The sequence below is a fragment of the Lynx canadensis genome, chromosome D3 (genome assembly GCF_007474595.2).
Source record: "Lynx canadensis isolate LIC74 chromosome D3, mLynCan4.pri.v2, whole genome shotgun sequence".
NCBI classification, from domain to species: Eukaryota; Metazoa; Chordata; class Mammalia; order Carnivora; family Felidae; genus Lynx; species Lynx canadensis.
In genome coordinates this window covers 93241287-93363182 of record NC_044314.2, presented here as the reverse complement: position 1 = coordinate 93363182, position 121896 = coordinate 93241287, and the positions used below count along the sequence as shown (strand labels likewise).

Sequence of the window (121896 nt, the reverse complement as noted above, 5' to 3'; positions counted from 1 at the left end):
CACGGGAACCATGGCTCAGACCCCTCAGCAAGGAGGTGAGCCATCAATGCCAGCAGAGGTGGCAGAGGCCCCAGAATAGCTCACAGGTGAGAAAAACGACAGCATCAGGAGGGACCAGTTGGTCCCAACGAACTTTGTTTCCTCAGTCTCTCCTCGGACAGACCTCACGCTGGGAAAATGGAACTCAGCAGAGGTGGGATGGACTGTGGGCACAGAGTGAGGCCACCCAACCCTCTCCAGGGAAGGACTCGTTGCTCAGCAGCAGGGAGTGGTCAGCTGACTGCCCCCAGTTGCCGGAGTTTGTGGAGTTGGTCTCAGCTAAAGAGCAGACTCACTCGGGATGCTCCCCTTCCCAGGGCAACAGGCCCCTGGTGACGGAGCTCGTCGGGGATGTGGAGACCTGCCCATCTTGGCCCCACAGGAGACACTCACGAGCGGCACGTCCTTCAGAGCTTCCTACTGGTGTGGCCAGGGTCTCACCGGCCTCAGTCCAGCCTGACTTCTTCCTCCGACCCACCCTTTCCTATTCATCTTCCCATCACCCCACAGATGCTGATCCTCAATAAACACCTTGCACTCCAAACTGCATCTCAGGATCCACTTCCAGAGAACCCAACTTATCGCACAGCCCAACCTCCCGTGTTAGGAATATTTGGGTTGTAAGAAACAAACGCAACTTGAACCGGATGAAGCAAGCATGAGAATTTATTAGAAGGGTATTTGGGATATCTCACAGAAGAATGCAACAATCAAGGCATGAAAAGGGCAGATGTGAGTCTGGACATCAGGACAAGAACCAGGTCCCGGAATAAGCTTCCAGGCTTCACTCTTCTCCCTCACTGCAGACTATGCTTCCCTGTGTGGTGGAAAGCAGCCACCGTGAGCACCCACGTTCATAGATTACAACCTCAGTCGCTAAAACCATATACACAAACAAGATAGTCCCAGGTTTCCGGAAGCTTTCTAATGGAAAAGACAAGACATGCGATGATTGTATTACCACAGTGACAAACACATGTGTGGTTCATAAAGGATGGCCAAGCATTAATAAGGAACATGGGCATTTCAGTGACAGGAGACTTGTGAGATTGTAGAAATACGAAGGAACTGCGAGTAGTTCAAGGAGGCCAAAAAGTACTGTGCAGGAGGAAAGATATTCAGAAATGATGGATAGGCCGGATTTATACAGAAGTCCTCATTAAGTCCACAATTAGCTACCTGCTGTTTCAACACAGAAGTGTATAATCAGAATTGCACCTTAAAATACTATGTGCAGTGTGGAAAATGGACTAAAAAAAGAATGAAGGCAAGGTGCAAGAAATTATACATACAGCTACAAGGGTCATGGTTGGGTTAGCACATCAGCATAGGCCAGACTAGGTGCTGAACACCTAGCAGCTTGCTGGTACTGTATCTGTAGACTCATGAGCCCAGCAGAGCTGACAACCTGAGCATATACTGCTGGCATAAACGGCCAAATGAGGGAAGCCTCGGATGTAGATTCCAGATGCCCACTGATCTACATTCTTCTATTGGTACCAGGTATTGCTGGATAAATTGGATATTCTTTGGGTTTATTTCACCTCAGGTTCTACAGGTGATGATCTTGAGATCAAAATACCCAGAACATTGGATCCATAGAGAGAATGGCGTCACATTGCAAAAGCCCACAAAGAAACACTGAATAGAAAGGCACTCCCCAAGACTCACAGACTTGATCTCCAAACGATCCATTACTTAGTAAAAGGAATACAGTAGAACTGTGCTTGGCAGAACGGTCTTCCAGGACAGTGGGGGAACCTGGGTGGTGAAAGAGGAGGGAGGGGATGCTCTCCCTATGCATTCTACCAACATCAGCTACTATGCTCCATGAAGCTGCAAGTAAATCCCTCTTAGCATCAAAACCAGCTTTCTTCTTGATGTGGGATTTGTGGCAGGGGAAATGTGGGGACTCGTGTTTTTTTTTTTTTGTGGTTTACCAAGGTAATTTAAAACGTGGACACTGAAAATATCTAATTTCAGAATCAAAGACCCCTCTTCAGAAAGAGAGTACCCAGTGAGTTCTACACAGCATACCTGGGTCTCCACGTAAGGTATTTTGATAAACAAGGCCTCTGTTGCCAGCGTTAGCACTCCCTATGACTGACACATGACCCCTAAGGAAAAAATCTGCTCTTTGGTATTCAACCAGTAGGCTAAAGCCAAAGTTCGGTTATCTAGAGAGTAAACTACTGGGTTTAACTCCTTAATAGTAAATGGAACAATCTAGAACTGAAGTGAGAAAAATTAGGTCATTTTTAGACAACAGACTCCAAACTCAATCCAAGAACTAACAAATCAATATCTGGGACTAGGGAAGAGAATCAGGAGAGATAAAAATTTAAAAATGGGACAATCTACAAAGTAAAACATAACCCTATAACTATTCTTTTACAAATGAAGTTGATAAAATCACCTTCAGGTTTGAGGGAGAAAAGCAGGAAGTCCATATGTTTGAGCATGAATCAAAATTTGGGAAGTTAGTTACTTTTAAAATTACCATCCTGGTGTAGTGGATTAGAAAATTACTCTCATTGAAGTCCCAATTTTTCAACAATGATGTAAAATTGGTAATTACAGGAAAGAATACTGGTGAACTCAAAGGTGCAGACAAAGCAACTTGTGCATGAAAGAAGTCTTGATTTTCCCAAGTCTGGAATCAAAGTCAGGACTTTTCTGAATTTCACCATCGTACAAAGAATACTATACACTTTGTCAAGGATCATTATAAAGATCACTGCAAAGTTCCACCTGAGCTAAGGGGTGGTTCATGCACTGTCGAAGCGAGCCCTACTTACAATGAAAGGTTCACAACAGGATCACCATGTGCACGGTGCAGCTGGTGAAGAGAGGCAAAGCACAGATACTTCAAATGATGAAGCAGTGAAAGGCCTACTTCCTAATACCTGTCCGGACATCACAGAAATGTGCAGGAAGGTAAAATAGGCTTCCTTGAATACATCAAAAATATATTTCTCAGCACAAAAAAATCTATACATTTTCTGAAAGTGACCCCTAAATAATTGGTTTCTCCCCCTAGCTTTTCCACAAAATATCTTATGAAACACTGAAAACAATAGCACACAACATATTTCATCAGAGTAACTTAAATACAAGCTGTACTTGGGCACACAGCACTTGAAGTACGTACACTGGATGCACAAAGGCACCACACTGAATGAGAACAACACCTGGACAGCACTACTGCCATTTAGCTCAAGTGCTATGTGATACAGTTCACACGCCTTTCTTTTGCTCACTCAGTACATAATGAGTCACTATTGCGTTTTGCGTTCCTGTCTTTGGGTACTTGTTAACCAGGTGTTAGGTAAATTGTTTGAGTCTGAGATTGCAGACTATATAATGTTGGCTTTCATAACGGAAGAGAAACATCAGCAACCACAGACCCGTCTATATGCCAATAAGCCATAAGGAAAAAAAGAGATGTGGTGTTATTAAGCTGCGTACTTAACAGTAAGACATGTTATACCAATTGCCATTTCGATAGTATCATTAAAACAGAAAAACCAGCGGCATGTGGTTATGTCCTGACATCAGAGGCACTACTACAAGGTATGTGCATTTCATGCTCACAATTACATCATCATATGTGATTCCAAAATATGAGACACACTGTGTGACACAAGAAAATAAACCATAAATACCACTGAGAAATGTCTTATCTAGATGTTTCAATGACTCAATTTATTCACATATTTTTAAAACTTCATACTTCAGAATGAACATGTCAATCATCAGTATGGGGTTTCTAATAACCACGTCTATAAAAAAATGTATGGCTTCCCTTTATAGCCTTATTTCTAGGGGCACGTTTCCCATTTCTTTCAATCGTTAGGCTTACCCACAATGTAAATCCCCCCCCCCCCAAAAATATGGTTGGATTACCTGCTGAAGAGTGTCCCATATTTAGTATTTTCACAGAGCTTCATTCCTGAGAGTATTTTAATGCACAATGAGCTGTGATTTCTTGATGGAAATATTACCTCACTTGCCGCATTCATGGGATTTTTCTTCATTTGCTGGATTAGGGTTTACCCCAGTGGGCATATTTCCAACAGCTAATGAGATGTGGCCTCTGCAAAGCTTTCTGATGTTCACAGTACTCATCTTTGCTATTAATTTCCTACTGTATGCTTGCCAAGCTTTTAAAATCCACTGCATCTCATAGGCTCATTCTACTCCATGAGTTCCTATATAAGCATGTTAATCAGCTGCAAACTTTCCCTACATAACCTCACTTAGAGTTCCTACCCTAAAAGATTACTCAGACCTACAATGTGATGTGACTATTTGAAAGGTTTACCATAACTGTGTTTTTTTTTTTTCTGAAGTACAAAGAGGTAAGGTCTCTGTCAAAGACTAATATTAACTCCAATCCTAGGACTTCTTTGCTGTATGAGTTCTCTGGTGATTAATGAGCTGTGACTTTTGGGAGAAGGCTTTCCCACATTCATGGCATTGGTAAGGTTTCTCTCCTGTATGAATTCTCTGGTGGTTAACAAGCTGTGACTTCTGAGAGAAGGCCTTCCTACATTCGCTGCATCCGTAGGGCTTCTCCCCAGTGTGTGTCCTCTGGTGCGGTATGAGGTGTGATTTCCGAGAGAAGGCTTTTCCACATTCGCTGCATTCAAAGGGTTTCTCTCCTGTATGTGTTCTCTGATGATTGATGAGACTTGACTTCTCCCTAAAGGCTTTCCCACATTCGCTGCATTCGTAAGGTTTTTCTCCTGTATGAGTTCTCTGATGTCTAATTAGCTCAGATTTCTCAAAGAAAGCTTTCCTGCAAAGACTGCATTCGTAGGGTTTCTCTCCTGTGTGGATTCTCTGGTGAGTATTGAGCTGTGACTTCTGGGAGAAGGCTTTTTCACAATCCCTGCACCCGTATGGTTTCTCTCCTGTATGAGTTCTCTGGTGAGTTGCGAGACTGGACTTCTCACCAAAAGCTTTCCCACATTCAGTGCATTCATAGGGCTTCTCTCCTGTGTGAGTCCTCTGATGTGATATGAGATGGGACTTCTGACAAAAGGCCTTCCCACACTCACTGCACACATAAGGCTTTTCTCCTGTGTGAATTCTCTGATGATTAGTAAGGCTTAATTTTTCACTGAAAGCCTTCCCGCACTCACTGCATTCATAGGGCTTTTCTCCTGTGTGAGTTCTCTGATGTCTAACAAGCTGAGATTTCCTGCTGAAGGCTTTCCCACATTTACTGCATACAAAGGGTTTCTCTCCTGTGTGTGTCATCTGATGGGATATGAGATGTGACTTCTGGGAGAAGGCTTTCCCACACTGAATGCACCCATGAGGCTTCTCTCCTGTATGAGTCCTCTGATGGTTAATGAGACTTGACCTCTCTCTGAATGCTTTACGACATTCACTGCATTCATAGGGCTTCTCTCCAGTATGAATTGTCTGATGTCTAATGAGCTCTGATTTCTCAAAGAAGGCTTTTCTACAATCACTACACCCATAGGGTTTTGTTCCTGTGTGAGTCCTATGATGTGTAACGAGTTGTGATTTCCTGCTGAAGGCCTTCCCACATTCTCTGCATTCAAAAGGTTTCTCTCCTGTGTGAATTCTCTGATGATTAATAAGATTTGACTTCTCACTAAAGGCCCTTCCACATTCGTTGCACCCGTAGGGTTTCTCACCTGTGTGTGTCCTCCAGTGTGATATGAGATGGGACTTCCGGGAGAAGGCTTTCCCGCATTCACCACATTCATATGGTTTCTCTCCTGTGTGTGTCCTCTGATGGGATGTGAGCTGTGACTTTTGGGAGAAGGCTTTCCCACACTGGCTACAATTGTAAGGTTTCTCTCCTGTGTGAGTCCTGTGATGTGTAACAAACTGTGACTTCTGAGGAAAGGTTTTGCCACACTTACCACAGCCATAGGCTATCTCCCTTATGTGTCTGGTCTGATGTTTAATGAGACTTGATCTCTTAGTGAAGCGTTTCCTACATTCACTGCATTCATAGAGTTTCTCCCCTAGACGAGTTCTGTGAAATATGATAATCTGTGACTTCTTAGAACTAATTTTATCATATTTATCATATTCATAGTATTTTAACCAAGCATCAGTTTCCTCAGGCTTGGTATCGAGAAACAACTTATCAAATACACTGAAACCATCCGATTCTGTCTTTCCATAATCTGCTTTTGGAATAAGTAAATCTAAGTGATGTTTTAAAAATAATCCATCTACATTATCTTCACTGTTTGATTTCCTTAAAGGAACAAAGTTCATGCTCAGATTGAGTTTTTTTCCAAATGCATCACATTCGTGATCCTGTTTCAGATTTCTAAGCTTCTCCTGGTCATCCTGGCGCCACGTCATGTGACCATTTCCTTGCAAGTCTTGTTCTACAAAGAAATAAAAACCTGTGAATGTTTCTGTGGTTGTCTTTCCTAAATGAAAAACCAGCTATGCTATGTAAGGGGATGAATGCTGGGGAAGGCCGTTTCCCAGTCCCAGGTAGAAGGTCTATCCTTTAGGTACTGGGGAAAAAAAGAAAATAAAATGCTATAAATAGGAATGGCATACAGGTAGTATCTTATGTCACCTGTGATTGTGGTCAAATATAAGTTTATAAAATGTAAGAGAATGTAAAAAATATATCAAGAGCAACGAGGAACAAAGAAAGGAGGTTGGAAGAAGCACTGATCCAATATTGTGAGGAAATGATTTCCTCAACACCTACTGAGTACACACTGTGCCCCAGGTGGAGCACGAATCGCAAGCAAGAGACAGGAAACAAGCCCCTGACCTTGCGCAACTTAATTGTAATGGAAAAGAAAACAAATAGAGAAAATTAACAGGTTGACAGAATAACTACCAAAGCCATTACAAGCTTAGAGAATGAGAAATCATATTTGTCCCTTTTCCCATTTTAAAATTTTCTGAACGTTTTAAACTTACCAGAAATATTTTTAGCATTATCACCAAGAGAGCAACTTTGTGGAGCACACCATTTTTCATCTAACGTGTTTAGGCACAAAACCTCACAATCTATGTGTTCTTTCACTGAAAATATCTTAAGATACAAGTTCCCATTCTTCAAATATTCTCAATTTGCCCTTTATTATATAGCTCTTCTGTCATTATTCTCACAACATAACCACTTAGGCCACTGTTATAAGTGTTCTTCAAAAGGCTTATTTTTCACTAATAATCAACACTTGGAATTTTTCCTGAGCTCTTACCCACAGGTATGAAAGCCAACCAGTAATGTGAAAAACTTTTTAAAGACTTAAATGTCAATCAAGGGTAATAAATTTGCAGGAAACCCACAACTTACTGTTGGCCATATCCATTCAGGAGGTAGAGTCAACAAGATTTGCTGATGGATTTGACATGTAAGGAATAAGGGAAAGCAAGGAATCAAGAATGAACCCTAAGACTGGGGTTTGAGCAATTCAGTGGATTATGGTGTTCATTACTGAGTTGAGAAGAATGAAGGAAAACGAAGTCTGGGGGTTAAAATCAAAAGTCTACTACAGAAACATTAGCTTTGAGATGTACAAGTTTGAATAAAGTGGTAACAGGAAACGTGAGAACAGAAAATGAGTACTTACAAATTAAACTTGTAATTTTGTTACTTTAACTGTTACATTGTTAAACTAAATACACATTTGGAAATTGTATCTAACTTCTTCCAACTTTAATTTTTCCCCATTAGAAAAATGGGTTTGCTTCATGTTTGACCATTTGTAGTATATCCCAGATACCCCAACTCTCCCCACCGCTTTTTTCTGCTGTAGCTTGTTTAAGTATTTTATTTTTTATTTTAGAGAGAAAGAAAGCATGAGTGAGGAAGAGGGGCAGAAGGAGAAAGAGAGAGAATCACAAGCAGGCTCCACGTAGGGCTCAATCCCATGACTCCGGGATCATGACCTGAGCTGAAATCAAGAATCAGATGCTCAACCGACTGAGCAACCCAGGTGTTCCTCTCTGCTGTAATTTAATCCATCTTAATATCTCAGTAAAATATCCTTCCAACTGGTTTCCCTGCTTCCCGTTAATTTTCTACTCTGCAGTCAGGTTAAGCTTTTTAAAATACAAATCAGATAATTTTATTATTATTTAAAATTGTTTGAATCAATTCAAACTCCTTCCTATTGCTTACAAGTTGATGTATGATCTAGTTTCCGCACACTCCCCAACCCCTATCTCCCTGAGGCAAGGCCTTTCTAAGTAACTAAGTCCCTTCCTGACTTAATACATTCATATTTATCATTCCTTTTTTTTAAATATTTATTTTGAGAAAGTGAGAGTGTGAGCAGGGGAGGGGCAGAGAGAGAGAGAATGAATCCCAAAAAGGCTCTGCACTGTCAGAGCAGACTGACACAGAGCTCGAACTCACAAACCATGAGATCATGACCTGAGCTGAAATCAAGAGTCAGATGCTTCACCGACTGAGCCCCCCAGGCACCCCCATATTTGTCATTCCTTTAAGGAACACTTTCTCCTAATTCAGATAGCTTGTTCCTTTCAGTCTTCATGTCTAGAGTTGCCTTCTCCACATGACCCTGTTATGGATCAAATGTTTGTGCCATTCCCCAAAATTTATATATTTAAGCTTTAACCTCCGGTGTGGTTGTATTTGGAAATGAGATCCCAAAGGAAGGAATTAAGGTTAAATGAGATCATAATGGTAGGGCCCTGATCCAAAAAGATTAGTATCCTTATCAGAAACACCAGAGTACTCCTTGGCCCCTAATCTACCCACATGCATGAATGAGGAAAGGCCATATGAGGGCAGAGCTACATTGCTACAAGCCAGCAAAACAGCTTTCATCAGAACCCAAATCACGCAGGCACCTTGATCTTGGGACTTCCAGCCTCCAAAACTGTGGGAGTAACTTCCTGAGCAGACTAACACTCTCTCTACCATATTATTATCTACCTTATTTCTATAAGAGCACTTTCAGGATCTCGGTTTTACCCTGGTTATTTGAAAACTTGTTCACTTTTATCCTCCCGTGAGAAAGTAAGCACTGTGTAGACAAGGAATACCCACACCATCCAGCACAATACCTTAAAAATAATAAGAGAAATCAACACATATTCAATTTTCTATGAACTGCTAAAGTTGTTGTGCAGAAAAGAGTTGGCACCAGGCCTGAGAGTGCTATGCACACACGACTACTTGCAAGGTTGCTCTTGGCTAGCATTTGGGAACCTGGGTTTCTGGAGTGTTCCTACCATTCCCCAGCTGATAAAAGGGGCTCCCTGTGGTGGACTGTGTGCAAACCACGTGGTTTATGCTGAGTACCTGGTCTCCTGGGAGTCTGAAATGCTGGACTCCTAGCCGAAGTGCTAGGCAGAGGTGCCTCTGACCAGCTCCCAATAAAACCCTGGGTGCTCGGTCTTTAGTGACCTTTCCTGGGCAGAAATACCACACATACTACTGCATTTTCATTGCTGGGGGAGAAGTGAGCTCTGTGTCACCCTCATGGAGGGGGCAGCACAGGAAACCTGCACCTGGATTCCTCCAGACTCTGCTTGTGCCCGTTCCATGGTGATGCAGCTATGTGTCATTATGTCACTGTAATAAATCTTAGCCATTCCTACAACATCCGCAGTCCCGTTGAACCTCTGAGCATAGTGGTGTTCTTGGGGACCCTGAAGTGCAGGCCTTGTTAATTTTGACAACTTTGCGCTACACTGCAGTGAAACATAAATGTTCACTATTTAAATACAGAGTTAAAAAAATTGGATGCAAATGTCACTTCTTAAGTAAGTTCTATGCTTCTGTATGGTATTTTCCAGGTATTTTACTTTTTAATCACTTTAGTAGAAACTCAAGTGGTGGCTATCAATGAGGGGCACATAAAAAAAAAAAAAAAAATCACAAGAGTTTCTCAAACTACAAATTCCAGTTCTAGAATACTACATTTTAAAATACGTATACACCACTCTACTGAATCAAATCCCCATGTGATCTAATGCACACCTGGCTAAAAACACCTGTATTAGAACAATGGGCTTGTGGAGAAGAATTTGCGGAATGAATCCTGTCTGACACAGGGCTGGGTATAAAACTATAAGCCTGTGTCTGTGCATGCACACAAAGCTCAGAGACCAACCAACTAAAGAATATTACCCAGCCTGTGATCAGGTCTGGAATGGGACTTCCGAAAAAAGTGAGACCAACTGAGCTGGACAGTCAAAGAACATTCCATGTGTATGAATGTGTATGTGAAAACAGAGTTTGTGTGGAAAGGATTAAGATAAAACATAGCACAATCAAACGGAGATGCAGAGAAGAGTAAGTATTTCGTCTGAAAACACTGAGAAATGTTCAAATGGAGTTGACCATGAATTTGAGGAAGAGGGTATAAACAGCAGGAGAGGCTGCACAGATTCACACAGTGGAGAGCCTGGAAGAAGAGGCTATAGACTGTAGCAGACTCCTGTCAATGCCTCAGCTACATTCAGATGGCACCTGCACCCTGGGAAGACTGTGGGGCCCAACCCAGGCACCCATCTCTCTCTGCCCAAAATAATCCTTAAGCTGCAAGCACATGCTTGGTCTGTGTGCAGGGATTCTGGGCATTCTGGAGAATTCACGAACGCCCCCAGAGCAACGCTCAAGCCCTGAGCACTGGGCGTTAGCAGGTGACCGGCTTCCTGGTCCCTCGGGGGGTCCAGGCAGCCGCCACAGGTGAGCACCCTTCCATCACATGCACTGCCATTCCCTCCCCACCCCCACATCAACGCCCTTCCTCCCACTGCAGTGCCACTCAGATACGTATCTCAGGGGGTGATTTCGAGGGAGCCTGAACTTATAAAAGAAGGTTAGATTCTACACCTATCTAGAAATTTGGATAATTCAGTAAGTGAAGTAAATTCCAAATCCAATTATTTGGATAATTCAGATGTCCCTAAGGGACATCATGGGCCTAGTTTTAAGTGTGCATTGAGGAGTTAAGTTAAAAAGATAACTTCCAAAGCGCAAAAAAACTTAAATAAGAGACAGACCACTCAATGTACTCCATGGTATCTAATCTACAGGAAAAGTACAACAGAACCTAATTTTAAAAAGGGAGAAAAAGGACCAATTGTTTGGGAGGAACAAGCAACTGTTCTCAGCTTTACAGAGGCTGAATGGAGTGCAGTGGGCCCACGGGGTACTTCTCTGGGCATCAGACACCCCACTGAGGCGAGAAAGAAACCTCCTAACTGTACAAGCAGATGTGTCTAACCATAGGTGAGCAGAGGACAGAAGACTGAACATGTCAGAATATGAAAGAAGCCAAAGTTCCAGACTTGGCAGACAGGGAGTAGCTCATGGCCTGAACAAGCTGGAAGCAAAGAAGCCACACCTAAAGGCACAAAGTGGCTCACATCAGGTGTTCTGAAACCCCACCACAGGGCCAGAGATTGTGAAAAGAGCTCTCTAAAGCACATTTCAGAGATGTCATCAACCCAGTGACCAACTGAGACTGAATTTCTGGCTGGTGCTCACACCCACCTGAGCAGTCTGCACTTGGAACTTCTCCATCTCCCACCCATGGCTCTTCTCCTTGCTCCAGCTTGAAGATGACATCAGGTTTCATAACTTCATACCCTGTTCAGGGGAAAACACAAAAGCCTTGACCCTGACTGCTTGGGCTTCAGGGCCACCAAAGAAACAGAAAGGTTTGGCATCACACCGGCCCAGTGAAGTACCCATCTGTGTATGAACAGACTAAATAATTCTCAACAGCAGGGGTCTCCCTGGTGGCTGATGGTTCTAAGATTGTTCACTTCTGTAATCCAAATACAAAACCGTTACCTGCTTCAGAGGCTCCCGAGCCCATCAGCCTGGGTTCAAATCCAGGCCCTTTCAATGACTAGCTGTCAATCCTTGGGAAAGTGACTTAAAAGGAGCAGAATTGTACCTCCTATACAAAACTGCTCTGTAAGTAAGTCAACACAGAAGAAGCAAGTGGAACATAGCCATTTCCTTGCATTAGGTGCCAACCCCCCATGAATGCGGTAAGTTTCGGAGAATGCATAAAGAAAATAAGCCTTCGTAATTGGAAGGTCAGGTCCAGATGTTTCCCCTAGTGTCACAGTACACGGAACTTTTAATCTCCTGAATTCAGGTTCAAAACCATTAAAAAATTCAGAACCCCCACAGCTCTCAGCAACTAAACAAGTAAGGTATTAGGCATAGTCTGAGGTCCTCCAGGAAGTTCTTCTTACCCAGCGAAACTAGGCTGCTGTAGTTCTCCAGCATGACATCCTTGTATAAGTCCTTCTGACTGGGGTCCAGGAGTTGCCACTCCTTCTGGGTGAAGTCCACAGATAAATCCTCAAATGAGAATGCCTCCTGTAAAAGCATAACCCTGGTGAATCTGAACCAATTATCACTCTGAGAGATAGGAAAGAATTGGAGTGTAAGCACATTTTTCTCATCACAGCAAGTTATGGAGAATGTGTCCTTTGCACGGTATTTCTGCAATAAAACACGATGATGCACTCTTCCACCCTTCCATATATACAATACATTAGAAATGGAATTCGGGAGTTTAAATCTCAACAGGGGGCATATGAATGGCTCAGCTGGTTGAGGGTGTGACTCTTGACTTCGGCTGAAGTCATGATCCCAGGGTCATGAAATCAAATGTCAGGCTCCATGCTGAGCCTGGAGTCTGCTTAGGATTCTCTCTCCCTCTGTCCCTCTTCTGGTCACACACATACCCCCCCCCCCAAAAAAAAATCAAATTAAAAAAATAAATAAAAATTCAAAAATATTCTGAACCACCAACAAAATATTTACTGAACCTCAAATCTGCCACCGGAGAAGTGGTACCCAAAAAAAGGTAATAACACAATACCCTAAAAAACTGCATAGTCTTGTAGAGGCTACAAATATATACGCCTATTCATAAAATAAGCTGCTGCAGCTGAGGCACCACGTGGGTCAAAGCAAGGACAGCTTCAATTTCGGTGTCAACTCGGGCTCTCTGCAAGAGGTAAAGCCTGAGGTGAGTTTTAAGAAATTAGCAATGCTTTCCACAAAAAAAGGAGGTGCAAAGGCATTCTGGGAGCCAACAGCTCCAATGAAACCCCAAAACCAGGAGAGTTGAGGAGATACAAACAGTTCAGTTAGATAAGAACACAAGGTACAAAGTAGTAATTAGATTAAAAGGCCACATGGGGGGGTGGGGGGGGCAGACTGGTTAACAGAGATAGACACTTTCTGGTTGCCAACAGCTAGCCATGATTCCATGAGATGGGAGAGATAAAACCAAATCTAGGTTTTAGAAAGGTTTCTGGATTTAGGTCAAGATGGATTTCCATCTCGGAGTGCCCAGGTGGCTCAGTTTGTTGAGCATCCAACTTCGGCTCAGGTCATGATCTTGCAGTTTGTGGCTCAAGTCCTGCATCAGGCTCTGTGCTGACAGCTCAGAGCCTGGAGCCTGCTTCAGATTGTGTCTCCCTCTCTCTCTGCCCCTCCTCTGCTCATGATCTCTCTCTCTCTCTCTCAAAAATAAACATTAAGAAAAAAAATTTTTAAAGAGATGGATTTCCATCCCAAAGTTACCTGAGATGATCAGAAAACATGCACTCTAAATAATCCATAATAGCATCAGAAAATAAGAAACCTGACTCTAAGCAGCACATCATACACTCTGAGAAGAGCTGGTGAACCTGAAGACAGTCAATAAAAGTACCCATTTTGAGCAAATGAGGAAAAAAAAAAAAACAAAACTTAAAAAAGAGCTCAGACACTCAGGCCTCAGGACACTGTCACCAAATGCATGTCAGAGGAGTTCCAGAAGGAAAAAAGCAAGAACATGGTGGAAAACAGAAATGATGGCCAAATGCTCCTCAAATGGGGCAAAAGGCGTAAGTCAACAGGAAACTCAGTGATCCCCCAACTGGATGATAACATAAAGAAAGCCACCACCGAGCTTTTGTAGTTCATAAGTGTGATAAGTGAGCGTTCACGCCACTGTGTGACATGTGCCACCCTTAAACCTTGTTACGATGTCGGCACATTACGTGTCTGACGTGAAAAAAAGAAAGCCACCACCAAACACATCATAATCAAACTGCTACAGAATACAGACAAGGAAATAGTCACCTCACTTACAGAGAACAGCAATTCAAATGACCATAAATTTCCTATTAAAAAGCAGAGGCCAGAAAAGGAAAACACTTTAAAAGTGCTGAAAAGAAAAACCTGTTAACCGAGGATTTTGTAACCAGCTTATTCACCAGGAATAATTGTGAAGTGAGGGCATTTTCTCTTATGAAGAAAAACTAAGAGAATCCAGGGCAGCAGAGCTGCTGGCAAAGGGCTGACAGATGCGAGGCCTTCCGACGGAAGCAGTACCAGCAGGCAACTCCAGGCTCAAGAATTAAGAACAGGGATGGCAAATATCCACGCAAATACAACACAATCTTCTCCTCTTACGTTGTCTTCCTTTCTCCCTCCCTTCCTTTCTTTACTGTTCACTTATTTTTAAGAGAGAGAGAGACAGAGACAGAGCATGAGTGGGGGAGGGGCAGACAGAGAGGGAGACACAGAATCCGAAGCAGGCTCCAGCCTCTGAGCTGTCAGCACAGAGCCCGACGTGGGGCTCGAAACCACGAAATGTGAGATCATGACCTGAGCTTGTGTCGGGACGCTTAACTGACTGAGCTACTCAGATGCTTTTTTTTTTTTTTAATATTTATTTTGAGAGAGAGCTCACGCACAAGAGTGGGGTAGGGGCAGAGAGACAATTCCAAGCAGGCTCCACACTTGAACCCATGAACCATGAGATCACGACCTGAGCCAAAGTCAAGAGTCAGACACTTAACCAACTAAACCACCCAAGTGCCCCTCTTCTTCGTTCCTTGAAGTATGTTTGACCGCTGGATGCAAAAATCGTAGTATCGTAGTATCTTCTGATGGATTTTCAACATGCAAAGGTGTAACATTAACACAGCAGACAGAGCGTCACAACACCTAGACAGTGTAAGGTTTCCATATTCCTATCGAAGTAACAAGATATAAAACTGTTGCACTTCAAACTACACAACTGAAAAATGAAAAGGCAAGCCACAATCAGGAAAAAATTATTTGCAAATCCTACTTATGTTGAAAAAAAAAACTTGACTCAGAACTTATAAGAAAAACCTCTTAGAACTCAATAAAAAAACTAAATTAAAATTTTAAGAAAAGTTAAAAAGTAGGTAGGGGCACCTGGCTGGCTCAGGTGACTCTTGATCTCAGGGTTAGCAGTTCAAGTCCTGCATGGACGTAGAGCTTACTTTAAAAAGATATTAAAAAATAGGGGAACCTGGGTGGCTCAGTTGGTTGGGCATCCAACTTCGGCTCGGATCATGATCTCACGGTTCCTGGGTTCTAGCCCCACGTCGGGCTCTTTGCTGACAGCTCGGAGACTGGAGCCTGCTTTGGATTCTGTGTCTCCCTCTCTCTCTGCCCCTCCCCTTCTCGTGCTCTGTCTCTGTCTCTCTCTCTCAAAAATAAATGAGCATTAAAAACATTAAAAAAAAGATATTAAAAAATAAAAATAAATAAATATTAAAAGTAGGTAGAATATTTTAATATATTTTATCAAAGAAGATACAGGAACGGCTAATAAGCACATGAGCACATGAAACAATGACCAACATCATTAGTTATGAAGGAAATTAAAACCATAATGAAACACCACTTCACACTCACCACAATGATAAAAAGACAGATGATAAGTATTGGAAAGGATGTGGAGAAACTGGAACTCAACACTGCTAGAAATACAAAGTGGTCTGACACGATGGACTGTGGCAGTTTCTTAAAACGTAAATATAATTTGACCATACAACCCAGCAATTACACTCTTAGGTATATACTCCAGAGAAATGAAAACGTGTTCATGTAAAACTTGTACATGGCTGCTCCTGTGAGCAGCACTTATAACCACTGCGAGGGGTAAATAATCCACATGCCCATCAAGTAGTAAAGAGACAAAGAGAGGTACATCCATTTAATGGAACACTAGTCCACAATAAAAAGAATGAATTTCTGACATGTGCTAAAATGTTGACGGACTTCAAAAACCTATGCTAATGCAAAGAAGCTAGACACAAAAGAATACACATTATATAAATCCATTGATATGAAATGTCCAAAAGGAAACCCTATATAGAGAGGAAGCAAACTGGTGGTTTCCTTAGCCATGGATGGAAACAAGAATTGACTGCAAAATGACAAAATTCTCTTGGGATGAAACAAACCCTCTAAAACTGGAGGGTAAGGACAGTAACACAACATAAATTACCAAAAAATCACCCCAGTATATACTTAAATTGGGTAGATCCTACTGAGGTCATAGTTCAAAAAAGCTGTTAAAAAAGATAACAAAGTTAGTAAATTTATGTTAATGTATTTGACAACTTAGATGAAACAGATATTCAAACAATGCACTCAAAAATTACACAATATGAAATAAAAATCTGTATTAGTTGAATGTTAAAAAGACTGACCCCATCCCCCAAAACCTTCCTTCAAAGAAACCTCCAAATCTATGAGGCTTCAGAGGTGAATTCTTCCAACCATTTAAGGAATAAATAAAGTGACTTCACAGAAATCCCTCCAGAGACCAGAGCAAGAGTGTAAACTTCTCAACTCACTGTATAAGGCCAGCAGACCAAACCAAACAAGAACACAAAAGGAGTGAACATCACAGGGAAATTAATAGAAACAAAATTCCTAAAAAAAAAAAAAAAAAAAAAAAAAAATTCCTAACAAAAAGCCATATATAAACAAAGCATAATGTGAGTTGACCAAATAAGGTTTCCTTCAGCAGTGCAAGACAGGGCTAGCATTCAGAAATCCATAAAACTTATTAACAGAATACGGGAAAAAAACCATTATTTCAACAGACGTGGAAAAGGCATATAATAAAAATCTGTTCATTGTAAAATACTGTCAAACAAACTAAGAATCGAACAAACCTAATAATCATAACCTACCAATATCTACAGCTAACATCACACTTAACGGCAAAATAAGGAATATTTGCTCCCTGAGGACTGGAATAGCATTATCTAAAAGAATGTTTTGTGATGACTTAAATGTCCTCTATCTGCACCATCCAACGAGGTAGCCGTCAGCCACAAACATCTACTGAATATTTCAAAGGTGACTAGGAAAGGACTTTTTAGTTTTACTTATTTTTAACCAACTTATATTTATTTTTATTTATTTTTAATGTGTGTTTATTTTTAAGACAGAGGATCTAAAGTGAAGAGGGCTCTGTACTGACAGCAGACAGCCTGACATGGGGCTCGAACTCAAGAACGATGAGATCATGACCTGAGCCGAAGTCAAACACTTAACCGACTGAGCCACCAAGGCACCCCTCAGCTTTTTATTTTTTCAGAGACAGAGCACTCAAGAGTGCGTGTGCAAGGGGGGTAGGAGCAGAGGGAGAGAGAATGTTAAGCAGTCTCCATGCCCAGCCCAGAACCCAACTACACAGGGCTCGATCTCACCACTCTGAGATTATGACCTGAGCCAAAATCAGGAGTCAGACGCTTGACTAAGGCACCCAAGAGCCCCTATTTTTAACCAATTTAAATTTAGACAGCACAGGTAGCTAATGGCAAACGGCTGTGTAATTTGTCTGGCCTCTGTGTCAGATTCCTGGGACAGAGCCTTGCTCTTTCCCCAGTGACAGAAATGCTTTTATTATTCATGGGGGCCCCTCCTGAGTTTATGCTTCTCACAAAAAAGGTGACTCACAGTGGGCTCCTAGTCTTCCGAATGGGCACTGGCTGGAAACATCAACCATCTGATTAAACAGTTGAGGCTTTGAGTCAGGTGGTATCAGCACAACCTCCAGGAAGGGGAGAAGGCTGAGCTCAATCATACAGCCACTGATTCAACCAACCTACATGACCATACCTACGTGATAAAAACTCCATAAAAATTCTGGACATTGGAACGTGAGGTTAGCTTCCTAGGTGGTGAACACAAAAACGTGCCAGAAACGTGATGTGCCCTGATTCCACAGGGAGAGGGCACAGAATTTCTGCATCCACAACCCTCCCAGACCCCATCCTATGTGTCTCTTCATTTGGCTGGTTCCAGTTTGTGTTGTTGATAAGAAAACTGTAACTGTAAGTATAACACTTCCCTAAGTTCTGTGACTTGTTCCAGCAAACATGAAGGGGTCATGGGAACCCCCCAAATTTGTAGCCAGTTGGTCACAAGTACAGGTGGCTTGGGAGACTTACAGCTGGCAAGTGAAATGAGAGCAGTCTTGTTGGGTGTCCTTAACTTGTAGTCTGTACTAACTCCAGATGGTGCCAGAAACGAATGCTGGAATGCACTAGACAGAAAGCAGTGCCGGCCGAGAGCAGGGAGGCAATGACACTTCTAGCCCACATTGTCCAGGAGGTCCTGGCCAGTACAATAAAATGCAAGGAAAAAGTACAAATACTGAAAAGAAGATGTAACACTGTCGTGCATACTATGACCGCATATGAAGAAAATTTAAGAAATCCTACAAACAATGATAATTAGTTAACTGTGGATATTCTTTGACACCACACCAAAACTAATCAACTTGTGGTCTCTTAAAAATGAGCTACAACAGGGGCGCCTGAGTGGCTCAGTGGCTTAAGCATCTGACTCAGGCTCGGGTCATGATCTCACGGTTCATGAGTCCGAGCCCCGCGTCGAGCTCTGTGCTGACAGCTCGGAGCCTGGAGCCTTGCTTCGGATTCTGTGTCTCCCTCTCTCTCTGCCCCTCCCCCACTCATGCTCTCGTCTCTCAAAAATGAATAAATGCAAAAAAATTAAAAAAAAAAAAAAGATGAGCTGCAGTGTACAACCTCCACCTTTACCAATTAATGAGCTTCTCATATTGTTACATTAAAATCTAACGTTTTATCTTGATCTTTCAGTGGATAATTTTCCCATTAAACATTTTATAACATCAAGCATTAGTCATGTGGAAAATATTGGTTTTATGAGTTAAAATCTTCTCACAAAGAAACATCTTTACCAGTTAATTCTGTAGACATTTAATGAAGAAATAATTCCTGTTTTACTAAACAATTACCAAACACAGAAGCAAGAACACAGCCCTACACTTTGATACAAGCATCACCTTGATAACAAAACTCAGTAAGGATACTGCAAGAAAGGAAAAGCAAAGGCCAGTTTACACATGAACATTGATGTGAAAATCCTAAATGACAACTATACTGAGCAATATGTAAAGAAGAAAATATAGCAAGACTGAGCTGGAGGGGCACCTGGGTGGCTCAGTCGGTTGAGTGTCCAGCTCTTCATTTCGGCTCAGATCGTGATCTCACACTTGTGAGGGTGGAGCCTGCTTAGGATTCTCTCTGCCCCTCTCCTGCTCACCCTCTCTCTCAAAATAAATAAATAAACTTAAAAAAAAAAAATTTAAGGCTAAGTCAGAGTTACTCCTGGGTATATAATCAGTCTCTCCTCACAGTCCTGGGGCAGGCAGCATTTCCTACCCATGGGTCCTATCCCTGTGCTTTAAGAAAATCATCTTTTGCACTGGGGGGAAAGAAAAAAAAGGACTAATTTGGAGTTTATCCGAGAAATTAAAAATTCAAGTTGCATTTACCATTAAAAGGAATATATATATTCACTACTTTAACAGATTAAGAAAAGATATGTAATCACTTCAATAGATGCAGATAAAGAATATTTGCAAATTAAAAGAATGTACACAAGAACTACAAACAACAGAAAAAAACTGAACAAAATTGCTAAAATGCTCGTTTAAATTTTCATATAGAAGGACTGGATTTCATAAGGAAGGAATACAAAAATATGAAAAAGAACAAGCAGACGAGAAAAGAGTAAAACATACCAAAAACTGAAAAGTAATCAACATTTGTTACAAAAAGTCTTAGCAGGGGCGCCTGGCTGGCTTAGTAGGAGGACTGTCCGACTCCTGATCTAAGAGGGTCGTTGACTTCAGGCCCCACATTCGGTATATAGCTTACTTAAAAAAAAAAAAAAAAGTCCTGGGGCACCTAGGTGGCTCAGTTGGTTGAGCATCCGACTTTGGCTCAGGTCATGATCTCATGGTTTGTGAGTTTGAGACCCACATCGGGCTCTGTGCTGACAGTTCAGAGACTGGAGCCTGTTTCAGATTCTGCATCTCCCTCTCTCTCTGCTCCTCCCCCACTCGTGCTCTGTCTCTCTCTCTCCAAAATAAATAAATATTAAAAAAAATTAAATTAAAAAAAAAGTCCTGGCAAACTAGGAATGTACAATTTATTTTTACTAAGAAAAAAAATATTGCTGATATTTTTGTTAACATGGAAAATCTAAAAAATCTAAAGAAAATTATTAGAATTAATAAAAAGGTTTAAGGGAGCCTAAGTGGCTCAAGGGATTAAGAGTCCAACTCCTGATCTCCGCTCAGGTCATGATCTCACAGTTAGTGAGTTCAAGCCCCACATCAGGCTCTGTACTGACAGGTACAGAGCCTGTTTGGGATTCTCTATCTCCCTTTCTACCCGTTTCTCTCCCACTGGTACTCTCTCTCTCTCTCTCAAAATAAATAAATAAACTTTAAAAATAAACAAACAGGCTTAAGAAGTTCCTGAATGCAAAGTCAGTATGTAAAAACCTACTATATTTCCACGTTTCGGCAAGAAAATTTTTAAAATTTTATATACCATAAAATTTCAAATGCCACGTACTGTGGAAATGACTAATTACAGATCTGGGACAGAAAGCGTACAAGCTGATCCTTGACATATTTTATCATGTGATAGAGCAATAACTTCATTTAAGAAACAAGGAAGTGCTTAGAAGCAGAGTATCATTCTGTGGCCCCTAATAAAACAGTCCACCAAGGCAACAATCATAAAGCTGCTGACGTGACAAAACCGGCAAGCAGACAGGAGTCACCTTCTGGAATACATACCACCACCTCTGAAACACTCTTACCCAAAAAGTCACACCTAAGTCTGATCAAGCCTCCAAATCAAATCTGTAATGATGAAGATATGCTTTTATCTGTGCTAATTCATGGCTACTAAGTACCTGAAATGTGGCTAGTGTGACTGAAGGGCTGGATTTAGTGGTTTTAAATTGAAACGTTGTGTGGCCAGTGGCTTGGGTACTAGCCAACACAACTCTAAATCTGCCTATTTACAGGAAACACAGAACACATTGGCACACTGTGGGGATGCAAGGAGCAAAACCCAGACAGTGGGAGATCCACAGAATAAATGCCCTGGCCTCTTCAATCAAGAATGGGGCTAGAAAAAAAAAGAGCCAACAGGTTAAGAAGACTTAAGACACAGATGAACGAATTACACCGTATGAACTTTCCTGGATTCTGATGCAAACAAACTGCAAGTGACTTGTAAATTTTACAACTAGAAATGTGACCACCAACTGGATTTGGTGATACTGAGAAGCTGCCTTAACTGGAGAAGATTCCAACTGCACTGAATCTCACAATCAAAATGGTGAAAGAAACAAACACGAATTAGTACATACTGCAGCAGACAACATGAAACTGCAGTGTTTAGGGACGGATACTTTGGAGTAAAACCATAAAGAGCAAGGAAATGGTTACAAAGTCAGGGTCCTGGTTCCCTCTGTTAAGAGGGAGAAGTTGTGATTGGCAGAGGCACATGGAAGGCCTCACCTGGGCTGGAATGTTCTGTTCCTTGACCTGAATGGTGGGTTCATGGGTATTCGTTCAGTTGATAATAATTCATTACTTTGTACTTTTACATTTTATGTACTTTTCTGTATGTGAATTCTGCTCCACATTTAAAGAGAGAAATTATGATTACTAAGTTCTGTTCTGGCATTTTCTCCCTGGGTCACACTCCAGAAAACTATGAAAAATTACCATAAGACCCATGTATTTACTATATTTCTCTGAGGACATCACTCACACGGTATTATTTGTTCAAAACTTCATCAAAGAATGAAAAATATTTACTCTCTATGAAGAATTAGTTTACGTTTTTCTAGGATAGTGCAACTCATAGAAATGTTCTAATTTCTTTATTAAAACTGCTAAAAATTTTAGGGGCGCCTGGGTGGCGCAGTCGGTTAAGCGTCCGACTTCAGCCAGGTCACGATCTCGCGGTCCGTGAGTTCGAGCCCCGCGTCGGGCTCTGGGCTGATGGCTCAGAGCCTGGAGCCTGTTTCCGATTCTGTGTCTCCCTCTCTCTCTGCCCCTCCCCCGTTCATGCTCTGTCTCGCTCTGTCCCAAAAATAAATAAACGTTGAAAAAAAAAAAAAATTTTTTTTAAAAAAAAACTGCTAAAAATTTGAGAACCAAGTTTGTACCTCAAATTCATTAATTATGCAGGACACTATGGCTCATTAAAATTCAAATCTCAAGACCTTCTGAAAGCCCTATAGTTAAATAAAGTTGATCTTTGGACATCATGGGTTTGAACATGTTTGGACAACATGGGTTTGAACTTCGGACATCATGGGTTTATCATACAATATAGTATATCATACACATACAAAATACTGTACGTGTTAATCACCTGTTATCGGTAAGGCTTCTGGTCAACAGTAGGCTACCAGTCGTTAACTTTTGGGGAGACAAAAGTTACACATGGATTTTCCACTGTGCAGGGAGCTGCCATCCCTGATGCCCATGTTATTCTAACTGCTCCAGTTTTGTCCCAACCTGGATCTTCAACTCCAAGGTTATCTTCCTCTGATTTCTGAACTACTTACACTTTTCTTTTTCACTGGAAGACTTACATACCTCTTCTAATCCCCTGGAAAATAATGAAGAGGAAACAATCAACTCACCTGTAACATGGTCATTTTCTGTTGCCTAGGCCAGACGAGTTGCACATCTGAGACCTGCTCCACGCTGAGCCTCTTCCGTTTCTGTCCCAAAGCTCCACTGTAAGACGGTGGCTGGGTCTTTCACACTGACAAGTTCCTGGCTCCAGGAGCTCCTTTCTTATATCACATGAGCAGGCTCATTTGTGGGTAACCAGGATCTGTGAACATAGGAATAAAGCACTTTATTGGTATATTCATACTGCACCTAAAATCTTTTCTCCTCTTGCTAGGAACCAGGAATTCAAGTAGTCTTCATGTCTGTGGGGAATAAGCTTAGGAACTCCCTGAGCCTGCACTGATGGGTTAACAAGGCATAAAGAATTACAAAGCCGGGGCGCCTGGGTGGCGCAGTCGGTTAAGCGTCCGACTTCAGCCAGGTCACGATCTCGCGGTCCGGGAGTTCGAGCCCCACGCCGGGCTCTGGGCTGATGGCTCAGAGCCTGGAGCCTGTTTCCGATTCTGTGTCTCCCTCTCTCTCTGCCCCTCCCCCGTTCATGCTCTGTCTCTCTCTGTCCCAAAAAATAAATAAACGTTGAGAAATGTGAGAATGAGGTTTTTGTCAGAAGAGAAAGATGCCCCTATGGGACAGTGGTTAAAGAAGCAGGGCAGTTAAAGTATGAAATAAATAAACAAAATATAATTTCTTTAAAAAAAAAAAAAAGAATTACAAAGCCATAGGATGCTCACACCCAAGATTGGGTAAACAAGATTAGGCGAATAAGGATAGAGAAGGGGGGCTATGGCCCCCAGAATAGAGTAGGGTGGGGGCAAAGGCCCCCAGAACGGGGGGTGGGGGAAGGCCCCCAATACAAAAGTACACGAGGTAAGCAAGATTAGGTATTCAAGGCTAAAGCACCCCCAATTCACTACTATAGCAGAAAGCTGCTTTCATAGGAAGGAACGACCAAATTAGGTAAATAGGGCTAGAGCACTGCAGGTGAAGCTGCCCTGAGGGGAGCTAATTAACAAAAGAAAGGTGCCTTGTTAACACTGAGGTTACATGCTATGTCTTATCCCCTAGGCTAGCGAAGATAAACAGACACAGCTTCTCATGTCTGCCATTAACATCTGCCCATCCACCTGTCGCCAGCATTTTGTTTTTTATCAACCCAAACCCCTAAACCCGAATACCTTCAAGAACCCCTTTCCCTCACGTCCATGAGTTAATGTCCACAGTTTCATTGTCCCTTTGTGCACGTCCATCACCATGTTTGTAAGCCTTCTGATCCTAATAAAAACGGAGCAAGGACCCTTAATCGGGGCTCTTGTCTTTTCACGAACATTAGCCATCCCTCCCATTCTATTTTTTTTTATTTATTTATTTTTTTTTATTTTATTTTTGGGACAGAGAGAGACAGAGCATGAACGAGGGAGGGGCAGAGAGAGAGGGAGACACAGAATCGGAAACAGGCTCCAGGCTCTGAGCCATCAGCCCAGAGCCCGACGCGGGGCTCGAACTCCCGGACCGCGAGATCGTGACCTGGCTGAAGTCGGACGCTTAACCGACTGCGCCACCCAGGCGCCCCTATCCCTCCCATTTTAATCCTGCACCCGATTTCTTGCTGGCCAAGAAAGAAGTTTAGACTTAAGAGTTTGCGTGGAATACTACGTGGCAATGAGAAAGAATGAAATATGGCCTTTTGTAGCAACGTGGATGAAACTGGAAAGTGTTATGCTAAGGGAAATAAGCCATACAGAGAAAGACAGATACCATATGTTTTGACTCTTACCTGGATCCTGAGAAACTTAACAGAAGACCATGGGGGAGGGGAAAGAAAAAAGTTAGAGAGGGAGGGAGCCAAACCATAAAAGACTCTTAAAAACTGAGAACAATCTGAGGGTTGATGGGGGGTGGGAGGGAGGGGGGGGTGGGTGATGGGTACTGAGGAGGGCACCTGTTGGGACGAGCACTGAGTGTTGTATGGAAACCAATTTGACAATAAATTTCATATTAAAAAAAAAAAAAGAGTCTACGACAACATCCAGCATGGAGCCCAACACGGGGCTTTAACTCACAACCCTGAGATCCAGACTTGAGCTGAGATCAAGAGTTGGGCACTTCACGTTAAAAAGAAATTTTTAAAAAAGGGGGAGAGGGGGGAAACTGGGTGGCTCAGTCAGTTGAGCATCCAACTTCGGCTCAGGTCATGATCTCGCAGTCCATGAGTTCAAGCCTCACGTTGGACTCTGTGTTGACAGCTCAGAGCCTAGAGCCTGATTCAGATTCTGTGTCTCCTTTTCTCTCTGCCCCTCCCCCACTCACACTTGGTCTCTCTCTTAAAAATAAATAAACATTAAAAAAAAATTTCAGCAAAGTGGCAGCATATAAAAATAATGCACAGAAATTAGTTCCATTCCTATACACCAACAACGAAGCAACAGAAAGAGAAATCAAGGAATGGATCCTATTTACAATTGCACCAAAAACCGTAAAATACCTACGAATAAATCTAACCAAAGCAGTGAGAAATCTACACACTGGAAACTACAGAAAGCTTATGAAAGAAATTGAAGAAGACACAAAAAAATGGAAAAATATTCCATGCTCCTGGATAGGAAGAATATTGTTTAAATGTCAATACTACTCAAAGCAATCTACATATTCAATGCAATTCCTACCAAAATAACACCAGCATTCTTCACAGAGCTACAACAAACAATCCTAAAATTTGTATGGAAGCAGAAAAGACCCCGAATAGCCAAAGCAATCTTGAAACAAGAAAACCACAGCAGAAGGCATCACAATCTCAGACTTCAAGCTGTATTACAACGCTGTCATCATCAAGACAGTATGGTACTGGCACAAGAGCAGACACTCAGATCAGTGGAACAGAATAGAGAACCCAGAAATGGACCCACAAATGTATGGCCAACTAATCTTTGACAAAGCAGGAAAGAATATCCAATGGAATAAAGACAGCATCTTCAGCAAATGGTGTTGGGAAACCTGGACAGCGACATGCAGAAGAATGAACCTGGACCACTTTCTTACACCATACCCAAAAATAAACTCAAAATGGATGAAAGACCTAAACATAAGACAGGAAGCCATCAAAATCCTCGAGGAGAAATCAGGCAAAAACTTCTTTGACCTTGGCCGCAACAACTTCTTACTCAACACATCTCCAGAGGCAAGGGAAACAAAAGCAAAAATGAACTATTGGGACCTCATCAAAATACAAAGCATCTGCACAGCGAAGGAAATAATCAGCAAAACTAAAAGGAAACCAACAGAATGGAAAAGATATTTGCAAACGCCATATCAGATAAAGGGTTAGTAACCAAAATCTATAAAGAACTTACCAAATTCAACACCCAAAAAAACAAATAATCCAGTGAAGAAATGGGCAAAAGACATGAATAGACACTTTTCCAAAGAAGACATCCAGATGGCCAACCGACGCATGAAAAAATGCTCCACACCACTCATCATCAGGGAAATACAAATCAAAACCACAATGAGATACCACCTTACACCTGTCAGAATGGCTAACATTAACAACTCAGGCAACAACCGATGTTGGTAAGGATGCGGAGAAAGAGGATCTCTTTTGCACTGCTGGTGGGAATGCAAACTGGTGCAGCCACTCTGGAAAACAATATGGAGGTTCCTCAAGAAATTAAAAATAGAACTACCCTATATGACCCAGCAATTGTAGTACTAGGTTACTTATCCAAGGGATACAGGTGTGCTGTTTCGAAGGGACACATGCACCCCAATGTTTACAGCAGCACTATCAATAATAGCTAAAGTACGGAAAGAGCCCAAATGTATATCGATGGATGGATAAAGAAGATGTGGTGTATATATAGACAATGGAGGATTACTCGGCAATCAAAAAGAATGAAATCTTGCCATTTGCAATTATGTGGATGGAACTGGAGGGTATTATGCTAAGCAAAATTAGTCAGAGAAAGACAAATATCATATGACTTCACTCATATGAGGACTTTAAGACACAGAACAGATTAACATATGGGAAGCAAAAATAATATAAAAATAGGGAGGGGGACAAAACATAAGAGACTCTTAAATATGGAGAACAAACAGAGGGTTACTAGAGGGGTTGTGGGAGAGGGGATGGGCTAAATGGATAAGGAGCATTAAGGAATCTACTCCTGAAATCACTGTTGCACTATACACTAACTAATTCAGATACAAATTAAAAAAAAAAAAAAAAAAAAGATGTGTTAAAAAAAAAAGCACCAAAATGACATTAAACCTCTTTTATAAATAATTTTCTACCATTATTTGCATATTTCAAACTTCATAGATTATAATTACTATAAAATTACTATGGCTTAGTAATTTTAATCTATACATCTCGGATGTTATTTGCAAAGTGCTTAAAACGGTACTTGATACACACAGTAGTGTGTGTGTGTGTGGGTGTATACACGCACGTATCTATATAACCAATACATACCATGTATGAATATGTGTGTAAATGTATCCTCTCTGTACCTAGCTATATAGATAGATGAGTAGATAATGATATATGTACATCTTTCTTTTTTCTTAATGACAATCCTTACATAAATAAAAGAGCTTGAATTGAGAGTTCTTTGTTCTAGTCTCCATGGGGATGTATTAATCTTTTCAAGGGTATTTCTTGATCCTATTTTTTTCCTAGAAAACGCAAATAAAATGTTCCCTTTCAAGAAAAAATAAATAAACGTTTTTTTTAAATATTTTAAATTTTTTTTAAAAAGTCAATAAATTTAACCATTAAAAAAATTTAGGGGGCCTGGGTGGCTCAGTCAGTTACGCGTCCGACTTCGGCTCAGGTCTGATCTCACGGTTTGTGAGTTTGAGCCCCGCCTCAGGATCTGTGCTGACAGCTCGGAGCCTGGAGCCTGCTTCAGATTCTGTGTCTTCATCTCTCTCTGCCCTCCCCCCGCTCACGCTGTTTCTCTCTCTCTCAAAAATGAATAAACATAAAAAAAAATTTTTTTTAAATATAAAAACCCCCGTGTGGCTAAAAAAAAAACATCAACACACACAGCACAAACCAAGAAAATATACCTACAACAAATGTCACTTGCTTCACATTATGCTTTCACTTCATTTCACACAATAAAATTTCTGGCATTGTGACAAATGAAACTAGGTTTCTTACTGAAATCATTTCTTTAAACACAAATTCACAATTTGATTTTAAAATTTCCTTTACAATTGTTGTCAAAGAAAGTTTACTTGCTTTCAGTGAGAACCTATCAAGAGTGGAAAACTTAAGTCAACATGATGTAGACTTACTATAGAAAACAGAGTTGAGAATTTCAGTTCAACAGGGTGTGACAAGCCATCAGTGTGGTAGTTTTAAAGTATTTCTGATGGGGACGCCTGGGTTGCTCAGTCGGTTAAGCATCCAACTCTTGATCTCAGCTCACGTCTTGTTCTCTGGATGTGAGTTCAAGCCCTGTGCTGGGCTCCATGCTGGGCATGAAGCCTACTTACATAAATAAACAAATAAATATATAAAAATAAAAAATCAAACATTTCCGATGATATTTAAGTTTATCATTAAGAAAAATGCAGAGTTAGGTGCCTGGCTGGCCTAGTTGGTGGAGCATGTGACTCTTGATCTTGGGTTGTGAGTTTGAGCCCAAGACTGGGTGTAGAGATTACTTAAAAATAAAATCTTTAAAAAAAAAAAAAAAAAAAAAAAGGAGGGGCAAGTGGGTGGCTCAGTTAAGCCTCCAACTTTGGCTCAGGTCATGATCTCAGGGTTCACGGGATTGAGCCCCATGTCAGGCTCTGTACGGACAGCTCAGAGTGTGAAGCCTGCCTCAGAATCGGTCTCCCTCTCTCCTTCTCTGCTCCTCCCCTATTTGTGCTCTGTCTCTCTCATTTGAGAGAGAGAGAGAGAGAGAGAGAGAGACAGAGTGTGAGTCGGGGAGGGACAGAGAGAGAGGGAGACACAGAATCCAAAGCAGGTCCCAGGCTGTGAGATGTCAGCACAAAGCCCCACCTAGGGCTGGGAACCCATGAGCCGTGAGATCATGACCTAAGCTGAAGTTGGACACTCAACCAACTGAGCCACCCAGGAGCCCCTATAAACAAACATTTTTTTAAAAAAAGGTTTAAAAAAAAAAAAAAAAAAAAGGGAGATCCAACCTTACTCTAAACAAATGTTTTGAAAGTTGGCCCCTCAGGGAGAAGTGCTTCTCTGAACTTTTATATTTGGCACCACACGTCCTCTCAGCAAATGAAGCCTATGCCCTTCACTGTACAATTTGGCCCGATTTAACTTCAGCGGTTTTGTCGTGTACCTGGGCAGTTTCCCGCATCACACTGCACCTCTCCCTGTGACAGCTCTCAGGTTTATCTTCAGAAGGAAGGCGCAACCTTCATCATCATCCCACAGTTCCACTTAGCATCAAGTTCTAAAGGAAATTCAGGGGGAAAATGGAGAATAATAAAAAGTGATGACTTAATTACTTTGTGACAGACGTTTTAAACATCATCGTGCCTTTTTTTTAATGCATCCCGCACCCATTACAGACAGTGATAAGGCACAGAGAGGTTCAGCAAGTTGCCCAACATGGATGACACGCCTAGGAAGTGGCAAATCTGGGCCGCTGGTCCCCTCAGTGCCCCTCAGACCTGCAGTCACAGCCCCCCGCCCCCCAAAACGCTGGAGGGAGAGCTGGACAAAGGCCCCCAGAGTCTCTGTTCAGATTTCCAGTACAGGTGCCATGCACTCCACTCGCTGTCCAGAAATAAGGACACCAGGGCAGAATAAGGAGGAAAACAAAAGAAGTTCTCAGAGGCCCGCTGAAAACACTGCGGGCCTGGAACAAAATAGCTCACGTTGAAGAAAGGTATCTGTGATAAACTGAAATGGCTGCGAACAGCATACTCCCAATTTGTTTTTTTAAGCAAACATAAATAACGTGTACCAAAAGTAGACACGCTGTACGGACTAGAAGAAATGTACTAAAATGCTAACAGTCACTATCTCCTGGCGATGAGATCATGGAAGATTTTCACTTGAGTCTGTGGGTCCAGATGCTCCAGACTGACTGCAGTGAACACATTCTAAATTCATAACAGAAAAAAAGTATAAACATTATTTTTCAAAATCTTAAGGTCCCTAATCCAAGAGCACAGCCGGCAAGCCGCTACACGGATGAAACAAGCAGTAAGTGATTAAAATAAACAGAAGTATGTTTTAATGACAGCAAAAAGCATCAGAGCTAGGGGAAAAACATTTCTTTTCACCCCCTCACTTTCAGCCGATCAACGTGAGGCCCAGAAATCGCGGGTGGACCAAATTCGGCCCTAAGAACTTCGGGCCATTGTTGTCCCGGCCACGGCGGCCACTTATCGTCGGTCAGAAACTGCCTGGGGTTTGGGTTTGGCCCGGAGGGTTGTTCTGTAGCAGCGAAGCCTTTGCAAACAATCCTACTGATCCAGGCGGGGCTGGGCGGATGAAGCCGGGCTACCGGGGCACAGGCAAGAAGTCCCCTCGCCGCCCGACGCCTCAAAGACCAGCTCTGGGCTCAGGCCGGGACCACCCACGCAGCCCCCCGCGTCCGGGGACCCAGGCGGGGAGGCACGGCCCTCACAACCCCAGCGGAAAGCCCACCCCCCCCCCCCAAGTAAGAGCCCGGAGGCCCGGGGCCGGCGGCGTCCCCGCGGCGGCCCCGGCCCCGCGCCCCTGCACTCACCCGGCGCCCCGCCGCGCTGCCTGCGAACCCCGAGCCCCGCGCCGACGCCCACAGGCCTCCAAGCCTGCGGCCCAGACACGACCGCCGAGTCCTTCCCGCGAGCCCCCCCACACGTAACCCCAACGGCCGGCCCGGACCCCGCAAAAACCGGGCACCGACCGCAGGCCTCAGTCTTCGGACGCGCAGGCCCGGGAACCACGTGACCCGCCCCGCGCCCCCCCAGACTCACCGACGCCCCGCCCCCCGCCCGCACGCGCCCCCGGCCACTACCCGCTGGCCTCCGTGCTGAGCCAGCGGGCCCACGAAATCCCGACCGGGCTGCGGCGGGGCCCGGGGCCGCGCACGGGTACGCGGGCGCGCGCGCGGAGACGCCCACACTCGCCTCTCGCTTGGCGACGAAGGACAAAGAGAAGGGGCGCAACCCGAAAGCGTCGGTGGCCGTGCGAGTGCGAGTACGCGTGCGCGAGAGAAAGACGCCTTTGTTTTTTCTTTTTTCTTTTTTTTTTTTTTTTTCGGTCAGCTTCACTCAAGGAAGGGGCCTTTGTACTACATTTCCCAGAAGGATCCGCGGCACGTAGGCGCCCGGCCGTCTGAGGAGCGCTGGTTGCCTAGAGACGCGAGGGCGACCGCGCGCCCAGACCGAGTTGCGTGAACACGCTTTTGGGAAAAACGTAAAAGATCACGATTTAGGCGGCGCTTAGGTGGCTCAGCCGGTTAAGCGTCCCACTTCAGCTCAGGTCATGATCTCGCAGTCCATGAGTTCGAGCCCCACGTCGGGCTCTGTGCTGACAGCTCGGAGCCTACAGCCTGCTTCGGATTCTGTGTCTCCCTCTTTCTCTGCCCCTCCCCTGCTCACGCTCTGTCTCTCTCTGTCTCAAAAAGAAACAAAAACATTATAAAAAAAAAAAAAAAGATTACGATTTGAAACACTGGGAACCCAAATCTATCAATACGTTAAAAAAGAAGAGACAATTGGTTTAAGAATCCAACTGAGGAAATAAAAAAGTTTTTATCCATACGTTTATATTAAGTAGATAGGAATTAACAAAAAAATAAAGCTGATCCATAATTCATGTGGGGAAGGTTCTAAATAAGTCACTATCCTTACAGAGAGAAGGAAAGGATGATAAAAAGAGAACAACCACAGACATACAGGAAATTGAATGAGAATCCTCTCTATGCTAAGAAATTTGAAATTAAATGATTCTCCTGGGATGGATGTGTCAAATTCAACTCAAGAAAGGAGAAAAACACGTCATGGATAAAAATGAGGACAATTTCAGAGATTATCTGCCAAAAAGCACCAATCATTGACTTTCTGGGGAATTCTCTCAAACATCCAGTGATTACAGAATTCTTTTTTGAAAAATTTTTTTTTCAACGTTTATTTTTGGGACAGAGAGAGACAGAGCATGAATGGGGGAGGGGCAGAGAGAGAGGGAGACACAGAATCGGAAACAGGCTCCAGGCTCTGAGCCATCAGCCCAGAGCCTGACGCGGGGCTCGAACTCACAGACGGCGAGATCGTGACCTGGCTGAAGTCGGACGCCCAACCGACTGCGCCACCCAGGCGCCCCTCAGAATTCTTACACATAAAAATTTCCAGAGGAAACAGAAGAAGGAACTGTTTCTATTTATTAGGCAGCATAAAGACACCAAAATCCACATGTATGACTTGAAAAGGAAGCTCAGACAAAACTTGGTTATGACTACCCATGCAAAAATACTAAGAGGGGATCCTGGGTGGCTCAGTTGGTTGGGCATCTGACTCTTGATTTTGACTCCGGTCACGATCACCCGGGTCGTGGGATCAAGCCCCATGTCTGGCTCTGCACTGATGGTGCAGAGCCTCCTTGGGATTCTCTCTCCCTCTCTAACTTCCCCTCCCCTGCATACATGCTCTTTCTCTCTAAATATAAATAAACATTTTACAATTACATTCCAGAGTTTTAAAAAATAAATTAGAGGGGCACCTGTGTGGCTCAGTCGGTTGAGCATCCAACTCTTGATTTCGGCTCAGGTCGTGAGCCCAGGGTCATGGCATTGAGCCCTGCATGGGGCTCCATGTCAGGCTTTGTGCTGAGTCTGGAGCCTGCTTAAGAGTCTTTGTCTCCATCTGCCCCTCCCCCTCCCCCCTCAAAAAAGAATAAAAAAAGAACAAATTAGAAAAAATCGTTAGCTGCTTTAACATAATTTTAAAAATAGACAATAACCATAAAGCTAGTATGCTGTTTAATGTTGGAACATCAGGAGGAGTTAGTGGCGAGATATGAATAGTTAAGATCAAGATTTTAAAAACTGGACTAATATTTGAAATGCAGAACATACAGGTAACGCGTCTGCTGAAGTGTATATATTTCCACACAATTTGGGGTTTTGTTTCATAGACTGTCAATTATCCTTTGCCCATTTTTCTGTCAGGTTATCTTTTTCTACTAGATTCATGGAGTTGAATGTATATTGCTTACAAATCCTCAATATGCAACATGTTTTAATTTTTTTGTTTAATTCATTGTCTTTGAACTTAGATTATAAACATGTTGGTCCCTTGGATTTTAGTTTTGAAATCATAAAATGTATCTAGGTTTTCTTTTATGGATTCCTTATGTGTCTCGTTGAGAAGTCTTTCTCTTGAAAGAGAAAACAAAAAGAAATATTTCTCCATTTTGTTAACGTAAAATATTTCCTTGCATTAATTATCTTCTAACAGTTTCAGCATTTTGGCTTGACACTTAAGTTTTAATCTTTCTGGAGTTGTGTGTACGCGTATAGTGCGAAGTATTGATCTCATTTCATTTTGTTGCCCTATGGGAAGCTAATTTCCTGACTCCAAGGGTATTCGCTTGCTAGTGATAGAGCAGGCAGTTAGCTGGTGGTGGCAAGGGTGGTGAGAAACAGGTGACACATTAGAAGCCGAGGGCACAACATCCTTTGTGGTTTTCAACATCTTGGCCTTGTGGCTTCTAACACCCCGGGAGCTGACAGACCAAGAGCCACAGGTGCAAAACCCGTGCTCTCCTCTTCAACTTCTGCCCAGCATGACCCGCCCCCCCCCCCCCGGGGTTTATTATAGTTCACGCATTAGGCGGTTTCAGCCCCCTCCCACCTCGCCTCCCCGTGGGGAAAGATGGCCATGACAGTTCCAGCAAGAACCTTGGAGGAGCCAGAACTGCCCCTCCCAGGGGAGGGGAACAACCTCAGTCGGAGACTGCCCTACCTGTGACCCGTCGCCAATACAAAACTTCAGTGCAGGTGCCACCCTGGACCCGCCCGCCCTCCCTTCCCGAGAGTGGCCTGTCCTCAGCAAGCTGCTTTGTGCTTGATCCCTTCCTTCTGGCCCTCTTTATTTGAGCAGGATCCCCACGCAAATGTTTTTGAGGGGAATCCAAGAACCAAGACTCCACAGACGTAACGCAGACCCTCTCAGCAGTAGCACGGGGGCTGTCACAACAAATACCACAGGGTGGGACGAACAACAGAAATCTCGTGTGTCAAGATTCTGGACATGAAAAGTCCGAGACTAAGTGTTGGTTTCTTCCAAAGACTCCGTCCTTGGCCTGCAGGTGGCTGTGTCCTCACATGGCTGTCCCTCCGTGTGTGTCTGTGTCCTAATCGCCTTTCTTACAAGGACACCAGTCATTTCCAGATTGGGGTCATCTATATGACTGAGTTTTGCCTGAATTTCTTCTTTAAAGCCCCTGTTTCCAAATACAGTCACTTCCTGAGGTGCTGGGGGTTGGACTCTAACATAAGAATTTGAAAGGGGGGTGCAATTCAGCCCATAACACGAAGTATCAAACAACCCATTCTTTCTTCAATACTTACAAATTAATTTCTTTTATATCCCAAGTTCCTACATGCCCAAGTTACCCTTTCTGGAATATTTTCTGTTCCATCTGCCTATTAGTCTATCACTGTGTGAGTACCACAATGTTTTCATATTCTAGCTTAAAAAAACCTCCTGTATCTGGAAGGGAAACTATTCTACCTGTGCTTGTTCATGATGATCTTGCATAGTTGGAGACCAGTAAACTTTCCTGTAAATGATAGAATCTGTCCCATTTCAAGAAAGAAAATTATTTTATTGTTCTCATTGGAATTTTATTAAATGTATATTTTGCAAGAATTAATATTTTCATTATACTGACTTGACTCTATCAATATAGTATATCTTTGGGGTGCCTGGGTGGCTCAGTTGGTTAAGCGTCTGACTTTGGCCCAGGTCATGATCTTGCCACTTGTGAGTTCGAGCCCCGGGTAGGTCTCTGTGCTGACAGCACAGAGCCTAGAGCCTGCTTCAGATTCTGTGTTTCCCTCTCTCTCTACCCCTCCCCACTCACAGTCTGTCTGTCTCTCTCTCTCTCTCGAAAATAAATAAAAATTAAAAAAAAATTTTTTTAAACATAGTATATCTTTGAAATTTTCAGTTCTTTTTTTAAATTTTTTTTTTTTTTTTTTTTTTTTTTTTTTTTGAGATAGAGAGAGCAGAAGCAGGGAGGGGCAGAGAGACAGGGAGAGAAAGAAACCAAGCAGGCTCCATGTTTTTGTCAGCACAGAGCCTGATGTGGGCTCAAACCAACAAACTGTGGGATGATGACCTGAGCCAAAATCAAGATCCAGACACTTAACTGACTGAGCCACCCAGGCACCCCTAAATTTTTTCAGTTCTTTTATGAATGTTATTGTTTTATTCATAAATTCTGCTTCTGTAAGTTTTTTTTTTAATTGTTTTTTTCAACGTTTATTTATTTTCGGGACAGAGAGAGACAGAGCATGAACAGGGGAGGGGCAGAGAGAGAGGGAGACACAGAATCAGAAACAGGCTCCAGGCTCTGAGCCATCAGCCCAGAGCCCGACGCGGGGCTCGAACTCGCGGACCGCGAGATCGTGACCTGGCTGAAGTCGGACGCTTAACCGACTGCGCCACCCAGGCACCCCTGCTTCTGTAAGTTTTTAAGAGACTTATTCCTAGATAGTTTTCATTTTATTTTATTTTTTTAGTTTATTTCTTTATTTTGAGAGAGATGGTGAGTTGGGAGGGGCGGAGAGAGAGAGCGAGAGAATCCCAAGCAGACTCTGCCCTGTCAGCACAGAGCCTGACTTGGGGCTCAAACTCACACAACTTCAGGATTGTAACCTGAAGCCAAAACCAAGATTTGGAGGCTTAACCAACTGAGCCACCCAGACACCCTGATAGTTTTCATTTTGTTTTATTTTATTTTAATTTTTTTTAACATTTATTTATTTTTGAGACAGAGACAGACAGAGCATGAACAGGGGAGGGGCAGAGAGAGAGGGAGACACAGAATCTGAAGCAGGCTCCAGGCTCTGAGCCATCAGCCCAGAGCCCGACGCGGGGCTCGAACTCCCGGACCGCTAGATCGTGACCTGAGCCGAAGTCGGCCACTCAACCGACTGAGCCACCCAGGCGCCCCATCATTTTAAATTCAACATTGTACCAGATGTATTCCTAAGAAGCTTCTCAATCCTAATGATATTATGAAGTTTTTTTCCCCTAGTGTATTTTCTTACTTGCTATTAAATACACTATGGACTGAATATTTGTGTTCTTTCAAAATTCCTTTGTTGAAATCACAACACAGGGTGGCTGTATTTGGAGATGGACATCTAAGGAAATTAAGGTTAAATGAGGCTGTCTTCATCTCGCACACCCAAAATACAATAGCAGAGCACACACAGAAAAACCGCTACAGATACTCCTATTCGAAACCGGGGACAACAGTCCCCACCCCGCGGTCATTGGTCTACAGAAATGCCTAAATCCTACTAAATACATGTTACCAGCTCGCCCTCTAGGGTTTGGTCCTGTTCTCTTGGAGTTCTTCCTAGCTCTTGGCTGCGCCCTCTGGACCTTGATTCTGCCATCTGAGTCATCCTTCCTTATTAATAAAAACTGATCCATGTTTGCAAGAAGAAATCCTTCTCAGTCTCTTCCTGACCCCAAAAGTTGGCAGTCCTAAGAGCTCCTTTTATTTTGCACAGGGTTTGTCCTTTTTAGTCAAAGTTGATATTGCTGTTTAAAACTTTGTGGTATGGGGGCACTTGGGTGGCTCAGTCATTTAAGCGTCCAACTTCAGCTCAGGTTACAATCTCATGGTTCGTGGGTTCAAGCCCCACGTCGAGCTCTGTGCTTACAGCTCAGAGCCTGGATCCTGCTTTGGATTCTGTGTCGCCGTCTCTCTCTCTGCCCCTCCCCTGCTCATGCTCTGTCTCTGTCTCAAAAATAAATAAACATTCAGGGGCGCCTGGGTGGCGCAGTTGGTTAACCGTCCGACTTCAGCCAGGTCACGATCTCGCGGTCCGGGAGTTCGAGCCCCGCGTCAGGCTCTGGGCTGATGGCTCAGAGCCTGGAGCCTGTTTCCGATTCTGTGTCTCCCTCTCTCTCTGCCCCTCCCCCGTTCATGCTCTGTCTCTCTCTGTCCCAAAAATAAATAAACGTTCAAAAAAAAGAAAATTTTATAAAAAAAATAAACATTCAAAAATTAAAACTTATTGTGTGCGTGTATGTATTTATATCACTTTTCAGATTACAATTTGATTTTTCTCCCATTTTCTTTTTCGCTGTGAACACTACAATTAGCCATACCATAATTTTATCCTGTATTTTTCCACTAACTTTGCAATTTTACCTTTTTTTTTTTTGGTTTGTTTTTAACTAGACATTCATGAATCTCACGACAACTCTTTGGTTAGCATGTCTCCAACTCAAGTAATGGAAAATACTCTTGGGAATTGAAGTTGTAATAAAATTTTTTTCAAAATGATTTTCTACCAGATTTGCAAGCAGGTTCTTAGAACTCACCAGCTGATGCTATGGCTTATCTCATTGAAGGCTTGACTTCTATTCTTAAAAAGGGGAGCTCCCAAATGTCTGGTTTTTTTTTTTTTTTTTAATGTTTATTTATTTATTTATTTATTTTGAGAGAGAGAGGCAGAGAGAGAATCCCAAGCAGTCTCCACGATCAGCTCAGAGCCAGACATGGGGCTCAATCCCATGAACCCATGAGATCATGACCTGAGCTGAAATCAAGAGTCAGATGCTTAACCAACTGAGCCACCCAGGCACCGCCCGCTCCCCCACCCCCATTTCTGTTTTAGGAGTATTTTGGTAGAGAAGGAGTTTGGTAATTATAAATATGCATTGTTGCAGGGGATACATAGAAAGTGGGAGCGGGGACATTGTGGGCTTTTTATGTATCAATTAGGCAAAAGCCACATCCCCAGGTATTCCATTTGAGGGCATTAGGTATGTCAGGGCAAAGGCAATATTGAGAAGGTCTGACTTTATCTAAAAAGTCTCCTTGGGGCAGCTGGGGGCTTAGTCAGTTAAGTGTCCGACTTCAGCTCAGATCATGATCTCACGGCTCATGGGTTCGAGCCCCCTCATCGTTTAAGTGTCCGACTTCGGCTCAGATCATGATCTCACGGCTCATGGGTTCGAGCCCCCTCATCGGGCTTTGTGCTGACAGCTCAGATCCTGGAGCCTGCTTCGGATTCTGTGTCTCCCTCTCTCTCTGCCCTTCCCCTGCTCATGCTCTGTCTCTTTCTCTCTCAAAAATAAAATTTAAAAAGCCTCCTTTCCCCATGTTCCCATAACACTCTCCCCATGATCCTTCAAGCGCTCAGCAACAACCTATGACTTTGGACTCTTAATACTCTCTGGGGCGCCTGGGTGGCGCAGTCGGTTAAGCGTCCGACTTCAGCCAGGTCACGATCTCGCGGTCCGTGAGTTTGAGCCCCGCGTCAGGCTCTGGGCTGATGGCTCGGAGCCTGGAGCCTGTTTCCGATTCTGTGTCTCCCTCTCTCTCTGCCCCTCCCCTGTTCATGCTCTGTCTCTCTCTGTCCCAAAAATAAATAAACGTTGAAAAAAAAAATTAAAAAAAAAAATACTCTCCCCAAGGGCCCTTCAGGGTTCCACTACTATTTTCCTCTAGAGTCTTCCAGATTCTGCTGACCACCCAGTGCCAAGGCCAGTAGCACCCCACTTGTAGACCAAATTTCTATTCTAATCACAACTGCTACCTAAAATATCACCCTCAAAACCCTAGCACACATAACAACAAAGATGTTATTCTCTCTCACGGTTCTGTTGGTCAGGAATTCCAGAAAGGTTTGGCCAGGCAGTTTCTGGCTCAGGATGTCACGTGCAAAGCTGTTTGGTGGCTGGAGCTGGGAAGATGGCATTGAAGAATACGGCATCTCTCTCTTCATGTGGCCTCAGGGCCGGTCTACGCTGTTTCTCTTTATGGACTCTCAGGGGTACCCCTAGCATCACAGCCTGAAGGACTGCTCACGTGGCAGCCCAGAGCTTCAAGAACAAGTACTCCAGGCAGGACAGCAGAAGCTGCATTGCCTTTCCAGTGTGTGTGTGTGTGTGTGTGTGTGTGTGTGTGTGTGTAGGGGGCACGCAGCAGCCCTCCACCACATTCTGGTGGCTACGGCAACCACCAGCAAACAGAACTCTCGGTGGGAGGGGTGGCTCAGCCACACTGTAGAAGAGGAGGTGAGAAGGGGCTGGCTCTTGGCTACAGCCATCTTTGGAAAGCAAAATCGACCACATATGTAAAAAATGGCCAATTATCAGTAATTTCACATAATTCGGCCTAAATGGACATATACTGATGTGTACATGGGAAAGCTTGGATTCCATTTTATTCAGAGAAGTTTCATCTATTAGACCGGCCTATAATACGTCTTTCTATGGTCTCTATCCAGATTTGGTGTGAAGTTTATACTAGGATTGTAAAATGAATTTAGGAGTAATCTATCCTTTAAACTTTTCTAATACTGGGGTGCCTGGGTGGCTCAGTTGGTTAAGCATCTGAGTCTTGATTTCAGTTCAGGTCACGATCTCACGGTTCATCATGAGTTCAATCTCTGCATCGGGATCTGTACTGACAGCGTGGAGTCTGCTTGGGATTCTCTCTCCCTTTCTGCCCCTCCCTTGCTCATGCGCTCTCTCAAAATAAACGAACACTAAAAAATAAAATATTCTCATACCGTTGTATAACACAATGATGATCAAGTCCGTCAATGTTTTGTACAGTTTTACTGTTCAGTAATCTAAGCTTGCTACATTTCATTGAGGAACATTTTAACTACAATGCGATTTCCTTATTTGTTACTGACTTAGTAAGTCTTGCTTTTTCAGCTTGGTCAATTTTGGCCATGCAAGAAAATGGAGAAATTTGCAAGAAAATGAGAAATTTTATCTAATTTTTCATATTTAGTGGCACATGGTTACCCTTAGTATTCTCCTATAATTTTAAAAAATATGAATTATCTGTATTTATGTCCTCTTTTCATCTAACATTAGTTACAAGTTCTCAAGTTCTTTCTCATGAATGTTCATGACTCTGTCATCCAATCTGAGAAACAAGAAATTACAAGGAATTTGCAGCTTCTATTTGCTGCTCCTCTGCACAGACACCAACACAAATATTTCACTTATCGTCCTTTCTTTTCTGGTTCATCATTTTATCACAGATACATGCCTGCCTAAATAATATGTAATTCCATTTCACTTTAATTTGGCCTTCAACAATGGGATTCTGCATAGCCTTCTGAGAGTGACTTTTATCACTCAGTATTATGTATCTAATACTTGGACATGTGGTTTATGCAGTTGTAGTTTGTGTCATGGTACTTAATATTCCATTGACTGTATATAATATTCATTCCCCTTTTACATCTTTAATAGACTTATTTCGATTGAAACTTTTATTGAGACAATTGTAAATTCACCTGCAGTGTAAAAAAATAATAGAAAGAAATCCCTTACACACTTAGCCCAGTTTACCCCAATGTTACCATTTTGCAAAACTATAGTGTATCACAGTCAAAATACTGGCATTAATATGGTCCACAGTACTCATCAAGATTTCTCCAGTTTCACTTACACCCGTGTTCATGTATTAGGTTCTACTCAGTTTTACACCTGTGTAGGTTAATGTATCAATAATCACAGTCATGATACTGAACAGTTCCAACACCACAAGTTTTTTTTTTACATGTTGTGTTTTAATATATTTTTTAATGGATTCATTTTATTAAATCGCATTTTGTAAAGTTTCTGGTATGCAAAAAATAGCATTGATTTGGATATATTGACCTGATCTGATGAATCTTTTTTTTCATTATTTAGAAATTATTTGATACTGATGCAAAGTTTTAAAAAATCACATAATTATAGAATTCACAGAATAGTGAAGAATTCCTAAATACATTTTACCTATATTCCCCAAATGTTAACATTTTACCATGTCTGCTTTCTCTATATAAGAACATATTTTTCTGACAGACATAATTTCTCTACACTCCTGAACTCTTCAGTATTTCCAAGAAAGTCATTCCATTATCTAACCACAGTAAGTTATCAAATTGAGAAATCGAACATAAATGCAGTTCTATTATCAAATACACAAAACTTGTTCAAATTCCATCAGTAGTCCTAATAAAGTCCAAGAGACAAAACGTGGCTTCAGTATCCCTGCTTGCTCGCTCTCTCTCTATTAAAAAAAAAAAACTTAAAAAAAAAGATAATCATTGTCTTTTTTAAAGTTTATTTATTTTGGGAGAAAGGGAGAGAGAGAGCAGGGGAGGGGCAGAGAGAGAGAAAGAGAGAACCTCACGTAAGCTCCAGGTTATCAGCACAGAGCCCCATCCAAGGCTCTGTCCCATGAACCATGAGATGATGACCTCAGCCAAAATCAAGAGTTGGATGCTCAACCGACTGAGCCACTCAGGTGTCCCAAAGATAATCATGTTTAAGTGAGGTCATTGGGATGGGCCCTAAGCCTATACGACTGGTATCCATATAAAAAGGAGAAATCTGGACACAAATATAGACACACACAGGGAGAAAATGATGTGAAGAGGCCAAGGAATGGACAAGCCAAAGAGCGCAGCTAGCAACAAGATTCTTCTTTCTCGGCATCAGAGAGAACAACTCTGTGGCACCTCGTTTTCAGACTTCTGACCTCTGGACCCATAACACAGCAAGTGTCTGTTGTTTAAATCACTCATTTTGAAGGACTTTGTTATGGCAACCTAGCAAATGAATAAAGGTCTCTGCACTGGAAAGCAGGTTGCTGCTGCAGCAAATACCTTAAAACATGGAAGCAGGGCACCTGGGTGGCTCAGTCAGTTAAGCATCTGACTTCAGCTCAGGTCATGATCTCACAGGTGGTGAATTCAAGCCCGGCATCAGGTCGGCTTGGGCTCTGCACTCTCTCTCCCTCTCTCTGTATCTGGTGGGATTCCCTCTCTCTCTCTGCCCCTTGCTCACTCGCACGCTCTCATAAAAAAATAATTATATATTTTCATGTGGAAGCAGCTTTGGATTTGGCAGAGGATGGCACCTGGTACGAAAAACCTGGACTGCCTTCTGAAGACGCTGTTGGTAGAAACATGGAAGTCCAAGGTACTTCTGGTGTCAGGTAACAGTGAGGAACATGGTACTAGAAATTGGAGAAGAAATGGTTTTTGTAATGAAGTGACAGAGGACGCGGCTAGACTGTGTTCTAGTGTGTTGTCAAAAGCAGAACTTAGAAACAATGAACTGGAATGCTTAGCGGAAGAGATTTCTGAGCAGAGCGTTAAAGACCTGGCCCGACTTCTTGCTGCTAAATAGTACAATTTGGGAGGACAGAGATACGCTGGAGAACCAATTGTTAAACAAATTTGGAAGACCCTCAATTTACCCATACTGCAAAAAATGCAAAAGCACGCTCTGGAGAGAACAAGGATGTGGCAGAACAGCAGAGATATTAGGTGTGGGACTAAATCCATCAACCGACTCAGCAGAAATGTTACCAGCTTGGACTGATGGGGACAGAGACGGGTTGAAATGAAGGAAAGTCGTTGGATGTCTGGGGTTCTACAGGCAGAAAAACAGGCTGATAGAGCTATCTAGATGTGCACACAGGTCAGAACGACCTTGAGGGCAGAACCACCTCCTCGGTCCCAGAGGGTGAAGCCACCTTTTCAATTCCAGAGGCGGGGCCACCATCCAGGATGAGAAGCAGGGCCACCATCCCAGTGGGCTCAGAAGACAGAGCATTCAGCCAAGGAGAATTATTCTCAGGCCTTAAAATCTAATGGAATTTGCCCTATTTTGGACTTGCTTAGGCCTCACAACTCCTTTTCCTGACTTCTCCCTTTTGGGATGGGAAGGTCTATCTTGTGCCTGTCTGATCACTGTACGTTGGAAGCTGAGAACTTGTCTGATTTCACATGTTCCCAAATGGAGAGAGATGTTGCCTCGGGACAAAGCTACCCCAAGTCTCCCACACATCTGATTTAGATGGTGTTTAGAGGAGTCTTTCAAGTTGAGCTCCCTTGCTTGCTGGGTGAATTAAGCCTTCAGGGGGTTTGGGGCTGGGGAGAATGTACTTTGCATATGAAAAGAACACGGATTTGGTGAGGGGGAGCAAGAGGGCAAACTTATGGTTTGAATTGCGTCCATTCAAGAAAGACGTATTGGATTCTTAGCCTCCAGTACCTCAGGATGTGAAGTTAATTAGCAATAGTTTCTTTATGGAAATAATCACGTGAAAATTAGATAACAAGAGTGAGACTTAAGCCAACGACTGGGATCCTTATGAGAACAGATTTGGGCACAGAACTGGTAGTATTGAGCCCTGGGGTGTTGGCAGAATAAACCTGCTCTTGCGAGGTTTTCTCTTCCACTTTTTCAGGGAGGGAAAGGGGCCCTACATCAGGAGTTGGCAGGTTTCCTGGGCAACAGTATCTGTCACAGCTCTGCCATTGTAGTTAGTGCAAAAGCCGCCAGACAACACACAAACGATTAGGCCTGGCAGTGTTCCAACAAAACTTGATTTATGGATGCTGAAATTTGAATTTCAAATAATTTTCTCAATTCGTGAAGTAGTTTTGATCTTTTTGCAGCCATTTAAAAACATAAAGACTTCTTGGCTTGCCAGCCATACAAATACAGCCATACAAATACATACAGCCATAAAAACACATTTAAAAACATAAAGACTTCTTGGCTTGCCAGCCATACAAATGCGGGCAGCAAGCTGCATGTGACGGGTGAGCTGTAAGCTTCCAACATCCAAGCTACGTATTTCTAGAGCCTCTAGTGACGTCTGCCAGGAGTTTGCTAGGCCGAGTCCTCAGGCTCCTGTCAGCTATCAATACACGAAATCATCAAGAGACAACTTTTTCTAGACCAATACTTGTTTACATAAGGGATCAGCGAGCACGTGAAATGGAAGGCTTACTTCAGCAAGACAAATGTCACAGTTAATACTCTTCCTTGAGAAGAGATTTCAGGGCTTCACGTCTGTCACTGCTTAAGGGCTAGTATGACCAGGAGTAGCCACCCCACCCCGTCTCCTATTTCTTCATAAATTAAAAATTCTTCTTTGGCAACAGTCCCTCAGTGTTCCCAAAATCTAATCATCAGGGGTTACAAGGTTCTTGGTGTCCACAAGGACACTATTTCATACTATGGGCTAACAGGTTTCCATACTGGAATGTAAACAGAATCTGATTTTCTTCTTGACTCAGGAAGAGAGAGAGACCAGACCGCGAGTGGGGGAGGGGCAGAAAGAGAGGGAGGCACAGAATCAGAAGCGGGCTCCAGGCTCCGAGCTGTCAGCACAGAGCCTGAAGTGGGGCTCGAACCACAAACCGTGAGATCATGACCTGAGCTGAAGTCGGACGCTTAACCGACTGAGCCACCCAGGCACCCCAGAAATCCACTCTCCTTGAGGCGCCCAGGTGGCTCAGTCGATTAAACATCTGTCCGACTCTTGATTTCGGCTCAGGTCATCATCTCCTGGTTCGTTGGGTTCAAGCCCCAAGTCCGGGTCTGCGCTGAGTGTGGAGCCTGCTTGGGATTCTGTCTTCCTGGCTCTCTGCCCCTCCCCCACTCACAATCTCTCACTCTCTCAAGATAAATAAATATTGAAGAAAAGAAATAGGGCATCTGGGTGGCTCAGTCAGTTGAGTGTCTGACTTCGGCTCAGGTCGTGATCTCTCGGTTCCTGAGCTCAAGCTCCATGTCAGGCTCTGCACTGGCACTGTGGAGACTCCCTGGGATTCTTGCTCTTTCCTCTCTTCTGCCCCTCCCCACTTGCGCTTCTGCTCTCTCTCAAAATGAATGAATAAACTTAAAAAAAAATGAACTCTCTTTAACTTTAGCAGAAAAAAACACTTTTACCGGAGAGGAGGAAGCACACAGGCCAGCAAAGCAGGTGCAAGGAGAGACAGCACCCAGAGTTATTCTGGGAAACCAGGAGGGCAGGAGGAATTGATGGCCTCAACTCTGGGGCAAGAGTAAGTGAGTTCCCACACTTCCCTTCTGGTTCATGTGCCACTGAATCTGAGGCTCAAAATCTAGCAAAGATCCAGCAATGGCCGATGAACAGATGCCCGGAAAGACGCCAACTGGACAACGCACACAAGAGGTGCTTCTGCAGAGAAAACTAGTTGTGCTCTTACCCGTGAACAGACACCGCACTGCTAACGTATAATCCACGTTCGTACCAATGAGTTCTCTTATGCAGCAGCCGCGTAATAACTGCCAGACCCACTTACGTAGATTGGTGAGTGAGTCGACTCATTTAGGGAGCAGTATCTTTTCATTATTAAAACCCACATTATTTCTTTCATATTGCTAAGAAATGAAGAGACAATACTGATATTTAGCATTTAATATGGAGAATATCGGGGGGATGTTATTCCACAAGCTACCCAATATATGTCTAACAAGTTACGTTAAAAAATAAAATACCAAAAATTTTTAAAAATGCTATTCAGTGTTACTCAGGAAAGTCACACTAAATATCTCTCAACCCTCAGAATATGTTCCTTGCCATTTTCCTCCACCGCTTTATTTACATATCAAAATAAAAATCAACTTTATACTCCACCATGAAAAAATCTACCATTTATAATTGAGGTTTTCTTCAATCTAAAACATAGCTTCAAATCTGGAATGTGACTCTCCACATATAACATTTTCTACGGGACAATGCTTTTCCAATTTATTAAATTTAGAAGGTTTTAAATACGAATTCTCTGAATTTTATCTTCATAATGACACCACCGCATCTGATGTCACTGTTCCTCACTCCTTCAGTTCTTGTCTACAGAGACTTGTAGGACGTACTTCTCAAAGCTTTTGCCCATTCTTCCAAATATGACCGTCTCTCTCGGGATCAATCGGCAGGAGTGTATTTTTAGGACTTCCCGCTTAATGCATCCCACCCATATTATCATTTAGTCTCCTGAGGATCAACTTCTATGAGAGAGTTTCTAACATCTACTTCACTTCAATTTCTCACTTGTGAGTTTTTCGATGTATACGAAGCCCTGAATTCCAACAGAAGGACTTCCCGCATTCGGAGCATTTCCACGGTTTCTCTCCTGTATGAACTCTCTGATGTTCACTGAGGGACGACTTCTGGGTGAAAGCCTTCCCACATTCACTACATTTAAAAGGTTTCTCTCCTGAATGAGTCTTCTGGTGTATCTGAAGTGAAGCCTTCCTAGGATAGGCTTTCTCACATTCGCTGCATTCGTAGGGCTTCTCTGTTGAGTGAGTCCTCTGGTGTATAATTAGCTGTGATTTCCCACAAAAGGCTCTCTCGCAGAAACTACATTCATAGGGTCTCTCTCCTGTGTGTGTTCTCCTGTGTATAACGAGGTAGGATTTACTGCTGAAAGCCTTCCCACACTCACTGCACCCGTAGGGCTTCTCCCCTGCATGCGCTCTCAGATGCGCAGTGAGCTGCTCCTTCCTACCGAAGGCTTTCCCGCATTCACCGCACTGATAAGGATTATTTCCTGTGTGGATTCCCTGGTGAACAACAAGTTGTGTCTTCATATTGAAGGCTTTCCCACAATCACCGCACTGGTAAGGTTTCTCGCCTGTGTGCATCCTGATGTGAACCAGGAGGTAGGACTTGCTCCTAAAGGCTTTCCCACATTCGCTGCACTTATGGGGCTTCACTCCCGTGTGAGTCCTCTGGTGTACAACGAATGGGGACTTCAAACTAAAGGCTTTCCCACACTCGCCACATTCATAAGGTTTCACTCCTGTGTGGCTTCTCTGGTGTAAAATGAGCTGTGATTTCCAGCTATAGGCTTTCCCACAATCACTGCAGCCGTAAGGTTTCCCTCCTGTGTGAATTTCCTGATGGACGATGAGCTGTGACCTGAAAGAGAAAACTTTCCCACACTCGCTGCAGGAGTAGGGCTTCTCTCCCGTGTGGACTCTCTGGTGAGCGTTGAGGTTTGACTTCGCACTGAACGCCCTTTCACATTTCGTGCATTCGTAAGGCCTCTCTCCCGTATGAATTCTCAGATGGACGATCAGCTGCGATTTACAACGAAAAGCTTTCCCACATTCGTTACACACACAGTTTTTTTCTATACTGTGAGCTCTTTGATGCTTAAGAAAATATGATTCTTCGTATCCATGAAACTTATCAGGATTTTTTCTCAGACAGTTTCTGGTTGAACCTGAGTTTTGTGTCAAACTTCTTCCATGTGTGTTATACTTATGGATTCTCTGTCTTGAAGAAACATGGGTTCTGCTCAGATTAAGTTTTCCAAATGCACTACAAGCATAAGTTCTTTCAACATTTTCAAGGTCATCTGGATTTTTCTGGTACCATTCTTTCCAATCTTCTAAGAAAAAAATACATATATATATTTTTAATCATCACATGTAGCTGATATCAAATTAGTTTTAAAACTGCCACGAAATGAGTCTTTTTTTGATAACAGACCTCAGACACTGGTTCGAAAGAAATACTGGCCAAGTGTACATGCCTTCTTTCTGAGCTGGGGAGCACGAGGAACGACGTCAAACCAAGCCCATTACGGAAATACGGGTAGCAAATTAGCAGTGATTAAAAATGGTTTTTTAAGTTTGTTTGTTTTGAGAGAGAGAGAGAGAGAGAACATGAGCAGGTGAGCAGGGGAGGGGCAGAGAGAGGGAAAAGAATCCCAAGCAGGCTCTGCACTGTCAGAGCCACTGTCAGCCCCAACGTGGGGCTCAAATTCATGAACCTCAAGATCACGACCTGAGCCAAAACCAAGGGTCAGACACTTAACCGACTGAGCCACCCAGGTGCCCCCAAAATGGCTTTTAAAACAGAGGCTTACAGGGGCGCCTGGGTGGCGCAGTCGGTTAAGCGTCCGACTTCAGCCAGGTCACGATCTCGCGGTCCGTGAGTTCGAGCCCCGCGTCAGGCTCTGGGCTGATGGCTCAGAGCCTGGAGCCTGTTTCCGATTCTGTGTCTCCCTCTCTCTGCCCCTCCCCCGTTCATGCTCTGTCTCTCTCTGTCCCAAAAATAAATAAACGTTGAAAAAAAAAAATTTAAAAAAAAACAGAGGCTTACAAAGCTTAGCCTGCACTTAGGAGCCAATGTCATTTATCTGATATCGAAATGTCATTATTACAGATGCTTATTACTCAAAAAGTGAACTGAGACAATACAGAATAACTAGGGTATAATATTCAGACAGGTACAACGAGACACTAAAAGACTGAGTTAGCAGGGCTCCTGGGTGGTTGAGTGTCCAGCTTGGGCCCAGGTCATGATCTCACAGTTCATGAGTTGGAGCCCTGTGTCAGACTCTCTGCTGTCAGCGCAGAGCCCATTTCAGATCCTCTGTCCCCCTCTCTTCCTGCCCCTCCCCCACTTACACTCTCTCTTTCAAAAATAAATATTTTAAAAAAGTGAAAATTAAAAAAAAATAGAAGATTGAGTCAGCCACATGAAAATTAAAGCAAGAGCATTTCAAACCGAAGGAAAAGCACATACAAAGTTCTTGAGAAGGGAACCTGCTTGGCATAGTTAAGGAACAGAAAAAATGGGGCACCTGGCTGGCTCAGTCAGTAGAGCATGAGACTCTTGATCTCAGGGTTGTGAGTTCAAGCCCCATGTTGCATGTGCTTACTTTAAATAAAAATTAAAAAAAAAAAAAAAAAGAAATAGAAAAAGGTCAGGATAGTTAAAGCCCACTGAATGAATGAATAGAGTGAGGCAGGAACCAAACAGGCAAGGCCATGACAAAAAGTTTTCATCTTACCAAGGGGTTTTAATTAGAGGACATCTTGATTCGTGTTCTGCTTTTAAGTATATGTATCTATGAGAGACAGAGAGAGAGTGTGCATGTGGGGGAGGGACAGAGAAAGAGGGAGACACGGAATCCAAAGAAGGCTCTGAGCTGTCAGCACAGAGCCTGATGTGGGGCTCGAACCCACGAACCGTGAGATCATGACCTGAGCCGAAATCAAGAGTTGGATGCTTAACCGACTCACCCCTGTTCTTTTTTTTTTTTTTCCAGAAAACATTTTTTGAAACATTTTTTGGGGGAGAGAGCATGTGTGAGAGTGGGGGAAGGGCAGAGGGGAGAGGATAGTGGGGAGAGAGGGAGAGAGAATCCTCCACATGACACAGGCCTCAATCTCATGACCCTGAGATCATGACCTGAGCTGAAATTACCAGTTGGACACTTAACTGACTGAGCTACCCAGGCCCCCCTTTCATGTCATGCTTTTAAAAGATGTTTGGCGGGGCGCCTGGGTGGCGCAGTCGGTTAAGCGTCCGACTTCAGCCAGGTCACGATCTCGCGCTCCGCGAGTTCGAGCCCCGCGTCAGGCTCTGGGCTGATGGCTCAGAGCCTGGAGCCTGCTTCCGTTTCTGTGTTTCCCTCTCTCTCTGCCCCTCCCCCGTTCATGCTCTGTCTCTCTCTGTCCCAAAAATAAATAAACGTTGAAAAAAAAATTAAAAAAAAAAAAAAAAAGATGTTTGGCTGTTAAGTAAAAAATGAAGAGAAGGGCTGACAGACCAACGAGAAAGCCGCTGTAGTAAGGCAGGAAGACGTTGATAGTGGCTCAGACTGAACTCTGGAGCTGAGCAAATGTGGAACATACACAGACAGAGAACCAAGAAAACGTACCAAAGGACTAGATGAAGGAGAAGCTGAGAAGGGGACGCTTTACTAACTCCAGATTGTAGGCTTGAGAAACAGGGTGCTGCCCCTGCAGAGGGAAAACACTGAGAGACCCATGTTTGGAGGAAAACCGAAGGACTTTGTTTTGAATCTTACTACACTTGAGATCCCAGTCAAATATCCAAATGAAGACAGTAAGCAGGCACACAGACCACAGGTCAGTGCTCAGTGAAGAGGGGGCTGATCTCCATGCTGTGATGGACAGGACCCCCTGTCCATCCGCTCCAGGGCAGGGGTACCAAAACAGCCCTGGAGCGGATGACACTGAAGGCCGCACAGCGATGAGGCCCAATCACGCCATGGTGAGTGTGATGTCCACACCGGGCGCCTGGAAAGAAGTGGCAGGTGTGGGTCGAGCACTCATCAGGGTACAGCCTCGTCATCCCACGACAGCCTCACACCGTGGAATCATCAGGAGCCCTCCTGCTTCCTGAGGACCTCCTGCTAAACCCTCTCTCCCTGTTCACATGGAAACCATTTGGAGTATGGTTTGTACCTCAAAGCGGGCCCACTAAACTCAAGAATGCGGGGATGGGGTGATAATACCAAGACCAATGGCTGGAAGAGAGGATTTCTCAGGCTTGAAGACATGTCTGGACAATTTTTGGTTGTTGTTACTGGCTTAACAGAATTAGTCAGGGAAAAAAAAAAAAAAACTAACCGGAAACTCACGAAGTTTTGAAGGGAACCTGAGCCTGATCTGATAACAGCCTATGATTTTTTAGCCCTAAATACCCCCAAATCTGCACCAACAGACACGGGCCATTCTCCCCAAGCCTTATCTCACCAGGGGCTGCACAGGACAAAAAGAGAAGACTGAACAGGGAAATTACACCAATGCCAGGGCAAGAAGTCTTCCTTGAACTTTTTCCCAAGGAGGAGAGTGTGTGACAGACCAGTGATGACTGCCATCCCTCATCCACCCCTCTGGGAAGAGAAGCTTTCACCATAGCTTCCAGTTCCTTCCCCACTACTGCATGTGTCTGGAACAGACCGTCGATCTTTTCACCCCATCACTTCAGATCGTGAGGCCACAGCCACACCTGTCTGCTGATACCACACACATCTCAAGAAATTCTGGACTTGGGACTGGACTCAGGTCCAGGACAAGAACACGTACCGCTCCCCGGAGAAGCGATGACCGTGTTTCATGTTCACATTCGCGCATTTAAAGGCGTCCAGGTGGCAAGAAGGCCAGTGTGATGAAAACCCAGAGGCAGGACTCCAGCACACACTGTTCACTACACTCCCAACGGTACTGCCCTCCTCCCGAGCACCAGCCCTGACCGGGGAGGACAGGGTCCACGTGGTGCTCCACCAAGCTCTGCCACCTCGCCCCCGCCCCCCGGCTAGTTCAGACACTGGCATGTCAACTGTAAGAAAACATGCTGGCAGGCTTTGGGAAAAATTCTGGGGACTGATGAGAGGGATTTTCTGGAAAAAAACAGGGCTTATCCAGTGACTGTGTCTTCATGTGATGCCCGGCATGAAGGTACCCACCTGGGCAGAAGAAAAGTATAACATCTGACGGTGAGAAAAGGGACACACGTGGCACCTTGGACCCTGACATCACCGAGCTTCTGCACTGAGCCACTGTGGAGCTGCCATCCGGTGCCAGACAAGTGTCACTTGAAACTATAAATTCTTTAATGTTTACTCAGGTTGAATCTGGGATGTAAGATACTTGTGTATTTCCTCAAACTAGTGACAGGGACGTTTATGAAAATAACTACAGCAGGAACAGCTAAAGAAAAGACTAGAGTTCTCAAATATGGCTAAGAATCTGAGCTGTCCACGCCTGGGAAAATACTGATCCTGTCTGGGTGACAACTGAGGACATAGGAGCTATGGAGACACCACCAAAGGTTAAGCTACTAGCAAAAACAGAAGCAGAACTGATATTAGCAAAGGAGAAGGGAGACGGGGCACCCAAGGAGAGCCTGCAGAGCCGGGTCGTGGTAGTTCAAGTGCAACAGCAGCAGTAATCAAAGTGAGGAAGGCACAGAGGAAGCGTTCCTTCCCAGTTCTGCTGCTGAGAATGAGTGAGGAAGCCCGGCTCTCTTATGAGCATTTACAGCCAGGAAGAGACGGCGGAAGAAAGAGGACAAGGATGTCCACAGGATGCTACAACACGGGGGAAAGAAAGCTTAAATCCTCAGAGTGCAAGAGACTTTCAGTCGTTACAATATCGGCAGGAAAGAACAGGTAAATTTGGGAAACTCTGTATGACTCCGAAGGGAAGAGTAAGGAGCCAGGAAATGTAAGGTGACAAAATGACTTAATGACACAGGTGAGTCCGTGGTAGGTTTTGGAATCCTTTTAAGAAAAGTGCCCAAGAAAGCAACAGTTGTAATCAAGGTGACCAGTTTGAGAAAAGGAAGCACTGAAATAACGCAACACAATGATGCTGAGCAAAGGACGAAAAGACTGAGGGCTTTATCTGTGGAAGGAAGAGAGGAAGTACACATAAGGAGAGCAGAGGGCATGAAGTCACACGAAAGGAGAGGAGAGAGGACTGTTCAGAGGCTGGGATGGCTGAGGCGGCCCTGGACCATGGGGGGAAGGAAACTAACCCAGAAAGCATCTGAGCAGAGTGCAGATAGGAAGGGCGCGCCTGCCCCTCAGAGCTAAGAGACAAAAACCCACACATGGACAGAGCGATGGTCCCTTCCTTTCCTGAGGAGCTAGCTTGTGGGCCCATCCTGAGTGCCCCCCATGGTTCAAGGGCTTCAAAGGAAAGTTTCTGCACGCAAGCTGTGCTTCACACCCCCACCCACATCTTCCTGGTTCCCACTCACCCACCTGGACAGCTCTGACGGGAAACTTTGGCATTTATTATCCATGGCTCCTCTCCTTGCTCCAACTTGAAGATTAAATCAGGTTTGGTACCATGATACCCTGTTGATGGAAAATCACAGAGGATGTGGGCCGAGCCGCTAGGAACTCAGGGGTCTGGAACTACAAAGTGAAACTGCTCACTTGCACTTGGGGGGAAGGTTACAATTAGGAGACGAGGGCCAAATAGGGACTAGGAGCCTCTGACCTCCAAAGTTCAAGTCCATAATCATTAAGTACTTTAGAGACCTCAGGGTAGATAAAGAAAAGACAAAAGGATGGCAATTTATAATTCGTGATCGGAGTTCAACAAAGAAGCTGCACTTACCCACAGACACCAGGTGGCTATAGTTCTCCAGTATCACATCCCTGTACAGGTACTTCTGCGCAGAATCCAGTAACTGCCACTCATCCCAGGTGAACTCCATAGATATATCCTTGAATGACAACAACCCCTGTAATAATATACATCCCATTCAATCGGATGCCACTGCATTAGGTGATGTGGACAGATGTACAGGAGCTGGAAAAGGAGAAATGTTCCTCCATAGACTGACTGCCTCCTGTGCCCAGTTCAGCACAGGCTTGTAGAATAAAACCAAACCAAAACAAAAAAATTTTTGAGCTTCCATGTTCAAAATACTGTTTTCGATCCTGAAAATATCAGGATGAACACAACCAGCTTCCGCCTTCAAGAAGCTTTCAGTCTTGGGGCGCCTGGGTGGCACAGTCGGTTAAGCGTCCGACTTCAGCCAGGTCACGATCTCGCGGTCCGGGAGTTCGAGCCCCGCGTCGGGCTCTGGGCTGACCGCTCAGAGCCTGGAGCCTGTTTCTGATTCTGTGTCTCCCTCTCTCTCTGCCCCTCCCCCATTCATGCTCTGTCTCTCTCTGTCCCAAAAATAAATAAACGTTGGAAAAAAAAAAAAAAAAAAAGAAGCTTTCAGTCTTGTAGAGGGAGATAAACATCTATACATGCATATGAAACAGGTGTTTCAAATCTTTGATAAAAAAAAATTATCCAGGATACATTTTGCCCAGGAATGGAGAGAACAATTCTAAACACACGGGAAGGGCTACCCTCCAAAGTAGCTGTCATCTTCACAGCTACTCAACCCATCTTGAGTCTCAGAGGGAGTGAGAGCCTGGCACCATAAAAAAAATTAAATAAATAAATACATAAATACATAAATAAATAAATTAAGAAACAAGGGGCCCAGCAGCACGTGGGTGGCTCCGTTGGTTAAGCATCCAACTTCAGCGGCTCAGGTCGTGATTTCACAGTTTGTGAGTTCGAGCCCCATGTCGCACTCTCTGCTGACCGCCCAGAGCCTGGATCCTGCTTCAGATTTGGTCTCCCTCTCTCTCTGCCCCTCCCCCATTCGTGCTCTGTCGCAAAAAAAAAAAAAAAAAAAAAAAAAAAATTAAAAAATTTTTTGATTAAAAAAAGAAGGGATCCATTACTGAGGCCAAGCAGGGTTCCCTCCAGCAGACTCTGGGCCTGGAGCTCGTGTTGCAGAGCTGAAGACGACGGAGAGCCACTGTGGGTGGGCGTGGGCTGGCAGTTCTGTGTGAGCCGTAAGCGCGAACTACCCAGTAGGCTCGTAATAAATCCTTTCATGGGACCAAAAAAGTACTGATCGTTCAACAAGCATTTATGAGTCACCGACGGTGCCAGGATTGTCCCAGGTGCTGGGGGCTCAGCAATGCACATTGGGTTTCTGTTCCTTCAGGGGGAGGTGACAGTAAACCTGTAACTACCCACCAAGCAGGTGGGGACAGCGCTCTGTCAAGACTCAAGCAGGGTAAGGGGACAGAGTTCAGGAAGCAGGCATAGGAAGATGGAGTGATCAGGGAGCCCTCCGGTGAGGCAACATTTGGCAGAAACCCAAGCGATGTAGGAAGGAATGTCAAGATTTCTGCAGGAAGAGCCCTCCAGGCTACATGAAAACTAAGACACAGTCCTGCATGGCTCAAAGGGAATGGTAAGGTCTTGGGGTTCCATTCCAAGAGAGGAGGGGCCGTCGGAAGGCCTCAGACAAGAGCAGAGTGATCTGACTCACACCTGACAGCATTCTCCCTGCCACGGAGGAGGGAGGGTCCTGGATCTGGGAGCGATGAAGGTAGCTGGTATCAGAGTGAGAGCACTGGAGTAATAAGTAGTGGTTGGGTTCTGGGCATCAAGTGAGAACAGAGCCAGATGACATCCTGGTGGGTATGACATGGCCAACAGAGAAGGGTGCTGAGGAGGACGGCAAGGATGCGGCCCTTTAACAAGGCGAGGATGCCTGAGGGAGAAGAAATGAGGGGAACGAGAGGCGGGAGAAGCAGCCGGACACAATTCCCTGAAGCGGGCCACTGGGGGAAGGGAGGGAAGGAAGAGGCAGTGTGGATGTCCACTGAGCCCAGTCAGAAGGAACTGGTCTGTGTTCCGGGATTTCAGTAAACCAGGAATCTGGTACATTGCACTCTGGGAATTCCTAAAGATGAGGATTCTGGAGCACTCTGCAAAGGCAGTGGAGAAGTGACACCTAAAGATTCCAGGGGCGCCTGGGTGGCGCAGTCGGTTAAGCGTCCGACTTCAGCCAGGTCACGATCTCGCGGTCTGTGAGTTCGAGCCCCGCGTCGGGCTCTGGGCTGATGGCTCAGAGCCTGGAGCCTGTTTCCGACTCTGTGTCTCCCTCTCTCTCTGCCCCTCCCCCGTTCATGCTCTGTCTCTCTCTGTCCCAAAAATAAATAAACGTTGAAAAAAAAAATTAAAAAAAAATAAAAAATAAAGATTCCTGAACTTGATCCCCCTTGACAGGATCCCAACCCAACAGCGCTGCCTGCAGGAAGACCCTGCAGTGGGAAGAGACAGTGAATTCTGGGGGAACTTGCAGAGATGAGAGAGAGAGAATCGCTTCACAACATGGAAATACAGGGCGGGGCCGGTCTCAGGCTCCAAGCAACCGCGTTGGTGCTGGGCACGGACCACCTGACAACAGGAGCTTCTCTGGTCTCAGCACTGATCTTCCCAACCCAGGAGGAGCCTCCACAGGAAGTGGGAGTAAAGAGACGAGCCCTCCCATCTCTCCTCCGCAGCCTAAATCGGGCGAGAAGAGGAGGCGGGAAGAGAGCATAGACTGGACTCTCCAATGTCTGAAAGTGACCAGAGAATCATGAATGCTCGCCGACACAACCGCCGGAGCCAAGGACAGGGAGAGTTGACAGGCATATCTGAGGTTGTGATGGAGAAAAATGAGGCCGTGACTTCCTGCATCCAGATCAAGCCCAGGCCACTCACCAAGCCAGCAACTTTATGACGGAGGAGAAACCAAAGCAACGCACACCAAACCAAAGCAACGCACTGTGTAAAAGCTACGGCAGGGCCACAAGAGTGAACAGGGACCAAAATGGCTGAGTGTGGACACAGGATGGAAGAAAAAAGGTGCAGAGCAGAGAGTGGAGGCAAGCCGTGAGGCTTATTTTAAGATTTTTACTATATTTTGAGCTTGATGAGAATAAAAATAAAATACAAAGAAACTATTTTAAAAAGCTTTTATTGGCCAAGCCTGGTCAAGAAACGCAGGAATTAAAAAAAAAGAAAACTATTATGACCAGGACAGAGTCCATAACTCTGAGATTGTTAAATTCATGAGATTATTATACAGAGGCAATTCTACCATAATGTGACAGGTACGCTGCAAAAAATCATCACTATGCAAAGTCACACAGCAAACTCACGGGGATTATGGGGAGAATGGGGTTGGGGCACAACACCTTTGTCAGCAACACATAAAAATGAACACCAGGAACCTACCAAAAACAGAAGTTTTATGAAATATATAAAATATATAAAATGACAACATTTATGAAATATATAAAAATATTTCTTTTATTTAAGAAATATATAAAATGACAATATAGCACTTCACTTTGCAAGACCTGGTGTTTGGATGTCAGAGGGGCTGCAGCTGATCATAAAATAGTGGAAAGAGGCCTGTCTGAAGTCAGACAGAAAGTTCACGCTGTTCCCTATGGTACCAACTGTGCTGAATTCACGTTTCTAAAGCAAACATGGTGGCAGACCTAACTATATTTACAAATTTGTTCCAATAAATTTGAAAACTTAAGAAACAAAAATCCTCTAAGAAAGTAAAAGTGGGGCGCCTGGGTGGCTCAGTCGGTTAAGCGTCCGACTTCAGCTCAGGTCACGATCTCACGGTCCGTGAGTTCGAGCCCCGCGTCAGGCTCTGGGCTGATGGCTCAGAGCCTGGAGCCTGCTTCAGATTCTGTGTCTCCCTCTCTCTCTGCCCCTCCCCCCTTCATGCGCTGTCTCTCTCTGTCTCAAAAATAAAATAAACGTTAAGAAAGGTTTTAAAAAAAAAGAAAGAAAGTAAAAGTAATCTGTAAACTAACGTGGATTTAAGTAATTGTTTTAAAAAAGTAAAAAGTAACCAAAATTGGCCCAGAAATAATTTAAAAAGCAAGCTTGACTAATCAATGGTCACAAAATAAGTAGTGGGACGCTGACTGGCTCAGTCAGAAGAGCATGCGACTCTTGATCTGAGGGTTAGGAGTTCGAGCCCCATGTTGGGTACAGAGGTTACATTAAAATCTTTAAAAAAAATTAAAATAAATAAAAAACCAAATAAATAAGTAGCAATCAAAGGCATACTCTCTTGGGGCACCTGGGTGGCTCAGTTGGTTAAGTGTCCGGCTTCAGCCCAGGTCATGATCTCATAGTTTGTGCGTTCGAGCCCTGCATTGGGGTCTGTGCTGACAGCTCAGAGCCTAAAGCCTGCTTCGGATTCTCTGTCTCCCTCTCTCTCTTTCCTTCCCCTGCTCGCATTCTGTCTCTCTCAAAAAATAAAAAATAAAACACACTAAAAAAATAAAACAACAAAAAAAAAACCCCAAAAAACCCCACAAAGGTATACCCTCTCCAGAAAGGCAATGGACCCACACTACATTTAAGTAAGTTCTACCAACATGGAAAGAACATAAAATTCCCAAAATGTCTAACTGATGTTGAGCCAGGAAACCATGGGATGCCCACACAGTATATCACACAAACTTACACAAAACCCCACAGACAAAACCAGGCAAGTACAGCACAGACTGTAGTGTTAACTCATTTATTATTAACTCTGATCAAAATATCTGGATAAAAATACTACTAAAGTAACAAGGCCTGTACACACACACATAGCACTAGGACGAGGAAATTTATCCAAAAACTTAAGGGACAATCCAAAATTAACAAAAAACCCACAATAATCTATCCGTGAAGTCACACTAGTATATTCATGGAGAACAGCCAACCAATCATTTTAATAGATGAAACAAAGTAATGTGGTAGAATTCAACACTTAAAATTCAGAATTCAGCTAAAAGTAGAAAGGAATTTTACTCTTTGACACATAACCCCAGACACTTTACTTAGAATTCCAATTACATTAAGTTTAAAAAAAAAAAAAAAGGCAAGATTTACGGTGTAACAGAAAAAAAAGAAGTGGCCCCTGGGGGGCGGGGGGGGGGGGGGAGGGCAGTGGTGATAGGAAACACAATGGAACCTGCTAGGGGGTCGGAAATCTTTATTTTGATTTTGATTTGTCTTCAGTGTATGCTTCAGTCTTGTGATTTGTAAAAATATCTGGTCATTCAAATGTTCAAGACATATTTCTCACATGTATTTGGTCTTCATCCAAGGGTTCCTGGCTCACAGTCCTAAAACCCTTGGAAATTCCCTGATAAGTGTGATTAAGGTATCTTTTGTTATGTTAACGCGGCAACTTTAGGAAACCCTTAGGTAACCTACAGATGGGCAGCTGGTTGATGGGAGAGTGCCCCCCCACTTCTGCCCAGTCTCCAAGGAGGGGAGAAGGGCTAGAGGTTGAATCAATCACCAGCAGTCAACGATTTAATCAATCACACCGATGCAGCGAAGCCTCCCTAAAAACCAAAAGGCCTGGGTTCGGAGAGCTTCAGATTGAAGACGTGGAGAGGGGAGACTGGCGCACCTGGGAGGGCGCAGAGGCTCCAAGCCCTTTCCCCATGTGCGCTTCTAACTCTGGCTGTTGATTTGGTGTTCTTTACCATATCCTTTAATAGACGGGTGAATGTAAATTAAGTGTTTCCCTGAGTTCTGTGAGCTATTCCAGCAAATTAACTGAACCTAAGGAGCAAGTCTTTGAAACTTCCCATCTGTAACCCTGGTAACAACAGCCTGGGCCTTGAAACCTGTGGCTGAGCTTGGGGGAAGAAGGGCAGTCTGGTGGGACTGAGCCCTCAGCTTGTGAAATCTAGCGCCATCTCTGGGCAGACAGTGCTGGAATTAAGTTGAATTCTCAGACAACCTGCTGGTGTCCAAGAGTTGCTTGCTGTTGTATGTAGGGGAACTGCACCCCCACCCCTCTCGTTGGAATTGGGTCCAGAAACCTAAAAGAATATAAATAGTCTATTTAAGATTTATGCATTTTACTATCATTACGTTAGAACTCAATTAAAGAAAAAAAAAGTCAGAAGTCACATAGGGATAAATGTGTATAAAACCATTACAGACACAACTATAAATATATTTTTTAATGGAAAAAACAGAAATAATGTTATATAGAGTGAAACCCATTTAAATAATAACCCACACAAATAAACCAAATGTTTTAAGGATATAAACAGCTATACACAAAGGTATGTACAAAGATCTAGAAGAATATACACCAAATTGATTACCTCTAAGGAGAGAAAGGGGATTACGATGGGAAGATGATTATAAGAAACTGAATTGTGCATTTTTTTTTAATTTTTAAAAATAAGTTTACTTATTTTTGAGACAGAGGGAAAGAGCGCATGCGAGAATGCAGAGAGAGCAGGAGACACAGAATCTGAAGCAGGGTCCAGGCTCTGAGCTGTCAGCACAGAGCCTGATGCAGGGCTCCAACCCATGGGCCGTGAGATCATGACCTGAGCTGAAGTCAGACACTCAACCGACTGAGCCACCCAGGCGCCCTGTGACTGCACTGTGTTTTAAGAGAATGTAGAAGTACCAAATTTGTCACCAAAAATTAATGATAGGAACATCCATACATGTGCAGAGTTGTTCACTGTTTCAAAGTCTGTAAGAGCGACACGCTCAACAACCTAAATTTCCATCAATAAGAGAATAGCTAAATGAGAATATGGTACGTCCATTCCATAGTGAGGTTTTTTCAAACTGGAATATAATTATACACAGTATGATGCAATTCATATAGAAACAAAACTTTTCAAATGTTGAATTAAGCACACCTGACATTCCACCCCATCACCCATAAAAATCATAATTTCAATCAATTATTTTAAAAAATTTAAACATACTTGTCTCTCAAAAGAATAAAGAAACACAACAATCTATATGTATTGCCATAAAGAATTCTAAAACAAATGTAGGGGAAATGGCAAACTGCACCATTTACAGAAGAGAAGAAAAACGTAAAACCACATTTCCAGTAGAAAAGGTCTGGGGGCACCTGGGTGGCTCAGTCAGTTGAGTGTCCAACTTCGGCTCAGGTCATGATCTCATGCTTCGGGAGTTCGAGCCCCAATTCGGGCTCACTGCTGTCTTTGGATCCTCTGTCTCCCTCTCTGCACCTCCCCTACTCATGCGCGCTCTCTCTCTCTCTCTCTCTCAAAAATAAAAAAAGCATTTAAAAAAAAAAAAGGAAAGGAAAGGAAAAGTCTGGATGGGAAGCCCCCAATCTGACTACCTTTTATAAAGCTTTTTAAATTTTATTTTAGGTAGGCTCCACAGCACTATGGGGCCTGACTCGACCCTGAGATCGGGCACCCGCTACTGACTACCTCTCGACAGAAGAGGAAGCCAAAGGGGGTTTGGCTGTGTCTTACAATCCCATTTTCTAAAAGGATGCAATCAAAAATTGTTTAATATGAAGGAGGAAAAGCAATACTTTTAAGCTAGAATATATGTGTCAATAAAATAACAGGGAAGGGAAAGAAAGAAGAAAAGGAAGAGGGAGGAGGGAAAGAAAGAAGGAAGAGAGGACTGGGGGAAAAAGATGAGGTGTGTACGCAAGAGCTGGCTTTCAGAGGTGAAGTGATGCCACGAACTGGAACAACAAAGAGGGAGGGAGGAAAATGAGTGTGCGTGTGTACACATGCGTATATACACAGACGAGGAAGAAAAGAGAAAATGACAGACTGAATATGGCAAATAGTTGACAATTCTGGGGCAAGGGTTTTTGTTTTTTTTTTATACAATACTGTACAGGAGTTTTTAATACTATTCTTGCAACTTCTCTACAGTTTGAAAATAATAACATAACAAAAGGTAACATGAAATCTCCTAGGACTCTCCAGCATGATCCTTCCCCTCACTTAAAGGGCCCTACACAATCTGGCCCCGGCTGATGCACCAACCGGATCCACTCCAGCCCGGGCTTGCTTTCCACCAGAGGCACCTGCCACCTGCTTGGAACGCAACCCCAGGCTGCAATGCTTCCTCCCCTGCTACACCCACTGTCCTATGATCATGAAGTTATCACTCAGATTCTACTTATACGTTGCCTCGAGAGGAAGCCAATCTAAAGTAGCCACCCAGCCGCTCTCTTTCACACGCGTGATATTCACAGCTGTTTTTGTCTGTTTATGACGCTCCTCTGGAATGTTTGACCATCTCCCACACCCTGCATGGGATCACGGACCCTGACAATCTTGTTCACCCCTACATGCCCTAGAAAATTACCTGGCGTAATAGTCAATAAATGTTTGTTAAGTCAAAACGTGCACTCAAAACAGGCAAATACTGTTCACGTTAAAACGTAAGGGGCAGTAAGAGCACAAACTCTGAAAACACTGCTTTGTTTGAATCCCTGCCCTGCAACCCTGGTCCCCTTGTATCCTTTACCAGTTTGGTACCATGGACAGGTTTCCCAGTTTCCTTACCTGTAAAATGGAGACACACCTGCCTCACAGCGTCACAAGTCTTTAATGATTTCATACAAAGTACCTACCCAACTGTGGTACCTACTACTATTCAGTAGTTTTAGAGTCTTCATTTAAAAAAGTAAATAGTCTTAATTTACTCTTGTTTACTTACTTATTCTTTATAAAGTATGATTCCGTTCACTTATTTTACCTTTTTTTAGTTGCTATTGTAAACATGTTTTCTCTTACTGTATTTTCTATATGGTTATGGTTTTGTTTGTTTGTTTTTGTAAGAAAGAGCAAGAAAGCATGCACATGACCAAGCAAGGAAGAGGGACGGGGGAGAGAGAATCTCAAGCAGGATCCATGCTCAATGCAGACCTGACTAGATCCCACAAACCCAGGAATGACCTGAGCTGAAATCAAGAATTGGACACTCCACCGACTGAGCCACCCAGGCGCTCCTATATAGTTACTGAGAATAAAAATATCCTAGGGGCGCCCGGGTGGCTCAGTCAGTTGAGCATCTGACTTTGGCTCAGGTTATAATCTCGCAGTTCATAGGTCTGAGCCCCACGCCCGGTTCTGTGCTGGCAGCTCAAAGCCCGGAACCTGCTTCAGATCCTGTGTCAACCTCTCTCTCTGCCCCTCCCCCGCTTGGGCTCTGTCTCTCTGTCTCTCTCTCAAAAATAAGTAAACGTTTAAAAAAAAAAAAGGATAGGGGCGCCTGGGTGGCGCAGTCGGTTAAGCGTCCGACTTCAGCCAGGTCACGATCTCGCGGTCCGTGAGTTCGAGCCCCGCGTCGGGCTCTGGGCTGATGGCTCAGAGCCTGGAGCCTGTTTCCGATTCTGTGTCTCCCTCTCTCTCTGCCCCTCCCCCGTTCATGCTCTGTCTCTCTCTGTCCCAAAAATAAATAAACGTTGAAAAAAAAATTTTTTTTAAATAAAAAAAAAGGATAAAAATATCCTGGGGATCCTGGGGCACCTGGCTGGCTTAGTCTAGATCTAAGGGTTGTGAGTTTGAGCCCTACATTGGGTGTAGAGAGTACTTAAAAAAATAATAATAAATAAAGTAAAACATCCTTACTTTTAAGCCAAGTGTATCACTCAGGCCACCTCAGTGAACTCCCTTCTTACTGGCACCCAAACTCTTGTCACACACGAAGTGTCACACCACCTAAGAAAGGTCTCTGCTGTCAGTAATTTTCCTTACGCTCCACTGTCCACGATCTTATGTGATCCACTTTACAACACTCCCACTACCTCTCAGGAAGTGACCATTCCAACGTTCTCTCTGGTAGGGAAAAACTGCTTAGGATTTATAAATATCCAAGTCCAAAAGATACCATTTGTCTCATGAAATACTGCTCTGAAGTATTTCATTTCACGGCTTTTACGAAGATCTCTTTTCTCAAATTTACAGGGAAACAGCCACTCTCCCAAACTTCCACCTCTCTTGCTCCCTGGCCCTTCTGCACTACAGTCCTTCCTGGTCTTTGCCACAAACCCTCCATTTGGCCCTTTGCAGGACTCTGTGACATCATATCCTGAGCTCCAACTAACATAGGGACCTTTAATCCGGACATTTCCAATTGAGAACTCCCACTCGAGCTACAGATTCAACTGTAGGCACCACATGTTCAACACCTACAAAGCTACACTCTTTTCCTGGATGTCGCTTATAACGTTCCCAAGACTGGAAGCATCACCACCCTGTCAAGAGGTCAGAAGTTCAGCAATCACTGTCAAGTCCCCTCTCGCTCCCTCCATCAATCACTTGGCTAGTCACCAGCCAGATCCACTGGCCCTCCCCAGCTCCAAAACTGCTCCCTCCTGCTCCCTTAACAAGGACCCTCATTTCCCCCAAAGTTCAGGGTCTGCAGCTGGCAATAAAGCATAACTTTCAAAGGAGAGGACACCTGACACAAAATGCCAGAAAACAGGGAACGTTTCTAGAGACCAGAGACACGGGGAGAAGGGGGCGGGGAGGGGTGAAGCGCGGGAACACGCGAGTTCGGGCCCCGGTTGTGACCATAAGATGAACGTGCCCATCCTCAGTGCCGAGTCACCTTTTTAAAAACGAGAAAGGCCCTACTTACCCAACACGAAGCTGTCCGGAACCCGGCGGCCATCCCGTGCTGTTTCGTGCAGACTGCGGAGCAGAGAACCGAACCGTGAGGGTCTCCCTGCTGGTCTCACCCGCGCCCACCCAGGACGGACCTCCCGCCCCACAGAGGGTGGGTCCGCGGGCACCCGTCACCTACCCGTCCGAGGCCTCGGGCCCCGGGCAGAAGAAGTCGGAGAGGAGTTTGTACGGTGACGCGGCCCTGACACGGGAACCCCCGAGGCCGGCCTGGCTCCGACCACGCCCCAGACCGACCGTAGGTCTTAGCTGGCCAAGCTCCCGGTCTGCACAGGACGTGCCGGGCAGGGCTAAGTCTGTGCTTTCGCGGGTCCAGGGCCCCGGGAACTCGCAACTCCCGGGCCCGCTCCGGTCCACCAACACCGAGCCGGAAACAGCCCTGCAGGAGAGTACCCGACTACAGCCGCGGGTGCGGCGCAGCGGAAGTACGTCATGCGTCGATGCACCTGAAGGAACGGCCCCGAAGAAAACTACATCTCCCAGAATCCTCTGCGGAGGGTCCCCGTTCACTGGCCCGGCCTCCAGCAGAAAGCGGCTGTGCAGAGCGGTCCAAGCCTGGTGGGTTAGTGTCGGTCCCCTCTGCGTTCCGGCCTCAGTGCAGGGACCGACTGGCTGAGGTCTGCTGTCAAACAAGACGGGGTTCAGATCCCAACGCGTAGCAGAGAAGGACACTTTGTAAGGCCACCAGCTGCCGTTCCCAGCGTTATAAAACAAGTCTTGAATAGCAGCGCACTGAATAACACGGTAACTCCATACAAGAGAAACTACAGTAGGTGAAAAGAAATAAATAGAAGGGCACCAAGAATAGACACGAATAGATTCCTGGTCCAAGATCAAACAATTATCTCGTAACAATACAATAAAACTATAATGGGGCTCCTGGCTGGCTCCTGGTGGAGCAGGCGACTCTTGATCTCGGGGTTGTGAGTGCGAGCCCCACGTTGGCTATAGAGATCACTAAAAAAAATTTTTTTAAACCCCCCAAAACTATGAATAGCATATTTTTAAGTTTATTTTACTTATTTTGAGAAAGAGAGCATGGGAAAGGCAGAGAGAGGGGGAGAGAGAATCCCGAGTCCGATGCAAGGCTCAAACTCACAAACTGAGCTCATGACCTGAGCTGAAATCCAGAGTCCATAGCCTAACCGACTGAGCCACCTAGGTGCCCTTGAACAGCATAATTTTAAAAGGCCTTTCTGCCTGAAAATCTTTTTTTTTTTTTTAAAGAAAAGCTTTCTATTCAACAAATATTTGAATGAAATAGGGAAATAAAGACAAACATGTAGGCACACAATTATGAATAAGGAGACCTGGATTAGCAAGAGACTAAAGTCCCTATGGAAAGATCAGGGAAGACTGTAGGATTAGAGCCTGTGCATTTACATTTACTTACATGACATAAAATGGCAATCCAGATTGGAGGATTGGAGGCTAGCCTAAGAAAGGTTTTACGTGGTAAAAATTTACATCAATCAGAGAACTAGGCAGAGAATATATTTTTGAGACTTGCTAAAAATATAATCTGCTTGGCAGTTTTATGAGTCTATAACTGAGTAGCTCTGGATTCAGATAGAAAGGGAAGATTAAATTGGAGGTAAGTGGAATAAAGAAAAGAGTTCAGGACTTGTATTTCTATCAGTTTAGACTTTTTCGGTATGTTGAGTTTTGTCTTGTTTTAATTTCAATCCTTGTAAATCTATTGAGACTAACTTTGTGGTCCAATATAGAACCTATCCGGGACAGTGTGCCATGTGCACATAAAGATTAGCATGCTTAACAGTCTTTAGATAGTGTTGTTGAAGAAAAATCAAACCAACTAAAATTTAAAGATCTAATGGCTTTATTAATCAATTCATGAATCAGGCAACATTCCATCTAACAGGTAGAGGGGAGCTTCAAATGGCTACAGAAAGGAAAAGGTTTTAAAAGGCAGGACAAAGAGGTCATAAACAAACAAAAAAGATTATTTTAGGTAAGGTCACCTTCATTTGAGGACAAAGGATGTTTAGTGTGGATTACCTCCTCTTCCTTTGGGGATGAAAAGGGCTATGTGACAGATTATCTTATTGGTGCTGACCTATTAGGATTGCATTTGAAGTTGGGACTGTATTAGGTTAGGTGTTACAAGTGCCCCCACTTGGGGCCTGTGGTTTTCTAACAGTGTGTTCTCTAGATGTCCGTTACTTTCCATCTTTTAGTTCTTGCCAGTGTTGTCTGGTTGTTTGCCTTTACTTTTAATATATCCTTTGCTTTTTTTTTTTTTTTTTTGGCTTATTTACTTGTTCTTTCACCAGGTTAGTGAGACTTTAATTTGCCTTTTTGGTGTTGTTATAATTACTCAAGATTGTGAGATTTTCTGTCATTGCTGCTTTGTTTCTCCCATAAATGCTCACAGAATGTGGCTCCGTCTCCTTCTTTCTCTGCCTCTCCCCTGCTCACACTCTCTCTCAAAATAAATAAACTTTAAAAAGTGCTCTTATTTGTTTTTGTTCCCAAATTTGGAAACAATGGGCTCTTATTAGATATTGGATTGGTTGGTTAATTTATATGGAATACCCCTAGAATAATTATTTCTTCATTTTTGGAATTGTCTTTTACATCACCATTTCTTCTTCTTTTCTTTCCTCCTCCTCCTCCTTTTTGGCTAGGCTCCACGCCCAACATGACGGTTGAACTCAACAAGCCTGATTTCAAGAATCACGTGCTCCACAGACTGAGCCAGCCAGGCGCCCCCGTAATAGTTTCTTCTCAGTCTTAGCTTTTCTAGATCTTCCTATTACTGTGCTCTTGTAGAATATCTATAATCTAAGTCTACTCCCTTAAGGGACTCAGCAAAGAATGAGACAAATTTATTTTTCTAAGATTTATAAGCTAGCTAGGACAGTAAGTATACACATGCAGTAGGTTGAATTTTGCGGGAAACAGACTATAATAAACGGGTGGTGTATTAGGGACGGCTCTCAGGAATGACCACTGTGCGGGAATGAGGGAAGCAGGACCGGACAGAGGGGTAAAGTTGAACAGTGATGCTTTCACAACAGAGGCCTCAACTAATTTCACAGAATCTCTGAAACTGGTTGTTCAGAGATGAAGAAAATTGAGGTAAAGGGGTGGGGACTTTGTAACCTTATATTGACCAGTTTTTGGGTATGGGCTGACCCCAAGGAGGTTACTCTTGGGTGAGGCAGCTCCCTTCAGCTGAGGGCAGACACTTAAGTGACTGAGCCACACAGGCATCCCCATATCTGAGAGTTCTCACTTGAAATTTTATGAGCATTTTAAATGTGAAAAAGACTGTAGCTATAACACAGTTCTTTTTTTTTCTAAGTTTACTTATTGTGAGAGAGAGAGAGAGAGAGAGAGGCAGAGAGAGAACCCCAACCACACTCTGCAATGTCAGTGCAGAGCCCAAACGGGGCTTGAACTCAGGAACCGTGAAATCACGACCTGAGCTGAAATCAAGAGTTGGACGCTTAACCGACTGAGCCACCCAGGCTCCCCTGTATGAGTAAATTCTTTAAAAATACACATTCCAGATTGAATTTCATTGAATGATTTTTCAGTATCCATTGAGATGATGATGCACGTTTCCCCCTTTAATCTTTAATAATTACATTACATTACTAATTACATTAGTTTATAAAGTCCTGCAATGCCTTCTACTTAGTTGTGATATGTATTTTTTTTAACATTTCATTTATTTTTGATAGAGAGAGACATAGCACAAGTGGGGGGAGAGGCAGAGAGAGACGGAAACACAGAATCCAAAGTAGGCTCCAGGCTCTGAGCTGTCAGCAGAGCCCAACGTGGGGCTCGAACTCACGAGCCGCGAGATCATGACCTGAGCCAAGTTGGACACTCAACTGACTGAGCCACCCAGGTGCCCGGATATGTATTTTTAATATTGCTTGATTTCATTTGCTATTTTTTCATAATTTTCACAAAAATATCAGAACTGAGATTGCTTTATAGTTTTTTGGTTTTTTTTTTTTTAACCTTTGTCTCGTTATGGCATAAGTATTTTGCTACCTTTGTGTTAAGAAAGAACTTCCCTTCTATCTAGATTTTTCTGGAAATTGGCAAGAACTATGTCCTTTGATAGTGTGGAGGATTCAGATTCACCCATTAAAACATCTGAGCCGGGAGCTGAAAGCATTTTAACACTGGCTTTAGTTCTACATGGATATTATTTTAAAATAAGTTAGTTACCTAACTATTCCTTTAAACATGTACTTCATTGGTTTCCAAATTTATTAACATACTACAGAGAATTGAGTAAAATATTCTTTTACAAGTATTTAATTTTTTCAGTTTATTTATTTTTTAATTTTTCTAATTTTTTTTTTTATTTTATTTTTGGGAGAGAGAGAGAGGCAAAGAGAGAGGGAGACAAAATCCAAAGCAGGCTTCAGGCTCCGAGTCTCAACAGAGCATGACTTGCGGCTCAAATCCATAAACCACGAGATCATGACCTGAGCTGAAGTCAGAAACTTAACCAACTGAGCCACCCAGACGCGCCTAGTTTATTTTAAATAATCTCTATACCCAATGTGGGGCTTGAACTCAGGACCCCAAGATCAAGAGTGACACCCTCCTCCAACTGAGCCAGCTAGGCGCCCCTTAAATTTGTTTTTTATGGCTGTTTCTATTTTCTCTTTACCAGCTGTTTTTGCTGTTCCTCCCCATTTTTTGATAAAAATTTCTAGTATAATTTTATATTTTATTTTAAAAACGTGGCTTTTCAAGTTTTTGCTGTTTTAATTCCTTAATTTCTATTTCAAAAAAAAATTTTTTTTTTAAATTTTTTTTTTCAACGTTTATTTATTTTTGGGACAGAGAGAGACAGAGCATGAATGGGGGAGGGGCAGAGAGAGAGGGAGACACAGAACCGGAAACAGGCTCCAGGCTCTGAGCCGTCAGCACAGAGCCCCACGCGGGGCTCAAACTCACGGACCGCGAGATCGTGACCCGGCTGAAGTCGGATGCTTAACCGACTGCGCCACCCAGGCGCCCCTCAAAAAAAAATTTTTAATGTTTATTTATTTTTGAGAGAGATAGAGACCGAGTGCAAGTGAGGGAGGGGCAGGGAGAGAGGGAGACACAGAATCTGAAGCATCTCCAGGCTCCGAGCTGTCAGCACAGAGCCCGCCACCGGGCTCGAACTCACGAACCGTGAGATCATGACCTGAGCCGAAGTCGGACGCTCAACCGACTGAGCCCCTAACTTCTGATTTTATATTCGTTAATTTCTTCCTCTTTCCACAGTTAAAGTTTCTTTCTCCCTAAAGCCCTCATTTCATTTATTTTCATTACTTTGGTCAGTGCTGAGTTGGATGCACTAGAATTTACCTGCTTCACTTACTTTGACTTTGTAAATGACTTCGCTTTAGCATCAGAAATGTAAAGGATACAGAAGTTTCCTCCTGGTGACACATTTATGTTCACCCACAGACCTATTTTGAGGAGAGCGGCTCCGCCTGACATTTCTGACCCAGAAACCCTCCGGCAGCGCGGGAGAGGAGGTCCTTCGGAAACCTCCGACCTGCCAATCCGGGGAGGTGCGCCGCAGAGCCGTCTGGGAGATGTAGTTCTAGGGAGGGCGGCACTCTGGGAAACGTAGTTCTGCGCGCACACTTTCCGAGGTGGGCCGCGTGAGTCCCGGCGCAGCGGCCCGAAGCCTGAGGTGGGGGGTAGGGGCGACGCGGCGAGGCTGCGGCGGCCGGGGCGGCCTTGATGTCCGCGGGGGCCCCGCGGTGAACCCTGACGCGCGCACGAACTGGCTCCGGAGCCGGGTGCGACGAGGTCCCGGGGCGGGGGCGGGGGGGGGGGGGAGGTTGTGGGGGCCGGCCACGCAGCGCAGGCGCCGGTTCCGGTCCGGGTGGGGCGTGGCGTGGGGGCGGTGCGGTGCGGTTCTGGGGCAGCTTCAGGGGCCTGGGGGCGCGTAGGGATGGGACGGGTGTGGCGGGCGGCGACTGTGGGTGTCAGGAGGGAGATTTGGGGGTCTGGCGGAGCCGCCTGTGGTGGTGGGTGACGAGGAGGCTGTGAGGGAGATGGTGGAGCCGGCCAATTCGTGGGGCGCTCGCGGGTCAAGGGCTTGGAGTGTCTGTGATAAATCAGTGAGCCGGGGTTCGCGGCGGACGAGTGGTTGTGGAGCCGGCGGAGGGAATTAAGTGGGTGATGGGGCCTTTGGCGCGAGTCGTAGTGGGAGCGGCTTTGGGCGGAGGCCGAGACTCGTGGGCTTGGCAGTTCTGGGCATGAGGGGCAGGGATCGGGAGAGAGGAAGTCCCTGAAGCTGCCCCAGTGTGGAGACGCTGGACGGCGAGTGTGTGCCGTCGGGGATGCGGCCGAAGGGTGGTTTTCCGGAGTGATTAGGACTCTGCTCGTCAGTGATTTAGATGCCTCCGGGTCGGCAGGTGGGCCCAGTGTGGATGAACCATAAGATCTTGGTGGAGGTCTGTTTGGGGGAGCTCAGAATTGGCGGCCCGAGGATTTCTTCGACTGGAAGGCCTGTTGGTTTGTGACAGTGCTGGATTGTACTGAGAGCTGGGCTCCCGGGAAGCAGGAAGGTTAAGACGTCTCCCCCCCCCCCCCCCCCCCCCCCCCCCCCCGTCTCCTGTTCCAGGAAGCATGTGTTCTGCGTAACACGTGCCCCCTTGTTGGCGGTGACGCGGCCGGAGAGCAGTCCTCCAAACTCCCATCCTTTGCCCCACCAGCGATGAGCTGGACTGTCGTCCCCACTGAGCAGTCAGGAGAAGATGATTGTTACTGAGACGTGGGACTGAAGCCTCCTTCTCCCCCGCCTCCCCACCCCCGCCCCAGGCCCTGAACTTTGATTCACTCCCTACTTGAGCTGCTTTGCGCCCCCTCCTTTCCGAGAACTGCCCTCCTCTGATCTACTCTCTGATCATCCTGCCCTTTCCTTCCACGCTCCTGGTTCTTCTGACCTTGTATCTCCCTTTCCGTGGAAGGAACCACGTAGGTCTTTGCCCTGCGTAGATGCTGGCAACTCTTCCGGCCACCGCGTTCTCCCTATTGTAGTATGCCCCCGCCTCCTGCAGTAATTATGGAATAAGGTATTTCTTTACATTCTGTTTGGCAGTTCAGCGGTAGCTGTTTCGGATGGAGGGGGAGGACCGGGGTGGCCTGTGCTGCTGAGTGGTCTGTGCCTGGGTTTGGGAGGTTTTGTGGTTGAGGCGTCAGGGACTGGGGCACTGCGTGTCAGTGACAAGGTCTGGATATGAGTTGGTGGGTGGCCTGTGGGGGTTGTGAGCGAGCAGACGGAGCGGGTAGTAACTAGAGTCATTGGAGGTAGCGTGTTAGGGCAGGGCAGAGCCGGCGGCCCGTTCAGGTGACGATTGTGAGGATCTGTAGGGGTGCTAGTGAATGGTGGGTGAGCGTGGGGTAGATTAGAAAGTGGGGTGTCATGGAAGTGAGTGGTTGGGGTCCCCGTATGATTACGGATTGGGCATCCCCTGGGTTCAGTTCTGTGAGAACCGGTGATTGGGGCACTGTTAAGGTGAGTGGATGGGCAACTGAAGGAGGGAGGGCTTGGAATTCTGTAGGGGTCCTTTGGGACTCAGTGTTTAGGATTGCACTGACTCCATTCCTAGTCAATGAACAGACTCTGCTGAGATTACTGGATGGGAGTGTAGGGGAGCCAGTGACGGGTTTCTCGGCGTTAGTGTTTAGAAGCCTGTGGGAATCAGTGATGAGGGGCTGTGCCGTCATAATCAGTCAAGGGACCTATAGGAATGACCATGCGGGGTGCTTGGGGCTGAGCGAGGGGGAGCCTGGAATGATCAGGAATAAAGGGTCCTAAGGGTATCTGATTGGGGGCGGGGCTGTGGAGACACTTTGGATTCCATTGATTGATGCACTTCTGTGCGTTGGTTTTGTCACTGGGGGGTTGGTGATTGGGGGCTTTGTAGAGCAGTCACTGGAGACCTACCATATGTGTAATTGAAGGTCCTGGAGGGCCGGCCTGTGGAATCAATAATGAGGGTCCTAGTGGGATGATGGGCTAGTGGGATAAGTGGGAGTGGGGCTTATGGGGCTCAGTGGTTGTGCGGTCTGAAATTTGTGAGGTCCCTGTTGTGTTCAGTGAAATGGGGGCTGGAGAACTCTCAGGTGGGTGGGTGGGGAACTGGGAGCCTTGTGAATGCTAAAGGTTGGTCCGTGGGGTGGGGTGGCTGGGGGTTCAGTCATGCAAGGTCTGTTGGACCTCGTGTGTGATTGAGGCCATCTTTGGTGATTATGGGCCTGTGTGGTTGTGTTTGTGGGTGTGGGTAGTCTCAATGAGTGCTGACCATGCATTGGCTCAGGCAAGACTCACAGAGTGACTTCTGTTAAATGACCATATTCTCTTTTGTTCTTTGGTCTTTCTCACCCAACACATCACTGTGTTGGTCAGTGACGGCTCCTTTTACTGAAATATTTCCTCACTTAAACGTTCTCAGCTGGTTCAGCCTCATTGCCCTCCTCTATCCCCGAACCGCCTTCAGCTCTCTCTAGCTCCAGCCGTTTGAGTGTGGTGCTCCCTGATGGGCATGCTCTTCCCACAGGCGTCCACAGTGGGTTCCATCCTCTGTTCAGGACTCAGCTAAAAGTCATTTCCAGGATGCCTTTTCTGGCCGTGGGAAGGAGCACCCTCCACCCACCCCTTCCTCTGTCACATTTAAAATTTCCTGTGAGCACTCTTTTAGTCTGACGTTACTTTATTGTTTTCCGTCTTAGAATGCATTTCTTAGAGGACAGGGACCCTGTCTGTCTTGGGACCTTAAGTCGTCTCTCCCATGTGTTCAGAACAGGGCCTGGTTGTGAGCGGCATTCAGCAAACTGCTGCTCTCCTGGCCCGTAAACAAGACTGTGCATGTGTGTGTGAGTATGTGTGTACATGAGAGTGCTGAATGTACATGTGCGTGTGAGGGCGGGGTGCAGGAGTATGTCGGGATCCTGAAGGAGGAAACGAGAGTGGCAGTTTGGGATGTTAGTATAGTCGGCACGTTCCCTTTTCCAGAGGTGAGAGAAGATCCGTGCATCAACCCCAAAGGGGTCCAAGCTAAACAGAAGCTCCTGGGGCACGTGGGCCTTTGATCTCAGGGACCCCAGGTTCGGATGGCAACAACTCTCTTTTTTCACTCAGGGCTTCCCAGACTGTTGAGACCCCTAACTGTGTCCAGGAGAGCTCCCTGGGCATCTTGGAAAGAGGCATTTCACCTTTGAATGTTGCTCTCTGCTCTCCTAGAACCTTTTCTCAGAGATTTGCCCTCCAGTCCTACACTCTTCACACTGGACTAAACAGAGTCCAGTTTCCCTGGGGGGATCTGACTTTTATGTATATACGCCACAAGTGGGCAAAACCCCAGTCATTCTTCTCCCTTCCCACTTTTAGGAATTTTTCCTGCTCTGGATGCCCTTGCTCTGCCCTCTACCACTGTTTTGGGTCAATATTCAAAATCCAGCCTGTCTTTCGATTCTTTCTTGACTGCCCCACAAGATCCTCCTTATGTTGTTGATGTGGGAACCTCAATATAAGGGAACCTCCTTATATTGTTGATGTCTCCACTTACTGGCCCAAGTCGTCCCTCCATTCTCTTCATCATAAGGTGGGAGACTTTCAAGGCCCTCAAGAGATGATGTCAGAAGCTGATGTACAGGGTCAGGTCAAGGGTAAGATGTGTTCAGATGTTTCTTTTCTCCTGCCTGCTCACTGTCTGCACAGGGCATGGGCTTTGCTGACCAAGCAGCATCTGGTGATGAGAGCAGCTTTGTCTCGTCTGTTTCCAGCCCTTGGCCCAACTTGGGGTGGGTAGTAACTGCCTCGGGGGGGGGGGGGCTGGTCTGGCCCCACTCTTGTTAGTTGCCCTGGGGCAAAACCTGGCAGTTCGCTAACATCCAAGCATAACTTCCTATCTTCATTTGCAGCAGATTTGTCTCTATGTCCATTGGGACATTGAAGACACCCTCACCTATTCTTTAATAGAACAGTGCCTTTAAATAAAGAGCTCTTGCCCTAAACCTTCCACAGGTACTATATTATCTCTTTGTTCCGTTTATTTGCTGGAAAAGTGCCCACTGACCAGTCCACCGTGTCCAGTCTTCTTAAGTAGCCTGTCAGCCTGTGGAGACCAAGCTGGGAGCACCGGGAGCTTAGGTGCTCAGCAAACACCCTAGACCACAGGTAGAGACCACGAGTGCCAGACAGACCTCTCTTGGCAGGGCTGCTGCAAAAGGTGGGATTTGTCCCTCTTGTCCCCAAGTTTACTGGGTACTGTGATTTTTGAACATTTCCTTTTAGGTGTATTCTTAGGAAGGAAATGACATCTCTTTGTGACCTCACGCTGTGGAGTCCCCGGCTCTGATCTTGTATCTGGTTGAATGTAAGTGACCTGGTCCATGAGCAGTGGAGGAATTCAAAGTGTAAGTATGTGTACACATCAAGATGTAGTATTTTTTGTTTATTATTCTTAGCTGAAATCTTGGTTCATTTGTTCCAATAATTCTGCCTGAGAGATCTGTTAGGTGGTTTATGATCTCTTAAAAAGCTTTTAAAATAGTGGTTGTACTCAGTTATCTGGTTATTTGGTCTGTTGGGGAAATAATTAAAACCCAAATCTGCCAACCCCCAAATCTCACAAAAGCAGAAGAAAAAGAAAAGCAGTTAAACTGGAATGCAGTGAGCTTCACAGACAACCTGCTAAAGAGATTGCAAAGGCAGAAAGAAATCTCCCTCTTTTCTCCAGCCAGGCCGGAAGAACCCATGTCCACGTGGTCTCAAGATAAATGATAATGTGTCGCACATGGTTCATGCTACTTACCTGGCACTTGGGGTGGCTGTTTGTGTTAGCCAATCACCTTTATCCAAAGGGAAAATAGACCTCTGTGTTGGTGACAGGACTGCAGCGGGACATCAGCTGCCAAAGTCAGGCACTTGGCCAGGCCCCTGCCCTTCCTGAGATTGGGAAATAGGGGTGTATCTTCCCGATGATTTCAAAGACATAGCTCCTAGGTCCTTAAGAAAGATGTTTTGGGGTGGGAAGCTGGACGAAGCTTATTTAGCTTTAGAAGAGATTTATACGTATCTCAGAGGAACAGAGAATGTACGGTTGTGGGTTTTCGAAAGTAAATACTTTGTGAAGAGGAGTCAGGGGAGTCTTTTTCCCTTTTTTTGCATGAGGGAGAATTAATATTTTTTTCTTAGTTTTAGTATTTGCCTTTACTGGCCTCTGACCTCATGCATATTCCTCTAGAGTGTTAGCTGCTCTCCTGCACTCTGGGTAATTTGCACTAGGGGAGGGCTGAGGCTGCACCTTTGAAGGGGAGGGGAGGGGAGGGGAGGGGCGCCAGGGCAGACAACGTGGACCCTGCAGAACACACAGTGCTGTCCCACCACCCCCTCAAGCATCTCCTGCCGTCAAGGGTCGGAGACCCTGAGCAGCAGGTGTGGACAGCGTCCTTGTACAGAGGGCTGTGGGAGGTGACGAAGGGCAGCCCTTGTCATCTCTGCGGCCCCTTCACTCCGCAGGGATTTTGATCTTGGAAGTGTGGCCCGGGCTGTCCCTGCTGGCTTCTGAGGGAAAGGGCAGGCGGTTTTGTCCCGGTGCGCACCGAGAGACACCATGGGGAAGGTTCCTCACGCCTCTCCTCGCTGTCGTGGATGTGGCTCCCCCCCGCCCCGCCTCAGACCCACACGGGAGCCTTAGTCTTCCCCCAGGGCCTCTCTTCTTACTGTTTCTGTTAGTTTCTCTGATCTAGGCTTTCTTTTCACTGCAGGGCTGGTTTTGGAGTAGAAAGCCAGCACCCCAGGCTGCTTCACCATCTTGGTCTAACAGCCATTTTCCCTTTACCATCCTGCCTAGAGATAAGTTGCATTTTACTCTGTAGCACCTGTGTCCCCAGGAAATACTGCTGCAGAGTGAACGAGCCAAGGTTATGTTCCTGAACTTTGTTGACCTCTGCAGAGCATTTGGTGGGGTGACGCTCCTCTGGGGATGTTTGGCCGAACCAGTGAGACACGTGGCTTTCACGTGGCGTTCTCGGGTGCGGGCCAGGGCTGCAAGTGTGCTGTGTGGCGCAGACCCGGCCCAGATGCAGTCTGGCCCAGCCGAGACTCCCGCCCTGTTTCTTACCCACTAAACCCGATGGGCGTTGTCAGGAAGAGAGATCCGAGATAGGGTCCCGAATCAATGACATCATCTAAAATGAAATTCCACTGCATCTCCAGGGCATGGCTCTGAGGAACAAGATAACTCATGTGAGATAAAAAAGAAGAGGCCTCAGGACTAGGGGTGCATTCTCAGTGTACAGACATTTGACCAGAGGCCTCTCTCCAGAGCATCAGAACAGAGCAGATTTTCCAAGCAGCTGAAAATGATCAAGTCACAGGTGAGTTACTTGTTTATTATCTGGCAGTTTTTATATGTAGACATGAGAGGTTTGCAGGAAAGCTCTAAATACATTTGAGTCATAATCAGAAAATACAAACTTGGGAAAGAAGATGTCAGAGAAGAACGAAGTGGATTGTGGAATCATACAAAAGTCTTAAAGTTGAAGCAGGATGTACAAGAAGGTGAGCTGCCCGCTGTCCTCAGATGTTCCCAGGAGTGGAGACAGGAAGGGAAGTGGGAATAGTTACGTGGTCTCCTCTGACAAAAAGCAGACTAGTTACTCAGTAGAAGCAAACCTTGCTGATGATGCAGAGCCCAAAATATTTGGACAGCTATTGATGGGGATGAGAGAGTGGACACAGTCCTAAATAGCAGCCCTATAATAAACATATTTCGCAGTGCTAAGAAATTACAGAGTTCCTCAGTGTGAGCTAAGGGCACAAATTTGAAGGAAAGCTCAGAACAGAGTTTGTTTCAGGACTGAAACAGTGGGCCCTGATACCCGTCTTACCTGTGTTCCAGTTTTAGGAAAGAAACCTAAATCATCGGCAGAATTGACCACTACAAAACTTTCAGATGGTCCCCATATTCTCTCAGTTGGAATTTTGGTACATTTTGGATAGAAATATCTTTGCTTCTGTTGGCAAAAGCTGGGCGTGGGTGTATCTGCCTTTAGTTCTTTTTACTTTCTTGACTCAAGAAATGGAGAGAGTGTCACGAAGGTTGGGGTACACAGGTCAGAAGTGCAGCCCTAGAGGACACGTGTGGTTTTTCTGGAAACAAAGGATTTACGGAGGGTACCTCAAGCAGGGCCGGCCCGCAGTGTGGCTTTCCACTGTGGGCCCTTCTGCCCTGGGTTTCTAGTCAAGTCTGAATAATATAGTTTAGTCCTTGGCTTTAGAGGAAGGGCTTGGGGCATTTACTTCCAAATCGCTGTGTCCACGACCCCAGTTTATTAGTCCACTCTGTTAGATGTGGGCAACTTCTGGGGATGCTCTGCCTGGAAAGTACAGGAACTGAGGCTGCCGTCTGCTGTCTGCAGTCAGCCCTGTCGGGAAGGCATCTGTGTTGGCTCAGCAGTCAGTCTAAATCCAGAGAATTCGCACGAGCTTGGAGAGGCAGCACTGGGAGGTGTGTCTTTTGCTTTTTGTTTTTTCCAGGAGGAGGGGGAAGCTTTTAGGAGCAAGTCCAGAGAACAAACATCATTCATGTATTTCTCTACCCCCATGCTTCCCCGGGTGCTAGGTCGATTTTGTTTTTGTTTTTCTGTTGTATCGGTGTACCCCATTTAGTAATCAAAACTTTATTTATTTTAAATTATTTTTAATTTTTATTCTAGAGAGAGAGTGTGCACAAGCAGGGAGAGTGACAGAGAGCAGAGAGAGAGAAAGGGAGAGCAAGTCCCAAGCAGGCTCCACACTCAATGCAGAGCCCAATGCTGGGACTTGATCCCATGATCATGAGATCCTGACCTAAGCTGAAGTCTGAGCCACCCAGGCACTCCCACAACTTTTTAAAAGCTCATCTGTTTTCGTCCAGACGCTTTGTCTGGAAAGGGTGTGTGTAAGAGGTACAGATATTTTTATCTAACTTAACCGGAAAGATGCATCATGTTTAAGAATCAGCTAACAAAACCTCCAGAATTTTCAAAAGATTTTAAAACAGTTTTATATAATCTCACATTCGTCAAATCTTCAGGAAGAGGTCATAGGGGATGGAAGCCTTTTGCTGTGTCCCCCATGGAGCCTGAGGTCTCAGTAACTGTGGAAGATGGGTGTGTCTGTGAGGACAGCCTGGTCTTCACATGGCAGCAAAGAGAAGTGTCCTTTGGGGACTTACTGCACTGAGGCCCCGGGATGCCCATTTGAGCTGTGTGATCTGGGCTGGGGCTATCTTGACCCCTCCCGTCAGTCACATAAGTCTGTCCTTAAGTGTCCACTGAGACAACTGCATGGCTCATCTGGGGCCGTTCTCAGATGCAGTGAATCCAGGGAACTGCAGAAAGGAACAAATGTGGTCTTGTAGTGCCTGGATAGTGCGGTCCAAGTCAGTGGAGCCCATGGGGACGCTAAACCAAACTTGAAGAGGGTGTCAGCTGCAGTCAGAGTCCAGTGAAACCTTCTGGCCGGGACAGAGGGCCCGATGAGAGCTACCTGTCAATGTCGTGGCCCTCGGCACAGCACGGCCAGCGTGTGGAAGGCCAGACGTGACGTCCAGGCCGCTTCAGCCTCTTCTGATGGCCCGGGCGGCACGTGCACGGGCCCCACTGAGGACAGAATCTGAGTCTCCACGGGCCAGCGTCTTCTGGGTCCTGGTGGCAATCAGTCACATACTCGAGGGTTTTGTGGTCTCCACGTCTGTTGGTGAGTGTGGGGGCCTGGCTCCTGAGCATCCACACGGGTAACGACAAGCTCACCGGGAGCGCATCCAGATGTCTCGGCCCATGGGGGGGCTCCTCGTGATCAGGACACGTGTGAATTAACATGACCAGCACCCTCGTCGGGATTTAGAACAGCTCCAGCCTCCACAGGAATTCCCCGTCTCACCTCCATGCGTCCCTAACCCCAGCAGCAGCTCATCTGTTCTCTGTCACGGCAGTTTTGCCTTTTCCAGAATGTCCTAGAATGGACTCGTTAGTGTATAACCTTTTGCTACTGCCTTTTTGCACTTGTGTCTTCGAGAGTCATCGCCCTTGTTTGAATCAGTAGTTGGCTCCTTTTCCTGCTGAGTGCGGTCCCTGGGTCGCACCCCCTTGTACGAACCTGCCAGTTTGCTTACCCTTTCACTTCTGAAGGGCTGCTTGGTTCCTTCCAGATTTTAGCAATTGTGTTCATGTGCATACAGATTTGAAAGTAAATCGTGAGGTGAGCAGAAGTTTTGAGTGTCCTTGGGCACGTACCTGGGAGTAGTAAGTCTCTGTTCAACCCCAAAGCATCTTCCAGAGTCACTGCCCTTTTGGCGTTCCCAACTTCACGGCAGGAGAGCTGTTGCCCTGCATCCTCACTGGCATTTGTCATTTTTTTTGTGGGGTGTTTTGTTTTTGTTTTTGTTTTGTTTTTAGCAATTCTAATCGGTATGTAGTGTCCCATTATAGTTTTAATTTGTATTTCCCTATTGACAAATGATGTTGAACATGTTTTCATATGTTTATTTTTTATCTGTACATCTTCTTCAGTTAAGTGCTTGTTAAGATCTTTTGTCTATTTTTTGGTTAGCTGACTTTTTTTTAAATAAGAGTTTTTTTTTTTTAAGTTTCTTATTTTAATTTCAGTATAGTTAACAGAGTGTTAGATTCATTTCAGGTGTACGATACAGCGATTCAACTGTCCCATATGTCACCTGACGCTCATCATGGGTGTGCTCTTAATCCCCATCACCTGTTTCCCCCATGCCCCCCTCCCACCTCCCCTCTGGTGACCATCGCTGTGTTCTCTACAGTTAACAGTGTTTCTTGGTTTGCCTTTCTCTCTATCTCTCTCTCTCTTTCTCTTTCCTTTGCTCGTTTGTTTTGTTTCTTAAAATCCACATATGAGTGAAATCAGACGGTATTTATCTTTCTCTGACTTAACTTGCTTAGCTTTATCCACATTGTTGCAAGTGGAAAGATTTCATTCTTTTGCATGGCTGAATAATATTCCATTGTACGTATACCACGTCTTCTGTATCTTTTCATCTGCTGGCGGACACCTGGGCTGCTTCCACATCTTGGCTAGTGTAGATAATGCTGCTATAAACGGGGTGCATGTATCCCTTTGAATTCGTGTTTTTGTATTTTTTGGGTAGATACCCAGTAGTGCAATTACTGGATTGTAGGGTAGCTCTATTTTTAACTTCTCGAGGAACCTCCATACTATTTTCCACAGGGTCTGTACCAGTTGGCATTCCCACCAGCAGTGTAAGAGGGTTCCCTTTTCTCTGCACCCTTGCCGACACCTGTTGTTTCTTGTGTTGTTAATTTTAGCCATTCCCTGATTGCATTTCCCTGGTGATGAGTGATGTTGAGGATCTTTTCCTGTGTTGGCCATCCACATGTCTTTGGGAAAATGTCTGTTTATATCTGTTGCCCATTTTTAATTGGATTACATTTTGGGGGGTGTTGCATTGTATCAGTTCTTTATATATTTTGGATACTAACCATTTATTAGATATGTCATTTGCAAATATCTTCTCCTATTCTGCTGGTTGCCTTTTACCTTTGTTGATGGTTTCCTTTGCTGTGCAGAAGGTTTTTTATCTTGATGAGGTCCCAGTAGTTCGTTTTTGCTTTTATTTCTCTTGTTTCAAGAGACACCCATTTTTTAATTGTATCTTCTTATTGTTGAGTTTCACGAATTATTTATTCTGAATACACGTGCTCTGTCAGATAAGTGATTTTCAAATATTTTGTCATAGTCCGTGCCTTGTCTTTTCTTAACAGCGTCTTTTATATAGGAAAAAATTTCAATTTTGAAAAAGTCCATTTCGTTGATTTTTTTCTTAAGTTGACCACGCATTCAGTGTTGTACCTAAAATCTCATTGCCAAGGAGCGCCTGGGTGGTTCAGTAGGTTAAGTGTCCAGCTCTTGGTTTTGGCTCAGGTCATGATCTCGTGCTTTGTGAGATTGAGCTCCACATTGGGCTCTGCTCTGACAGTGCAGAGTCTGCTTGGGATTCTCTCTCTGTCCCTACCCGGCTCACATGCTCTTTCTCTCTCAAAATAAACTGAAAAAAAAAATTTTTTTTTAATGTTTATTTATTTTTGAGTGACAGAGAGAGAGACAGAGCACGAGCAAGGGAGGGGCAGAGAGAGAGGGAGACACAGAATCTGAAGCAGGCTCCAGGCTCTGAACTGTCAGCACAGAGCCTTACGTAGGACTCAAACTCATGGACTGTGAGATCATGATATGAGCCAAAGTTGGACAGTTAACTGACTGAGCCACCCAGGTGTCCCTCCCCGTCCCCCCCATTCTTATTTTAATCTCATTGCCAAACCCAAGATCACACGGGTTTTTTCCTAGAGCTTTATGATTTTTCCCCCCCATTTAGGCCTGTGATCCATTTTGAATTCATTTTTATATGGTATGAGGTATGTGTTGAGGTTTATTCTTTTGCTTATGGGTTCTAGCATCATTTGTTGAAAAAACTCCTTTCTTCATGGCATTCATTTTGTAAAAAATGAACCGAGCATGTTTAGGGGGGTCTATTTTTAGGCTGTCTGTTCTGGTTCATTCAACTTTTGTCTAATACTACCATTGTCTTCATCACTGGGGCATTATGGGAAGTCTTAAACTCAGATAACGTGAATCCTGCAACATTGTTGTTCTTCCACATCTCGTTTTTGTTATTGTAGTTCCTTTGCCTTTTGTCCCAAAACCCTGTAACTACTTGTTTCATGACCTTTGTAACACCTTATTTCCTGGCCTGAAAAGACCAAAAAGTATTTAAGAACATGGTTTTTGTTCTACTCATATTTATATTTCTAACACTTTTTCCGGTTTGGGGAGCCTTAATGCTCAAAACATGTGTTCAAGAAGATATGTGAAGGAGCCAGTTAATTGTTACTACTTGGGTGCAAAACCACCTGGAGGGAGAAGAGTGTTTTAAATATGTAGATAATGCGGGGGGCGGGGGGACACCTAGCTGGCTCGGTGGATTAAACGTCTGACTTCAGCTCAGGTCACGATCTCACGGTTGGTGGGTTCAAGACCCATGTCAGGCTCTGTGCTGACAGCTCGGAGCCTGGAGCCTGCTTCGGATTCTGAGTCTCCCTCTCTCTCTGCCCCTGCCCTGCTCATGCTCTGTCTCTCTCTCTCAAGATAAATAAATATTAAAATAATGATAATAATAAATACGTAGGTTTGGTTTGGGTTTTGACAGTAACCAAAAAACATTACTGTCATTTTGCACGTAGAGGCCAGGCATGCTGAGGGTCTTACACTGCGTGGGCCTCAGCTAAGAATTGTTCCCAAATACCCAGTGGTACCTTCTTTGAGAAGCACAGTGACTTTAAATACAACCTGTTCCAAATTCTTTTGTAATGGATCGATGGATGGATAGACAAGTAAATTCATAATGATAAATATTTTAACATTTTGTCTCTCTCTCAAAGTATAGTGCACGGTTAGGATATTACGTTAGTTCTCGATTGCCGTGTAACAAGTTACCACAACCTCCGTGGCTAATAACATCAACATTTATCTCACAGTTTCTCTGGGTTAGAAATTTTCCAGCTGCGCTCACATTTGGTTCCCAGTTGGGGTCTCCTACAAGTCTGTGCTCAAGAGGTTAGGAAGGGCTGAGGTCCTTTCAGGGTGCAACAGGGAGGTACTCCCCTTCCAAGGTCATTCACGTGGAAGTGGGCAGGCCTCAGTGCCTGGCCACATGGGCTTCTCCACAGGCCTGCCTCAAGGCATGGCAGCTGGATTCCCCCTGAGAGCAAGGAGGCTTCCCCAGATGGAAGTGACCTTCTTTTGTGACCTGATCTCAGCAGTGACATCCCATCATTATTGTGTTCAGCGGAGGTGAGCCCGTAAGTGCAGCCCACACTCAGGAGGGCAGTGTGACACACATGCTCCAGGACCGGGAGCTAGGGGTCCCTGCGGCTGCCTGGCACCGTGGAGAAGAAAGCATGTATTCTGCATGGAGCCCATTCAGGTTTAACAGCAAATCCGCTTTTCTAGATCTCATTTGAGGATGTGGCTGTGGACTTCACGTTGGAGGAGTGGCGGCTACTCAATCCTACGCAGAAGAACTTGTACAGAGACGTGATGCTGGAGAACTATAGCAACCTAGTGTTCTTGGGTAAGAGTGTTCTTGTGGAAACAGCGTGAGTCTAGTAACTGCGGCACCTGGAAGATGTTTACTAATGTTGGATTTGAGTTACAGATTTCAAGGATCACTTGATACGCAATCACAAGATTTTGGTTCACTTGGTTTATTTTCTAGCCTTCGTGGTAAATATTCTTCATGTTTAAGAGTCCGTCAGCCCAAGCAGTTGGGTCCAAGTTGTCTGTTTTTCTAATTAACAGGTTATCAAATTATCAAGCCTCATGGGATTTTCAAGCTGGAGCAGGAAGAGCCGTGGATAATAGATGAAGTTCTAAGTCAGAACTTTTCAGGTGAGAGGTAATCAGGTGTGTGACAGACAGTGAAAGTTTAAGAAGGTTTTTGATGTCAGGTTATAATGTTTTGAAAAGTTAGTTTGAAATGTTATTTATAAAACTGGTTGAAATTCCTAAATCTTTAGAGTTGGCTCAGGACTGGTGCCCTGAGTTCCTTCTGGGTTTTCATGTGCTCTCTGTCCCGGTCTCCACATCAGGATGTGTCCTTTTTGCACAGAGCTGATAGCGGCACGTACCCCCTTTCCTATACAGCAGCATAAGTTGGGGGCTAGCACTTAGGGCCTTGCTTTTGGGCCGGGCTCTTCTTCCCAGCTCCTCGGTCTCCTTTCCCTTCTCTCCCGCACTTCTAGCCTGCAGGGCTAGGCTTCTTTACTCACAACTCCTTATGAATTCATAAATTTTTCCTGTTAAAGGAACACTGAGTCAGTCCCTCTAATTTGTCCCTCTAATTGGTCAGATTTCTGTTTTAAACCCAGAGAGAGCAGACAGTGAATCTAAGGATACAGAATGAAAAGCTAACACCGTGAACCTGCTCAGGGGGCTCTGCCTCTTTCCCTGTTCTGTGCAGACTGACCCTGTGCGGTCAGCTCCGTGGTACTTTTTGGTGCCTTTGATGTTCGTCTTCTCCAAGCTCCTTGTTCAACCCATCGTCTGCTGGGCTCAAGACCCCCATGTGCCATGTGATCTTTTAACTACATTTATATTGAAGAACTCATGGTATAGCAGCATTTTATTCAGTTTTGGTTTGTATTTTCTTGGCCCAGAAGTCAGGGTCAGCTGCATTAGAACTAGTTTCTTCCTCCACGCATTTCATACATTTTTCTCTGCACGTGGGCCATTGATTATCATACCTTTTCCTCACGTAGACAGTGTCCCTCTCTTCAGATGGCCCCTTTTTTACCTCCAGAGACTGTAGACTCCCAGCCTTTCTGAAGTCTCTGCCCACTTAGTATTGTATTGTAGGAATCTTGGCCCTGGTCAGACATTATCTGGAATTTTTAAACAATTAGATCTTACAGGTTTTTTTCCCCACGTAGAAAGATGGCAAATAACGTATTCTTCTCTGTTGTCTGTAGGATTTATGGTGTGTACTGATTAAATGTTTCATTAATTGACTGTTATGGGGCCAGGTAAGGCAGGACCTTTCTTGTTTATCAAATATTTCTTTAGTGCAAAGGTTTTCATCTAAGCAAGTGTCTCTGCTCCCCTTAAGAAATATTTCAAATTATGGATCTCTGGGTACCCTTCACATGGATTATTAGGTCTGGGTATATGTAGCTTAGAAACCACCACCTGTGAAGATAGATTTTATGTTCATCTACTAGTTTAGAACAGCTGCTGTTGTGAAGAATGAGAGGAATTGAGAGAAGTAGCCATGAAATAGCCTCACAGGACCAGAGAATTTTAATATAGAAGAGAATGCAAAACTGTATTTATTCAATAGTTCAGTATCAAACACGAAGCATTTGTATTAAAATGCAAAGTTAATGATCAAGATTAATGGCACGGAAGGGCACTGCTTTAGAAGTCCAGTTATGGGGCGCCTGGGTGGCTCAGTCGGTTAAGCGTCTGACTTCAGTTCAGGTCATGATCTCGCGGTCTGTGAATTCGAGCCCCGCATCGGGCTCTGTGCTGACCGCTCCGAGCCTGGAGCCTGTTTCGGATTCTGTGTCTCCCTCTCTCTCTGACCCTCCCCCGTTCATGCTCTGTCTCTCTCTGTCTCAAAAATAAATAAATGTTAAAAAATAAAAAAATAAATAAAAAAGAAGTCCAGTTATGAGTGAACAGTACTGATCCTGTGTGCGTTGAGCACTTGCTGTGTGCTGTGTCGTGGGGATACAGCAGTGAAAAATACAAGCCTTTTCCCTGCCCCCAGGGTTTACATTCCCGTGGGGGACACAGAAGTAAGGTGATTACCTGTTTGGTGAGAGCCAGGAAGGAAATAAATAGGGTATCGTTAGTATGCTCTTGAAATGATGTTTACGCTTAAATGAGCCAGGCTTGCTGAAAGCTGGGAAAACCGTGTCAAATAAAACAGCAAATGAAAAGGTCCTAAGGCAGAAAAGGCCTTTGGGACGGAAGGGATGGGAAGGCATTCACTGTGGCTGAGCAGTAGTGAGGAAGAGCCTGTGAGTGGAAGTCAGAGAGGTTGGAAGAGACCAGGACATGCAAGGGCACGTGTGTCAGGATGAAAGCTTGTGTTTACCAAAGGGTTTTTAAGCAAAGGGGTAAAGTCTATTTTAAGCAAAGGGGTAAAGTTTATTTATTTTTGAGAGAGAGAGAGACAGAGCATGAGTGGGGGAGGGGCAGAGAGAGAGGGAGATACAGAATCTGAAGCAGGCTTCAGGCTCCCAGCTGTCAGCACAGAACCCGACACAGCTCGAACCCACAAACCGCGAGATCATGGCCCGAGCCGAAGTCGGACGCTTAACCAACTGAGCCACCCAGGTGTCCCTACTCTTTCTTTTTTTTTTTTTAATGTTTGTTTATTTTTGAGAGAAAGAGACAGTGTGAGTGGGGGAGGGGCAGAGAGAGAGGGAGACACAGAATCCCAAGCAGGCGCCAGGCTCCGAGCCATTAGCACAGAGCCCGACACAGGGCTCGAACCCACAGACTGTGAGATCATGACCTGAGCTGAAGTTGGGACGTTTAAGCGACTGAGCCACTCAGTGAATAGTATTAATACGTCCACTCACTCAACCTCAAAACACTGAATCCTTTTATTCTCCACACCAGCAGCTCTAGTTGGTCCTTGTTCGGACATTCTGATATGTCTGAGGATTAGATTAGGCTCTACCTCCCCAACCCCCTTCCCTCCAAAAAATCCTGCAGAAGAGAAGTAGCTGCCTTGTATTTGAAGTCTTGGCAGATCTTTTATCTTTCAGGGTATATTGGGAATATTACCTCACCATTGCTAATAAATGATATCATAAAGCAAACAAACATTCATTTAAAAATAATCCATGGGGCGCCTGGGTGGCGCAGTCGGTTAAGCGTCCGACTTCAGCCAGGTCACGATCTCGCGGTCCGTGAGTTCGAGCCCCGCGTCTGGCTCTGGGCTGATGGCTCAGAGCCTGGAGCCTGTTTCTGATTCTGTGTCTCCCTCTCTCTCTGCCCCTCCCCCGTTCATGCTCTGTCTCTCTCTGTCCCAAAAATAAATAAACGTTGAAAAAAAAAAAAATCCAATAAATGGTCGTGTTGTAGAAATCACAAACAATTGTACTTGGTGAAAAAAAGCCTGTCCTAATGTTAAAAGAATTCTTGTGGTTTGGAATAATTTTCATTGATAGGATTACATGTAGATTCATTACGTAGATTATATACATTCAGTTAAAATGTCAAAAATCCTAAATAAAAGTGTTGATGCTGAGCTCTGGAGAACTCTTTGGATAACCCCAAGAGATAGTTTCAGTGATGGTGATGTTAGTGATATCAGTGATTCAGGTGATGGTCTTGAATGAGAATGTTCTTTAAATGTAACGCTAGTGCAGGAACCTACTGTTTCTCATGTTTAAATTCCAGTTTGTTAACATACAGTGTGTGTGAACATTTTTCATGTCCCATAAGGAGAGATTGTATTTGGGAGATTTTTTCTTTTTTTTTTTAAACTGGAATCCTAGGCTCCATTTCAGAAGTTTTGTTCAATAAGCATAATCATTGGGGGATTTACACAGTGTGATTCATTTTTTTCCTTTTTAGAAAAAGTCTGGCTAGATAACAATCTCAAAATGTGGCACCAGGATAATCAAGACGAGCTTAGAAGTATGGAGAGAGGCGATGAATGTGATGTTTTTAGGAAAATATTTCATTCAAGCATTAACTTTGTTCATTTAGCAATGAGACCCCATAAATGTGGCACAGGTGAAAAACATTTGAAACATCGTTTTGAGTTTCTTATTTCAAAAAATAACCTTGGAAGAAAGAAACTTGATGAGCTCAGTAAGAAATTTTTATTCTACATCAAACCTGATAGAACCCATGGTGGAATAAAATACTGTGATTGCAATACATGTAGAAAGGCCAGCAGTAGAGAGTCATGGCTCATTGCAGACCATATTACACATACTGGAGTCTATTTATGCATGGAGTGCGGCAGAGTTTTTAATAAGAAGTCACAGCTTATTATACATCAGAGGACTCATACAGGAGAGAAGCCCTATGGATGCAGTGAATGTGGAAAAGCCTTCTCACAGAAGTCATTGCTCACTATTCATCAAAGGACTCATTCAGGAGAAAAACCATATGGGTGTGGTGAGTGTCAGAAGGCTTTCAGTAGGAAGTCATTACTCATTTTACATCAGAGAACTCATACGGGAGAGAAGCCCTACGGATGCAGCGAATGTGGGAAAGCTTTCAGCAGGAAGTCACAGCTTAAAAGACATCAGAGGACGCATACTGTCGAGAAACCATATGGCTGCAGTGACTGTGGGAAAGCTTTCTCCCAGAAATTAAAGCTCATTACACATCAGAGAACACACACAGGAGAGAAACCCTACAAATGTGGTGATTGTGGGAAAGCCTTCTTTTGGAAGTCCCAGCTCATCACTCATCAGAGGACTCATACGGGGAAGAAACCGTATGCATGTAATGAGTGTACCAAAGCCTTCAGCAGGAACTCACTCCTCATTAGGCATCAGAGGATCCACACAGGAGAGAAACCCTACGAATGCAGGGAGTGTGGCGAAGCCTTTGTCCGAAAACCCCAGCTCGTGAAGCATCAAGTAACTCATACAGGAGAGAAGAACTATCAGTGCAGTGACTGTGAAGAAGCATTCTTTAAGAAGTCAGAGCTAATCAGACATCAAAAAACCCATTTAGGGGAGAAACCCTATGGATGTGTTGAATGTGGAAAAACCTTCTTTGGGAAGTCCCAGCTCCTGACGCATCAGAGAACTCACACTGGAGAGAAGCCTTATGAGTGCAGTGAGTGTGGGAGAGCCTTCACCCAGAAGTCAAGCCTGATATCACATCAGAGGACGCACACAGGAGAGAAGCCCTATGAGTGCAGGGACTGTGGGAAAACCTTCAGCGAGAAGTCAAGCCTCGTTCACCATCAGAGAACCCATACTGGAGAAAAACCCTTTGAATGTAGCGAGTGCAGGAAAGCTTTTGCCTGGAAGCCACAGCTGCTAAGGCACCAGAGAATTCATACAGGGGAGAAACCTTACGAGTGCAGTGAATGTGGGAAAGCCTTTGTTCAGAAAGTGCAGCTCATTAAGCATCAAAGAAATCACACAGGAGAGAAAACCTATGGGTGCAGTGAGTGTGCGAAAGCTTTCTTTGAGAAGGCACAGCTCATTATACATCAGAGAATTCACACAGGAGAAAGACCGTATAAATGTAGTGAATGTGGGAAGTCTTTCACTAGAAAGTCACACCTTATGAGGCATCAGAGAATTCACACAGGAGATAAATACTATGGATGCAGTGAGTGTGGGACTGCCTTCAGCAGGAAGTCACAGCTCATGGCTCATCAGAGGACTCACGTAATCTAGAAACCACACGAGTGCCGTGAATATGGGAAATCTGTCAGACTGATAGGAGAAATCCTGTCAGTGCACTGAGAATGCAGGTCCCACCCAGCAGAGTTCAGAAAGGAGGGAGGTATTTTTACGTAGACAGCGTAAGAGCCTTCTCCTGAAACACACAGCTTATTACACGTTAATGACTTGTTGGTGTGGAAGTCTTATCAGTATCCTAGTAGTGCAGAACCTGGTAGTCAGGAGTGACAGCTTCTCATCAGAGGACCTAAACATGAGGAGAAACTCAATCGTTGTAAAAATTGAGTGGGGGGTTTCGTCAAGAAAGGATAATTCGTGGTGCACTAGAGAAGACATATGCAAAGGAAATACTGAGCATCTTGAATTAGAGATTTCAGTATGAAGGAGAAGTCCTAATAGTTTGGAAGAATTCTGGTAAGCATGATTCTATCGAAATAACCCTATAGAGTTGTGTTGTATATAAGTTACAAAACTAGTTAATTTTAAGTGGTAGCTGTGTTTTAAGTGTGAAGATATGCTTTCTGCTGTGGTGATGCGGCAAGGGCCAGATTAATCCCCTGCCTTGAACAGCTAGAAACTAAAATGTATATGAAATAACGGTTTCGAGACCTATGACAGGCGGAAGTGTGTGATCCCTGGCAGAAGGTGTAGAGAGTGAGGTGAGCCCATAAGAGCCCAGCCTGGTGCCTGGTGGCAGTTCCCAGGCTGCAGATCAGGGAAAGGAACAAATGTGGTCTTGCTGAATCAAAGAGAATTGCTGAATTGGCATTTGGGGAGGCCAGAGTAGCTAGAGTTTGCAGGGAGTTGTACTGGAGAGGAGGGAGCTTCCCAGAGAGAGGGCTGCAGAAATCTACAAGGAGTCCGCTTAGTCTTTGGCTTAGTACTGATTTGCACATGTGTGACCAGAAATTTCCTGAGTCCAGGAAAAGTGCTGGAAAGCAGTCCGCCGAACAGTTCCCAGAAATCAATGTAGGGCTGGGAATAAAATTCCCACCATCTGAAATGGCAACGGCTCTTAACACATGGGGCATCAGGTAGGATTCCCAGCAGAGTATTATCTTAGTAGTGAAGTAATTAATCCTAGATCGAAAGCTAGTCTGGACCCACAATGTCTGGCATCCAAAAACATAGCTGGCATACACAGAAGCCATGAGAATATGACTTGTAACCAGGAGAAAAATCAGTCACTAGAAAGATACAGAAAAAATGGAAGCAGTTGGCATTAAATAAGGATATTCAAATAGCTTTTATAGATGTACAGGAAAACAGGAATGTGACAGATGAATTGGAAGATGTATTTTTAAAAACCTGAGTGGAACTTCTCAGGATGAAAACAACAATATCTGAAAATTAAAACAAAACAACAACTTTGGATGGAATTAAGAGCAGATTAGACATAGAAGATCAATGAACTTGAGTGAAAATAAAAACTGTCCAACTGATGGACACAGGAAAAAAGAGATTCGAAGAAAAGACAATAGGGAGTTGGTTACAGCGAGGCACGTGTATTCGCATGGAGTCCTAGAAGGACAGGGCAGAGGAGAGGCCTAAGAAAGTATTTGAGTAAATAACAGATGAAATTTTTACACATATGATGAAAAATGTAACTCCACATATTCAAGAAGTTCAAAGAACCTCAAGATCATGAAGAAAATCCTGCTGATGGACATCATAGTCAAACGGATAAAACCCAATCATAAAGAGAACAGTTGTAAAGCACCTGGAGAAAGACAGGATACTTGCACAGAACAGAGGACCACACACACTTGTGGTCAGAAACTACTCGAGCTGGAACACAATGGAGTGAGGGACAGACAACTTTACATAAAACCCCCACCACCTGCCGTTTGTCTATTTCCCATCAAAAACATCTTTCAAAAATGATAGCAAAAAAAAAAAAAAAAAGTTTCTCAGAGAAACAAAATGAAAGAGACTTTATCTATAGACCTTATTTCAGGAAACACTAAAGCAAGTTTTGGTGCGGCAAGAAAATCCTAGGTGGAAATGAGGATCTACAGGAAGAAAAGAGGAGCTCTGGAAGTGGTGAATATGTGGGTAAATATAAAAGATCTCTTTCCTCATTTAAGAGTCTTTTAAAATGGTAATTGACTGCTTAAAGCCAAATAATGTATTGTGGGTTATGATGTCTTTAGAAGTAAAGTGTATCTCAACGACAACACTTAAGTGTGAATCTTCAGAACTAGTTAAATAGACTGCATCCTCTGAGTCAGAAACCTGCTTCCCCAGGGCTCAGGGCAACTTGCATGTGTAGCAGCCACAGAGTAGAATGGCACATGTGACGGGCGTGTGTATGTGCTGCTCGTTCTCCACATCCCCCCCCCCCTTCCCGGCTCTGCACCCCCAGGGGCTGTCCCCTAGGGACGGCCTCACCAGGGATTGTGCTTAGGTTTGAACACGGGAGGTACTCAGTCAGCGGGCGGGAGGAGAGAGGTTGGAACACTTAACCCCACGCCCCTGCCTGGACCTCGGTGTGAGTGGTGGGTGTGAGTGGTGTCTGTGCCGGAAGGGCTGCAGCACACCCTCCCCCCATCCCCCTGCTGCCCTCCTGGGGCCATAGACCGTTTTTCAGTTAACGCTTCCTTCTCCTTGCTCTTCACAATTTGGGGTGTTAACTATTTCTGGGTGCTTACCGACCTCTGGTTGGTTTGGGTTTCCTTAATTCAGAACACATACCTGGACATCGTTCCTCTAGTGAATGTTCTTAGGTTAATATTTTGAGTGTAGCACTTGTTTTCTGTGCCAGGTGTTAAACGAGCATTTAACACAATTCTGAGAATCAGTTACTGGGACAGAATCAGTTACTGGGACATGTGCCTCGTCGGGCATAGACTGACATCTATCAAGATTTCCCACACTAAATATCAATATTTTCTGTTTTTAACCAATTCAGTAGAAATTATAACAAGTAACAAAATTCTTTGTGTTTTTTTGTTTTGCTGCAAATCTGAATGGCTCCATAGGTTGTTGTCTGCTACATATCCAGTGGTCTTGCACTTACACTAACTCTTGAAACCAAAACATTTATGAAGTCTTATGCTACCTCTCGATTAGCCAAGCAATTTACAACAAAAAGAAAAAAAAAGTCATTTATGTTCAATATGTATGGACAAGGAAAAAGATAGTTTCTGAGTAAGGCAGAAGGGAATGATGCTTCATACTTCCTAGCTTGTCATTTAGAAACACTGTGCTGTGCAGTTAAAATGTCCTCATTCCATAGTCTGTTGCTTTTTATTACATATAATCTATGTAATCTGTAACCCCCACACAAGACTTCCATGTCAGGATGAAATAAACCACCAAAGAGGCCCAACATAGCAGCACCGTCCTGTCATTTGTCGAATACCTCTTAAGACTTCATTTCACCTTTCTGTGCCCTCTCTCACCCAGTCTGGTAACCACTTTTGAAGGGAAATATTGCATCAGGCTGCACAGCTGTATTTTCTTTTTCCTTTTTTAATTTTTTTAATGTTTATTTATTTCTGAGAGAGAGACAAAGCATGAGTGGGGAGGGGCAGAGAGAGAGGGAGACACAGAATCCGAAGCGGGCTCCAGGCTCCGAGCTGTCAGCACAGAGCCCGACACGGGGCTCGAACCCACGAGCCGTGAGATCATGACCTGAGCCGAAGTCGGGCGCTCAACTGACTGAGCCACCCAGGCACCCCTGTATTTTCTCTCCCATTTGTGTTTGCATTTCGATCTGCATTTTGAAGAAGCTTTTCACGGAGGTGTTCCTTTTTGTACAAGCCCAACGGCACCATTCACACTGTAGTCTGTGGCAGTAAACTTGTGTATAACTCTGATCCTGTCTTTAAGGAATTAGCTAGCAAACGTAATAAATATTTCAAGGCTTGGGCACAACTGGACTAGCACTGTGACAGTCAGCTGTGGCAGTGTCTGCAACAGTGCCGTGTGCCCTCTAGGTGGCAGCACATAAGCCTAACAGCTTTTCCCTCCCCACCCCTTTGTCATGCTGAAGGGTCAGGCCACACTCACTCTCATTATCTTAGAAAACTTCATCTCATCATGTCTGTCTGCAGCATAGACACAGGCAGTGTAACTTCTTGTGACCAGCTCACAAGCATGATCAGTAGCTAAGTTACGAGGCGCCTCCCAGCGTGGCTCACCCCACCTGTGGACTTGGTGGTGCCATCTGGTAACTATATTTTCTTTGGGGGTCTTTGTAACTTAGGTCACAGTGACTACTCATTGAATCCAGGTAGTCTGGACATCTTGTCATTGAGCCTATTCCTTTCAGATGCTAAGATTAAATAAACCTGGGAACACCAACTTTATTGCATAACTAAGTCATTATACATAGATATTTTACAACACCTAAATCATTAAAAGTGCCCAACAAATAGTGTAGCTATAGAAGCAGCCACTGGTAAGATAAGAGAGAAATACAAATGAAGTGACATTTGTAATTAGATTCTCATTTAAAGCATTGCTATGATTCCTAGCTTTAAAATTATTTACCAAAAACCCACATCAAGCTGAGATTCCCAAGAAGGTGGGGAAGCAGATTAACTTCTAGCATTTGTTAGAGAGCGGTTATGTTAAGGAAGCATATTAAACTACCACTGCAGCCATTGGAATGGCTGTGTGGCTTTATCTCCAAACCATGGTGGCCACAGGGCCGCTCTAAGTGCATGAACAAGTCATATATACTTATTCTGTTGTATGTGTTTGTACAGAGCAGAATGTGTCAGGCAATGACATCTGAGATCTGGGCCAGCTGTGCCTCACACACAAGGACAGGGCAGACAGCTAATGAACAAGGTCAGCTGTTGTCCCTTTGGTGAGAAGCAGTCTGTAAGTTGCTGGCATGTGTTTCCACTGCCTGGTGCACCTGGAGAGCAAGGGCGCCTGTGGGAGCTCAGACTGGTGCACACACATCTCTCTGCTGTGCTTGAAAAGAAAATCTCTGTACCTGTATGTTTACTGAGTAAACTGTTGAATGAATTAATATGTGTGAGTGTGATCATTGGGAACAATGAACTCTAGCTTCCATTGAACTAGGTAACCCAAACCAAATCTGAGCTGTCGCCAGTTTCCAACATGTTTATCATTCAAATACTCCTGAAACATCAAGAGACCAGCTTTCGTTTACTTGTTGGCAGTGTTAAGAGTTAATGCTCTGCCCAGCCCTTGGCTCACCTCACTTTTTCCCCCCCATGCTAAACTAGGGGCTCCCCTATTCCTTCAAATCTTAAAAGAGTAGGATACTTACAGTTTAGTGAGCACAACTTCTAAAAAAAAGATGAGGCACACTGTAAAAAGATTTACTCACATCTACCCTGTGCTTTCTGTGTCAGATAGCACCTGATCCGAATCCCCACAAAACCACATAGTGCAGGACCAGACCTGGATTCCACACCCCAATGTCCAGTGCTCAGCCCACGGGAGACGCACTTGTCCTTGGATTCCTTTACGGTCTTTTCCCCAAAGGTTTAATTTAATTAATTGATTTTATTTTTATTTTTGAGAGAGAGTGTGAGCAGGGGAGGGGGGAGAGCAAGAGAGGGAGAATTCCAAGCATGTTCTGCTCTGACAGCAGTGAGCCCCATGCAGGGATCCAACTCACCAACTGTGAGATCATGACCTGAGCTGAACTCGGTCAGACACTCAACGGACCGAGCCACCCAGGCACCAGTATATATTTTTAAGATTTTGGTTGGTTGTTTTTTCATTTTGAGAGAGCGCACGCACGCATGCGCAAGCAGGGGACGGGCAGAGGGAGAGAATCCCAAGCAGGTTCCACGCTCAGTGCAGAGCCCAATGTGGGGCTTGATCTCAGGACCCTGGGGTCATGACCTGAGCTGGTATCAAGAGTGGAAGGCTTAATGGACTGGGCCCCAGGCGCCCTTTAATATTATATTTTTACTCTCTACACCGAAGTGGGGCTCAACCCACAACCCTGAGATCTGGAGTGGCATGTTCCACCGACTGAGCCAGCTGGGCACCCCAGACTGCTTTCCGGTCTGCAAGTCCTCCGAGCACAATCAGGCCCCTACTTTCATTAGTACCGGAGTTTGTCAAGTTGCGTGCTTCTCCCTGACTGAAAGGCTCTCCTATGGAAGGAACGAGGAACCACCAACTCCCGCATTTGTTCACCAGCGCGTGTACACTCGGCCGGCGCCCTGCAACCAGGCAACTGGTGAAAAGCCCTGGGAGTTTACACGGCCAGGCGCGCCGCGGAGCCCTCTGGAAGATGTAGTTCTGGGGCGAGCGGCACTCTGGGAAATGTAGTGCTGCGCGCACGCTTCCGCGGTGGGCCGGGCGAACCTTGGTACTACTGGCCGGAGGGGGAGGCCGTGTGGGGAGCGGGCGGGCTGCGGGGCTGGGGCGGCCTCGGTGCCCGCGCGGGCCCCGCGGTGCCCCCGGTGCGCGTTCTGCGGGTCAGGGCAGCGTGTGGGGCCAGTGGGGTCTGGGGCGGCGGGGCAGAGCGGGCCGGTCAGGCAGGATCGGAGCAGGGGACTCCGGGGATGGGTGACTGGGCCTGCGCGGAGGGCGCTGGAGGGAGCGGGGCTGAGAGCGGCTGGGGCCCGACGCCTGCTGAAGGGGCCGTGGGGCTCGGTGACGGGTAGTGAGGTGAGTGAGCGGGGGCCTGTCCGGACGAGTGTGGGGGCGGGGGCGGGGGCGGGGCTGGCGGGGTGCGTGGGGCGAGGGGTGGTTGTGGACCCGTTAGGGCGGCGTTCGGGGGTCTGCAGAAAGTGGTGGAACAGAATTAGAGATTTAAAGCATTCGTGCCTTAAAGTCACCTTCCGGGAGTGAAAGATGGGGCCGCAGGCCTGAGCTGGTCTCAAGGTGTCAGTGATGTGGGCTGGGGGCGCCTTCGGGGTGTCAGCGATTGGGGCAGCTGTGGAGTGCAGAAATCGGGTGCCTGGTGGGGTTAGTGAAGGGCAAATAGAATTTGCTGATTGGAGGGAGCGTGAAGTTGAATATTTTCGGGGTGATAGATTGGGGTCTTGTGTGGTTTGGGGATTGCTGGGGTTTGCAAGAGCTCTGTGAGTGGGGGGACATTACTGGAGGGGGATTTTTCTCATTAACCTGTTACTTTGCCTTAGGGTTGAGTAGTTTGGGAGGCCAGTGGAGGTGTTGGGGGGGGCGCTGTGTGTGTCACTAATTACAGGCTCACGAAGGAAGTGAGCCTAGGATGTCAGTTTACATCAGTGACTGGGGAATCCAGAGATCAGGATTAGGATGCCTGATGGGTGAGGAATTGGGGACAGTAGGAATGATTGAGCCATTAGGAAGGCCTGGGTATCAATCAGAAGAGTATTGGGGCACCTGTCTGGCTTAGTCGCTGGCCTGTGCAATTACTGAACTCGGGGTTGCGAGTTCAAGCCCCAGGTTGGGCGCAGAGTTCGCCTTTAAAAACAAAAAAGAAAAGGAAGAAAGAGTAGTGATTGTGGAACTATGGGTTAGGGACTGATTGTGGTACTATGGGGTTGGTGACTTGGTAGCCTGGAGGTGGAGGCAGAGACTGGTGGACATTTGGCTGTAACTGGGGGGCTGTGGGAACGACTGGGGACATAGTAGATTTGGACAACTGAGGCGACAGTTTGCGGGGACAGTCGGAGGAGTCATCGGGAAGCCTGTGGGAGTTAATAAGTTGGGGGGTGAATGAGGGACTTATTGGTGTAAGTGATAGGGTTGTGGGAGTTAGTGATGGGCCGAATGTGTCTGGTGACTGGGACTCACAGGGCTTGTTGGGAGTATGACTGGTGGAGTAAGTGGTGAATGGGGTTTTGCAAATGGTTGATTAGTGAGCTGTGGAATTGACTGGGAGGTCTTTGAGGCTGCTGATTGGGTGGACTTGGGGTCAGGGCTCGAAGACGAGGGATGCCTGGATATCAGGTGTTGGTTGAAAATTGATTGAGTTTTTATACGATATAATCACAGGTCTACAGTTATATTTATTGGTCTGAAAGTGGGTTTACTATATAGCATAAAAGGCAATTCAAAAATGTAAGACTGTAAGATCACAGTTTGTAACAATGTCAGATGGTTTCTAACACCCTATGAGAGAGGTACCTTTGAAATAGTGGGGTTATGGTAATAGTTGTTAGTTGATATGTATTTTCTGATTTCTCTATAATCATGTCCTATAATAGTAAGAGCGCTAACTAGCATTTACTAAATGTGTATGTGCCAGTTATAGTTCTAAGGTACTTACATGTATTAACTAATTTAGAACTCTCAAAGAACGTTATGACCTTAAAATGAATTGTTTGTTGTATTTTGAGGAGAAACTCAGCTGAATTATTCATCTCATGAATGGTTGGATTCACTTTCCTCTTTTATTCATGCCTTTATTTAAAAATGAAATTGATGTTCATGGGGTGCCTGGGTGGCTCAGTGGGTTAAGCATCTGACTTCAGCTCAGGTCATGATCTCGTGATTCGTGGGTTCCAGCCCCACATCGGGCTCTGTGCTGACAGCTCAGAGCCTGGAGCCTGCTTCGGATTCTGTGTCTCCTCTCTCTCTGCCCCTCTGCCACTCATACTCTGTGTGTGTGTCTCTTTCTCTCAAAAATAAACAAACATTGAAAACATTTTTTATTTTTAAAAAAATTTTTTTTTCAACGTTTTTTATTTATCTTTGGGACAGAGAGAGACAGAGCATGAACGGGGGAGGGGCAGAGAGAGAGGGAGACACAGAATCGGAAACAGGCTCCAGGCTCCGAGCCATCAGCCCAGAGCCCGACGCGGAGCTTGAACTCACGGACCGCGAGATCGTGACCTGGCCGAAGTCGGACGCTTAACTGACTGCGCCACCCAGGCGCCCCTTGAAAACATTTTTTTTTTTTTAATTTTTTTTAACGTTTATTTATATTTGAGACAGAGAGAGACAGAGCATGAATGGGGGAGGGTCAGAGAGAGGGAGACACAGAATCTGAAACAGGCTCCAGGCTCTGAGCTGTCAGCACAGAGCCCGACGCGGGGCTCGAACCCACAGACCATGAGATCATGACCTGAGCCGAAGTCGGCCGCCTAACCGACTGAGCCACCCAGGCGCCCCTGAAAACATTTTTTAAATGAAATTGATGTTCTTATTTCCTGTTCGCTATATATTTTACACACACACACACACACACACACACACACACACACCATTGCTGTCTCCCTTCCTTTCTGAGACAATGAATGCTTGGTTAAATGCTATCAATGCTGTGGGGTTCCTTCTGCATACGCTGCTATTTGAGTCCTTGTTAGATCTGTTTACTGTCTTTTTTTAAAAGTTTGTTTATTGGGGCACCTGGGTGGCTTACTCAGTTAAGCATCTGACTTCAGCTCAGGTCATGATCTCACGGTTCGTGAGTTTGAGCCCCACATCGGGCTCTGTGCTGACAACTCGGAGCCTGAAGCCAGCTTCAGATTCTGTGTCTCCCTCTCTCTCTCCTCCCCTGCTTGCGCTCTGTCTCTCTCTCCCTCAAAAATAAATAAAACATTAAAAAAAATTTTTTTAATTAAATTAAATTAAAAAAGTTTATTTATTTTGAGAGAGAGAGAGAGCACGAGCAGGGGAAGGGCAGAGGGATAGAGAATCCCAAGCAGGTTCCACTCTTTGTGGAACCCAATGCAGGGTTCGATCCCACGAACTGTGAAATCATGACCTGAGCCAAAATTAAGAGTTGGATGCTTAACTGACTGAGTCACCCAGGAGCCTAGAGTCTTTTTTTTTTTTTTCATTTAAGTTTATTTAAATTCTAGTTAGTTAACATATATGGTAAAGTTGGCTTCGGGTGTAGAATTTAGTGCTTCATCGCTTAGATACCACACCTAATGCTCATCACAAGTGTCCTCCTTAATACTCATCACCCATTTAAAGTCTGTTTAGAGTCTATAGAAAACACAGTTTGAGCTTTAAATGAAGGTGAGTTTTCAGCAAAAGAGGGAGATTTGCATCTACTAAAGAGACTTTGTTAACTGATTCAACAGATTCCGGTTTCCATGAAGTAATTGGCTTAGTTGAGATAAAGAAGTCCCAGAGGTGAATCCTTGGTGAAGAGAGTCCTGACCAGAGGAGTTAAGAAGGATAGAGCAGAGCCTAAAGTTACTGGCCATTTCCCAAGTGTGGCAGAAAATGACTAAGTCCCAGGTAAGTAATTCATTTATTTCCTTAGTTATGGTTCCATAGAATTCACCCATTTAAAGTGAACAATTTACTGTTTTTTAGTAAGTTTAGAGACTTCTGCAACCATCTAATTGTTCATCCTCCTAAAAGAGCACCCCGTTAGCAGGTGTTCCCCATTTCTCCCTGCCCCAGCTCTAGGCAAGCACAGTACGCTCTCTGTGTCTCTGGGTTTGCCCCTTCTGCCCATTTCATATCAATGGAATCACACCTGTTCTTTTGCGACTGGCTTCTTCCATGTAGCTCACTTTCAAGAGGGGACATATATTAATACTTTATTGTCTTTTGTTGTGGAATAATAATCTGTTGTGTGACTGTACCACATTTTATCAGTTCCTTATTTGCTAAACGTTTGGGTTATTTCCACATTTTGGCTATCATGGCTGATGCTACCGTGAACTCTTGTGCATATGTTTTCTGTTCTCTTGGGATACATACCTAGGAGTGCAGTGGCTGGTTCATGTCGTAACTATATTTAACATTTTGAGAAACTGATAAACTGTGTTTTTTAAGTTGCTGATTCATTTTACAATCCCACCAGCAATATATAAGGGCTTCCATTTCTCCACCTCCTCATCAACACTGTTACTGTCTCACTGTGGCCACTCTAGTGGGTGTGAAATGGTACCTTGCGGTTTTCATTGCATTTTCTTCTGTATCCACTGATGTGTCTGGGCATAAAATTTTTATTCACATTTTTTTTAAGGTTTATTCATTTTTTGAGAGAGAGAGAGAGCAAGCGAGCACGAATGGGGAAGGAGCAGAAGGAAAGGGAGACACAGGATCTGAAGCAGGCTCCAGGCTCTGAGCTGTCAGCACAGAGCCCTACGCGGGGCTCGAACCCACGAACCATGACATCATGACTTGAGCTGAAGTCAGATACTTAATCAACTGGGCTACCCAGGCACCCTGTCACTTTTTTTTTTTTTTTTTTTTACATTTTTTTTTTATTGCTTTCAGTTGGAAAAGCTTTTGCCTGCCTTCAACTTTGGACAATTTTCCTGTTTTGCTTCCCTGATTATTTCTTCTCCTTTATTCTCCATTTTCTCCAGTTTTGGAATGCTTGATGGATATTCTCTTCTGGATCTATGCTCTGAGTTTAAAAACTTTTCTTTAATATATTTGACTTCTTTTCTTCTCATCTTGATTCTTGCAGAATTCATCAGTGTGGTAATTCACACTGCAAATGTCCTCTTCCATTAGATACATTCTGCTGTTTGGCCAGTATATCGAGATTTTTTTCCATTCAAGTTTTTAAATTTTTAATTTCATGTATTTATTTATTTATTTATTTATTTTAGAGAGATAGAGTGAGCGAGCGTGAGCAGGGAGGTGGGGCACAAAGGGAGAGAAAATCCCAAGCAGGCTCCACATTCAGTGCGGAGCCAGACTTGGGGCTTGATCCCACAACCCTGGGATCATGCCCTGAGCTGATATCAAGACTTGGACGTGCACCCAGCCGAACCACCCAGGCGCCCCTTCCATTCAAGTTTTAATAACAACTTTTTTAATGATTCCTTCCAATGTTTCAGTGTGATGGTTGAAGAGAAGGGCCTAAAATGTGTGTGTTGTTTGCATTAAGATATTTGTTTCAAAATTAAATATACTATTTTTATAGGGATAATAACCTATATAGGATGTGAAATCCAGATCTTGTGTTTGGCATAAAATCACTCTTTTGTTTTGTTTTGTTTTGTTTTGTTTTGTTTTGTTTTTTTAATTACCAGTAATGTGTTGGAGTCAGCTCATACCAACTTGCAAAACTTAAATTCTGAGTTTTGTAAACCAGTTATTAAACTTTGATAGCTTGAAATCAGCCATGGTAGGAATATTTTCAACACAGATTAGCAAATGCTACAAATTAGGACTGTTGTTTTTCCAGCGAACTGACTTCTCAGCATAAGTCTGGATCACATTGAATACCTGATCAACCTCAGAAGCCATTCACGAGTTTAACAGCTTCACACGTCAGATTGACTAATCTGGCTGGCATCATAGACTCAATTAGATTACCAACATGGTACAGGGAATCATTAAACCAGTGAACTGAATGAATATGTGCCCCAATTCATATCTTGTATGAAAAGAGCCACATCTGCATGGCTGAGACATGTCTAAAATTGACTGTCCTAAGATCCATGTAAGGCTTCTCCAGTAGAGTGTCCCAGTACTGTGGGGTTTTTGGTCTGTTTTGTTTTTGTTAGAATTAAATCCAAAATATGTTCACTGTGATTTATTCTTTAACCCTGAATCATGTAAAGTGTGCTGCTTAATTTACAAATACTTGAGGTGAGGAGTTCTCTACATATCTTTTTGTTATTATGTTCTGATTGTATTTTTTTATGGTCAGAGAGCGTCTCCTTATGATATCAATTCTTTGGGACTTATTTTATGGTCCAGCATATGGTGTATCTTTGAGAATAATCCATGTGAATCAAGGAGAATGTGTTGTTGGATGGAATGTTCAATAAATAAATGTCAATTAGGTTAAATCAGTTGATAGCATGTTCAATTCAATAGTCTTACTGATTTTTGTCTACTGGTTCAATCAATTATTGAGAGCCGGTGAAAACCTCCAGGTTTTTTTGAGGATTTGTACAAGAGTTTATGTACAATAAATGCCCAGACATAGAATTTCTGGGTCAAAGGCCATGCAAGTTTTACATATTAATAGAGATTACAAAATTGCCTTCTAAAAGTGTATTCAAATTTGTTTATCAACAGTGTTTTGCTGACTCTTCCCCACATCCTTACCAACACTGAGTTGTATCACCTTTTTTTTTCTTTTTTTTTTTTTTAAGTAGGCTCCATGCCCAGCATGGAGCCCAACAGGGAGCTTGAACTCATGACCCTAGATCAAGACCTGAGCTCATGACATGAACTGAGATCAGTCAGACGCTTAACCAACTGAGCCACCCAGGCGCCCCCATGTCAACTTTTTATCCTTGCCAACCTGATAGATGAAAAATGACATTTCCTTGTATTTTTAACTTGCATTCTTTTAATTATTGCTGATAATGTTTTCTATTTTTTGGTTGTGATAAGATAGACATAAACATGTTCATAATATTGTGCAACCTTCACTACCATCCACATCCATAACTTTTTTCGCCTTATGCAATTGAAACTACACCCACTTATTTACGTCAGTATTTTCTTCATGTATTTTGAAGCTCTGTTATTTTCTTATTTTTATTAAAACAATTTTTTTAATGTTTATTTATTTTTGAGAGAGAGTCAGTGCACAGGGGGCAGAGAGAGAGAGGGAGACACAGAATCTGAAGCAAGAAATCTCTGTCAGCTGTCAACACAGAGCCTGATGTGGGGCTTGAACCCACAAACTGTGAGATCATGACCTGAGTTGAAGTCGGAAGCTTAACCAACTGAGCCACCCAGGTGCCCCTCTGTTACTTTTTCTTCAATATTTGTTCATTTTTTTTTTAATTTTTTTTCAACGTTTTTTATTTATTTTGGGGACAGAGAGAGACAGAGCATGAACGGGGGAGGGGCAGAGAGAGAGGGAGACACAGAATCGGAAACAGGCTCCAGGCTCCGAGCCATCAGCCCAGAGCCCGACGCGGGGCTCGACCTCACGGACCGCGAGATCGTGACCTGGCCGAAGTCGGACGCTTAACCGACTGCGCCACCCAGGCGCCCCAATATTTGTTCATTTTTGAGAGAGAGAGAGAGCGTGTGTGCAAGCCTATGAGCAGGGGAAGGGCAGAAAGAGAGGGGGACAGAGGATCTGAAATGGGCTCCATGCTGACAGCAGAGAGCCTGACGCAGGGCTTGAACCCACGAGTTGAGAGATCATGATCGGAGTGGAATTGGACACTTAACAGACTCAGCCACCCAGCCGCCAGTTGGAGCTTTGTTATTAAATGTTTGCACATTTAGGATTATTATGTTTTCTTGATGAATTGACCCTTCTGTTGTTATGAAATGTCCTTTTTTATCTCTAGCAATACCCCTTATCTTGAAGCTTACTTTGTTTAATATTAATGTAGCTACACTAGTTTCCATATGAATGTCTGAGTGCTATTACCTTTTCCTGTATTTTACGTCTAACTTATTTGTACCTCTGTAATTGTGTCTTGAGCACCTGGGTGGGTCACGAGCTCACGGTTCGTGGATTCGAGCCCCGTGTCGGGCTCTGTGCTGACAGCTGAGCCTGGAGCCTGCTTCAGATTCTGTGTCTCCCTCTCTCTGCCCTTCCCCTGCTCACACTCTGTCTCTCTCTGTCTGTCAAAATTAAATAAATTTAAAAAAATCATAATTAAGTGTGTCTTTTGTAAGTATCCTATAGGTAGGTCTTACTTTTTCCAGTCTGATAATCTCTCTTTTCTGTGGAATGTTTATTTAGTCCGTTAACATTGTAAGTAATTATTGACATATTGGGGTTGAAGTCTACCATGTTGCTATTTGTTTTCTGTTTGTACTGTTTGTTCTTTGTTTCTTTTCCCTGCCTTCTTTTGGAGCGTTTGTGTGGTGGTCCCTGTTCTCGGGTGTTGGAGGACATGTGCTTCTGCGGGACTCTGCCCTCCTGCTTTCCACTGCCTGAGTCCCCAGGCACAGGAACGAAGCACTTTCTTCTGGGCTTCCTCCCTCCTTCTTCTCACCATGCGATGGGCCCACCCTCCTTGACGAGGCCTTCAGTGTTGGTGGACACATGCTGTGCTGTCTCCATGCAGCCACCCTTTGAAAGGGTTGTTTTGGGTTTTTTTCCTGAAAAACATGCTAGATTTTTTTGTTTGTTTGAACATTTTGGACATTCCATTCTACGTTGGCTTGCATTGTTTCTGGTGGGAGGTCAGTTGTCCCATCCCTCTTATGTTGATCCCTGGAATGTACTGTCTTACGCTCTGGCTGATTTTAAGATTTTAGTTTTAGTTTTGGGCAATTTGGCTCTGATGAGCCTCGGTCTGGTTTTCTTTATATGTATCCTGATTGGGATACTTTGAGTTTCTTGTGTCTGTGGAATGTTTTTCTTCACATTTGGAACATTTCCAGCCATCATTTACTCAAATATTTTTTCTGCCCTATTTTCTTCTGACCCTCCAATTATGGTGTATAAGATGTTTTTATAGGGGCGCCTGGGTGGCGCAGTCGGTTAAGCGTCCGACTTCAGCCAGGTCACCATCTCGCGGTCCGTGAGTTCGAGCCCCGCGTCGGGCTCTGGGCTGATGGCTCAGAGCCTGGAGCCTGTTTCCGATTCTGTGTCTCCCTCTCTCTCTGCCCCTCCCCCGTTCATGCTCTGTCTCTCTCTGTCCCAAAAATAAATAAATGTTGAAAAAAAAAAAAAAGATGTTTTTATATTGTCCTACGGTCACTGACACTTGATACATTGTTTCCAATACTTTATACTTTGTATGTGGTTGTTTTTTTTAACTTTATTTTATTTAGTTTGAGACAGAGAGAGCAAGTTTAGGGGAAGGGCAGAGAGAGGGAGAGGGAATCCCAAGCAGGCTCCATACTGTCAGCACAGAGCCCAATGCGGGGCTCGATGTCATGAACTGTGACACCATGACCTGAGCTGAAATCAAGAGTCAGGCGCTTAACCGACTGAGCCACCCAGGTGCCCCTGTATGGTTTTTATTAATCGATTTTCAAGTTCATGAATCTTTTCCTTCATAACCTCAGATCTGCTGTTAAGTCCATTTGATAAGTACTTAATATCAGCTGTTCAGTCTAGAGTTTCTATTTGGTTCTTTTTTAAAAAATTAATTTCCTTTTCTCTCCTGAAGTATTCCATCCCTTGACTTATCATATCCATGTTTCCTCTAAGTTATTCAACATATTTAGTATTGTTATTTTAGAGTTTGTCTCTTAATTCACATAACTTAGGCATCTGTAGATCTCCTTCTGTTGGCTGGTTTTACTTTCTGTGGCCGTAGTTCTTGGTCACATTTTTATACTTCTTTGTATATATATTTTACTGCATTCTAGATGTTGTAAAGAAAAAATGGTGGAAACTGAAGTATAACTTGCTTCATTTTGTTCACTTTCCAGAGTATATAGACTCTTTCCTTTAGAAAGTAGGGTGGAGGTTTATCATTCTGGCTTTTTCTAGAAGTGAGTTGAATTAGTTCACAATTTATTTTATTTATTTGTTTACTTTTTTAACGTTTTTATTTTATTTTTTGAGAGACAGAGACGGACAGAGTGCTAGTTGGGGAGGGGCAGAGAGAGAGGGAGACACAGAATCCGAAGCAGACTCCAGGCTCCGAGCCATAAGCACAGAGCCTGACATGGGGCTCGAACCCACGAACTGTGAGATCGTGACCTGAGCCAAAGTCAGACACTCAACGGACTGAGCCAGCCAGGCACCCCTGTTCATTTATTTATTTAACGTTTATTCATTTGAGAGAGACAGAGTGTGAGTGGGGGAGGGGCAGAGAGAGAGGGAGACAACAGAATCTGAAACAGGTTCCAGGCTCTGAGCTGTCAGCACAGAGCCCGACGCGGGGCTCAAACCCACGGACAACGAGATTATGACCCGAGCCGAAGTCAGACACTGAACCCCCTGAGCCACCCGGGTGTCTGTCAGATTTGCTGTTTTAAACACCAATGTATTTATTGCCTGGCGGACATGTACAAGAAAGTCTCTAAGGTAGGAGCAGAAGGTGAATATTTTAGGCTTTTCCGGCCACACATCCCTGGCGCAACTGCTCACCTCCCCTGCGGTCCTGCAAGAGAGTCATGGATCGTACGTGAACCGATGGCTGGAAGCTGGATTTCAAGAAGCTTTATTTTAGCATCTAAGTGCTGACTGGGCTTGGCAATTTGCAGCCCCTGCTCTAAGGTGCGAGCCGGGCGGACAGCACTGCTGGTGCATGGAAGGTGACTGTCCCCAGTGCTGGCACACAGGTGACTCTGTCCCCAGTGCTGGCAGACAGGTGACTGTCCCCACTGCTGACACACAGAAGGTGACTGTCCCCAGTGCTGGCAGACAGGTGACTGTCCCCACTGCTGACACACAGAAGGTGACTCTGTCCCCGGTGCTGGCAGACAGGTGACGGTCCCCACTGCTGACATACAGAAGGTGACTCTGTCCCCGGTGCTGGCAGACACGTGACTGTCCCCAGTGCTGGCACACAGAAGGTGACTCTGTCCCCAGTGCTGGCAGACAGGTGACTGTCCCCACTGCTGACACACAGAAGGTGACTGTCCCCAGTGCTGGCAGACAGGTGACGGTCCCCACTGCTGACATACAGAAGGTGACTCTGTCCCCGGTGCTGGCAGACAGGTGACTGTCCCCAGTGCTGGCACACAGAAGGTACTCTGAACCAGCCACACCCGCAGTGCATTCATCCATATTCTTGGCTTGTCTGGATATTGAAAAGTTTTCATTTTTGCTGATCTAAGGGGTAAATGATAACCCCTTACAGTTGTGTTTAAACCACGTATGTTCTCCGGCCCCAGCGTCTGTGGTAACTTGACCTGGCGACAAGATTGAGGGCCCTGTGAGGACAGAGTGAATCCCGTTCACCTTCGTGTTGATGACACCAGAGTGGAACCTCACACACTTGTGGGTCGATAAACATTCTAGGTCATACTATCTTACTTCAAACACTACAGGATTTTTAAGACTTCTGTTTCTCCAGTAAGGTATAATGCAAATCTAGGCATATGATAAAAAGCCTGTGTACTGAATCCTGATAAGAATGGTCAAAATCAGTGTATCAGAGATGACTTCATTTACAAACAATGGGAGCTCTGATAATAAGGCCATAGAACTTTCTCCTGCAAGACACCCGGAAGTAGACGGTCCTAGGCTGGCACAGCTCATGACCGATACCATAAAGGACAAAATGTTTCCAGGTTTCTGCTCTGCCAAACTTCACTCACATTGTCTCACGGCCCAAGGTGGCTGCAGCAGCTCTGAGGGCAACGTCTGCGGTAACAGCAGGAAGAAAGGTAGAGGGGGCAGAGGGCAAAATCAGTATCTCTTTTACCCAAAAACGGCAGCTTCCCCGCGGATGGCCCTCACACACCTCCTAGGTCCCATCTCCAGCCCACAGTCACGTGACTGACTCTAGCTGTAAGAGAGACAAGAACAGAGGGAACTGGCATCCGGCTCAGAGCAATTGCGATTCGTTACTGGGAACTGGGCACTTTTGCGTGACGGCTCCTGGGGGCTCCCACTCCAGGGCCTTGCCGCCTTTCCTTTATTATGGTATCCATTTCTTCAGATTCAGTAGGGACATGCTCTTTCAGGAGTCATTGGCATTGGAGGATGTGGCCGTGAACTTCACATGGGACGAGTGGCAGCTCCTGGACTCTGCTCAGAAGAACTTGTACAGAAATGTGATGCTGGAGAATGTGAGCAGTCTCGTGTCCCTGGGTAAGGACATCTTGTGCGGACTCAGGCTCTGCCCCGGGCACTTGCCATTTCCTCTTCGCTTACTATCAACGGGGGCCTTTGAAGTGTGCAATGACTTAGGCTTTAGCTTAAGAATTCACGAATCCTCAGCGCTTTTTTGTGTTGAGTGCACACTCACATCCCAGATGGAAGGCCTCCCTGCACAGCCTCTGAAACTAAGCATTTATTTATTCTTAGAAGTCTGAAGCCCAATAAATTAGGCTCAAGTCATGTGTGATTTTTCATATACAGGGTTTCAACTTATCAAACCAGATGTGATCTTCAAACTGGAGCGAGAGCAGCCTTGTATAATAGGCGAAGAGGTCCCAAGTCAGAGCTTGTCGGGTGAGTCACCTGTGAGAAGGTGGAATTTTAATGCCAGTTTAGGGGCGCCGGGGTGGCTCAGTCGGTTAAGCGTCCGACTTCAGCTCAGGTCACGATATCACGGTTCGTGGGTTCAAGCCCTGCGTTGGGCTCTGTGCTGACAGCTGGGAGCCTGGAGCCTGCTTCGGATTCTGTGCCTCCCTCTCTCTCTGACCCTCCCCCGCTCATGCTCTGTCTCTCTCTGTCTCAAAAATAAATTTTAAAAAAAATTTAAAAAATTTTAATAAAAAAATACATGTCAGTTTACAGTGGATGTAAAGGCAGTGAGGGATGGGCACCTTTGAAATGCTGTTTAGATAATTCTCCAATCACTAAACCTTTAGAAGGGACTCAGAACCACGGATATGAGCTTCTCAGATACCCAGATCTTATATAGATCACTTATCTGTATGAGGATAATCTGTCCGTCTTTGCTTTGATTTTAGAGTGAGCTACGCTCCTCTGGTCTGTACTAAGGAGCCCAACCCTTCTCACCTCAGACCGTGTGTGTTCTTTTTCCCTCTCCACGCCACAAACGTATCCTGCTGATAGATCCCTTGTCTTTTCACTGGTACCGAGAATTCATTGTGTTTTTTTCTTGTCATCATTCTAATTCCCTCCTATTTTCTTTCCCTTTTTATTGTTAAATGCCTCAGATTACTATTATATACCTGTGGTCATTCCTTCTATTCTCTACTTGATTTCTTTTATGGAAGTTTACTCCTTCTATGCCTATAACCAAAGGAATAACGTTGGTGTCATCATTTCCTACCTTGTAGTGCAACTTTTTAATGCAGATTGTGCTCAGATAAAACCCTACCTTTGCTTAGGACAGATTATTATATCATGGCCTTTAGCAACCTGTTTAGTCAAAGGTTTTTTTTTTCCCCCCCTTTTCCTTATCTATTATTAGTTTTCTACCTCAGTTTCCATGAGAGCACTTTATTTAATTTTAATTCCCAAACATGTATAGTTGTGCATGATGTTTTCTGCACTTCTAGTTCACCTGGTTCACGATTATTGAATCCACAAAATATGTTTGTCATTCTCCTTTCTAGAATACTGGAAAGTTGACGATTACAAAGCTTGGCACCAAGAAATCCAAGACAGGATTAAAAAATCGGAACAAGTCCATGAAACTAATGCCAGTGGAAAAACATTCCAATCCAGCATGAACCTTGCACCGTTAAAGCAAAAGTCCAGTAAGCATGTCTCAACTGGAAAACATCTGAAACACTCGTTAGGTTTATTTACTGAGGCTGGAAACCGTGGAAGAAGGAAACCTGGTAAATTCAATGGATATGAGAAATCCTTTTTCCATACCGAACATGGAAAAACTCACGTTGGAGCAAAATGCTACGAATGTAATGATTGTGGAAAAGTCACCAGCAAGAAGTCACGACTCATTGTACATCAGAGAACACACACAGGAGAGAAACCATTTAAATGTAGTGAATGTGGCAAAGCCTTTTCCCAGAAGTCACACCTTGTGACACATCAGACGGTTCACACAGGAGAAAAACGTTATGGATGTGAGTGTGGGAAGGCCTTCTCTAGAAAGTCTCATCTCATTACACACCAGAGAACTCACACAGGAGAGAAACCTTATGAATGCAGTGAGTGCAGCAAAGTCTTTTCTCAGACGTCACAGCTCATTATTCATCAGCGAAGTCATACAGGAGAGAGACCGTATGCATGCGGTGAATGTGGGAAAGGCTTTAGTGGGAAATCGCAACTTATTACTCATAAGAGAACCCATATAGATGAAAAGCCCAATAAATGCGATGGATGTGGGAAAGCCTTCAGAGAGAAGTCAAGTCTCCATAAGCATCAGAGAATTCATTCAGGAGAGAAACCATATGGGTGTAGCGAATGTGGGAAAGCCTTCAGTGGGAAGTCACTCCTCCTCAGACATGAGAAAACTCATTCAGGAGAAAAGCCCTATGGATGTAAGGAATGCACGAAGGCATTTATTTGGAAGTCACAGCTCATCATACATCGGAGGACTCACACAGGAGAGAAGCCCTACGGATGTAGCACTTGTGGGAAAGCTTTTTCCCAGAAATCACACCTCATGATACATCAGAGAACTCACACAGAAGAGAAACCCTAGAAATAGAGCGAGTGTGAGACACTTTTAAGAAAATAATCGCCCTTCTCTCTATACCATAAAACACATTTATAAAAATCCTGCGAATGCCATGAGTGTAGGAAGGTCATTGGCAGGAAGTTCTACTTCCTTGAACGTCAGAATGCCAAATTGGAGAGAAAGCCTATGTGTGCAGTGAATGTGGAAAGGCAGTAGAGACAAGCGCTCAGCAAATGGTCTAGTCTCATCATAAATCAAGTTATTCATATTGAGGACAAAAATAATGACTCAAATGAACATAGGAAAATTTGTCCATAGCAATGTCAAAAAAATCAATTTCCAACTACGGTATTGCATCTTTAAAAAAAGATTATATATTCTATTTTAAGTGATATGCATATGAAGCTTTAAAGATATGTATGTCTGTGTATGAGTATGTTCAGTAGTCTTGACAGCCAAGTAGAAAGCCTATTGCTTCAGACAAATATAGGGCTTATAGTCCTGAGTATGGCTACATCTTGTGAATTTATATAATTTCATAGCATATGTGAAATTAATCTGTGAATATGGTATATGTCATGTTTATAGCACAGCATCTCTCAAGGGTGCTGCACAATGTATATCGTTTGTCTTGTACCATAATAGAAGGTAAGCCAGACCAAATGATTTCCTTATTATTTAACAAATAGTGTAAGTTATATTGCCACAACTTTTTGGCACATGCAAATGAGTTTTGGAACTCTTACCATGCCCTGTGTTCAATAACAGAAGCTGGAATTTTTCAATAAAATCTCCTGCCTCTTCTGAGTCGCCAGTTACATCCAGATTGTTCACATTAAACATGCAAAGGCAAGAATACAAGTTAACGTCTGACCAAGTCAGCAAAACAAAAACTCTGAACTGCATTGCTCGTCATCTAAACAGATGAGAAGTGGAGCTGGCAAAAATAAAATACCCACAAGGGGCTCCTGGGTGGCTCAGTCGGTTGGGCGTCCGACTTCAGCTCAGGTCATGATCTTGCAGTTCGTGGGTTTGAGCCCCGCGTCGGGGTCTGTGCTCACAGCTCAGAGCCTGGAACCTGCTTCAGATTCTGTGTCTCCCTCTCTCTCTTCCCACTCCCACTCTGTCTCTCTCTCTCTCTTTCAAAAATAAATAAACATTAAAAAAAAATTTTTTTAGGGGCGCCTAAAAATGGGTGGCTCAGTCGGTTGAGCGTTTAACTTTCGCTCAGGTCATGATCTCATGGTTCATGAGTTCGAGCCCCGCATGGGGCTCTGTGCTGACAGCTCGGAGCCTGGAGCCTGCTTCGGATTCTGTGTCTCCCTCTCTCTCTGCCCCTCCCCTGCTCATGCTCTGTCTCTCTCTCAAAAATAAACATTTTAAAAAATTTAATAAAATAAAATACCCACAAAACATATCCTCCTGTTATTTTTCAGGGGCATTTTTTCTTCTTCTTCTTTAATGTTTATTTTCGAAAGAGAGTGCGCGTACGCGTTGGGGAGGAGCAGAGAGAGGGGGGGACAGAGGATCTGAGCTGTCAGCACAGAGCCCGACACGGGGCTCGAACTCATGAACTGCGAGATCTTGACCTGAGCTGAAGTCGGACGCTCAACCAACCGAGCCACCCAGACGCCCCTTAGGTGCCCCAAATCTTTAAATAATGTATTTGAAAATGCCAAAAGCCTGTCTTGAATGTTGGTGAAATTCAGAGCTTCGTATCACTCCCTATATGTGTGATTTTCTTGCGTTGCTAACTTGTCTCTGTTGAAACCATCTACTATGCATGTTCCCTCTACCTCTGTTGAGAATTTTTAGTAATTCCTCTCCTTGGTAATGCCTGACAATGTCAGAATCCTTTCCTGAATGATTGTAACGTTTAGAATTACAGAAAAATGACTGTTTTCATCAGACAAAGGGAGACTCGTGGACAACGGTCTTGAGATTTCACATCCAAGAGCAAATGTTATTTGAATATGGGGCTGTATCAAAATTAAGAGTTAGGGCCTAGGTTAACACAGTATTGCTTTGGGGGATGACCTTGACCCCAAATTTCTCATGCAGCCCATATAGGGAGCTCTTCATTATTCTGAAGTGTCACGTGGAATTTGTTGTCTGCCCTACTGGTCAGGGTCCAGTCTTGAAAACAACTGTCGTAAGAAAAGCAGCTGGAATCTGGCTGGGAGCTGCTGAGAGCCGCGGCGGGAGAGGGGAGACGCCACCTGCGGTTTCTGCTCTCTGTCCTTGCACCTTGGGCTCCTGTCAAACGTCACAATTACAGGTCCTTGATGCCGTTTGAGCGTCTTGTGCCAGGGAATCGACAGAGAAGGTGGTTACCATTACTGCTGGAGTGTTTGATCTGCAGAATTAAGGAATTTCTGGGACACATTTGGGGCCAGGTGACTCTGTATGGAGCCTGACAGATTCACTGACAAGCCTCGTAGTATTTCCCTGTGAGTTCCCGTGGGAGGCTAAAGCACCCATTGAGACAGGACTACTAGAAATTCAGTCTTCAGTGATGAAGAAAGAACCTTGACCCACCAGTAGCTTGCTGATGGCAAGCATAACGTGCAACGGGGGCAGAGAAAAAATTTTTTTGATATTGGCCAGCGTTTTATGGTGAATACCTGGCAACTGTACCTGCTGTGTATCTTTTTGTTATGTTTCAACAAATTTTCCTTCCCTATTTTTTGTTTTGATATGGAACATTGATTGGCGAGGTTTTGTTTTAGAATTCAGTTCATAGATCATGAGATCAAGCAGAGTCACGTTGTGCTTAGAGACCCTAGACTTGAGATACAAACGAGGACCTCTAGGACTTTGTATTTTCTCTTGTTGGGGAGAGGATGAGAGTGTCACTGTGGGGTTTGCCCATTCATGATAGGCAGGACAGCACTGTCCCCTTACTGTCACATGCGTATCACGGGAGGATGAGGAGGAAGGGTGACAAATAACAGAGTGGGTGGACCGTGCTAACCCTGGACCTGCCTGGTCCTCAGACCCGTTCCTTCCTCTACCTTCCCTGCTCTGCTCCCAGGGCTGGGGAAGCCTGGCCCACAGGTGTATCCCAGTCTCCTGTATCAAGTGCTTCTAGATGAATTTGGTGAAACAGGGGAAACTGAAGGGTGTGAGATTAGTAAACAAAAACAAGATATTTCTTCCGTCTGGGCCTCAGGTAACCTCTCCAGCAATGGCTGTGTCTCCTCTGTCGCTCCAGCTGTTCTTAAGTAGACATGCTGTGGTTACAGCTTCCGCTGGTTGACCCTGGACCGGGGATCTGGTAAACACCTCCTCCTTTTGTCCCCCTGCTGAGTGACGGTCATGGATTCCTGCTCTGCACCTTGGCTTTCGCATCTGGGACGCCTCCTCACCCTCTCCGGCACCTCATCCCTCCTATCACCTGTGTCACCAACTTCCCACATTAAGTTCCCTGTTTTACTTACAGTAGTTTTTATTTTTAGATTGGACCCTTGGCATTACAAGTGTGGGAGGGACAGTTCTTGATTCGGGGCATATAGAGCTTCCTACAAGACAGCCTCCCAACCTTGCAGAGTATGTGAGTTCCTAGAAGAATTACTCATAATAAATACTGGAAAAAGTTCAAAATAGCTCGTGAGTGGCTAAAGAAAACATGCTATGTCCATACAATAAAATACCTTTTAGCGATAAAAAGACGCACGACGTAGTTGCTGCAAGAAAGGAACCAGTCACGAAAGACTAGACTGGATTTTCTATTTACATGAAAATGTCCAGACTTGTGGTTGCCTTAGGCCGGGCTTACAAGTGGGGACTAACTACCAGCGGAAGTGGGGGGAACATCTGGCAGTGATGACACTGGACTTTAATGAGGGACACATACCTACCGATTCACGGAGAGTCGTTGAACTGAACACCTAAGTGGGCAAATTCAATGGCATGTGAATTATGTCTCAATAAAGCTGTTTAAAAATGGATAGAGCTAAAGGGAGAAGTAGAAAAATGCACAATCATAATTGGAGATTTTAACTAACTCCCTTCTATTATTAGCAGATAGAACAAGTACACATAAAAAGTCCAGAAGGATATAAAGTATTGGAGAAATTCAAGGGGCGCCTGGGTGGCTCAGTCGTTTAAGGGTCTGACTTCGGCTCAGGTCATGATCTCATGGTCCGTGGGTTAGAGCCCCATGTCCAGCTCTGTGCTGACAGCTCGGAGCCTGGAGCCTGCTTCGGATTCTGTGTCTCCTCTCTCTCTGCCCCTCACGCACTCACACTCTGTCTCTCTCTCAAAAATAAATACAGATTAAAGAAAAAGTATTGGAGAAATCTTATGAATGACTCAGATATTGGAATGGACAGATAATAACTTTGAAATAACTATTATGAATAAGTAGGAAAAGATATGGGGTGCCTGGGTGGATCAATCGGTTGAGCATCTGACTCTTGACTTTGGCTGAGGTCATGATCCAGGGTTGTGGGATTGAGCCCTGGTTTGTGCTCCACACAGCGTGGAGCCTGCTTGGGATTCTTTCTTCTCTTTCTTAAAAATATCAAAAAAATAAGTAGAGGGGCGCCTGGTGCCTCAGTCATGATCTCACAGTTGATGAGTTGGAGGCCTGCATCAGGTGAGCTCAAGCCCCGCTTCTCCCTCCCTCTCCCTCTCTTTCTCCCTCTCTCTCTCTCTCTCTCTGCCCCTTGTAGGATTCTCTCTCTCTTTCCCTGTCTGCCCCTCGTTCACTTGTGCCCTCTCTGTCTCAAGAAAAAAATAAGTAGAAGAAGATAGAGGAAAAGATAGATATCATGGATGAAAAGATGTAGAACTAATAAAGTGAAGTTATAAAAAATCAGTGGATAATACTAAAACTAAAAATACAACATCAGAAATCATGAACTCATTGCATGGGATTTACAGCAGAGGAGACATACCAGAAGACGGTATTAATGACTTTAAAGTTGGGTCAATTGAAATATGTTAAGAAAATGAAAAAAAAGGAGGGGGGGCGCCTGGGTGGCTCAATCGGTTAAATGTCTGACTCTTGGTTTCTGTTCAGGTCATGATCTCATGGTTGGTGGGTTCAAGCCCTGCATCAGGCTCTGCACTGATGATGCAGAGCCTGCTTGGGATCCTCTCTCTCTCCCTCTCTCTCTGTTCCTCCCCCGCTTTGCTCGCGCACTCTCTCAAAATAAGTAAACTTTAAAAAGCAAAAAGCGGGGCACCTGGGTGGCTTGGTCGGTTAAGCGTCCGACTTCGGCTCAGGTCATGATCTCATGGTCTGTGAGTTCGAGCCCCATGTTGGGCTCTGTGCTGACAGCTCAGAGGCTGGAGCCTGTTTCAGATTCTGTGTTTCCCTCTCTCTCTGCCCCTCCCCTGTTCATGCTCTGTCTCTCTCTGTCTCAAAGATAAATAAACGTTGGGGCGCCTGGGTGGCGCAGTCGGTTAAGCGTCCGACTTCAGCCAGGTCACCATCTCGCGGTCCGTGAGTTCGAGCCCCGCGTCGGGCTCTGGGCTGATGGCTCAGAGCCTGGAGCCTGTTTCCGATTCTGTGTCTCCCTCTCTCTCTGCCCCTCCCCCGTTCATGCTCTGCCTCTCTCTGTCCCAAAAATAAATAAACGTTGAAAAAAAAAATTTAAAAAAAAAAAGATAAATAAACGTTAAAAAAAATTTAAAAAAATAAAAAATAAAAAGCAAAAGCAAAAAGAAGGGGCGCCTGGGTGGCGCAGTCGGTTAGGCGTCCGACTTCAGCCAGGTCACGATCTCGCGGCCCGTGACTTAGAGCCCCGCGTCGGGCTCTGGGCTGATGGCTCGGAGCCTGGAGCCTGTTTCCGATTCTGTGTCTCCCTCTCTCTCTGCCCCTCCCCCGTTCATGCTCTGTCTCTCTCTGTCCCAAAAATAAATAAACGTTGAAAAAAAAAAAAAAGCAAAAAGAAAATGAAAAAAAGGAGAGGCACCTGGGTAGATCAGTCGCTTAAGCATCTGGCTCTTGATTTCGGCTCAGGTCATAATCTCACGGTTCGTGGGATCTTTTTTCCCTTCTCCTCTACCCACTCATGCTCTCTCTCTCTCTCAAAATAAATAAGTTAAAAGAAAAAAGAGAAGCTAAGGATTAGAGAAAATATTCACAAATCACATTTCTAAGAAAGAATTTATATCCAATATCCAGAATATATAAAGAACTCTCAAAACTCAAAAATAAGGACACAGCAACTCAATTTAAAAAATTTTTTTAAATGTTTATTTATTTTTGAGAGAGAAAGAGGGTGGGGCAGAGAGAGGGAGACTCAGAATCTGAAGCAGGCTCCAGGCTCCGAGCTGTCAGCACAGAGCCCGGCACGGGGCTTGAACCCACAAACTGTGAGATCATGACCTGAACTGAATTCGGATACTTAACCGACTGAGCCACCTAGGCACCCCACAACTCAAATTTTTTAATGGGCAAAATAGTTGAACACTTCAGAGAAAGTTTATGTATATTAAATAAACACAAGAGAATATGACTCACATCATTACTAGGGAATTTAATGCCGCAATGAGATTATCACTCATTAGAAACCTATCAGAAATGCTACCTATTAGAATACCCACCTATTAGAAATGCTAACAACAAACAGAAGAAGTGACTGATGATATTGAGTGCTGGTGAAGAGATATATGGAGCTACTGGAACTCCTACATTGCTGGTAGGGAGGCAAGATAATATAGTCTGGAAGGCAACTTGGCCCAGAGGGATGACTTAGGGGTAGCCCTTCATGACCCTGAGGGTTCGCCAAGGGATTCTTAGAAGAAAGAGAAACAGAGGAAAAAACAAATTGGACTTCATCCAAATTAAAACCTTTTGTGCTTCAAAAGACAGGAAAGTTTAAAGATACCCCACAGAAGAGGAGGAAAATATTTGTAAATCGTATGTGATATATACATATATATGTGTGTGTATGTATATATATATATATATATATAGAGAGAGAGAGAGAGAGAGAGAGAGAGAAGGGGGGCGGGAGGGGGGGAGAGAGAGAGAGAGAGAGAGAGAGAGAGAGAGCTCACATATACAGATATATGAAGAACTCTTACAACTCAATAAATAAGAGAAGGAGCCCAGGTTCTGGCAGAGGAAACCTTATTGCTAATAGAAGTGCGGTGTATATTGTCAGTTTGAGGGACTGCACCCCTGAGAAAGGCTCATAAGTTGTGTTGCCTGGATAGAAACAAACGTAATCAAATCTCATAAAGACACATGAAAAATTCTTCAGTAAAAATGTTTATATGAAGCATTTAATGTTTCATATAGTAATGACTATTTCATATAGTAATGGCTATAGATTTGATCTATTTTGAGGGCTATTGTTTCATAGTTTTTAACTCATCTAAATATCTCAGCGTGTGTGTTTATGACATATATACGCTATGTTCTTCAAGGTATATATGTATACATAAGTAAACAAGTAAATTGTGTATTTTACACATAAAATAATTATTTATAAATAGACAATTATGTGTACAGAATTAAAATATTTCATCATGAAAACTCCCGATCATAAAATGGGAATGATGAATGTTTACGTGTCACACTCTGGTGGATGTACAAGTTACGAAAGATGATTCATGGCTTGTCCCACTGCGGTTTACGGCCACATCTGTAGTGTTCTCAGGTATACGGTAGGCACGTTCAAAGTTGTGTGTGTGTGCCGTGTGCTGGATCGCTGGTGTGGTGCCCCTGTCAATCACTGCCTTGAGAATGTAGAGACCCTGACCTCCCTCTATATTCCCATCAGGCAGGACATGTAGAAAAACGTGCTCAGCGTTCCAGGTCAGGGACTCCGCGGGTGACCAAGCTGGAGTGTCTCCCTTGTAAGCAAAGGTGTCCTTGCACGCTGGCCATGCAAGGAGGGGAAGGGCCCAGGTAGTTGTTGGGTTAGTTGCTCTAACAGCTTGCTGCACGTAGATCCCAGTGGCAATACTTTGTCCGTTTGGTCACTGCCGGACTCCCTGCACACAGGTCCCCCCAGGAAGCCTGTCTCCCCGTCGTTCTCTCTAGGTCCTTTCTTTGGTCTCACTGGACCATCACCCACCACTGGCTTCGAGTCAGCCGGGGTGAGGCCACACGCTTTGTCAATATGAAACTTGTGCATTAATTAGAACTTGCGATGTAGTACCGGAGTCCTAAAGCCATCAGGAAGATAGTCTCCTGCTTTTGAAATCAGTCTTCACAATAAGGATGGACAGAGGCTGACATTTATGGATTTCTAGAGTGTACATTCACCGTGTTTGGTAATTGTTTTAATCTGAGTGTCTTTTGGGAACAGAGATTGTGAAGGCATCTTTAGTAACCCACAGTTTCCCTGTTGGTAAATAACCACATGAAAATATTTCAGAGCTATCCGCTGAATTTCACATTTTAATTTTGGTCACCATATTTTATAATCACTAGAGTGCATGTATGCATAGGAGCTTAAGTAGCAATTTACATATAGGGCTCACACTCACATCACCTGCAAGTATGGACAATTTAGAACAGGGGCGCCTGGGTGGCTCAGTCAGTTAAGAGTCCGACTTCAGCTCAGGTCATGATCTCGTGGTCCGTGAGTTCGAGCCCCGCATTGGGCTCTGTGCTGACCGCTCAGAGCCTGGAGCCTGTTTTGGATTCTGTGTCTCCCTCTCTCTGACCCTCCCCCATTCATGCTCTGTCTCTCTCTGTCTCAAAAATAAATAAACGTTAAAAAAAATTAGAACAAAACAGAGCATAAGACATTCACAACCTCTTGAAATCAGCCATTCTGAGATTACTCTTTGTTGAACACACTGGGTGCATCTTGAGATCACAGGAAGTTCTATGTTATGATAGGACAGATTCGTCTATAATATTCAAACTTTTGATTAAATAAATTAGTGAACACTTGAAAAAGAATGGATACTGTCAAGTTACATATTAACATCCTTTTATTTCCACAAAATAAAAGTATTATACACCCCATATTTATTAAGATTTTTTAATATTAAATCCTTATTCTCAAATTTTAAGTAATTCACACAATCGCACACTGTAAATGTATTCTTCCCTTGAAAAAAGAAATACTTTATTCGATTATTCCAGTTAGTGTCTACTAGACTCTTTTAATCTAAAACATGTGGCCTGAATCTTACAAAATGTTCGTAAGTACTAACACTGTTGATTTTCAAGTTTTAAATAGTGTGTGACACTTCCATGTACACTTTTCCTTCGCACAGTTGTGCAGCACTAATTGTTTTGGAAAACTTTCCTTTGTGCATGCGCTTATCCAGTTAGAACATTTACCACAAAGATAGGACAAAGAAATTCTACTATGCAGTTGATAAACTGGTGATCGAATAATAGTTTTATAAAGCTGGTGGATGAATTGGTCGGGAACAGTGAAACAGTGTAGTACATCAAGGTCATCCGCTCAGCTGCACCTTTGGTTGGGGGGTCCACTCCGGAGCAATGATGGCTGCAGAGAATTCAGCTGACCTGTATGGGCCACAAGTCTGCCTTTACTCTGTGGCCCTGGCAAAGAGCAGGTTCGTTTGTTGTGGGTGACTGAGCTCATCATGAAGAGTTGTGGGAAGAAAGACCCTGAGTTAGAATTTAAAGCATAAATGACTTTTTTCTCTCTGTGGCGTGTTGTAGACTCTGGGTCTTGAGTTCTTTCTTGTCCAGCACGAAAGCAGGACGCAGGATTAAAATGCGAGAGATGGCTAATGTCCAGGAGGAGACAACAGCCCCGACTAAGGGTCCTTGCTCCGTTTTAATTAGGATCAGAAGGCTTACAAACATGGTGATGGAGGGGCGCCCGGGTGGCGCAGTCGGTTAAGCGTCCGACTTCAGCCAGGTCACGATCTCGCGGTCCGTGAGTTCGAGCCCCGCGTCAGGCTCTGGGCTGATGGCTCGGAGTCTGGAGCCTGTTTCCGATTCTGTGTCTCCCTCTCTCTCTGCCCCTCCCCTGTTCATGCTCTCTCTCTGTCCCCCCCCCAAAAAAAACAAAAAAAAACCATGGTGATGGACGTGCACAAAGAGACAATAAATCTGTGAATATTAACTCATGGGCATGAGGGAAAGAGGGTTTTGAAGATACACGGTGTTAGGGGTTTGGGTCAACACAAAACAAAATCCTGGCACTGAGCAGCAGACATAGGCGCTGCGTCTGTGTATCTTACCAGCCTAGGGGACAAGAAAGACACAGCATGCTACCTCAGGGTCACCAAGGCACCTTTCTTTTGCTAATTAGCTCCACTTTGGGCAACTTTCGCCCGCAGTGGTCTATAGCCCTGTTTACCTGTTTACCTAATTTGGTCCTTCCTTCCTGTGAAAGCAGCTTTCTGCTACAGTACTAAATTGGGGGGCGCTTTCGCCCTGAACACCTAATCTTGTTTACCTCATATACCTCTGCATTGGGGCCTTTGCCCCGCCCTCCCTATCCTGGGGCTTTGGCCCCGCCCTCTCTATCTTAGGGCCTCGGCTGTTCTCTCCATACCTATTTACCTAACCTTGTTACCCAAACTTGGGTGTGAGCATCCTCTGGCTTTGTAATTCTTTATGCCTTGTTAACCCATCAGTGCAGGCTCAGGGAGTTCCTAAGCACATTTTCCCTTGAAACAGCAAAGTAAGTCAACAGAAAGAAATATATGTATGCTTTTATTCCATTTGCCTGGTTCTACAATTTGAGCTGTAATAGGATTATTCTAAAATTGGCTTAGGATATAATAAGATTTATATTTAAAAGTATATTAAATTTTATATGTATTATAAATTGTATATATGATAAACATAAATTATATTAAAATATACGTTAAAATTTTTAATTTATTTTATTTTTTTTTCAACGTTTATTTATTTTTGGGACAGAGAGAGACAGAGCATGAACAGGGGAGGGGCAGAGAGAGAGGGAGACACAGAATCGGAAACAGGCTCCAGGCTCTGAGCCATCAGCCCAGAGCCTGACGCGGGGCTCGAACTCCCGGACCGCGAGATCGTGACCTGGCTGAAGTCGGACGCTTAACCGACTGCGCCACCCAGGCGCCCCTAAAATTTTTAATTTAACAGTCATATTAATTAGTGCTAGTAAGCGTGATTATTGAATCTTAAGGGTACCTGGGTGGCTCAGTCGGTTGAGCATCCGACTTTGGCTTAGGTCACGATCTCACGGTTCATGGGTTTGAACTCTGAGTGGGGCTCCGGGCTGTCAGCGTGGAACCTGCTTTGGAGTTTCCGTCCCCTTCTCTCTCTGCCCCTCCCCTGCTTGCATTGTCTCTCTCAAATGAAAACTTAAAAAAAAAGTAAAATTTAAAATTTAAAACAAAGCTTATATCCAAAGTTATATTCTTCTTTTTAATTTTAATTTTAATTTTAATTTGTTTAATGTTTATTTTTGAGAGAGGAAGAGAGGGAGACAGAACACGAGAGGGGTAGTGGCAGAGAGAGAGGAAGACACAGAATCAGAAGCAGGCTCCAGACTCCAGCTGTCAGCACAGAGCTCGGCGCGGGGCTCGAACCCACAGACTGTGAGATCATGACCTGGGCCAAAGTCAGACGCTCAACTGACTGAGCCGCCCAGGCGCCCCTAATTTTTTTTATTTTTATTTGAGAGAGAGAGAGAGCAAGAGAGAGAGCAGGGGAGACCGAGAGAGAATCCCAAGCAGGCTGCATACCCACTGCTGAGCCTGACTCGGGGCTCGATCCCACAACACCAGGATCATGACCTGAGTCAAAATCCGGAGTCAGACGTTCAAAGGAGTGAGCCCCCCAGGTGCTCCCTTGTTATTCTTCTTAAGTTGAATCAGAGAGGTAGACAAGGAACATTGGAAAGTAGAAGGCTATGACCTCCTGAGGGAGAAAAATGCCCTGGGTTCCAAATGTTCCAGAGAATGAGAGTCGCTTTCTTTTTTTCTTTTAATGTTTATTTATTTTTGAGACAGAGAGAGACAGAGCATGAACAGGGGAGGGTCAGAGAGAGGGAGACACAGAATCCGAAACAGGCTCCAGGCTCTGAGCTATCAGCACAGAGCCCGACGCGGGGCTCGAACTCAAGAACCGTGAGATCATGACCTGAGCCGAAGTCGGCCGCTTAACCGACTGAGCCATCCAGGCGCCCCGAGAGTCGCTTTCTGAAGACACAGTGTGAGCCCCTGAGGGAATTTTTCCCTGGGACTACCAGCCCAAGCCACTCAGGTGAGCGTGACTCAGTAGTCAGCCTGGGACACAGGTGTGTGCAGTGAAGGTGCCACAAGCACACACGTGCACACGCACACACCTTATCCCGTTGATCCGGTGTGCCTCGTGGCGCTTTACTACTATCACATCGTGAATAGCTTGCACAATGATTTTCAGAGTAAGAGCCAAAGTCATTGTGTTCTCAGTCGAATGGCTTTCTCGGTGCCATGAACATTTTGTACAAAATGCTTTGTGTGTTAGAAACTTATTATTTTTGATTTTTTAAAATGTTTATTTTTGAGAGAGAGAGGAAAGGAGAGAGAAAGAGTGTGAGAAGGGGAGGG

General features: G+C 44.5%; 3 protein-coding genes and 1 non-coding gene across 13 annotated transcripts; 3 read left to right on the top strand and 1 right to left on the bottom strand.

Annotated features, from left to right (window-relative positions):
* Positions 1-686: 686 nt before the first annotated feature.
* Positions 687-63871, bottom strand: LOC115528096 (zinc finger protein 26). 8 transcript variants are annotated; one of them, XM_032595467.1, is made up of 7 exons: positions 30560-30741; positions 29159-29927; positions 28143-28335; positions 22847-23043; positions 12253-12379; positions 11537-11632; positions 687-6422 (listed from the first exon to the last, which is right to left on the bottom strand). In XM_032595467.1, exons 4-7 carry the CDS (start codon positions 22859-22861, stop codon positions 4438-4440), a joined length of 2223 nt encoding a protein of 740 aa, XP_032451358.1. In that variant the 5' UTR covers positions 22862-23043; positions 28143-28335; positions 29159-29927; positions 30560-30741; the 3' UTR covers positions 687-4437. The 8 variants fall into 8 exon arrangements, with proteins under 8 accessions (XP_032451358.1, XP_032451361.1, XP_032451359.1 ...); XM_032595470.1 differs by having other exon boundaries at positions 29159-29272; XM_032595468.1 differs by lacking the exon at positions 30560-30741 and having other exon boundaries at positions 29159-29272; positions 29839-30419.
* LOC115498877 lies at positions 13966-14068 on the top strand. Its single transcript, XR_003963996.1, has one exon. It is a non-coding gene; the product is annotated as a small nucleolar RNA U13 (small nucleolar RNA).
* A 5535-nt stretch (positions 63872-69406) lies between the features above and the next one.
* LOC115528102 (zinc finger protein 605) lies at positions 69407-91782 on the top strand. Its single transcript, XM_030335926.1, has 5 exons — positions 69407-73879; positions 75684-75844; positions 82506-82626; positions 82854-82943; positions 86646-91782. The coding sequence occupies exons 2-5, from the start codon at positions 75830-75832 to the stop codon at positions 88439-88441; spliced, it is 2022 nt and encodes a 673-aa protein (XP_030191786.1). The 5' UTR covers positions 69407-73879; positions 75684-75829; the 3' UTR covers positions 88442-91782.
* Positions 91783-94869: 3087 nt separating this feature from the next.
* Positions 94870-110396, top strand: LOC115528103 (zinc finger protein 84-like). 3 transcript variants are annotated; one of them, XR_003973138.1, is made up of 6 exons: positions 94873-95059; positions 98413-98572; positions 106823-106949; positions 107220-107312; positions 108389-109840; positions 110382-110396. XR_003973138.1 is itself a non-coding variant. In XM_030335929.1 (5 exons), exons 3-5 carry the CDS (start codon positions 106811-106813, stop codon positions 109441-109443), a joined length of 1287 nt encoding a protein of 428 aa, XP_030191789.1. In that variant the 5' UTR covers positions 94870-95059; positions 98413-98572; positions 106798-106810; the 3' UTR covers positions 109444-110226. The 3 variants fall into 3 exon arrangements, 2 of the variants coding, with proteins under 2 accessions (XP_030191789.1, XP_030191788.1); XM_030335929.1 differs by lacking the exon at positions 110382-110396 and having other exon boundaries at positions 94870-95059; positions 106798-106949; positions 108389-110226; XM_030335928.1 differs by lacking the exon at positions 110382-110396 and having other exon boundaries at positions 108389-110226.
* Positions 110397-121896: the final 11500 nt, after the last annotated feature.

What these genes read in the sequence shown, in the direction of transcription:
- LOC115528102 (XM_030335926.1), top strand. An exon ending in TAGCAACCTAGTGTTCTTGG is followed by an intron (nt 82,627 to 82,853) that starts GTAAGAGTGTTC and finishes TCTAATTAACAG; the next exon opens with GTTATCAAATTATCAAGCCT. An exon ending in TCTAAGTCAGAACTTTTCAG is followed by an intron (nt 82,944 to 86,645) that starts GTGAGAGGTAAT and finishes TTTCCTTTTTAG; the next exon opens with AAAAAGTCTGGCTAGATAAC.
- LOC115528103 (XM_030335928.1), top strand. An exon ending in GAGCAGTCTCGTGTCCCTGG is followed by an intron (nt 106,950 to 107,219) that starts GTAAGGACATCT and finishes TTTCATATACAG; the next exon opens with GGTTTCAACTTATCAAACCA. An exon ending in CCCAAGTCAGAGCTTGTCGG is followed by an intron (nt 107,313 to 108,388) that starts GTGAGTCACCTG and finishes TCTCCTTTCTAG; the next exon opens with AATACTGGAAAGTTGACGAT.
- LOC115528096 (XM_030335918.1), bottom strand. Translation starts at nt 63,449, where the DNA reads ATGGCCGCCGGGTTCCGGACAGCTTCGTGTTGG. An exon ending in TAGCCACCTGGTGTCTGTGG is followed by an intron (nt 52,481 to 52,745) that starts GTAAGTGCAGCT and finishes TTCCATCAACAG; the next exon opens with GGTATCATGGTACCAAACCT. An exon ending in TTCCCGTCAGAGCTGTCCAG is followed by an intron (nt 47,246 to 52,384) that starts GTGGGTGAGTGG and finishes TTTTTTTCTTAG; the next exon opens with AAGATTGGAAAGAATGGTAC.